Raw genomic sequence first — 144,179 nt, 5'->3', positions numbered from 1 at the left:
TCTGAAAAACCCAAAGATTGGAAAGCAGCTGCGGTCATCCCCCTCTTCAAAGGGGGGGGCACTCTTGACCCAAACTGCTACAGACCTATATCTATCCTACCATGCCTTTCTAAGGTCTTCGAAAGCCAAGTCAACAAACAGATTACCGACCATTTAGAATCTAACCATACCTTCTCTGCTATGCAATCTGGTTTCAGAGCTGGTCATGGGTGCACCTCAGCCACGCTCAAGGTCCTAAACAATATCTTAACCGCCATCGATAAGAAACATTACTGTGCAGCCGTATTCATTGATCTGGCCAAGGCTTTCGATTCTGTCAACCATCACATCCTCATCGGCAGACTCGACAGCCTTGGTTTCTCAAATGATTGCCTCGCCTGGTTCACCAACTACTTCTCTGATAGAGTTCAGTGTGTCAAATCGGAGGGTCTGCTGTCCGGACCTCTGGCAGTCTCTATGGGGGTGCCACAGGGTTCAATTCTTGGACCGACTCTCTTCTCTGTATACATCAATGAGGTCGCTCTTGCTGCTGGTGAGTCCCTGATCCACCTCTACGCAGACGACACCATTCTGTATACTTCCGGCCCTTCTTTGGACACTGTATTAACAACCCTCCAGGCAAGCTTCAATGCCATACAACTCTCCTTCCGTGGCCTCCAATTGCTCTTAAATACAAGTAAAACTAAATCCATGCTCTTCAACCGATCGCTACCTGCACCTACCCGCCTGTCCAACATCACTACTCTGGACGGCTCTGACTTAGAATACGTGGACAACTACAAATACTTAGGTGTCTGGTTAGACTGTAAACTCTCCTTCCAGACCCATATCAAACATCTCCAATCCAAAGTTAAATCTAGAATTGGCTTCCTATTTCGCAACAAAGCATCCTTCACTCATGCTGCCAAACATACCCTTGTAAAACTGACCATCCTACCAATCCTCGACTTTGGCGATGTCATTTACAAAATAGCCTCCAATACCCTACTCAACAAATTGGATGCAGTCTATCACAGTGCAATCCGTTTTGTCACCAAAGCCCCATATACTACCCACCATTGCGACCTGTACGCTCTCGTTGGCTGGCCCTCGCTTCATACTCGTCGCCAAACCCACTGGCTCCATGTCATCTACAAGACCCTGCTAGGTAAAGTCCCCCCTTATCTCAGCTCGCTGGTCACCATAGCATCTCCCACCTGTAGCACACGCTCCAGCAGGTATATCTCTCTGGTCACCCCCAAAACCAATTCTTTCTTTGGCCGTCTCTCCTTCCAGTTCTCTGCTGCCAGTGACTGGAATGAACTGCAAAAATCTCTGAAACTGGAAACGCTTATCTCCCTCACTAGCTTTAAGCACCAACTGTCAGAGCATCTTACAGATTACTGCACCTGTACATAGCCCACCTATAATTTAGCCCAAACAACTACCTCTTTCCCAACTGTATTTAATTTATTTATTTATTTATTTTGCTCCTTTGCACCCCATTATTTTTATGTCTACTTTGCACATTCTTCCATTGCAAAACTACCATTCCAGTGTTTTACTTGCTATATTGTATTTACTTTGCCACCATGGCCTTTTTTGCCTTTACCTCCCTTCTCACCTCATTTGCCCACATTGTATATAGACTTGTTTATACTGTATTATTGACTGTATGTTTGTTTTACTCCATGTGTAACTCTGTGTCGTTGTATCTGTCGAACTGCTTTGCTTTATCTTGGCCAGGTCGCAATTGTAAATGAGAACTTGTTCTCAACTTGCCTACCTGGTTAAATAAAGGTGAAATTAAAAATAAATAAAAATATCTGGCTGACTGACCACCTCAGTCTGGATCTCTACTGTATCAGGCTACTGAAAGTGCATACAGAGCTTTTGAAAGGAAAGCACATATAGCACAGTGAAAGGATATCAGGACACATTCAGGACACATGTGAAGGCCTTAATTCCACTTTCCCTCTCTTGGCCATGCGTGGGTCAACTCAGCCAGCCAACAGGTAAACAGAGCTACCTTGACACCAGTACCACTGCATTAGTAATAGTGCTTATAAATTAGAAGCCTTATTCATGGGTATTACTGAATGTATTCAATATTCATGATAAGCTTACTATTACAGTTTTTTCCAACTGCTTACACACGTTTTCAAAACTATCTCCTTTTTTCAAAACTCTATACACAAAATGTAAAATGCCTCACATCTCCTTCAAAATGTAACACTGCATTCAAAATGCCATAAACACATGTCAGAATGAAGTATTTGCATCGAATGGCAAACACTGCTTTCATAAGAGTACATTTTTGGCTATACCACTGTTGTTCTAAATCTAAAGCTCTGTGGTCTTTCATAGGCTTATATCTACATTTCAATACAATGTTCTACAGTGAAAGTAATCTGCTGAGAGGGGTAACAAGTACACTGTAAACACCAATGCAATGTAGAAACAGAAAATATTTATTAGGCCAAACATTACTGTTGTATACAGTAGCATACAACAAAACCATAAACATATGTAAACCAAAAGTATATTCTTTGGGGGGGGGGCAGTCCAGGAATTGGTAGGGGGGTCAGTCACCAGTGTTAAGCTACGCTTCATCTCTTCTCTGGCCTGGGTCTGGCCACAATACTTCGTCCACATCACAAGACACGTTTTCTCTTGCCAAACATCGAGGGAAGAATGAGTGAAAACTAACATTGTCCCATAAAACCACAAATCTAGCAGGCTCCTGATCTGGATCAGGGACAAGCATTGTGTAAATTGTATCCAGAAAAGTGAGCATATGGCCGGTGTTGTACAGACCCAGTGTGGCATTGTGATGGAGGACCACGTTTTGAGTGATGGCAGCACACATAGTTATATTACCCCCACGCTGTCCAGGGACATTGGTAATTGCCCTCTGTCCTCTGTCCTCTCTTCTTCCGTGGCGCCTGGTTTTGGTGAGGTTGAAGCCAACCACATCCACATAAATAAATTCACGGCGCATTACATGGGCATCCAGCTCCAATACTCTCTGTAACAGACAAAAGGATATACAGATGAGTAAATATGGTATGTCTGAAGTACTGGAAGTAGTGTTGCATACATACCTCTACAAAGTCATGTCGCATATTCTTGACTCTATCAGTTTCTCTCAAAAGGCACCTTGTAAAGTTGTTTCATCGTCACTCGGTGCCGTTGGAGGATGCGTTGTGTGGTCGACAGGCTTACAGCATTGATGTTGTTAAATATGGTGTCATTCAAGATATGCTCTCTTATCTCTCGAATCCTAATTGCATTGTTGGCCAAAACCATATTTATAATTGCAGTCTCTTGTACATCTGTAAACAAGCGTCCTCGTCCTCCATGATGTCTTTGCCTTTCCACTCTGTACAGTATTCAAACACAGTATGTGTTCAGCATAGGAACTGTAAACAATGTCCAAAAAAATGTAGTACAGCATGATAACCAACCTCATTCATTCAATGCAGTGTAGTAAATGGATGGCTTAGAGTTATAAATGTCTATGTAATACTATGCAGTCATATGTATTTTACAGTACATTACTGTAATGCTAAAATAGTCATCAGATAGTTACATACCTGTTCTCATTTCTGAAGGTTCGAATTATGGACGCCACTGTAAATCGACTCATGTTGGGCTGGACTCTCAGTCCAGCCTCTCTCATGGTCAAACCGTGGTTGATCACATGATCAACAAGTGTTGCCCTAATCTCATCAGAGATGACTCTCCTTCCTTCTCTTCTTTGCCCTTGTCCTCTTCTTCCTCTGTGTTGTGTGTCGTGTTTTGAAAAAACAATTATGCAATTGACAACTGAGTCAAAGGCTGAGAAATAGCTTATGGTTTTGGATATTTGGTGTGTAGTTTTTCACTTTGAGTGAGAGGTTTCAAATATATGCAACGTGTGACATGAAAAGATTTTGTGTGTAAGCAGTTGGAAAAAACTGTAAGCTTACTATTTAAGACACAGGTTATGTCATGCAGGTGAAAGAGGACCCAAAAGCGACTTAACAGAAACAGAGTTTATTCAAGTCCAAACAGGGAATAACAGAAATCCTCTAGTCTGTAGAGGGGAATAACAGGAGAAGCGGCCACAGACTGCAGGTCGCTTCGGGTAGGCGCAGGCCGTAGTTGACAGAGACACCTGCTCACACGCAGCATCTGATGAAGGCAAAAAACACGACAGGACAGGGCGATACACAATCACAGCACGGTGAATTCTAAACAAGGAACCGACAGGACAGGAACGGAACACAAAGGAATAAATAGGGACTCCAATCAGGGGAAAGGATCGGGAACAGGTGTGGGAAGACTAAATGATGATTAGGGGAATAGGAACAGCTGGGAGCAGGAACGGAACGATAGAGAGAAGAGAGAGCGAGAGAGTGAGAGAGGGAGGGGGAGAGAGAGGGATAGAAAGAGGGAAAGAACCTAATAAGACCAGCAGAGGGAAACGAATAGAATGGGGAGCACAGGGACAAGACATGATAATAAATGACAAACATGACAGTACCCCCACTCACCGAGCGCCTCCTGGCGCACTCGAGGAGGAATCCTGGCGGCAACGGAGGAAATCATCGATGAGTGAACGGTCCAGCACGTCCCGAGACGGAACCCAACTCCTCTCCTCAGGACCGTAACCCTCCCAATCCACTAAGTATTGGTGACCCCGTCCCCGAGAACGCATGTCCATGATCTTATGTACCTTGTAAATAGGTGCGCTCTCGACAAGGACGGGAGGGGGAGGGAAGACGAACGGGGGTGCGAAGAAAGGGCTTAACACAGGAGACATGGAAGACAGGATGGACGCGACGAAGATGTCGCGGAAGAAGCAGTCGCACAGCGACAGGATTGACGACCTGGGAGACACGGAACGGACCAATGAACCGCGGAGTCAACTTACGAGAAGCTGTCGTAAGAGGAAGGTTGCGAGTGGAAAGCCACACTCTCTGGCCGCAACAATACCTTGGACTCTTAATCCTGCGTTTATTGGCGGCTCTCACCGTCTGTGCCCTGTAACGGCAAAGTGCAGACCTCACCCTCCTCCAGGTGCGCTCACAACGTTGGACAAACGCTTGAGCGGAGGGAACGCTGGACTCGGCAAGCTGGGATGAGAACAGAGGAGGCTGGTAACCCAGACTACTCTGAAACGGAGATAACCCGGTAGCAGACGAAGGAAGCGAATTGTGAGCGTATTCTGCCCAGGGGAGCTGTTCTGCCCAAGACGCAGGGTTTCTGAAAGAAAGGCTGCGTAGTATGCGACCAATCGTCTGATTGGCCCTCTCTGCTTGACCGTTAGACTGGGGATGAAACCCGGAAGAGAGACTGACGGACGCACCAATCAAACGACAGAACTCCCTCCAAAACTGTGACGTGAATTGCGGGCCTCTGTCTGAAACGGCGTCTAACGGGAGGCCATGAATTCTGAATACATTCTCAATAATGATTTGTGCCGTCTCCTTAGCGGAAGGAAGTTTAGCGAGGGGAATGAAATGTGCCGCCTTAGAGAACCTATCGACAACCGTAAGAATCACAGTCTTCCCCGCAGACAAAGGCAGACCGGTAATGAAGTCTAAGGCGATGTGAGACCATGGTCGAGAAGGAATGGGGAGCGGTCTGAGACGACCGGCAGGAGGAGAGTTACCCGACTTAGTCTGCGCGCAGTCCGAACAAGCAGCCACGAAACGGCGCGTGTCACGCTCCTGAGTCGGCCACCAAAAGCGCTGGCGAATAGACGCAAGAGTGCCTCGAACACCGGGATGACCAGCTAACTTGGCAGAGTGAGCCCACTGAAGAACAGCCAGACGAGTGGAAACAGGAACGAAAAGGAGGTTACTAGGACAAGCGCGCGGCGACGCAGTGTGCGTGAGTGCTTGCTTAACCTGTCTTTCAATTCCCCAGACTGTTAACCCGACAACACGCCCATAAGGAAGAATCCCCTCGGGATCAGTAGAAGCCACAGAAGAACTAAACAGACGGGATAAGGCATCAGGCTTGGTGTTCTTGCTACCCGGACGGTAAGAAATCACAAACTCGAAACGAGCGAAAAACAACGCCCAACGAGCTTGACGGGCATTAAGTCGTTTGGCAGAACGGATGTACTCAAGGTTCTTATGGTCTGTCCAAACGACAAAAGGAACGGTCGCCCCCTCCAACCACTGTCGCCATTCGCCTAGGGCTAAGCGGATGGCGAGCAGTTCACGGTTACCCACATCATAGTTGCGCTCAGATGGCGACAGGCGATGAGAAAAATAAGCGCAAGGATGAACCTTATCGTCAGACTGGAAGCGCTGGGATAGAATGGCTCCCACGCCTACCTCTGAAGCGTCAACCTCGACAATGAATTGTCTAGTGACGTCAGGAGTAACGAGGATAGGAGCGGACGTAAAACGTTCTTTTAGAAGATCAAAAGCTCCTGGGCGGAACCGGACCACTTAAAACACGTCTTGACAGAAGTAAGAGCTGTGAGAGGGGCAGCAACTTGACCGAAATTACGAATGAAACGCCGATAGAAATTAGCGAAACCTAAAAAGCGCTGCAACTCGACACGTGACCTTGGAACGGGCCAATCACTGACAGCTTGGACCTTAGCGGAATCCATCTGAATGCCTTCAGCGGAAATAACGGAACCGAGAAAAGTAACGGAGGAGACATGAAAAGAGCACTTCTCAGCCTTTACGTAGAGACAATTCTCTAAAAGGCGCTGTAGAACACGTCGAACGTGCTGAACATGAATCTCGAGTGACGGAGAAAAAATCAGGATATCGTCAAGATAGACAAAAACAAAGATGTTCAGCATGTCTCTCAGAACATCATTAACTAATGCCTGAAAAACAGCTGGCGCATTGGCGAGACCGAACGGCAGAACCCGGTACTCAAAATGCCCTAACGGAGTGTTAAACGCCGTTTTCCACTCGTCCCCCTCTCTGATGCGCACGAGATGGTAAGCGTTACGAAGGTCCAACTTAGTAAAGCACCTGGCTCCCTGCAGAATCTCGAAGGCTGATGACATAAGGGGAAGCGGATAACGATTCTTAACCGTTATGTCATTCAGCCCTCGATAATCCACGCAGGGGCGCAGAGTACCGTCCTTCTTCTTAACAAAAAGAACCCCGCCCCGGCCGGAGAGGAAGAAGGCACTATGGTACCGGCGTCAAGAGACACAGACAAATAATCCTCGAGAGCCTTACGTTCGGGAGCCGACAGAGAGTATAGTCTACCTCGAGGAGGAGTGGTCCCCGGAAGGAGATCAATACTACAATCATACGACCGGTGAGGAGGAAGGGAGTTGGCTCGGGACCGACTGAAGACCGTGCGCAGATCATGATATTCCTCCGGCACTCCTGTCAAATCGCCAGGTTCCTCCTGAGAAGTAGGGACAGAAGAAACGGGAGGGATGGCAGACATTAAACACTTCACATGACAAGAAACGTTCCAGGATAGGATAGAATTACTAGACCAATTAATAGAAGGATTATGACATACTAGCCAGGGATGACCCAAAACAACAGGTGTAAACGGTGAACGGAAAATCAAAAAAGAAATAGTCTCACTGTGGTTACCAGATACTGTGAGGGTTAAAGGTAGTGTCTCAAATCTGATACTGGGAAGATGACTACCATCTAAGGCGAACATGGGCGTAGGCTTCTCTAACTCTCTGAAAGGAATGTCATGTTTCCGAACCCATGCTTCGTCCATGAAACAACCCTCAGCCCCAGAGTCTATCAAGGCACTACATGTAGCACCCGAACCGGTCCAGCGTAGATGGACCGACAAAGTAGTACAGGATTTTGATGGAGAGACTTGAGTAGTTGCGCTCACCTGTAGCCCTCCTCTTACAGATGAGCTCTGGCTTTTACCGGACATGAATTAACAAAATGTCCAGCAACTCCGCAATAGAGGCACAGGCGGTTGGTGATCCTCCGTTCCCTCTCCTTAGTCGAGATGCGAATCCCTCCCAGCTGCATGGGCTCAGTCTCAAAGCCAGAGGAGGGAGATGGTTGCGATGCGGAGCAGGGAAACACCGTTGATGCGAGCTCTCTTCCACGAGCCCGGTGACGAAGATCTACCCGTCGTTCTATGCGGATGGCGAGAGCAATCAAAGAGTCCACATCTGAAGGAACCTCCCGGGAGAGAATCTCATCCTTAACCACTGCGTGGAGTCCCTCCAGAAAACGAGCGAGCAGCGCCGGCTCGTTCCACTCACTAGAGGCAGCAAGGGTGCGAAACTCAATAGAATAATCCGTTATGGACCGTTCACCTTGGCATAAGGAAGCCAGGGCCCTAGAAGCCTCCCCACCAAAAACTGAACGGTCAAAAACCCGAATCATCTCCTCTTTAAAGTTCTGGAACTTGTTAGAGCAATCAGCCCTTGCCTCCCAGATAGCTGTGCCCCATTCTCGAGCCCGGCCAGTAAGGAGTGAAATGACGTAAGCAACCCGAGCTCTCTCTCTAGAGTATGTGTTGGGTTGGAGAGAGAACACAATCTCACACTGCGTGAGAAAGGAGCGGCACTCAGTGGGCTGCCCGGAGTAGCAAGGTGGGTTATTAACCCTAGGTTCTGGAGGCTCGGCAGGCCAGGAAGTAACAGGTGGCACGAGACGTAGACTCTGGAACTGTCCAGAGAGGTCGGAAACCTGAGCGGCCAGGTTCTCCACGGCATGGCGAGCAGCAGACAATTCCTGCTCGTGTCTGCCGAGCATGGCTCCTTGGATCTCGACGGCAGTGTAACGAGCGTCTGAAGTCGCTGGGTCCATTCCTTGGTCGGTTCCTTCTGTCATGCAGGTGAAAGAGGACCCAAAAGCGACTTAACAGAAACAGAGTTTATTCAAGTCCAAACAGGGAATAACAGAAATCCTCTAGTCTGTAGAGGGGAATAACAGGAGAAGCGGCCACAGACTGCAGGTCGCTTCGGGTAGGCGCAGGCCGTAGTTGACAGAGACACCTGCTCACACGCAGCATCTGATGAAGGCAAAAAACACGACAGGACAGGGCGATACACAATCACAGCACGGTGAATTCTAAACAAGGAACCGACAGGACAGGAACGGAACACAAAGGAATAAATAGGGACTCCAATCAGGGGAAAGGATCGGGAACAGGTGTGGGAAGACTAAATGATGATTAGGGGAATAGGAACAGCTGGGAGCAGGAACGGAACGATAGAGAGAAGAGAGAGCGAGAGAGTGAGAGAGGGAGGGGGAGAGAGAGGGATAGAAAGAGGGAAAGAACCTAATAAGACCAGCAGAGGGAAACGAATAGAATGGGGAGCACAGGGACAAGACATGATAATAAATGACAAACATGACAGGTTAAGCCTATTCCTGGACTAAAAAGCACTTTCAATTGAGATTCTCCATTGAGTTTGGGATTTTGAGGTATCTTTGCATTATTATGTCTTCATTCCTATAATAGTTAGAGCATGAGTCAATGGTTGCATCCAAAATGGGTCATTATTCCCTATCTAGTGCACTACTTTTGACCTGGGTCTGAGGGTGGGTGCTGTTATAGAGTGTTATACAGGCCAACTTCAGGGAACTTGTAAACAATTTACAAAGTTCGATTTTTGGTGGCCCATTAAGTGTATAGAGACAAAAAAAACGGGGGGAAATTACAACGTTACTTGTGCAGGTCTTAGTCTAGCTGACTGAATATAAATATTTACCTCTCTCACCTTCAGTATTTCAACTTTCTCTCTGACATTTATTGATGAAATCACAGGAATAACTTTGACCCCTTTCTTCTATTCAAGATCAAATAAATGAGGCTCAGATGGTTGATTGATCTGTGTGTTTTAATTGGAAAATTAAAATTGACCTCTCAAACATTATCGTTCTTTAAAAGGTTTTTCCAACAGTAAGACAGCACTAATATCGGCATGACTGTCTGCAGGTCAGATATACAATATTTCACAGACTTCTGACCGGACAGTGTACAAACACTTGAGAAACTGTCCCGTCAGAATCCATACAGTTTCTTATTAAAGAAGAATATTACAACAACTCAAACTTGTTCTGGTAGTTCTGTCCCCAAAGTCCCCACACCATTGTGCTTGCACAATATTGTCCAATTTTGCAAAATCTGAAATCTGGCAACCCTAGTGGGATACTTTATAAATGACATAATTTGTTATGGGCCAGTGTGCTGACTGTCTGATGGGCAGCTAAAGTGGTGTCTGCAACTTTCTGTCCTGCAGCTCCCTGGCAGCCCAGCCACTGATGAATAACCCCAGCCAGACAGAGGAACTGTGCCCTCAGCCAGGGTGTCAAGTTACGTACCTGATATACATCCTATCTCTGTGTGTGTGGATTAGAGGATTGCATTTTTAGAATACAGATGTAGGATGCTAATTTGATCACTTTTGTTGCTGAAAATGCAAACTTGCAGTGTGTTCATGGTTTAAAAAGGTTTCTAAAGTTTGTAATTTCCACTTTAAAATGCCACTTCATTTGTCCTAACGACAAATGCATCAACCACTACACAATTCACATTTCCTGTTGCTGCAAGTTTTTTTTCCTGCTGTAGCAAATTGGCTTAAATTAAGATCCTACATCTGTATACAGGTAAGTGTATCTGCTAATCTTTGGAACCCAGAAGCAAATTTACAATGCACTAGACTAGGTATAGTGGTTCTTCCTTTAAAAGTTGTGGCCCACTGTAGCACAGCTTGCGGGCTACCGCAGAATTCTATGGCACGTTATTTAAGTGTCAGCCATTGTTGCCAGAATGATGCAATTTACCACAATCTGCCACCATCCACCACAAACGGTGGCAGTCTTCAGGCAGTCTTCAGGCATTTCAACAGAATCAACACCTTGAGAACAATGTTCACTCAAATATTTTCGACACAGCAAATTTCAGGTCTGTTGAGGGTAAACTTGAATGTTGTGAAATTATGTGCAACTTCCAGCATGCGTTTACTGTGAACACCGAGGCTGTACCGGCTTTAAGTTACAGTATTAACAGGGGCCATGTAGGCTACTGTGACTATTTGATCATAATGTATGCCTACCAGAATGGACTACCATCAAAAACAATGGACAAAATGCTTCCCATAATATTTTAACATAGAAATAGCTGGTCTAATCATTCCACCTACAGCAGCAGCCAATGTGTGGTGTTCAATATGGGCCATCATTGCATGTTTATCCACTTGTCCTTCAGACAAGGAGGTGACTGATCATTTTGTTGTGTTGTTTGACACACGAAACCAACTCTGATTGGTTATGCCACACCGTTCTAAAACATTGATAGTGTTTTAACTAACACGAAAACTCTAGAAAGTTGAGTGAAGTTCAATCTTGCGCTTCTCTCTGTGTGCTTATATTTCTTCTGCACTCTGCACAGCAGTCCCGGGGAGCTGTGTGGCGTTCTTGCGCATGAATACAGCTCAGAGAGCATGTGGATGTCATGCAGGTGAAAGAGGACCCAAAAGCGACTTAACAGAAACAGAGTTTATTTAAGTCCAAACAGGGAATAACAGAAATCCTCTAGTCTGTAGAGGGGAATAACTGGAGAAGCGGCCACAGACTGCAGGTTGCTTCGGGTAGGCGCAGGCCGTAGTTGACAGAGACACCTGCTCACACGCAGCATCTGATGAAGGCAAAAAACACGACAGGACAGGGCGATACACAATCACAGCAAAAACACGACAGGACAGGGCGAAACGCAATCACAGCATGGTGAATACTAAACAAGGAACCGACGGGACAGGAACGGAACACAAAGGAATAAATAGGGACTCTAATCAGGGGAAAGGATCGGGAACAGGTGTGGGAAGACTAAATGATGATTAGGGGAATAGGAACAGCTGGGAGCAGGAACGGAACGATAGAGAGAAGAGAGAGCGAGAGAGTGAGAGGGGGAGGGGGAGAGAGAGGGATAGAAAGAGGGAAAGAACCCAATAAGACCAGCAGAGGGAAACGAACAGAATGGGGAGCACAGGGACAAGACATGATAATAAATGACAAACATGACAGTACCCCCCACTCACCGAGCGCCTCCTGGCGCACTCGAGGAGGAATCCTGGCGGCAACGGAGGAAATCATCGATGAGTGAACGGTCCAGCACGTCCCGAGACGGAACCCAACTCCTCTCCTCAGGACCGTAACCCTCCCAATCCACTAAGTATTGGTGACCCCGTCCCCGAGAACGCATGTCCATGATCTTATGTACCTTGTAAATAGGTGCGCTCTCGACAAGGACGGGAGGGGGAGGGAAGACGAACGGGGGTGCGAAGAAAGGGCTTAACACAGGAGACATGGAAGACAGGATGGACGCGACGAAGATGTCGCGGAAGAAGCAGTCGCACAGCGACAGGATTGACGACCTGGGAGACACGGAACGGACCAATGAACCGCGGAGTCAACTTACGAGAAGCTGTCGTAAGAGGAAGGTTGCGAGTGGAAAGCCACACTCTCTGGTCGCAACAATACCTTGGACTCTTAATCCTGCGTTTATTGGCGGCTCTCACCGTCTGTGCCCTGTAACGGCAAAGTGCAGACCTCACCCTCCTCCAGGTGCGCTCACAACGTTGGACAAACGCTTGAGCGGAGGGAACTCTGGACTCGGCAAGCTGGGATGAGAACAGAGGAGGCTGGTAACCCAGACTACTCTGAAACGGAGATAACCCGGTAGCAGACGAAGGAAGCGAATTGTGAGCGTATTCTGCCCAGGGGAGCTGTTCTGCCCAAGACGCAGGGTTTCTGAAAGAAAGGCTGCGTAGTATGCGACCAATCGTCTGATTGGCCCTCTCTGCTTGACCGTTAGACTGGGGATGAAACCCGGAAGAGAGACTGACGGACGCACCAATCAAACGACAGAACTCCCTCCAAAACTGTGACGTGAATTGCGGACCTCTGTCTGAAACGGCGTCTAACGGGAGGCCATGAATTCTGAATACATTCTCAATAATGATTTGTGCCGTCTCCTTAGCGGAAGGAAGTTTAGCGAGGGGAATGAAATGTGCCGCCTTAGAGAACCTATCGACAACCGTCAGAATCACAGTCCTCCCCGCAGACAAAGGCAGACCGGTAATGAAGTCTAAGGCAATGTGAGACCATGGTCGAGAAGGAATGGGGAGCGGTCTGAGACGACCGGCAGGAGGAGAGTTACCCGACTTAGTCTGCGCGCAGTCCGAACAAGCAGCCACGAAACGGCGCGTGTCACGCTCCTGAGTCGGCCACCAAAAGCGCTGGCGAATAGACGCAAGAGTGCCTCGAACACCGGGATGACCAGCTAACTTGGCAGAGTGAGCCCACTGAAGAACAGCCAGACGAGTGGAAACAGGAACGAAAAGGAGGTTACTAGGACAAGCGCGCGGCGACGCAGTGTGCGTGAGTGCTTGCTTAACCTGTCTTTCAATTCCCCAGACTGTTAACCCGACAACACGCCCATAAGGAAGAATCCCTCGGGATCAGTAGAAGCCACAGAAGAACTAAACAGACGGGATAAGGCATCAGGCTTGGTGTTCTTGCTACCCGGACGGTAAGAAATCACAAACTCGAAACGAGCGAAAAACAACGCCCAACGAGCTTGACGGGCATTAAGTCGTTTGGCAGAACGGATGTACTCAAGGTTCTTATGGTCTGTCCAAACGACAAAAGGAACGGTCGCCCCCTCCAACCACTGTCGCCATTCGCCTAGGGCTAAGCGGATGGCGAGCAGTTCACGGTTACCCACATCATAGTTGCGCTCAGATGGCGACAGGCGATGAGAAAAATAAGCGCAAGGATGAACCTTATCGTCAGACTGGAAGCGCTGGGATAGAATGGCTCCCACGCCTACCTCTGAAGCGTCAACCTCGACAATGAATTGTCTAGTGACGTCAGGAGTAACGAGGATAGGAGCGGACGTAAAACGTTCTTTTAGAAGATCAAAAGCTCCCTGGGCGGAACCGGACCACTTAAAACACGTCTTGACAGAAGTAAGAGCTGTGAGAGGGGCAGCAACTTGACCGAAATTACGAATGAAACGCCGATAGAAATTAGCGAAACCTAAAAAGCGCTGCAACTCGACACGTGACCTTGGAACGGGCCAATCACTGACAGCTTGGACCTTAGCGGAATCCATCTGAATGCCTTCAGCGGAAATAACGGAACCGAGAAAAGTAACGGAGGAGACATGAAAAGAGCACTTCTCAGCCTTTACGTAGAGACAATTCTCTAAAAGGCGCTGTAGAACACGTCGAACGTGCTGAACATGAATCTCGAGTGACGGAGAAAAAATCAGGATATCGTCAAGATAGACAAAAACAAAAATGTTCAGCATGTCTCTCAGAACATCATTAACTAATGCCTGAAAAACAGCTGGCGCATTGGCGAGACCGAACGGCAGAACCCGGTACTCAAAATGCCCTAACGGAGTGTTAAACGCCGTTTTCCACTCGTCCCCCTCTCTGATGCGCACGAGATGGTAAGCGTTACGAAGGTCCAACTTAGTAAAGCACCTGGCTCCCTGCAGAATCTCGAAGGCTGATGACATAAGGGGAAGCGGATAACGATTCTTAACCGTTATGTCATTCAGCCCTCGATAATCCACGCAGGGGCGCAGAGTACCGTCCTTCTTCTTAACAAAAAGAACCCCGCCCCGGCCGGAGAAGAAGAAGGCACTATGGTACCGGCGTCAAGAGACACAGACAAATAATCCTCGAGAGCCTTACGTTCGGGAGCCGACAGAGAGTATAGTCTACCTCGAGGAGGAGTGGTCCCCGGAAGGAGATCAATACTACAATCATACGACCGGTGAGGAGGAAGGGAGTTGGCTCGGGACCGACTGAAGACCGTGCGCAGATCATGATATTCCTCCGGCACTCCTGTCAAATCGCCAGGTTCCTCCTGAGAAGTAGGGACAGAAGAAACGGGAGGGATGGCAGACATTAAACACTTCACATGACAAGAAACGTTCCAGGATAGGATAGAATTACTAGACCAATTAATAGAAGGATTATGACATACTAGCCAGGGATGACCCAAAACAACAGGTGTAAACGGTGAACGGAAAATCAAAAAAGAAATAGTCTCACTGTGGTTACCAGATACTGTGAGGGTTAAAGGTAGTGTCTCAAATCTGATACTGGGAAGATGACTACCATCTAAGGCGAACATGGGCGTAGGCTTCTCTAACTCTCTGAAAGGAATGTCATGTTTCCGAACCCATGCTTCGTCCATGAAACAACCCTCAGCCCCAGAGTCTATCAAGGCACTACATGTAGCACCCGAACCGGTCCAGCGTAGGTGGACCGACAAAGTAGTACAGGACTTTGATGGAGAGACTTGAGTAGTTGCGCTCACCTGTAGCCCTCCGCTTACAGATGAGCTCTGGCTTTTACTGGACATGAATTAACAAAATGTCCAGCAACTCCGCAATAGAGGCACAGGCGGTTGGTGATCCTCCGTTCCCTCTCCTTATTCGAGATGCGAATCCCTCCCAGCTGCATGGGCTCAGTCTCAAAGCCAGAGGAGGGAGATGGTTGCGATGCGGAGCAGGGAAACACCGTTGATGCGAGCTCTCTTCCACGAGCCCGGTGACGAAGATCTACCCGTCGTTCTATGCGGATGGCGAGAGCAATCAAAGAGTCCACATCTGAAGGAACCTCCCGGGAGAGAATCTCATCCTTAACCACTGCGTGGAGTCCCTCCAGAAAACGAGCGAGCAGCGCCGGCTCGTTCCACTCACTAGAGGCAGCAAGAGTGCGAAACTCAATAGAATAATCCGTTATGGACCGTTCACCTTGGCATAAGGAAGCCAGGGCCCTAGAAGCCTCCCCACCAAAAACTGAACGGTCAAAAACCCGAATCATCTCCTCTTTAAAGTTCTGGAATTTGTTAGAGCAATCAGCCCTTGCCTCCCAGATAGCTGTGCCCCATTCTCGAGCCCGGCCAGTAAGGAGTGAAATGACGTAAGCAACCCGAGCTCTCTCTCTAGAGTATGTGTTGGGTTGGAGAGAGAACACAATCTCACACTGCGTGAGAAAGGAGCGGCACTCAGTGGGCTGCCCGGAGTAGCAAGGTGGGTTATTAACCCTAGGTTCTGGAGGCTCGGCAGGCCAGGAAGTAACAGGTGGCACGAGACGTAGACTCTGGAACTGTCCAGAGAGGTCGGAAACCTGAGCGGCCAGGTTCTCCACGGCATGGCGAGCAGCAGACAATTCCTGCTCGTGTCTGCCGAGCATGGCTCCTTGGATCTCGACGGCAGTGTAACGAGCGTCTGAAGTCGCTGGGTCCATTCCTTGGTCGGTTCCTTCTGTCATGCAGGTGAAAGAGGACCCAAAAGCGACTTAACAGAAACAGAGTTTATTTAAGTCCAAACAGGGAATAACAGAAATCCTCTAGTCTGTAGAGGGGAATAACTGGAGAAGCGGCCACAGACTGCAGGTCGCTTCGGGTAGGCGCAGGCCGTAGTTGACAGAGACACCTGCTCACACGCAGCATCTGATGAAGGCAAAAAACACGACAGGACAGGGCGATACACAATCACAGCAAAAACACGACAGGACAGGGCGAAACGCAATCACAGCATGGTGAATACTAAACAAGGAACCGACGGGACAGGAACGGAACACAAAGGAATAAATAGGGACTCTAATCAGGGGAAAGGATCGGGAACAGGTGTGGGAAGACTAAATGATGATTAGGGGAATAGGAACAGCTGGGAGCAGGAACGGAACGATAGAGAGAAGAGAGAGCGAGAGAGTGAGAGGGGGGAGGGGGAGAGAGAGGGATAGAAAGAGGGAAAGAACCCAATAAGACCAGCAGAGGGAAACGAACAGAATGGGGAGCACAGGGACAAGACATGATAATAAATGACAAACATGACAGTGGAGCTGAAGGTGAGATGCCTCTAAAAAGGTGAGATGTCCTATAAAATCACAACGCCCCCCCCCTAAAAAAGCATGTTTTGTTATTTGACTAATTCTGTTTTCATAGTTTCATTTTTTTAGGTTTGGGATTTTTATCAGTTTTGTCAGGTTTTCACCCTCAATCACACTTACATTTATTTTGAAAAATAACAAAATTGGATGTCCACAACAATGCTTAAGCCACATCAGGAAAATAAAATATTTAGTAGTGTAGTTTGCCTTAATGCAAGTGCACACCTAGCAAGAGACCCTTTGCGTTTGGTTGTGGTGGCACCCGATGGAAAAACAAAACAAATGCCCACCTGATGGAAACAAATCATCATGATAACATTCTGGCAGCTAGTAATTTTTTGGGGGAAAAGCCTTTAGAAATGACTGTTTCGGCATGCTAACTGTCTACACAACACAAACAGGCACATTCCTATGCTGTTACTTCTTTAGAAAGTTACAAGCAATATGAATCACTGATGCATTCTTTCATGAAGTGTGACAAACTAGTGCAATAGAACAACTTTCCTAAGTTCAATACATTTACTAGTAAGTTCAATATTTTTTTTTAAATATTTGAACCCTTTACACTTGTGGGAATTGGCCTATGGACAGAGACAAATAAAAACAAATTGAGCTGGAGAAATATGAGAAGCATATGCATAACCATGGTAGCAATTGAAAAGGAAAACTTTAGATATTATTTGGAAATTATCCGACCAAAGGTGTGGACACAACAGTTTATCTAAGACTGAGACTAAATCTGAAGACTGAATCCGAACATTAGACTGTTGATTTTATGTGCATTTATATTTACTGTACTTATTGCAGCATTTGCCTATATCGAATGGAAACATCATGGAAAATTTGGAGTAGGTGCAACATAAGACAAAAAACAAATGACAAGGGCTTGAGTGAGACGTCTAACTGTGGTGGCGTAAAAGTGGCCACACATTCTGAACTTTTGGTGACAAGTTATAATTAATGAATTATAATTAAGTGACATCATAGCTTTCATCTGTCATGGAAAGTGTTCCTAATGTTTTGTCCACTGTGTTTATTTCCTGCATTTCAAACCATTTTGCCATGGGGCAGAGAGGAAAAATTCTGCACATTTTGTCATGTGTCTCAGAGAAAGTTTTGAAGTTTTAAAACACATTTCAGTCCCGCTTTAAATGACTTTCAGCTTATAAATGTCATCGATGTGTGTATAGGTGGCAGGGAAGTCAGGTGCAGGAGAATCGAACTTGATATAATGGAGTGGTTTAATAACTTAAAAACACAGCTCCAAAACCATAATACATAATCAAAGCAAAGAGTGTACGAGGACCCGACGCGCACCAATACAAACTACACGATCATGAACAAACAAACAATCTCTGACAAGGACATGAGGGGAAACAGAGGGTTAAATACACAACAGGATAATGAATGGGATTGAAACCAGATGTGTAGGAAGACAAGACAAAACGAATGGAAAATTAAAAATGGATCAATGATGGCTAGAAGACCAGTGACGTCGACCGCCGAGCACCGCCCGAAAAAGGAGAGGCATCGACTTCGGCAGAAGTCGTGACAATAAGGCTTCATAAAGCGTACATAAGTACTACATAAAGGTTTTACATAGCATCTATAACCATATGTCATGCTTTATAAAGTGTTTGTAAATGTGACATAACCCACTATGTCAAATACAATATAAACATGTGATTTATAAGGGGTGACTTGTTGGGTCGAAGGATGGCATACACTAAGTGATGTCATGTTAGTCACATTACACCTAATCTCGTTCCCAGACACTTCCGCCCAAACGCATCAAACTTGGCCTTCATTAGTTAGGGTTAGGTTTCAAATCAAATTTTAAGAAGATAAATTGTGGAAATGGGTAGGGTTTAGCAATAATTATGAATTTTTGACTGTGTTAAGTAGTGACGATGACAAATACAACACTCGGTAAGCTCATTCCTATAGAATTCTATGGTCACTCCCACTAAAGCTGTCACACCTGCTCCCACTCCCCCACTCTGGCGTCTGGGTGCCAGGCGGTCCATCATTACGCACACCTGTCACCAGTATTGTGCACATCAGCGCAGTATTGGACTCACCTGGACTACTTCACTATGTTTCAATTTTTTTTAGCCCCTTTTCTCCCCAATTCCGTGGTATCCAATTGTTAGAAGTTAGTATCTTGTCTCATCGCTACAACTCCCGTACGGGCTCGGGAGAGACGAAGGTCGAAAGCCATGCGTCCTCCGAAACACAACCCAACCAAGCCGCACTGCTTCTTAACACAGCGTGCATCCAACCCGGAAGCCAGCCGCACCAATGTGTCGGAGGAAACACCGTTCACCTGGCGACCTGGTTAGCGTGCACTGCGCCTGGCCTGCCACAGGAGTCGCTAGTGCGCGATGAGACAAGGATATCCCGACCGGCCCTCCCTAACCCGGATGACGCTAGATCATTTGTGCTTCGCCCCAGGGTCCTCCCGATCGCGGCCGGCTGCGACAGAGCCTTCACTATGCTGATTGCCCCCTCTGTCTGTCTGTTCCTCAGTTTGTTCCCCGTGTCAGCATTAACCAGACGCTGTCCTGTCCTGTTTCATGTCTGTTCATTAATTCATTGTTCACTCCCTGTACTTGCTTCTCGTCACCAAGCATCTGTCCTTATAAAGGCAAACTTTGAATGGTTGATATCCCAGGCTTATTTGTGCTGTGTGTGCAATAGCCTGGGGATGACAATACACCAAGAAACATTTAACATGCTGATAGAAATGCAGTAAAACTGATTAAAGTTTCCCTGCATTAAAGTCCCCGGCCACTAGGAGTGTCGCCTCTGGATAAGTGTTTTCCTGTTTGCTTAAGGCGTTATACAGCTCATTGAGTGTGGTTTTAGTGCTAGCATCGGTCTGTGATGGTACATAGACAGATACGAAAAATACAGATGAAAACTCTCTCGGTAGATAGTGTGGTCTACAGCTTATCATGAGATACTCTACCTCAGGCGAGCAAAATCTCGAGCCTTCCTTAGATATTGTGCACCAGCTGTTGTTTACAAATATACATAGGCCCCCGCCCTGTGTCTTACCAGAGGCTGCTGTTCTATACTGCCGATAGAGTGTTGAACCTGCCAGCTGCATGCTATTAATGTCGTTGTTCTGCAACGACTCGGTGAAACATAAGACATTACAGTTTTTAATGTCCCATTGGTAGGATATACGTGCTTTCAGTTTGTCCCATTTATTTTCCAGCGATTGAATGTTAGCTAACAGTACAGATGGCAAAGGCAGATTAGCCACTCGTCGCCTGACAAGGCACCCCGATCTCTTTCCGCGATATCTCCAGTTTCTTTCTACAGCAAAGGACTAGGATGAGGGCTGTGGTGGCATTATTGCATTACTGAGGTGTAAACTTATTGTAGGGAATACTCAGTAGGGTCTGTAGAATGTACACATGATGTCATTTCGTGGGGCTCTGGATCATATGGATTGTTGCTGGCCTTTTCCTCCACCCATTCCATTGGTGGCCGAATCACTTTCGCTTACTGCACTACAGAAAACATGCTAACCAAACAACAGTGCAGGGCATGCTCACTGAATTAAAGGGCAACTACAGTCAAAAATCAAAGTTTCTTAGATTTTTCCTTGAACCCAAAATCCCCTGATTTGGTTTAAACATTGTTGTGAACGCAGAAAAAAACGATTTTGTTGGTTTTATAATTTAAAAAGTGTGAATAAAATGGGGTAAACCAGAGAGAAATTGTGAAATCCAAAACCTGGAAAAACAAAACCAAGAAAATGTGCATGATGTGCATGACCGGGAGCTGACGCTGTAGTAGTCCATGTGGGGTCAAACGACATCAGGAGGGCTAGCTCAGAACTTCTGAAAATAGGTTTTAAAGAACTGATTCTAGTCCTGAAAGATTCCAAAAAGCAGCCAATCATTTCAGGTCCGGTATATCATTGGGCTACAGATGTGAAAGATTCAGCTGACTAGCTGCGTTACACACCTGGCTAAAATATTACTGTAGTTCAGTTGGAATCACTTTTATAGAAAACTTTGACACCTTCTAGAAACAGAAGATACTCTACAGAAATGGTTCCCAAAAGTTTTATAGTCCCGTACTCCTTCAAACACTCAACCTCTAACTGCGTACCCCCTCTAGCACCAGGGTCAGCGCACTCTCAATTGTTGTTGTTGTTGCCATCATTGTAAGCCTACCACACACACACTATACGATACATTTATTAAACATAAGAATGAGTGTGAATTTTTGTCACAACCCGGCTCGTGGGAAGGGACAAAGAGCTCTTATAGGACCAGGGCAAAAATGATTTCTCTTTATTTAGCCATCTTACATATAAAACTTTCTTTGTTCATTAAAAATTGTAAGGGAATTACCCCCCTGTATTGGACAAAAATGAATGGCAAGTCATTGGCATCGGACAAACCATATACACATTGGCCAATACCACCCAATTCGGCGTTGATTCATGCAAAGTGTATTGCAAATGCCATATGGCAATTGCCAGTTGTAACACTTTAAAAATTCAACAGGGGGCGAATGCGCTCCACCGGGGTTTTTCATATTGGAAATGTAACCCAAGTCAACGTCCAAAAGTAAAATTTTGAAAAAATGAAATTTTTGTCAAAAACTTATCACCCCTTAAAAAAGTGCTTTCTGGACCGTTTTTCGAAATTCTTTCGATTTTTTTTGTCAATTACACATGTGTAAGAACTGTATGAATATACTTTTGTCCAATTTTATTATCATATTTTTTTTTTTTTTTACATGCGCATAAGGAATATGTTTTGTCCAATTCCAATATGATTTCATAGGAAGTCAAAAGTCAAAAGTCAAAAATGTCAAAATTTTGTAAAAAACTTCACACACCCATAAAAAAGTGCTTTCTGGACCGTTTTTCGAAATTCTTTCGATTTTTTGTCAATTACACATGTGTAAGAACTGTATGAATATACTTTTGTCCAATTTTATTATCATAATTTTTTTTTTTTTTTACATGCGCATAAGGAATATGTTTTGTCCAATTTCAATATGATTTCATAGGAAGTCAAAAGTCAAAAGTCAAAATGTCAAAACTTTGTAAAAAACTTCACACACCCTTAAAAAAGTGCTTTCTGGACCGTTTTTCGAAATTCTTTCGATTTTTTTGTCAATTACACATGTGTAAGAACTGTATGAATATACTTTTGTCCAATTTTATTATCATAATGTTTTTTTTTTTACATGCGCATAAGGAATATGTTTTGTCCAATTTCAATATGATTTCATAGGAAGTCAAAAGTCAAAAGTCAAAAATGTCAAAATTTTGTAAAAAACTTCACACACCCTTAAAAAAGTGCTTTCTGGACCAATTTTTTTGTCAATTACACATGTGTAAGAACTGTATGAATATACTTTTGTCCAATTTTATTATCATATTTTTTTATATATTTTTTTAAATTGTGCATAAGGAATTGTTTTGTGGGCCAAATGACATAAGAAATTTGACATGCTCAAAAATCCTGCAGAAATGCAAAATTGACTGGCCTGATGAACTCGGGATGGCCGGGCAGTGATAGTTGTTCCTTTCCATCACTCGTTGTGTTGACTTCATCATGTCCATTTTGTGATGTTTTTTCACTATATAATCATATTGCAAGTGCACGTGCATTTGCAATATGGTTCAATGGACAATTACTATATGAAATTTGACCTTGCTCAAAAATCCTGCAGAAATGCAAAATTGACTGGCCAGATGAACTCGGAATGGAAAAAGGAGCAACTATCACTGTCAGGCCATCCTGTGTTCATCTGGCCAGTCAATTTTGCATTTCTGCATGATTTTTGAGCATGTCAAATTTCATATGGTAAATGCACATTGAAACATATTGCAAATGCACGTGCATTTGCAATATGTTTCAATGTGCATTTACCATATGAAATTTGACCTTGCTCAAAAATGCAAAATTGACTGGTCTGATAAACACAGGATGGCCGAGCAGTGATAGTTGTACATTTCCATCACTCGTTGTGTTGATTTCATCATCTCCGTTAGGTGATGTTGTTTCACTATAGAATCATATTGTAAGTGCACGTGCATTTGCAATATGTTTCAATGTGCATTTACCATATGAAATTTGACCTTGCTCAAAAATGCAAAATTGACTGGTCTGATGAACACAGGATGGCCGAGCAGTGATAGTTGTACATTTCCATCACTCGTTGTGTTGATTTCATCATGTCCATTAGGTGATGTTTTTTCACTATAGAATCATATTGTAAGTGCACGTGCATTTGCAATATGTTTCAATGTGCATTTACCATATGAAATTTGACATGCTCAAAAATGCAAAATTGACTGGTCTGATGAACACAGGATGGCTGAGCAGTGATAGTTGTACATTTCCATCACTCGTTGTGTTGATTTCATTATCTCCGTTAGGTGATTTTTTTTCACTATAGAATCATATTGTAAGTGCACGTGCATTTGCAATATGTTTCAATGTGCATTTACCATATGAAATTTGACATGCTCAAAAATGCAAAATTGACTGGTCTGATGAACACAGGATGGCCGAGCAGTGATAGTTGTACATTTCCATCACTCGTTGTGTTGATTTCATCATGTCCATTAGGTGATGTTTTTTCACTATAGAATCATATTGTAAGTGCACGTGCATTTGCAATATGTTTCAATGTGCATTTACCATATGAAATTTGACATGCTCAAAAATGCAAAATTGACTGGTCTGATGAACACAGGATGGCCGAGCAGTGATAGTTGTACATTTCCATCACTCGTTGTGTTGATTTCATCATGAACATTAGGTGATGTTTTTTCACTATAGAATCATATTGTAAGTGCACGTGCATTTGCAATATGTTTCAATGTGCATTTACCATATGAAATTTGACATGCTCAAAAATGCAAAATTGACTGGTCTGATGAACACAGGATGGCCGAGCAGTGAGAGTTGTACCTTTCCATCACTCGTTGTGTTGATTTCATCATGTCCATTTGTTTATGTTTTCTCACTTTTGCAAAGTCACTGTGCATTTGCAATATGGTTCAATGGGCAGGTACCATCACGAATTTGTCATGCTATAAAAATCCTGCAGGAATGTGAAATTGACTGGCCTGATGAACACAGGATGGCCTGGCAGTGATAGTTGTTCCTTTCCATCACTCGTTGTGTTGATTTCATCATGTCCATTAGGTGATGTTTTTTCACTATAGAATCATATTGCAAATGCACGTGCATTGTTGTGCAACTGGTAACCCAAAAATAAAAATATGGTTGTAAATGCATTTACCGGGACGCCTATTGTCCATGCCCGCTATGGGAGTACCCTACTACGGCCCTCTATCTATTGAGTCCGTCCTGAGTGCTTTATGGACTGTTTAAAATATTCTGATGGATACGCATGTTGTGCAACTGGTGATTGAAAATAGGCACCTGGTAGCCCCCCAAAAAATATGCTTGTAAATGCATTTACCGGTCATTCTGATATTAATGCTCGCTATGGGAACACAGGATGGCCGAGCAGTGATAGATGTACATTTCCATCACTCGTTGTGTTGATTTCATCATGTCCATTTGTTTATGTTTTCTCACTTTTGCAAAGTCACTGTGCATTTGCAATATGGTTCAATGGGCAGGTACCATCACGAATTTGTCATGCTATAAAAATCCTGCAGGAATGTGAAATTGACTGGCCCGATGAACTCGGGATGGCTGGGCAGTGATTCTGGTTCATCTCAATGGCTCGTTAGGGTTGATTTCAGAATGTCACTTTTGGTGATGGTACCTCACCGTTTAAACATATTGCTAATGTACAAAAGTCAACTAGCAAGTCAGTGTCCACCAGTCAATTAGATGTCATTCTGACACCAAACTGATACAAATTGACACTAAACCCACTTTTTCCAACCTGTTTAGTAGCCAACTATCACACACTTCAGAGCTGGCCCAAAATTCACAACGCCTTTGGTTCAAACCATTAAAAAACATAAAACATGTAGTTACGTTCTAGCTGCGGGTCCATTTCTTATTTTACGTGTAGGCCTAGCTGAGGCGACCCAGAATCCTAAGTTTCGGCTCGATCGGTCATTTGGTGTCCGAGCAAAACCCTAATTGGTGCTGAAAATCCACTTTTTTCCATGACTTGCTACGGGGTCCTTGAATGAGCTATCGGACAGAAACGTTGGGGTCTGTCTATATGGGCCGAGACGGTCGCAATGCACCTAGTCTTGTGTCTCTGAGACATTTCTAAATGTCGCCATTTTCGTAATGGTCAAAATGAATTGAAGTCATTGCAAATGTACGAAGCTGTTTCTCGGTCCGAGAACCGTCTAGAGCCACGTAACTCACCACGCACTATCGACCTGAGGTCTAGAACAGGATTCTAAAGTTTCGGAACTCTAGGTCTGACGGTTCTTTTTTAGCTCGAACAAAGCTATCTATTGGAGGCACTGTCTGTCTCTACAAACCCCAATACGTCCCTCCTTCCAAGTTGTGTGTCTGTGATTTAGTTTTCCTTTGAAATTTTATGGGAAAAATGACTGATTTACAGTTCATGGGAGTTGCCTAATCACACATATGAAGTTTTGGACAGATCTGACTTTTTTAACCCCTCGAAACAGCCCCTGAGACACCAATTAAGGCACTTCCGGTTGGCACAGGAAGCTATAAGTCAAGACATATCCTCACTGGGGTATGCTTTTACAGAATCCTGAGTTTTAAGTCCTTACGTTAAGAATTGACTGATTTACACAGGGTTGAATGCACTATGTCTATCAAACTGCAGGCAGGTAATGGAAAAACACTTTTTAGGGTGATTTTAACCACTTCCGGTTGGTCCAGGAAGCTTAGAATCAACACAGGTAGACCTCATACTGTCCTGATGGACTGTCATCAAAGACAGGTTCATACGGCATTCATAACCCATATAGACTTCAGGTTGAATTTAGGGGTGCAGGCAATGTATTCCTATGGGGAGAGAAGTCAATGCAAACTCTTTGAAGTAAACACCTTATTTTAACTATTAAGGGTTAATGCCACACGGTCAAGGTTAGGCTTGCACGGATCAGGAGGACCTTAGGAACGTACCTGAGGTCGAATTGTGCTTCTCACCCTAACGGTTCTCTCACTGTCACCCAAAAGCAAATGACGTTGTGGGGCAGGCTTCATTTTGGGCCTACTTTTCTAATGGTCGCTGCGCTCAGACCGAGCGAGCTACGGTCAAGCGGGATATCTCATTGAACTCGGCACGGCCTAGAGATTATGTTTATGCCATTGCCTGCTCTCTGTGTCTTTGAGAACCGCACTTTTTCACTCCAGCCTTGCTGTGTGTGCGTGTGAGAGCTTTTCTTTGACATCTGTTGGGAGAAATGATTGATTTACAGTTCATGAGGGTTACCTAGTCACACATATGAAGTTTTGAAAAGATCTGACCTTTTTAACCCTTGGAAACTGCCACTGTGACACCATTAAAGGCACTTCCGGTTGGCACAGGAAGCTATAAGTAAACCCATGTCTTGATTGACATAGAAACTTACAGAATCCTGAGTTTTAAGTCTTTAAGTTAAGAATTGACTGATCTACGATCTACACAGGGTTGAATGTAGTCATTTTCACCTTTGAAGGTTATGTACATCAAAACACCTTTTGGGTCAATTTAACCACTTCCGGTTGCTTCAGGAAGCTTAGAATCGGCACAGGTAGACCTCATAGTGAGCTGATGGACTGTCATAGAAGACAGGTTCATAAGGCATTCATAACCCACATAGGCCTCAGGTTGAATTTAGAGGTGCAGGCAATGTATTCCTATGGGGAGAGAAGTCAATGCAAACTCTTTGATGTAAACACCTTCTTTTAACTATTAACCGGTTAAGACTCTAGGGGCAGTATTTCATTTTTGGATAAAAAGACGTGCCCGTTTTTAGCGCAATATTTTGTCACGAAAAGATGCTCGACTATGCTTGGAATTGATAGTTTTGGAAAGAAGACACTCTGACGATTCCAGAACTGCAAAGATTTTCACTGTGAGTGCCTTAGAACAAAACCTACAGGCAAAACCAAGATGTTTGAGCGACCAGGAAATCAACAGGATTTCTGATGGCACGTTTTCCATGATCGCCTTATATGGCTGTGAATGCGACAGGAATGAACGGACACTTCCTATCGTTTCCCCAAGGTGTCTGCAGCATTGTGACGTATTTGTAGGCATATCATTGGAAGATTGACCATAAGAGACTACATTTACCAGGGGTCCCGCACGGTGTCTGCGTGGAAATTGGTGCGCAAAAGTCAGGTACCAGTATTTTTCCATCCGAATCTGAGAACAATGCAGGCTTCCAGGAATGGCATTTCAATGAAGAGATATATGACAAAACACCTTGAGGATGGATTCAAACAACGTTTTCCATGTTTCAGTCGATATTATGGAGTTAATTCGGAAAAAAGTTTGACGTGTAGGTGACTGAATTTTCGGTTAGTTTCGGTAGCCAAATGCATAGTAACAAAACGGAACGTTGTGTCCTACACAAGCATCTTTCAGGAAAAACTGGACATCTGCTATGTAACTGAGAGTCTCCTCATTGAAACATCTGAAGTTCTTCAAAGGTAAATTATTTTATTTGATCCCTTTGCTGGTTTTTGTGAATATGTTGCGTGCTAAATGCTAACGCTAAATGCTAAGCTAGCTATCACCACTCTTACACAAATTATTGATTTTCTCTGGTTCTAAAGCATATTTTGAAAATCTGAGACGACACGATTGTTAAGAAAAGGATAAGCTTGAGGATGGGCATATTTATTTCATTTCATTTGCGATTTTTAGAAATCGCTAACGTTGCGTTATGGTAATGAGCTTGAGGCTATGATTACGCTACCGAATACGGTGTGGGTAGGACTAACAGGTTAAGGGTTAATGCCACAGGGTCAAGGTTAGGCTTGCACGGATCGGGAGGACCTTAGGAACGTACCCGAGGTCGAATTGTGCTTCTCACCCTAACGGTTCTCTCACTGCCACCCAAAAGCAAATGACATTGAGGGCCAGGCTTCATTTTGGTTCTGCTTTTTTTCAAGGTCACTGCACTCAGAGCGAGCTACGGTCAAGCGGGGCGTCTCGTTGAACTCGGCACAGTCTGGAGACTATGGTGATGCCATTTTTTGTGTTGATTTCAGAATGCCATTTTGGTGATGGTCCCTCTCCGTTTAAACATATTGCAAATGTACAAAAGTCAACTAGCAAGTCAGTGTCCATCAGTCAATTAGATGTCATTTTGACACCAAACTGATACCAATTGACACCAAACCCACTTTTTCCAACTCATTTAGAAGCCAACTATCATATATGTCAGAGCAGGCCCATAATTCACAGCGCCTTTAGTTTAAAACATAATAAAAACGTAAAACACATAGTTACGTTCTAGCTGCGGGTCCAGGTCGGACATTATGTGAAGGCCTATGTGAGGCGACCCCGAATCCCGAGTTTCGGCTCGATAGGTCCTTCGGTGCCCGAGTAAAACCCTAATTGGTGCTGAAAATCCACTTTTTTCCATGCCTTGCTATGGGGTCCTTGAATGAGCTATCGGACCGAAACGTTGGGGTCCGTCTCTATGGGCCGAGCCGGTTTCAATGCACCTAGTCTTGTGTCTCTGAGACTTTTCTAAATGTCGCCATTTTCGTAATGGTCAAAATGAATTGAAGTCATTGCAAATGTACGAGGCTATTTCTCGGTCCGAGAACCTTCTAGAGCCACCTAACTCACCACGCACTATCGACCCGAGGTCTAGAACAGGTTTCTAAAGGTTCGGAACTCTAGGTCTGACGGTTCTTTTTTAGCTCGAACAAAGCTAACTATTGGAGGCACTGTCTGTCTCTACAAACCCTAATACGTCCCTCCTTCCAAGTTGTGTGTCTGTGTGATTTAGTTTTCCTTTGAAATTTTATGGGAAAAATGACTGATTTACAGTTCATGGGGGTTGCCTAATCACACATATGAAGTTTTGGACAGATCTGACTTTTTTAACCCCTCGAAACAGCCCCTGAGACACCAATTAAGGCACTTCCGGTTGTCACAGGAAGCTATAAGTCAACACATATCCTCACTGGGCTATGCTTTTACAGAATCCTGAGTTTTAAGTCCTTACGTTAAGAATTGACTGATTTACACAGGGTTGAATGCACTATGTCTATCAAACTGCAGGCAGGTAATGGAAAAACACTTTTAGGGTGATTTTAACCACTTCCGGTTGGTCCAGGAAGCTTAGAATCAACACAGGTAGACCTCACACTGGCCTGATGGACTGTTACCAAAGACAGGTTCATACGGCATTCATAACCCATATAGACTTCAGGTTGAATTTAGGGGCGAGAAAAAACATTACCCAGATAGGCCAGTCGTGTGAGAAACTCGTCCTCATGCAAGTGGTCGGACAAGTGAAAATTATGGTCAGTAATGAAAAAACTTTAAGCTCATCTCTCAATTAACAAAAAAAAGTTCAATACTTTGCCCCTTGATAACCAGCAGCGCACTTCTGTATGTTGTAAAAGCGTTACATGGTCGCTGTCCATATCATTGCATAGTGCAGAAAATACAGGAGAGTTCAGGGGCCTTGCTTTAACAAAGTTAACCATTTTCACTGTAGTCCAAAACATATTTCAAGCTGTCAGGCATTCCCTTGGCAGCAAGAGCCTCTCTGTGGATGCTGCAGTGTACCCAAGTGGCATCGGGAGCAACTGCTGGCACATGCGTTTCCACTCCACTGTGTCTCCCTGTCATGTCTTTGCGCCATCAGTACAGATACCAACACATCTTGACCACCAAAGTGCATTTCATGTCTCAAAGTTGTCCAGTACTTAAAAAATATCCCCTCACGTTGTCCTGGTTTCCAGTGGTTTGCAGAAGAGGATATCTTCCTTAATTTACCCCCCATATACGTAATGGACATATACCAGGAGCTGTGCCAGGCCCGCCACGTCTGTTCTCATCTAGCTGTAATGCATATAATTATCTGGCTTGTACACGAAGCCATGACACTGATGCATTGTGAAACAGTGTTGTTTGATGAAGGCATTGTCTTTACATTTTTTGGGGCCTTTCCCCCAGCATTGTCCCAGCCATATCCACGGCAGCAGAAAGAATGAAGTCCTCCACAATAGTATGGGGCTTGCCTGTCCTAGCCACTCGGTAGCTCACCATATAAGATGCTTCTAGGCCCTTCTTATTAATGGTACAGTTGAAGTCGGAAGTTAACATACATCTTAGCCAAATACATTTAAACTCAGATTTTCACAATTCCTGACACTTTATCCTCGTAAAATTCCCTGTCTTAGGTCAGTTAGGATCACCACTTTATTTTAAGAATGTGAAATATCAGAATAATAGTAGAGAATTATTTATTTCAGCTTTTATTTCTTTCATCACATTCCCAGTGGGTCAGAAGTTTACATACACTCTATTAGTATTTGGTAGCATTGCCTTTAAATTGTTTAACTTGGGTCAAACGTTTTGGGTAGCCTTCCACAAGCTTCCCACAATAAGTTGGGTGAATTTTGGCCCATTGTTCCTGACAGAGCTGGTGTAACTGAGTCAGGTTTGTAGGTCTCCTTGCTCACACAGGCCTTTTCAATTCTGCCCACACATTTTCTATGGGATTGAGGTCAAGGCTTTGTGCTGGCCACTCCAATAACTTGACTTTGTTGTCCTTAAGCCATTTGACACAACTTTGGAAGTATGCATGGGGTCATTGTCCATTTGGAAGACCCATTTGCGACCAAGCTTTAACTTCCTGACTGATGTCTTGAGATGTTGCTTCAATATATCCACATAATCTTCCATCCTCATGATGCCATCTATTTTGTGAAGTGCACCAGTCCTTCCTGCAGCAAAGCACCCTCATAACATGATGCTGCCACCCCCGTGCTTCACTGTTGGGATGGTGTTCGTCGGCTTGCAAGCATCCCCCTTTTTCCTGCAAACATAACAATGGTCATTATGGCCAAACAGTTCTATTTTTGTTTCATCAGACCAGAGGAAATTTCTCCAAAAAGTATGATCTTTGTTGCCATGTACAGTTGCAAACTGTACTCTGGCTTTTTCATGGTGTGGACTGTGGATATAACTGTGGATATAGATACTTTTTTACCTGTTTTCTCCAGCATCTTCACAAGGTCCTTTGCTGTTCTGGGATTGATTTGCACTTTTCGCACCTAAGTACATTCATCCTTAGGAGACAGAACGCATCTCCTCTTGATCGGTATGACAGCTGCGTGGTCCCATGGTGATTATACTTGCGTACTATTGTTTGTACAGAGAAACGTGGTACCTTCAGGCATTTGGAAATTGCTCCCAAGGGTGAACCAGACATGTGGAGGTCTACAATAATTTTTCTGAGGTTTTGGCTGATTTCTTTTGATTTTCCCATGATGTCAAGCAAAGTGGCACTGGGTTTGAAGGTAGGCCTTGAAATGCATCCACAGGTACAACTACAATTGACTCAAATTATGTCATTTAGCCTATCCGAAGCTTCTAAAGCCTTGAGATCATTTTCTGGAATTTTCCAAGCACAGTCAACTTAGTGTATGTAAACTTCTGACCCACTGGAATTGTGATACAGTGAATTATAAGTGAAATAATCTGTCTGTAAACAATTGTTGGAAAAATTACTTGTGTCATGCACAAAATAGATGTTCTAACCGACTTGCCAAAACTATAGTTTGTTAACAAGAATTGTGTGGAGTGTTTGAAAAACAAGTTTTAATCACTCCAACCTAAGTGTATGTAAACTTCCGACTTCAACTGTATCTGTTGCTTTTATACGTCTTACTACTCAAAAGTCATCTTTATTGTCGCTCAAAAAACTCCTGTGGCTTATTTTCAAATGGTTAAGTTTTGTTTCTAAATGTCTGCGCAAGAGTGGTTTCCCGCGAGAGAGTAACTGTTAATAATGTGATTGAAAGTTAACTACCTGTATTTGACATTGTGTTGTTATTTCACTAGATGGTTTTTTAACACTAGATGGTTTATTTTTTATTTTTGGCAGCGAACCAAGATTTTAATTTAATTTAAATGTGAAACACATTTTTATTTGTCGTACCACCGATGGCATTACGTGTACCCCTGTTTGGGGATACCTGCTCTACAGGAATGATGGAGTACATCCAAATCATCTTGCTCCTGGACTCTGTCCACGCATTTCAAGGCTGCGTTGAGACAATGACTTATCAATTACCCAAGCTCAGTTAATACCTACCATTGTGTTGCTGACTTGTCATAATGCAGCTTCAAATGTACATTATCCCAGGGGCGTTGGCAGACACAATGTAAGTAACATAATTTATGTCCCCCTAACTGCCCTGAATACCTCTGTTGATCCTACAGTTATTGTATGCAGTAATCATGTGGCTATGAACCAGAGATACACTTTTAGCACAGAGTTAGTGTGCCCTAGTAGGAAGTCCACTGTGTGCAGCTCTCCCTGCACTATCAACTCCAATATAAATGACATGAGCAAGTCTACTTCTGATAAGCTTCCCAGTAAAGCATTACAAACAATCAAGCGTTCAAGAAAAGTGCAAAAAACAGCCCATATTAAGATATGTTGCCTAAGAAATGGAGTCAATAACTTGCTAGTAACAGATGACATCCATATTTTGACTAGCTCTGAAACTCACTTAGATAATACCTTTGATGATACAGTGTCCGCAGAATCTGATGTTGGCGAGTACACAAATGTACCACACCTGAGGTTATAATATCTACCAAAAAGACGGAAATACAATGGGTGTGGTGATGCAGTCTATATTCAGAACCACATTCCTGTAAAGCTTAGAGAGGATTTCGTGTTAAATACTGTTGAAGTAATAATCTGTATCACATAGAGCCCATTCTTGTGGGAAGCTGCTATAGACCACCAAGTGCTGACAGTCAGTATCTGAATAATATGTGCCAAATACTTGATAATGTGTGTGATATCAACAGAGATGTATGTTTTCTGGGTGATTTCAATATTGACTGGGTTTCATCAAGCTGCCCACTCAAGAAAAAGCTTCAAACTGTAACCAGTGCCTGCAACCTGTGTCATGACTGTCCCATGAGGATCCAAATAGGTCAAATCAGCTTTGCAATAAATAACTTCAACAAGACCCACTCTCACCCGCAGAGGGGGGGAGGAGGGAACTGGTGGGGGTTAACACCTCACATCCTGTTGTAAATCAAGGACAGAACATTCAGTATCTCCCCCTCCAATATTCAAACGAGGAATGTTCCTTCGCATTAATGTAAATCAAGGACAGAACATTCAGCATCTCCCTCTCCAATATTCACACGAGGAATGTTCCTTGGCATTAAGAAGACTTTTCCTGACAAAACTCTAACACGTTCAAAAGCAACTACTGGAACAACATTTCTAGCATAGAATGTGGGGAATGGGCAGAGGTGATCTAAAAGAACGTGATGTCATTAAAAATGTTATAAAGGAAATACTGTAACTTGTAAAAGTATACATACTACATGTATGAAGTTTCCATCCTCTACGTTGTGAAAAATTATGAAAGTGTTTTCATAAATGCCCCTTTTGAATGAACTGTATAAAATGATAGGTTAAGAATGAACATATCAGACCAGAGAGACGTAGAGCTACAGCTCATGTTTAAAGTGGTTTGAACTCTGAATCTCAACAACAGGTAGAGAAGATAAAGTCACCTTCTGGACAATCACTGGTTAGCTGTGATAAGTAAAGTATCTAGAAAAGTGAATTGAAGTGGAACCATTCTACTACTCGTTTGAAACCATTGTATTCCGTTACTCTCATCACCCCACTGGGAACCATCAACATGACTGACTAGCCTATCTTCAAAGAAGCTTCAGGAGCGAATGGAAGTAGAATAAACTTTAGCTCTGTTCAGGACTACACAACAACTCACCGGATACCGGACGACTGCAGAGGAGAACAACAGTAGAAGACGGGAAAGGCCCAACCCCTTTCCAAGGCGGCAAGGTTCCGAAAGAGATACATGGCGAACCAAGGCATTTTTATGTAAATACATTCATGATTTCTTACTCCACGCGAGCGGCGGTTTGTGTGCAAAGTATAAGTGAGAGTAGTTTCTAAATTTACCAACGTCTCTGTCCCTCGCTCTCTCTCTTGACCTCTCCTATCCTGTATTAATATTTAGTTAGCTAGTAAATTAATCATTAAACCAATTTGTGTAGAACTGAATCATAAGTAATGCTCGGGTTTTGTAGATGCAAAGTTATGACTGTTGAGAATGATGATATGATACGAGGTTATGATTAATAAGTTGACTGTTTATGGATGTGATAGGTAAAGACCTTAGAGTTTAATTGGTACATTATTAATTTAAATAGGTTAACAATTACACATAGTTAGTTGATTAGATACTATAACAGTCATCAGATTAAATTAACTTAAGGATTTTTTTAAATGCAAGAGAAAGGCCATAATGTATTATTCCAGCTCAGGTGCAATATACATTTTGGCCACTAGATGGCATCAGTGTATGTGCAAGATTTTAGACTAATCCAATGAACCGTTGCATTTCTGTTCAAAATGTTGTATCAAGACTGCCCAAATGTGAATCATTTGTTTATTAATAACTTTTCATGTCCAAAATTGTGCACTCTCCTCAAACAATAACACAGTATTATTTCACTGGAATAGCTACTGTAAACTGGACAGTGCAGTTAGATTAACAAGAATTTAAGCTTTCTGCCAATATCAGATATGTCTATGTCTTGGGAAATGTTCTTGTTACTTAGGCTAATGCGATTAGCATTAGGTTGTATGTTAGCTCAACCTTCCCGTGGAAGGGACACTGATCCCAAAGAAGTTGAAGGTAAAGTCTCGATCAGTCAACCTACCAGGGCAGTTACAGCACAGGAATTAAATCCTCAACATGTATTGATCAAATCTTTACTAATGCTGCAAAAATTTGCTTTAAAGCAGTATCCAAATTCATAGGATGTAGTGATCACAATATAGTAGCCATATCTAGGTAAACCAAAGTTCAACAAGCTGGTCCTAATATAATGTATGAGGTCACACAATAAGTTTTGTAGTGATTGTTATGTTAATGATTTAAAGAGTGTAATGAGGAGCAAGGTACTAATCTGTCGTTCTGCCCCTGAACAGGCAGTTAACCCACTGTTCATAGGCTGTCATTGAAAATAAGAATTTGTTCTTAACTGACTTGCCTAGTTAAATAAAGGTAAAATTAAAATTAAAATAAATTAGAACTACCCGGATCTGGGAGAATTGTCATCAACTGACACTAATTAGCATAATGCAACAGACAGAAAATATTCATATTCATGAAATCACAAGTGAAATATATTGAAACACAGCTTTTGTTAATCATCTTTTCATCTCAGATTTTGAAATTATGCTTTACAGCCAAAGCAAGACAAGCATTTGTGAACGTTTATCGATAGCCTAGCATAGCATAATGTACAGCTAGCAGCAGGCAACTTGGTCACGAAAATCAGAGAAGCAATCAAATTAAATCGTTTACCTTTGATGAGCTTCGGATGTTTTCACTCACGAGACTCCCAGTTAGACAGCAAATGTTCCTTTTCTTCCATAAAGATTATTTTTGTAGCCGAAATACATCTGTTCGTTCTTCACGTTTGGCTGAGAAATCGACGGGAAATTGCGGTCACGACAACGCCGAAAAATATTCCAAATTACATCCATAATATCAACAGAAACATGGCAAAAGTTTTTTATAATCAATCCTCAATGTGTTTTTCAAATATCTATTCGACAATACACTGCTCAGAAAAATAAAGGGAACATTTAAACAACACAATGTAACTCCAAGTCAATCACACTTCTGTGAAATCAAACTGTCCACTTAGGAAGCAACACTGATTGACAATAAATTTCACATGCTGTTGTGCAAATGGAATAGACAACAGGTGGAAATTATAGGCATTTAGCAAGACACCCCCAATAAAGGAGTGGTTCTGCAGGTGGCAACCACAGACCACTTCTCAGTTCCTATGCTTCCTGGCTGATGTTTTGGTCACTTTTGAATGCTGGCGGTGCTTTCACCTAGTGGTAGCATGAAACGGAGTCTACAACCCACACAAATGGCTCAGGTAGTGCAGCTCATCCAGGATGGCACATCAATGTGAGCTGTGGCAAGAAGGTTTGCTGTGTCTGTCAGCGTAGTGTCCAGAGCATGGCGGCGCTACCAGGAGACAGGCCAGTACATCAGGAGACGTGGAGGAGCCCGTAGGAGGGCAACAACCCAGCAGCAGGACCGCTACCTCCGCCTTTGTGCAAGGAGGAGCAGGAGGAGCAAAATGACCTACAGCAGCAGGCCACAAATGTGCATGTGTCTGCTCAAACGGTCAGAAACAGACTCCATGAGGGTGGTATGAGGGCCCGACGTCCACAGGTGGGGGTTGTGCTTACAGCCCAACACCATGCAGGACGTTTGGCATTTGCCAGAGAACACCAAGATTGGCAAATTCGCCACTGGCGCCCTATGCTCTTCACAGATGAAAGCAGGTTCACACTGAGCATGTGACAGACGGGACAGAGTCTGGAGACACCGTGGAGAATGTTCTGCTGCCTGCAACATCCTCCAGCATGACCGGTTTGGCGGTGGGTCAGTCATGGTGTGGGGTGGCATTTCTTTGGGGGGCCGCACAGCCCTCCATGTGCTCGCCAGAGGTAGCCTGACTGCCATTAGGTACCGAGATGAGATCCTCAGACCCCTTCTGAAACCATATGCTGGTGCGGTTGGCCCTGGGTTCCTCCTAATGCAAGACCATGCTAGACCTTGTGACTGGAGTGTGTCAGCAAGTTCCTGCAAGAGGAAGGCATTGATGCTATGGACTGGCCCGCCTGTTCCCCAGACCTGAATCCAATTGAGCACATCTGGGACATCATGTCTCGCTCCCATCCACCAATGCCACGTTGCACCACAGACTGCCCAGGCGTTGTAAGGAGGTCATACAGGCACGTGGAGGCCACACACACTACTGAGCCTCATTTTGACTTGCTTTAAGGACATTACATCAAAGTTGAATCAGCCTGTAGTGTGGTTTTCCACTTTAATTTTGAGTGTGACTCCAAATCCAGACCTCCATGGGTTGATAAATTTGATTTCCATTGATAATTTTTGTGTGATTTTGTTGTCAGCACATTCAACTATGTAAAGAAAAACATATTTAATAAGAATATTTCATTCATTCAGATCTAGGATGTGTTATTTTAGTGTTCCCTTTATTTTTTTGAGCAGTGTATATCAACCGGGACAGTTGGCTTCTTAGTAGGAAAGAGAGAAACAATGGCCACATTTGTCTATTACGCACAAATCACTCTGAGAGCCACCAGCTGACCACTGACGCAATGTTGTCGTTCACGCTCATTTTTCAAAATAAAAGCCTGAAACTATGTCTTGTGACACTAGACACATTAGGGAAGCCATAGAAAAAGGAATCTGGTTGATATCCCATTCACTGCTCAATAGGGACGCATAGGAACAGTTTTGGAAACTTTAGAGTGTTTTCTATCCTAAGCTGTCAATTATATGTATATTCTAGCATCTTGTCCTGACAAAATAGCCCGTTTACTTTGGGAACGTTATTTTTCCAAAAATGAAAATAGTGCCCCCTAGTTTCAAGAGGTTAAATGACATTTTGGGCAAAAAGGCAAACAGCTCCATCATTCATTGAATTAGATGGTTAATTCATAACAAAACCTACTGATATTGCCAACTACTTTAATGATTTTTTTCATTGGTAATCTTGCCAAATTTAGGAATGACATGCCAGTAACAAATGCTGACACAAGTACATCTGACCAAATTAAGAAAGACAAGCATTTTCATTTTGAATTCTGTAAGGTGAGTGTGAAGAGGTGAAATAATTATTGTTGTTTATCAACAATGACAAGCCCCTGGGGTCTGACAACGTGGATGGAAAATTACTGAGGATAATAGCAGACGATATTGCCACTCCTATTTGTCATATCTTCAACTTAAGCCTACTAGAAGGTATTTGCCCTCAGGCCTGGAGGGAATCAAAAGTCATTCCGCAACCTATGAATAGTAAAGACCTCTTCACTGGCTCAAATAGCAGACCAATCAGGCTGTTACCAACCCTTAGTAAACCTTTGAGAGAAATGGCTATAATGCTATTTTACAGTAAACAAATTGACAACAGACTTTCAGCATGCTTATAGGGAAGGACATTCAACAAGCACAGCACTTACACAAATGACTGATGATTGACTGAGAGAAATTGATGATACAAAGTTTGGGAGGGGGCTGTTAGACTTCAGTGCGGCTTTTGACATTGATCATAGTCTGCTGCTCGAAAAAAACATGTGTTATAGCTTTACACCGCATGCTGGATTGTAGATAAAGAGTTACTTGTTTAACACAACACAAAGGGTGTTCTTTAATGTAAGCCTCGCCAACATAATCCAGGTAGAATCAGGAATTCCACAGGGCAGCTGTCTAGACCCCTTTCTTTTTTTCAATCTTTACTAACAACATGCCACTGGCTTTGAGTAAAGACAGTGTGTCTATGTATGCGGATGAGTTAACACTATAAATGTCAGCTACTACAGCGACTGAAATGACTGCAAACACTTATAGAAGAGCTGCAGTTAGTTTCAGAATGGGTGGCAAGGAATAAGTTAGCCCGAAATATTTCAAAACTACCAAGCAATGTATTTGGGACAAATCATTCTCTAAACCCTAAACCTTAACTAAATCTTGTAATGAATAATGTGGAAATTGAGCAAGTTGAGGTGACTAAAACTGCTTGGAGTACTCCTGGATTGTAAACTGTCGTTGTCAAACCATATTGATACAACAGTAGCTAAAATAGGGAATACTCTGTCCATAATAAAGCCCTGCTCTGCCTTCTTAACAACACTATCAACAAGGAAGGTCCTACAGGTCCTAGTTTTGTCGCACCTGGACTACTGTCCAGTCGTGTGGTCAGGTGCCACAAAAAGGGATTTAGGAATATTACGATTGGCTCAGAACAGATCAGCACGGCTGGCCCTTAAAACTACACGGGGAGCTAACATTACTGGTAAGCATGTCAATCTCTCATGGCTCAAAGTGGGGGAGAAATTGACTTCATCACTACTTGTTTTTGTAAAAAGTGCTGACAAGCGCAGACACCCATGCATACCCCACAAGAAATGCCACCATAGGTCTCTTCACAATCCCCAAATACAGAATAGACTATGGGAGTCCCACAGTACTACATGCAACTCTATTCCACATCAAGTAACTGATGCAAGCAGTAGAATCAGATTTTTTTTAAATGATCAAATACACCTTATGAAACACCGGAGACTGTGAAGAGACACACACAAAGGTATAGACACACGCATACGCACACAAGCGCTAGCACACACATGTACATTGTAATATTGTTGTATGGTGGTATTATACATTTTGCATTGTGGATATGTAGTGGCGTAATGATGTTATATACAATAATGTACTGTTTTATCTGTTGCTCCAGACTTAGAGAAAACTGCCTTTGCACCCCATGTATGGAATAACAAGTTCCTTGCAACTAGTTACATTGATGACTCTCGGGCAGTTCAAAATATGGATTGAGGACATCTTTGTTGAGGAATGTGATTGTTTTTGTTAAGTGTGTATTTTTGTATTCTCTTGTATTTTGTCAAATGTGTGAAATTGTAACATGCAGGGCTGCCTTATGAAAGACACCGGTCCTTTTTGTCAGTGGGACTCTGACAAAATAAAGGTAACATCAAATATAACCCAGTAAAACAAAAATCACAGCATTTTTTATTTAGTTGTTAACGGCACATTATTCTGGTCTCAAACCAGTGAGCATAAAGTACATTCTTAAAGAATATGAGCACTCTGGAATTATTTACACAATGAAAGTCATAATTGCTGCAGTTATTAAAACCATAAGTGCTGTCAATGACACACCTCCTCACCGGGACCAATTTCCTCTTCTTTCTGCATACATCTGAGAATCAGGATGAACCAACATCACCCATGGTTAGTAAAAAATGTGCCAAATTCATATGATGGGACAGTTACGTTTCAATTTCCATAGCGTCGCTGTAAAGTTTAAACAAAGGACATTTCAGTTTCACTCTGCCAGCTAGATGCTGGCGTAGAAACAGTGGGGTAGTGGTAAAAACAATAGCTCATCCCAGGTTGCAGTGAAAAAAGCTATGCTCCCTATACGTTCAATACATTTCTTCTGTAAAAGGTGGATAAACGCTCACTTAAAATGAAGGTGAGTAAATTACGTTTACTCCACAACACTGTAGAATAGATGATTAATAATGTATGCCTACACAATCTTCCAATGGGACGATCATATCACTAAACAACACCACCGTTGCTTGTTTTCAAGTAGTTGACAGAACTATAGTTTAATAGTGGATCCCAAATCATTTGTGGGGAAGGGTTGCGAGGCCTCATTTTCCCATCGAATTGAGAAAAACAAACGCCATAAGGAGAGTGAGTGAGAGAATGCCAATGGATGCTCTGACTGCTGCGAGAGGGAAACCTTGTGGTCTGGTGTTACCAAGGCCACTGGGAGAAAGAGGATGGAAACAGAAAAATGGTTCCGACATTACATTTATTTAGACACACTTTGACATTCAAATAAAAAACATTTTATTAATAATATGGAACACTAAAATACAGGACACAAGTGTATTAAAATACATTGAAAAATTCATAGCCATGCATTTTTACATGACCAGTATTTAGATTTGAGTGTGTTCTTACATAGGGAATTTGGTTTTGTCCTAATTAAACAGTTCACATCACTGTCCGGGTGTGGTGAAGGGGACTAGGAGGAGAGAAACACATTGTGCATTGAGCCCTGTAAGAGCTTTTTATTAGGTAGCCCAACTGTGCAATATTTGGGTCTGTGTAATAATACATACATAAATAAATAGTTAATCACAATTACTTGCAACCTCACCACATCAATGCTCTAAAAATCTCCCAATGGTACACTCTACAGATCACAGGCAAGCCAAGCACTACAGTAGTCTGGGTACTAGTCTCTTTAGCTATTCCACTCCCTGTACTCTATGTCATTTGCCAAAGATGAAGATTGGCAATGACAAGGAGTGGCAATGAGTGGAATGTTTCTAATGAGACCTGTACTCAGACTAGCACTGTTGCACACGATTGGCAAACACCACACAAACACATACACACACACACATTGACGAGTGAGCAACAACAACAAAATTGATCAGATCTTCTTCTAGTCCATGGGCTCAAACAGCTTCATTCTCTCTTGGACAGAAAGACCCTCCTTCAGACTCTGACAGACAAAGAGACGACACAGATGAAAAAAAGGAAGAAATGAGGCACAAGATCAGTGTTTTGTTTTTAGTTATTGCAGTGTTATCAAATTGGGATTGAGTGAAAGTTACAGTGGCTTGTGAAAGTATTCACCCCTTTGGCATTTTTCCTATTTTGTTGCCTTACAACCTGGAATTAAAATGCATTTTTGGGGGGGTTGTATCATTTGATTTACACAACATGCCTACCACTTTGAAGATGCAAAATATTTTGTATAGTGAAACAAACAAGAAATAAGACAAAAAAAATGAAAACTTGAGCGTGCATAACTATTCAACCGCCCATAGTAAATACTTTGTAGAGCCACCCTTTGCAGCATTTACAGCCGCAAGTCTCTTGGGGTATGTCTCTATGTCTCTAGCCACTGGGATTTTTGCCCATTCTTTAACTTCTCTAGCGTAGGGGGCAGCATTTGGAATTTTGGATGAAAAGCATGCCCAAATTAAACTGCCTTCTATTCAGGCCCAGAATATAGGATATTCATATAATTAGTAGATTTGGATAGAAAACACTCTAAAGTTTCCTTTCCAAAACTGTTAAAATAATGTATGTGAGTATAACAGAACTGAGAAAAATCCATTCAGGAAGTAGGATTTTTTTGTCTGTTGTAGTTTTCTATTCAATGCCATGACAGTATCCATTGACTTAGGACTCAAATTGCAGTACCTATGCCTTCCACTAGATGTCAACAGTCTTTAGAAACTGTTTCGGGCTTGTATTCTGAAAAATGAGGGAGTAAGAGCAGTCAATGAGTGGACCCTGCCATGTCACAGAGCTTTTTCATGCACACGACCGAGAGAGTACCTTTCTTGTTTACCTTTTACGTTGACGACGTTATTGTCCGGTTGAAATATTATCGATTATTTCGGCTAAAAACAACCTGAGAATTGAATATAAACATCGTTTGACATGTTTTTATGAACTTTACAGATACAATTTAGATTTTTTTTTCTGCCTGTTGTGACTGCGTTTGAGCCTGTGGATTACTGAAGAAAACGCGTGAACAAAACGGAGGTTTTCGGATATAAAGAGTGACTTTATCGAACAAAAGGAACATTTATTGAATAAATGAATGTCTTCTGAGTGCAACCATATGAAGATCATCAAAGGTAAGGGATGAAGTTTATCTCTATTACTGACTTGTGTAACTCTTCTACTTGGCTGGTTACTGTTTGTAATGATTTGTCTGCTGTGGTCCTTCTGTAGCTCAGTTGGTAGAGCATGGCGCTTGTAACGCCAGGGTAGTGGGTTCGATCCCCGGGACCACCCATACGTAGAATGTATGCACACATGACTGTAAGTCGCTTTGGATAAAAGCGTCTGCTAAATGGCATATATTATTATATTATTATATTATTCTCAAATAATTGTAAGGTATCCTTTCGCCGTAAAGCATTTTTGAAATCTAACAACGTGGTTGGATTCACAAGATGTTAATCTTTAAAACTATGTAAAATAGTTGTATCTTTTATGAATTTTTATATTGAGTATTTCTGTATTTGAATTTGGCGCTCTGAAATCTCACTAGATGTTGGCATACCCTAGAGAAGTTAAGACAAAACTGCTCCAGCTCCTTCAAGTTGGATGGGTTCACTGGTACACAGCAATCTTTAAGTCATACCACAGATTCTCAATTGGATGGAGGTCTGGGCTTTAAATAGGCCAATCCAAGACATTTAAATGTTTCCCCTTAAAACACTCGAGTGTTGCTTTATCAGTATGCTTAGGGTCATTGTCCTGCTGGAAGGTGAATCTTCGTCCCAAGTCTCAAATCTCTGGAAGACTGAAACAGGTTTCCCTCAAGAATGTCCTTGTATTTAGCGCCATCCATCATTCCTTCAATTCTGACCAGTTTCCCAGTCCCTGCTGATGAAAAACATTCCCACAGTATGATGCTGCCACCACCATGCTTCACTGTGGAGCTGGTGTTCTCAGGGTGATGAGAGGTGTTGGGTTTTCACCAGACATAGCATTTGTCTTGATGGCCAAAAAGCTACATTTTAGTCTCATCTGACCAGAGTACCTTCTTCCATATGTTTGGGGAGTCTCCCACATGCCTTTTGGCAAACATCAAATGTGTTTGCTTATTTTTTTCTTTAATCAATGGCTTCTGTCTGGCCACTCTTCGGTAAAGCCCAGCTCTGTTGAGTGTACGGCTTAAAGTGGTCCCATGGACAGATACTCCAATCTCTGCTGTGGAACTTTGCAGCTCCTTCAGGGTTATCTTTGGTCTCTTTGTTGCCTCTCTGATTAGTGCCCTCCTTGCCTGGTCTGTGAGTTTTGGTGGGTGGCCCTCTCTTGGCAGGTTTGTTGTAGTGCCATATTCTTTCCATTTTTTAATAATGGATATAATGGTGCACCATGGGTTATTAAAAGTTTCAGATATTATTTTATAACCCAACCCTGATCTGCACTTCTCCACAACTTTTTCCCTGACCTGTTTGAAGAGCTTCTTGGTTTTCATGGTGCCGCTTGCTTGGTGGTGCCCCTTGCTTAGTGGTGTTCCAGACTCTGGGGCTTTTCAGAACAGTACAGGTGTATATACATACTGGTGTATATACTGGTGTATATACAGGTGTATATACTGAGATCATGTGACACAGGTGGACTTTATTTAACTAATTATGTGACTTCTGAAGGTAATTGTTGGCACCAGATCTAATTTAGGAGCTTCATAGCAAAGGGGGTGAATACATATGCACGCACCACTTTTCAATTTTTTATTTTTGAGAGTTTTTTGAAACAAGAAATTTTTTTTCCATTTCAACAATTTGGACTATTTTCAGTATGTCCATTACATGAAATCAAAATTAAAATCAATTTAAATTACAGGATGTAATGCAAAAAAATAGGAAACTTGCCAAGGGGGATGAATACTTTTGCAAGGCACTGTACCTCGCCCCTGACCTCTCACCTTTGACCTGACCCCTCTGATTTGCCTGGTGAGTGTCGACCTCTCCTTCTTCAGGAAATCAGGGTTGCTTGTCAACTTCACTATGTCTACAGTGTATGCATAGAGAGAAGTCCTAAGTCACTATACATGCCAGTAGGATTATTCGTACGTGTGCATGCAGGTGTGCACATATGAGTGTGAAGAGGTTGCACTGTGTGGGGTGGGGGTGTTTGTGTGTGCATGTCTTACCGTAAGCCTGAGCAGAATTGGAGCCGTCGCCACCCCTGCCCTCATCCCTGGGCGACCCTGTTGCAGTCTGGAGCTCCTCTCGCAGTTTGGGAATGTCACATTGGACCTTGGACCGGCTGAAGCTCAGCTCAGCATACAGGGCTTTGAGCTTGTCTTTGGCGTATGCCTTATCCTGCATACACATATTGGGAAGATTGAAGTTTTACCAGATTTCCTTTGACGGTCTATTGACAAAAAAATCTGGTGAATTCGAGTGGATACACATGGTTTCTGAACCCCCATGGAACGGAGAGCCAATCATTTATTTTAGACTACTTGAAACTAGAGATGTGCACTGTTAGTTGAATATACAAATCAAATTAATATTAGTCTTTGCGCAAAATAAAATTACAGGCCTATTTCAACACTGAAAAGTATTTTTTCTGAATTACATTAAAATATTAAAATTAAAATGTATTTGAACATTGAGAGACAGAATAACAACAACAAAAATCCAGAAAAAAGCATGTCAACAATGTTATGGCTCTACCACGGCATACAGTCATTACTATATTAAAGAATTTAAACAATGAGAAAATATGGAACAATATATAATGACATGTTAATTATATAAAGCAGCCAGTGTAATCATCTGCCAGAGAGTAGCCCCAATAGGCCCGAGCCCCAAGTAATACATTTGGGCAAGATAACTCCATCCCCACATCCTAGCCATAAGTAATACTGCCGAAGGCGGCCAAGAATCGGACCACATGACGTTGGCCGAGTCTGACTCTCAGCCGTGTGTCATTTTGGGTGCATAAGCATGAGGGAGTGGACTAGAGGTCGACCGACTATGATTTTTCAATGCCGATACCGATTATTGGAGGACCAAAAAGGCCGATACCGATTAATCGGCCGATTTAATAATAAAAAAAAGTTTTATTTGTAATAATGACAATTACAACAATACTGAATGAACACTTATTTGAACTTACATTTACATTTACATTTAAGTCATTTAGCAGACGCTCTTATCCAGAGCGACTTACAAATTGGTGCATTCAACTTATGACATCCAGTGGAACAGCCACTTTACAATAGTGCATCTAAATCTTTTAAGGGGGGGGGTGAGAAGGATTACTTTATCCTATCCTAGGTATTCCTTAAAGAGGTGGGGTTTCAGGTGTCTCCGGAAGGTGGTGATTGACTCCGCTGTCCTGGCGTCGTGAGGGAGTTTGTTCCACCATTGGGGAGCCAGAGCAGCGAACAGTTTTGACTGGGCTGAGCGGGAACTGTACTTCCTCAGTGGTAGGGAGGCGAGCAGGCCAGAGGTGGATGAACGCAGTGCCCTTATTTGGGTGTAGGACCTGATCAGAGCTCCGTAGGCAAGCACCATGGTCTTGTAACGGATGCGAGCTTCAACTGGAAGCCAGTGGAGAGAGCGGAGGAGCGGGGTGACGTGAGAGAACTTGGGAAGGTTGAACACTAGACGGGCTGCGGCGTTCTGGATGAGTTGTAGGGGTTTAATGGCACAGGCAGGGAGCCCAGCCAACAGCGAGTTGCAGTAATCCAGACAGGAGATGACAAGTGCCTGGATTAGGACCTGCGCCGCTTCCTGTGTGAGGCAGGGTCGTACTCTGCGGATGTTGTAGAGCATGAACCTACAGGAACGGGCCACCACCTTGATGTTAGTTGAGAACGACAGGGTGTTGTCCAGGATCACGCCAAGGTTCTTAGCTCTCTGGGAGGAGGACACAATGGAGTTGTCAACCGTGATGGCGAGATCATGGAACGGGCAGTCCTTCCCCGGGAGGAAGAGCAGCTCCGTCTTGCCGAAGTTCAGCTTGAGGTGGTGATCCGTCATCCACACTGATGTCTGCCAGACATGCAGAGATGCGATTCGCCACCTGGTCATCAGAAGGGGGAAAGGAGAAGACTTAAAACTTAATATAATACATCAATAAAATCAATTTAGCCTCAAATAAATCATGAAACATGTTCAATTTGGTTTAAATAATGCAATACAAAGTGTTGGAGAAGAAAGTAAAAGTGCAATATCTAAGAAAGCTAACGTTTAAGTTCCTTGATCAGAACATGAGAACATATGAAAGCTGGTGGTTCCTTTTAACATGAGTCTTCAATATTCCCAGGTAAGAAGTTTTAGGTTGTAGTTATTATAGGAATTATAGGACTATTTCCCTCTATACCATTTGTATTTCATTAACCTTTGACTATTGGATGTTCTTATAGGCACTTTAGTATTGCCAGTGTAACAGTATAGCTTCCGTCCCTCTCCTCGCTCCTCCCTGGGCTCGAACCAGGAACACAACGATAACAGCCACCCTCGAAGCAGCGTTACCCATGCAGAGCAAGGGAAACAACCACTCCAAGGCTCAGAGCGAGTGACGTTTGAAATGCTATTAGCGCAAGCTAACTAGCTAGCCATTTCACTTCGGTTACACAAGCCTCATCTCGGGAGTTGATAGGCTTGAAGTCATAAACAGCACAATGCTTGATGCACAACGAAGAGCTGCTGGCAAAACGCAAAGAAAGTGCTGTTTGAATGAATGTTTGCCTGCTTCTGCCTACCACCGCTCAGTCAGATACTTAGATACTTGTATGCTTGTATGCTCAGTCAGATTATATGCAACGCAGGACACTCTAGATAATATCTAGTAATATCATCAACCATGTGTAGTTAACTAGTGATTATGATTGATTGATTGTTTTTATAAGATAAGTTTAATGCTAGCTAGCAACTTACCTTGGCTTACTGCATTCGCGTAACAGGCAGTCTCCTTGTGGAGTGCAACGAGAGAGAGGCAGGTCGTTATAGTGTTGGACTAGTTAACTGTAAGGTTCCAAGATTGCAAAGATTGAAATCGGCCCTAATTAATCGGCCATTCCGATTAATCGGTCGACCTCTAGAGTGGACACACCTTGCAGTTATGGTGTTATGCAGGTGAATGAGGACCCAAAAGCGACTTAACAAAAACAGTCTTTATTCCAGTATTTGACAAAAGGGATAATCCTGGATATTATCAAGGTGAAAACAAAACAGGAAAACTGAAATCCACTCGTCAGTAGAGAGGATTGACTGGAGACTCGACCATAGACTGCAGGTTGCTTCGGGAAGGCACCTGCCGTAGCAGACCTAGACACCTGCTCACACGCAGCATCTGAAGAAGGTAAAACACGACTGGGCGAGACAAGGACACAGAACAGCGAACATCATACAAGGATCCGACAAGGACAGAAGCGGAAAACAGAGGGAGAAATAGGGGCTCTAATCAGAGGGCAAAATAGGGGACAGGTGTGAAAAGAGTAAATGAGGTAGTTAGGAGAATGAGGAACAGCTGGGAGCAGGAACGGATAGAGAGAGAGGGAGAGAGGGAGGGGAAGAGAGGGATAGAAAGAGGGAAAGAACCTAATAAGACCAGCAGAGGGAAACGAATAGAAGGGAAGCACAGAGACAAGACATGATAACCAATGACAAAACATGACATATGGAGCGTAACAAGATGTGAGGCAGAAACCCACAAGGGACGCTGAAAGATAAAGCATCAAGACAACAACAGTAATGACACAACCACCTCATTCCTCTCTCTACAGATTCTCAAGACACAATACAAAATTCCCCTGCAAAGGGCTACTATTGACAAGAATGATCTGTCAATGGGCTAGGGGAGGTTAACAGATAGTACTTTGAGATGAGATAGGGAGTTTTGATTGTGCAGGGTAGTGCTTAGACAGTAAATGTATTGTTGTGTATGAGAGCGATTGAGGTGCCATGCCGCCTCAATCTCCCATACAAACCAATTCATACAGTGTAAGAACTGCCTTCCAAAGTCTTTTAACACCTTCTTTAGCCCCCCAGCCCATTCACTTTGTTGACTTATCTTTCCTCTCAAAAGCAGCTCCCAATGTCCCCTCATTGTCCCTAAACAATACTCTAGCCGGTCCCATTCGGTTGATGCATTTACCAACAAAGGTGTGTTGCCATCTGTCCCTTCCACAAAAAGTGTAAAATGCTAACACTACAACTCGTCTGCAGGAGGACCAAAAATGTGGTGGTTAAGAAGCAATTGTTTCCAGGAAATATAGTCAATGGGGGAGTATGGCAATCTTCGTGGTCAATATTTTTTGTAACACAATCATGTATGAATATTTGCTTCTATTTAACCAGATGTATGTCCTTGAACCAATTACTTTAAAATCCCACACTGAAATGAGGATAATTGTTTTTGCTACCGGCAGCTAGTTTTGACGTCACAATCCTGTGTAGAGAAGAAGAGCTAGAACTTATATGGGCATTGCAATCCGTGGGAAAGATGTTCCTCCTTGCCTACAGGCTGATAGTGTTTATGTCAGATCTATTTTTATGATCGCACCACTTTCCAGTGTTTGTTCTTCGGGTATGGGATACAGTTTTGTTAGCAAGGGCAAACATGGCTTGTTCAGGATTTAACTGCACTAATCTCTATTCCAAGGAGGACCATTTGTTTGGTAAGTCTGGAAAGATTTTCACTTTCATATTTTCACTTCAACTAAGGCTAGGCTTAGGCTAGTAGAGGGTTAGCTAACAGATAGCCTAGCTTCTAATGCTAGCTTTAGCATGAATGTTCCAATTTTATGTTAAATAATGAGCAACATGAGAAGCATTGTACAGTGCATTTGCTTGTTTGCTAGTAGCAAGTATGTTCATGAGTCACGAATTCAGGTTTGTGACAGAGGTCTCATTTAAAAACATTTTTTAACCATTATTTAACTAGGCAAATCATTAGCTAGATAATGTTAGCTAGCTAGCTAGCTAATATCATTTGGAAGACCCATTTGCGACGAAGCTTTAACTTCCTCACTGATGTCTTGAGATGTTGCTTCAACATAATCTTCCTGCCTCATGATGCCATCTATTTTGTGAAGTGCACCAGTCCCTCCTGCAGCAAAGCACCCCCACAACATGATGCTGCCACCCCTGTTCTTCACTGTTGGGATGGTGTTCTTCAGCTTGCAAGCCTCCCCATTTTTTCCTCCATCGTTACGATGGTCATTATGGCCAAACAGTTCTATTTCTGTTTCATCAGACCAGAGGACATTTCTCCAAAAATACCATATTCGTCCCCATGTGCAGTTGCAAACTGTAGTCTGGCTTTTTTATGGCGGTTTTGGAGCAGTTGCTTCTTCCTTGTTGAGCGGCCTTTCAGGTTATGTCAGTATAGGACTCGTTTTATGTGGATATAGATACAGTGCCTTCCGAAAGTATTCGGCCCCCTTGAACTTTGCGACCTTTTGCCACATTTCAGGCTTCAAACATAAAGATATAAAACTGTATTTTTTTGTGAAGAATCAACAACAAGTGGGACACAATCATAAAGTGGAACGACATTTATTGGATATTTCAAACTTTTTAAACAAATCAAAAACTGAAAAATTGGGCGTGCAAAATTATTCAGCGCCTTTACTTTCAGTGAAGCAAACTCTCTCCAGAAGTTCAGTGAGGATCCAATACAATACAAATACAAATACAATCCACCTGTGTGTAATCAAGTCTCCGTATAAATGCACCTGCACTGTGATAGTCTCTGACTTCAACTCTAGATATGGTTAAAGTGACTATGCATATATGATAAACAGAATGTAGCAGCAGCGTAAAAGAGGGGTTGGGGGGTGTGCACACAATGCAAATAGTCCGGGTAGCCATTTGATTACCTGTTCAGGAGTCTTATGGCTTGGGAGTAAAACTGTTGAGAAGCCTTTTTGTCCTAGACTTGGCACTCCAGTACCGCTTGCCATGCGGTAGTAGAGAGAACAGTTTATGACTGGGGTGGCTGGGGTCTTCGGCAATTTTTAGGGCCTTCTTCTCACACCACCTGGTGTAGAGGTCCTGGATGGCAGGCAGCTTAGCCCCAGTGATGTACTGGGCCGTACGCACTACCCTCTGTAGTGCCTTGTGGTCGGAGGCCGAGCAATTGCCATACCAGACAGTGATGTAGCCAGATGTTGCAGATGTAGATCCTTTTGAGGATCTGAGGACCCATGCCAAATCTTTTTAGTTTCCTGAGGGGGTTAAACAATAGGTTTTGTTGTGCCCTCTTCACTACTGTCTTGGTGTGCTTGGACCATGTTCGTTTTTTGGTGATGTGGACATCAAGGAACTTGAAGCTCTCAACCTGCGCCACTACAGCCCCGTCGATCAGAATGGGGGTGTGCTCAGTCCTCCTTTTCCTGTAGTCCACAATCATCTCCTTAGTCTTGGTTATGTTGAGGGATAGGTTGTTATTCTGGCACCACCCGACCAGGTCTCTGACCTCCTCCCTATAGGCTGTCTCGTCGTTGTCGGTGATCAGGCCTACCACTGTTGTGTTTTCTGCAAACTTAATGATGTGTTGGAGTCGTGCCTGGCCATGCAGTCGTGGGTGAATAGGGAGTACAGGAGGGGACTGAGCATGCACCCCTGAGAGGCTCTAGTGTTGAGGATCAGCATGGCTGATGTGTTGCTACCTACCCTCACCACCTGGGGGGCAGCCCGTCAGGAAGTCCAGGATCCAGTTGCAGAGGGAGGTGTTTAGTCCCAGGATCCTTAGCTTAGTGATGAGGGTACTATGGTGTTGAACTCTGAGCTGTAGTCAATGAATAGCATTTTCACATAGGTGTTCCTTTTGTCCAGGTGGGAAAGGGCAGTGTGGAGTGCAATAGAGATTGCATCATCTGTGGGTCTGTTTGGGCGGTTGGAGTGGGTCTAGGGTTTCTGGGATAATGGTGTTGATGTGAGCCATTACCAGCATTTCCAAACACTTCATGACTACGGACGTGAGTGCTACGGGTCTGTAGTCATTTTGGCAGGTTGCCTTTGTATTCTTGAGCACAGGGACTATGGTGGTTGCTTGAAACATGTAGGTATTACAGACTCAATCAGGAACATGTTGAAAATGTCAGTGACGACGCCTGCCAGTTGGTCAGCACATGCCTGGAGCACACGTCCTGGTAATCCGTCTGGCCCCGCAGCCTTGTGAATGTTGACCTGTTTAAAGGTATTACTCACGTCAGCTACGGAGAGCGTGATCACACAGTAGTCAGGAATAGTTGATGCTCTCATGCATGCCTCAGTGTTGCTTGTCTGGTAGGCTCGTGTCACTGGGCAGCTCGTGGCTGTGCTTCCCTTTGTAGTCTGTGCTTCCCTTTGTAGTCTGTGCTTCCCTTTGTAGTCTGTAAAGTACACCACATCAGTCATTGGCTTTATCAAGTGCATCAGGACGTCGTCCCCACAGTGACTGTACGTACATACCCCAACCAAAAGCCATGGATTACAGGCAACATTCACACTGAGCTAAAGGATAGAGCTGCCGGTTTCAAGGTGCGGGACTCTAATCCGGAAGAAATCCCGCTATGCCCTGTGACGAAATATCAAACAGGCAAAGCGTCAATACAGGGCTAAGATTGAATCTTACACCACCGGCTCCGATGCTCGTCTTTTATGGTCAGAACGTGACAGTACTCCCCACCCCCCAAAGGTGGGAGGGTCTGGGTGGGCGTCTGTCCATGGTGGCGGCTCTGGCGCGGGACGTGGACCCCACTTCACCATAGTTTTTGTCACCTCCTCAACCGCCCCCTTGGCATCTTACGAGCGGCGACCCTCGCCACCGACTTCGGACTGGGGACCCTCGCCACGGGTCCCGAATGGACGGGAGACTCCAGCAGCCCCGGACTGGCGGGTGACTCTGGCAGCTCCGGAGTGAAGGGCGATTCTGGCATCGCCTGGCTGACTGACGGCTCTGGTAGCTCCTGGCTGACTGACGGCTCTGGCAGCTCAGGACAGATGAGAGACTCTGGCAGCTCAGGACAGACGGGAGACTCTGGCAGCTCAGGACAGACGGGAGACTCTGGCAGCTCAGGACAGACGGGAGACTCTGGCAGCTCAGGACAGACGGGAGACTCTGGCAGCTCAGGACAGACGGGAGACTCTTCTGGCAACTCAAGACAGACGGGAGACTCTGGCAGCGCTGGACAGGCAGGAGCACCTGTAGGGAGAAGACAGAGAGACAGCCTGGGGCGGGGGGCTGCCACCAGAGGGCTGGTACGTGGAGGTGGCACCGGACAGACCGGACCGTGAAGGCGCACTGGAGCTCTTGAGCACCGAGCCTGCCCAACCTTACCTAATTGAATGCTCCCCTTAGCCAGGCCAGTGTGGCGAGGTGGAATAGCCCACACTGGGCTGTGCTGGCGAACCGGGGACACCATGCATAAGGCTGGTGCCATGTACACCGGCCCGAGGAGACGCACTGGAGATCAGATGCGTAGAGCCAGCTTCATGGCACCTGGCTCGATGCCCTTTCGAGCCCGGCCGATACGAGGAGCTGGAATGTACCACACCGGGCTATGCACACGCACCAGGGACACCGTGCGCTCCACCGCATAACATGGTGCCTGCCCGGACCCTCTCGCTCTCCGGTAAGCATGGGAAATTGGTTCAGGTCTCCTACCGGATTTAGCCACACTCCCCGTGTCCCCCCCAATACATTTTTGGGGCTGCCTCTCGGGCTTCCAGCCGCGCTGCCGTGCTGCCTCCTCATACCGGCGCCTCTCCGCTTTCGCTGCCTCCAGCTCTGCCTTAGGGCGGAGATATTCCCCTGCTTGTGCCCAGGGTCCCTTGCCGTCCAATATCTCCTCCCAAGTCCAGGAGTCTTGTGTTTTCGGCCGCTGCTGCCCGTTACCATGCTGCTTGGTCCTTTTGTGGTGGGTGTTTCTGAAAAGTATTTCCTCCTCTTCGTCTGAGGAGGAGTAAGGATCGGACCAAAGTGCAGCGTGGTAAGTGTTCATGATGATATTTAATTAAAACTCAGAACACTAAACAATAAATGACAACGTGAATTTACAAAACCGAAACAGTACCGTGTGGCCCAAACACTCACATGGAAACAAACACCCACAAACCAACAGTGAAACCCAGGCTACCTAAGTATGATTCTCAATCAGAGACAACTAACGACACCTGCCTCTGATTGAGAACCATACTAGGCCGAACACAAAAACCAACATAGAAAAACAAACACGCCCTGACCATACTAAAACAAAGAATAAAATAACAGAACTATGGTCAGAACGTGACAACAGCTTTGCACACACTTGGCATTTTCTCAACCAGCCTCATGAGGTTGTCACTTGGAATGCATTTCAATTAACAGGTGTGCCTTGTGGAATTTCTTTCCTTCTTATTGTGTTTGACGCAATTTGTGTTGTGACAAGGTAGGGGTGCTATACAGAAGATAGTCCTATTATGGAAAGAATAGCTCAAATAACCAGAGAAATTACAGTCCATCATTATTTTAAGACATGAAGGTCAGTCAATCTGGAAAATGTCAAAGACTTTGAAAGTTTCTTCAAGTGCAGTCGCAAAACCATCAAGCGCTATGATGAAACTGGCTCTCATGAGGACCGCCACAGGAAAGGAAGACCCAGAGTTACCTCTGCTGCAGAGAATAAGCTCAGTAGAGCTACCAGCTCAAAAATTGCAGCTCAAATAAATGCTTCACAGAGTTCAAGTAACAGACACATCTCAAAATCAAAGAAACCACTACTAAAGGACACCAATAAGAAGAAGAGACCAAGAAACACGAGCAATGGACAGTAGACCGGTGGAAATCTGTCCTTTGGTCTGATGAGTCCAAATATTTTTGTTTCAACAGCCATGCCTTAGGTGAATGGATGACCTCCGCATGTATGGTTCCCACCGTGATGCATGGAGGAGGAGATGTGAGGGTGCTTTGCTGGATTCAAGGTTTATTTAGAATTCTAGGCACACCACAGAATCCCATCTATCATTTGATTTTCAACAGGACAATGACCCAACACACCTCCAGGCTGTGTAAGGGCTATTTGACCAAGAAGGAGAGTAATGGAATGCTGCATCAGATGACCTGGCCTACACAATCATGGTTGAGATGGTTTGGGATGAGTTGTATCGCAGAGTGAAGGAAAAGGGGAATGGGATACCTAGTCAGTTGTACAACTGAACGCATTGAACTGAAATGTGTTATTTCATAGTTTTGATGTCTTCACTATTATTCTACAATGTAGAAAATAGTCAAAATAAGAGAAGAATGGGCGAAACTCCCTAAATACAACTGCACCAAGATTGAAGCATCATACCCAAGAAAACTTGAGGCTGTAATCACTGCCAAAGGTGATTCAACAAAGTACATTACTGTGTAAAGGGTCTGAATACTTATGTAAATGTCATATCAGTTTTTTTTTAAATATATATATATTAGCAAAAATTTCTAAAAGCATGTTTTTGCTTTGTCATTATGGGGTACTGTGTTTAGATTGATGATTATGTTTTGATCCGTTTTAGAATAAGACTGTAACGTAACAAAATTTGGAAAAGGTCAAGGGGTCTGAATACTTTCCGTATTCACACTTGATCTCACACGCCCATCTAGAAGAGGAGAGGTAGGCTACTGAAGATGAAGCAGCGAATTTTGAGTGTGTGTAAATAGTACGACAAATATGTTTTTAATAGGTAGGCCTAGGCATACAAAGCAGAAAGATGACCATTTCCAATGGAAAGACAACAAACATTTTAATTACAAAATCATCAGATTCAAAAATCAAGTTACCAAAATGATTGCACACAGAGTGAGTCTATACAACTTATTATGTGACTTGTTAAGCACATTTCTACTCTTAAACTTACCTCAACTTATTTAGGCTTGGCATAACAAAAGTTTGGAATACATATTGACTCAAGACATTTCAGCTTTTCATTTTTTATAAGTTTGGGAAAAAATTCTAATGACATAATTCCACTTTGGCATTATAGGGGTATTGTGTATAAACCAGTGACAAAAATCGCAATTTAATCCATTTTAAATTAAGGCTGTAACACAACAAACTTTGGAAAAAGGGGTGTAAATACTTTCTGAAGGCACTATACATTCGAACAAAGAACACCGTGGTTAGAGCGTTGGACTAGTAACCGGAAGGTTGCAAGTTCAAACCACCGAGCTGACAAGGTCGTTCTGCCACTGAACAGGCAGTTAACCCACTGTTCCTAGGCCGTCATTGAAAATAAGAATTTGTTCTTAAGTGACTTGCCTTGTTAAATAAAGTTACAAATAAAAAATAGAATAAAAAAAAACGTCACAAATAGTGTGTCCCCATATATTGAGTACGGCGAAAAATAGCAAAGGTGTCTGTGGGGCCAGATTTGAAGTATCTAAATATAGTGTATCCTACCAATCAATGTATATTAAGTGCCATGAAGGGCACAATCTTACAATGTTGCAGTACATAAATTAAAGCTTTATGATATATGCCAAAAGCCTGGGCCTCTGATGGAGACTGTAGAACTGTCATAAACACCTGCTTCACTATTCCCCCTTTTCTCTAGGAGCATTTGTGTGCCCAGGCCCCATAGGCATATCGAAAGGGTCCCTCCCTGGTCACCAATGTAGCTGACCGATGTAAAGAGAGAGAAGTGCCTTAACAGAATGCAATCTAAAGCTTGTGTGGTCCAAAGACGGGAACTCCAACACCTATGGCAAACGAATGGGCTCCTGACGGAGACAATATAATTCTCCCCGCTGAATGTTACAATAGTAGCAATAGTCACCTGTTAGACTGATTCTACATTCAATTTAGACTTTAAGTCTAAATTAGTTGTTGTTCTTCAACACAAAAGGCACTCGACTGTGTAAAACAAAATCCACAAAGGAAATACATCAGGCAAATGCATATGTGGTCCCAATGTCTAAGTAGTGACGGCAGGGCTAGTTCAAACTGTAGTTGGATGGTTCTCCTCACCGGTGAGTAAATCAGCCCAGGCTTGGTGAATAGCACTTGGTTGATCTCTGGGAGCAGGACACTGGAGAGCTGAATAGAGACAAAAGTGAGAGACAAGAATGACTAAAATAATTAATCACGGCTAAAGGAATGTAGTTTATGATTTTAAAGGTTTTTGTAGTCTTGAATTATTACTTAGAATAAACTACGGCTGACCCCATTTAGTCAACTGGTCAATTGTTTGGTCGATAGGCTGTTGATCGACCAAGATTATTTTAGCCGAGCAGCTGCAAATAGATTTTTCTATTTAATGGCACACACCTTTCTGATTCAGTCTGTCTCAGTGAACTAATCCATCGTGGAAGCCGCTGGGATGGCACGGTCCAAGAAGAAGGGGAGTGTGGATAAAATGCACAAGGCACGTCTCTCTCCAGAATGTGCTCTCGCCCGCCACTTTGAACGCATTCATTGTTTCATAACTTCATTGTGTGAATTGTTTGCCATTTGATTGTTAGATTCTATCAATTCATACACTGAGTATATAAAACATTAGAAACACCTGCTCTTTCAAAGACATAGACTGTCCAGGTGAATCCAAATGAAAGCTATGATCACTTGTTGAATCTACTTCAATCAGTGTTGATGAAGGGGAGGAGACAGGCTTCGGTATCCCTTCCACGGGACGGTTGAGCTAACGTAGGCTAATACGATTAGCATGAGGTTGTAAGTAACAATAACATTTTGCAGGATATAGACATATCTGCACTGTCCAATTTATAGTAGCTATTACAGTGAAATAATACCATGCTATTATTTGAGGAGAGTGCACAGTTTTGAACATGAAAAGTTAATAAACAAATTAGGCACATTTGGGCAGTCTTGATACAACATTTTGAACAGTAATGCAATGGTTCATTGGATCTAAAACTTTGCACGCACACACTGCTGCCATCTAGTGGCCAAAATCTAAATTGCAGCTGGGCTGGAATAATACATTATGGCCTTTCTCTTGTATTTCAAAGATGATGGTACAAAAACAAAAAACTAGAACAGTTGTTTTTTCTTTGTATTATCTTTTACCAGATCTATTGTGTTATATTCTCCTACATTCCTTTCACATTTCCACAAACCTCAAATTGTTTCCTTTCAACTGGAACCAAGAATATGCATACCCTTGCTTCAGGGCCTGAGTTACAGGCAGTTAGATTTGGGTATGTTATTTTAGGTGAAAAAAATGAAAAAAATGGGGTGGATCCTTTTAAAGAATAATGTTTAAGCCTTGAGACTGTGCCTTGAGCCTTGGATTGTGTATGTGTACCATTCAGAGGGTGAATGGGCAAGACAAAAGATTTAAGTGCCTTTCAAAGGGGTATGGTAGGTACCAGGCGTACCGGTTTGTGTCAAGAACTGCAACGATGCTGGGTTTTTCCACTATCAACAGTTTCCTGTGTGTATCAAGAATGGTCCAACACTCAAAGGAAATCCAGCCAACTTTACAATTGTGGGAAGTATTGGAGTGGGCCAGCATCCCGGTGGGATGCTTTTGACACCTTGCTCCGACAAATTGAGGCTGTTCTGAGGGCAAAGAGGGCAATACTATGTATATGGGAAAATACACTGTTTAACATTTCGACTAATCGATTGGTCGGAAGAACAGACTACTCTCAGTTGACCAAGATACTTTTTTTGTCGGGGACAGCCCTAGAATAAACTGATAGCTAAAACGCTCCTTGTCCCAGAATAACATGCTAGCTAGTGATAAAGCTATCTGCTCCTGCTAGCTAGCAACATATCTACTTGTTGTAACTGGCTAACTAGCAAGCTAGCTACGTTAACAAGGTTGCTGCATTCTCAGTTGGGACTCTATTTACAGCTTGCATTGATGATATCACATTTCTAACTAGTTAGATTACAGATAAATAAAAAATACTTTACCTGATAGCAACTTGTCGGACAGAACTCACCAGCTGTCTACTATCTTAGATGCGGATAATGTGATTGGCATACATGATCAGCAGAGATAGTACCATGTATAAGACACAAGTTTTGATTGGTTTACAGATTAGTACCCAGTAGCGTTTGCCTGTCCAGCTAGCAAACATAAAAGTATTTAGAAGAAAACAAACGGAAATGTGTTCAGAATCATATAAATATATAATATATAAAAACCAGCTCCTCTCTGGACAAGATCAATCATTTCAAAAACCAAAGCAAATAGCTTTCTATGGTCAATTTTAGTGGCTCCATGCACTAACTGATTGTGCCACAGACAAACCGTTAGTGTGCGGCTCAGGCCCAGTCAATGTGACAACGAGAGACTTCTTTTTGTTGACCAATAAGTAGACTAAAACATTAGAATGCAATTTTGTGTGGGCCCAATTGAACATATCCAGGGGAAAACTATTGTGAAACACTATCATTTCACTATTACTTTAGATACAGTGGGGCAAAAAAGTATTTAGTCAGCCACCAATTGTGCAAGTTCTTCCACTTAAAAAGATGAGAGAGGCCTGTAATTTTCATCATAGAAACAGTGTGTGAAAACCTTGTGAAGACTTACAGAAAACGTTTGACCTCTGTCACTGCCAACAAAGGATATATAACAAAGTATTGAGATAAACTTTTGTTATTGACCAAATACTTATTTTCCACCATAATTTGCAAATAAATAAATTAAAAATCCTACAATGTGATTTTCTGGATTTGTTCTTCTCATTTTGTCTGTCATAGTTGAAGTGTACCTATGATGAAAATTACAGGCCTCTCTCATCTTTTTAAGTGGGAGAACTTGCACAATTGGTGGCTGACTAAATACTTTTTTGCCCCACTGTATATTGAAGACATTTTCTGAAATTACAATGCAAAAATATTACATGTTGCTCCTATTTCAAATATCTGGATGTCCGACAAAGATGTATGATACTATATGAATTATTTCAAATCCCATCCCTCCTTGAAACACGTATACATTGGCCGGATCTGAATACCCATACTAGCCTACTACATACTTAAACTGCATACTAATTTCAGCGTTTGATCTAGAATAATTCACTCAGCTTTTCCGACTCAGCTGTTTGACAACACCTGCTAATCTGATAAATTGATGGGCTGTACCAAAATTAACGAATGGTGGGAGTCAACGCAATCACGCATTAGATTATGCATCCGGAGTACTATTTTCGAAATTCCACATACTATAAAACTACTATTTAGTACGCTCTTATGGGTATTCGGACATAGTCATTGTTAATTTTCCATTGAAAAAAATGTAAAAAGCATCTGCTAGAGGGCATTGATGTAGAGGGCAGATCATTGGGGGTGGTCGGCATTTACCTCTCCTCTCCTATTTGGGCGTGCGAGATTAAGAGCCCAGGCCTAGTATATGTGCAGTCTCAATGAAATAGAGTAGGCTGCCTTTGGAAGTTATCTTTCAAAGGAAACCACATATGATTTGACTGTAGTTTACTACAGTTTCTGTAAATTAATGTTGTTAATGGAAAGAAGTGGGGGGCGCTCAACCAACATGAGTCGAGGTACAATCAAAAGATTGGATCATTTCTCTGAGTATTTTCTAAATGCTAGGAGGTGAATGCATGTACCTTGTGAACAGCTTTCAGTTCCTCCTTCAGAGAGTTGGTCTCCTGTTTGAGGCACTGCAGCTCTGTGTCCCTGACCCGTAGGATCACCTGCAGCACAACACAACAAATGGAGGTTAAAAAAAGACACAAGTGTTAAGATAATTTGTCAATGGAGGTTTAATAATAATAATAAAATGTACCCTTTGGAGTGCCGTCCATATCATTTTTTTATGGATACAATTTTGGAGGATCCAGCATGTATCTACTTTTGAATAATCCGCGAATGATGTCGTATGAATAGACTGAGCGAATGTGTAGTATAAGAAAAGAAGGTCGACGACATCCGATCCTCGTTTGCTAAGTCAAACGACACCGCTGGTTCTGCTCACACTGCCCTACCCTGTGCTCTGACCTCTTTCTCCCCTCTCTCTCCAGATGAAATCTCGCGTCTTGTGACGGCCGGCCACCCAACAACCTGCCCGCTCGACCCTATCCCCTCCTCTCTTCTCCAGACCATTTCCGGAGACCTTCTCCCTTACCTCACCTCGCTCATCAACTTATCCCTGACCGCTGGCTACGTCCCTTCCGTCTTCAAGAGAGCGAGAGTTGCACCCCTTCTGAAAAAACCTACACTCGATCCCTCCGATGTCAACAACTACAGACCAGTATCCCTTCTTTCTTTTCTCTCCAAAACTCTTGAACGTGCCGTCCTTGGTCAGCTCTCCCGCTAATCTCTCTCAGAATGACCTTCTTGATCCAAATCAGTCAGGTTTCAAGACTAGTCATTCAACTGAGACTGCTCTTCTCTGTATCACGGAGACGCTCCGCACCGCTAAAGCTAACTCTCTCTCCTCTGCTCTCATCCTTCTAGACCTATCGGCTGCCTTCGATACCGTGAACCATCAGATCCTCCTCTCCACCCTCTCCGAGTTGGGCATCTCCGGCGCGGCCCACGCTTGGATTGCGTCCTACCTGACAGGTCGCTCCTACCAGGTGGCGTGGCGAGAATCTGTCTCCTCACCACGCGCTCTCACCACTGGTGTACCCCAGGGCTCTGTTCTAGGCCCTCTCCTATTCTCGCTATACACCAAGTCACTTGGCTCTGTCATAACCTCACATGGTCTCTCCTATCATTGCTATGCAGACGACACACAATTAATCTTCTCCTTTCCCCCTTCTGATGACCAGGTGGCGAATCGCATCTCTGCATGTCTGGCAGACATATCAGTGTGGATGACGGATCACCACCTCAAGCTGAACTTCGGCAAGACGGAGCTGCTCTTCCTCCCGGGGAAGGACTGCCCGTTCCATGATCTCGCCATCACGGTTGACAACTCCATTGTGTCCTCCTCCCAGAGCGCTAAGAACCTTGGCGTGATCCTGGACAACACCCTGTCGTTCTCAACTAACATCAAGGCGGTGGCCCGTTCCTGTAGGTTCATGCTCTACAACATCCGCAGAGTACGACCCTGCCTCACACAGGAAGCGGCGCAGGTCCTAATCCAGGCACTTGTCATTTCCCGTCTGGATTACTGCAACTCGCTGTTGGCTGGGCTCCCTGCCTGTGCCATTAAACCCCTACAACTCATCCAGAACGCCGCAGCCCGTCTAGTGTTCAACCTTCCCAAGTTCTCTTACGTCACCCCGCTCCTCCGCTCTCTCCACTGGCTTCCAGTTGAAGCTCGCATCCGCTACAAGACCATGGTGCTTGCCTACGGAGCTGTGAGGGGAACGGCACCTCAGTACCTCCAGGCTCTGATCAGGCCCTACACCCAAATAAGGGCACTGTGTTCATCCACCTCTGGCCTGCTCGCCTCCCTACCACTGAGGAAGTACAGTTCCCGCTCAGCCCAGTCAAAACTGTTCGCTGCTCTGGCTCCCCAATGGTGGAACAAACTCCCTCACGACGCCAGGACAGCGGAGTCAATCACCACCTTCCGGAGACACCTGAAACCCCACCTCTTTAAGGAATACCTAGGATAGGATAAAGTAATCATTCTCACCCCCCCCCCCCTTAAAATATTTAGATGCACTATTGTAAAGTGGCTGTTCCACTGGATGTCATAAGGTGAATGCACCAATTTGTAAGTCGCTCTGGATAAGAGCGTCTGCTAAATGACTTAAATGTAATGTAATGTAAATGTAGTATGAATTCTGCTATAATGTGAGTACCTCCAGTTCGTAGAGGTCTTTCCCCTGTAAGGAAGTGGCCGGTTCCTCGCTAAGAAGGGAGTGCTTGCAAGACATCTCCTCGGTCAGCCTCTGAGTCAGCTCCTGAGGAGAGGGGGATGAGTGTCAGACAACAACATCAAAGAAGCTTCCCTTTTGCCAACCATCCATGTTGAGTCTATGAAAACGTTGGTGTCCTACTACATTCTTTTCAATAATTTCCCTCGAGATCATTTACATTTTTTATTTATTCGCCTTTATTTAAAACAGAGGAAACAAGCGGAGACAGAGTATATTTTACAGTTGTGCCCTATGATACAACAATAAAAACAACACAGCAATTAATACGAATTTAGAACCACACAAAATTATAACATTTAAAAAGTACAAGAAGGAGATTAAAATGATTAAAATAAATACATTTCTATAAGATAAACACACATTGCAAAAAGCAATCACAATTTATAATAAAATGCTCATGTAATGTGCATTTAAACTCTCTTAAGAGTAGCAAAGCATCTAACTAGAGTTCTCTCTGCAATTCATTCAATGAGTGTGGAGCATGATATTCAAATGCCATTTTGCCTAACTCAGAGTGAATACTGTATCTTTCAGATTCTGTGCACTTTATTTAATACTTTAGACAAATGTAATTTCAATTTAGCGTCATCTCCTCCCAGGATTTGCTGCGTGTCAATCACTGAGGTAAATAATTAACTGGAGACAGCATTAGAAGATGGCTAATCTCATTACCAGACACTTTCTGGCAAATTTTCAGAAGTGCTGGTGGACCATTATATCAAACATGGCCTGAAAGTTAAACTAAATAATTAGGATTTCCATCATTCTAGTCGAGGTGTAGATTACATCTGACATTCCAGTGTTCAAACTTGTAAACAAGGCTCCATGGGATTTCTCTTAATGCGACTCCATGCAGCGAATGGCAATGTCTGCTTTACTGTGGGTATAATGCGAGTAGCCACTTGTGGATTTGACAGCTCTAACACAGTTCCACCTCTGATATGGCCAAAACGACCGCTATGCGGATGTCGGTTAGAGCGTATCTGATTGAATAGTGTTCTTAAAGGGGAACAACGGCAAATTTCAGGAAATTTCTAGAAGTATCTAAACCTCTTTGACTCAGTGTTGGACTGTCTGTCACAGTGCGCAGCTCTCTCACACAGGGAGAGTGAGGTAGAGCTAGGTCACAGGGTTATGCGCCCCTCCTCCTCACTGCAGCGCTACTATGTGCTAGCTATAACTTTGTGGAATTAACACGGATCACAGGTTCACAATTGTACCTTTTCTAAAAATCTCTGCCAAGCAGGGAAAAAAAAACCTGCCTGTGGGCTTACAGCACATGCAACAACACACACACACACACCCTTTTACTATATTGTCAGAAGCATCAGGATGAAGCATAACATGTCTACAGGGGGGTGCAGCAGCAAGTTTCTTCCATGCCCCCTAATTTTGGCAATGCATGAAATAGCCTAGTATATCAAATTCTGGCCCAAAATGATCAGACTACACCAAGTTTGACCAACAAAACCAAAGGAGATACAGTAAGTATAATATTTCATCAAGTCAACCTAAAGTATCATTGTGATTGAGTCCATTATACAATTGGCATTATCTAATGCAAAGAAAACAGAGAGCATGTAAAAATATACATATGTATTTTACAGGAAGCAAACATGGGATGACTATGAAATATGAATGTCTGTATAGTGACGATGTAGAGTGAAGGTGTCTCTGTTTTCATCCCTCTCTGTACCTTGGTGCAGTGGAATAATTATTCATTCTGGATAGGTGAACTCCTGTTAATAGTGAAATGACACACATGTCTATGGGACAGTTTTCCAACCATAAAACAATCACAGTGGGCTGAGGTTTTCTAATCAGGTCACATAGTTTTAAAAATCTTTAGACCCTCGGGGGGATGAATGGAAGCACAGAGACAACAACCGCAGTTGGACAATATAAAAAAAGGGTTGATCTTACTTTATGCAGGGTTGCATCGTTTAGTATGCACTTGTAATTGAAAAGTTATTCAGTCTGTCATCACTAGGTTGATAGATTAGTTTCAGTCAATAATTTGGGATGAAAGGTCTAGGTAACCTAGCCAGCTGACACTTGGCTATAAACCAAATTTGTTCAAATTCACAATTTGTCCTCTCACAAATAAATGGGCTTATATAGCGAAATACATTATGTAATGTTTGTTTCCTCTGGCCAGAGGGGACAGGGCACATTTGTACTTATTATGGATCCCCAACCACATATCTACATTACTAAATCCATGTGTATGTATAGTGCGTATGATATCGTGTGTGTGTGTGTGTGTGTGTGTGTGTGTGTGTGTGTGTGTGTGTGTGTGTGTGTGTGTGTGTGTGTGTGTGTGTGTGTGTGTGTGTGTGTGTGTGTGTGTGTGTGTGTGTGTGTGTGTGTGTGTGTGTGTGTGTGTGTGTGTGTGTGTGTGTGTGTGTATACATGTGTCTGTGCCAATGTTTGTGTTGCTTCACAGGTCCTGCTGTTCCATAAGGTGTTTTTTAAAATCTGTTCTTTAAATCTAATTTTACTGCTTGGGTCAGTTACTTCATGTGGAATAGAGTTCCATGTAGTCATGGCTCTATGTAGTACTGTGTGCCTCCCATAGTCTGTTCTGGACTTGGGGACTGTGAAGAGACCTCTTGTGGCATGTCTTGTGGGGTATGCATGGGTGTCCGAGCTGTGTGCCAGTAGTTTAGACAGACAGCTTGGTGCATTCAACATGTCAATACCTCTCATAAATAAAAGTAGAGATGAAGTCAATCTTTCCTCCACTTTCAGCCAGAAGAGATTGACAATATTAGCTCTCTGTGTACATCCAAGGGCCAGCCGTGCTGACCTGTTCGGAGCCAATTGCAAAGTCCTTCTTTGTGGCACCTGACCACATGACTTAAAAGTAGTCAAGGTGTGACAAAACTAGGGCCTGTAGGACCTGCCTTGTTGATAGTGTTGATAAGGCAGATTATTGCTTTATTATAGACAGATTTCACCCCATCTTAACTAATACTGCATCAATATGTTTTGACCATGACAGTTTACCATCTAGTGTTACTCCAAGTAGTTTAGTCATCTCAACCTGCTCAATTTCCAAAGGATTTATTACAATATTTAGTTGATGTTTAGGGTTTAGTGAGTGTTTTGTTCCAAATACAATGCTTTTAGTTTTAGAAATATTTTGGGCTAACTTATTCCTTGCCACCCACTCTGAAACTAATTGCAAATCTTGTGTGTTGCGGTCATTTCAGTCACTGTAGTAGCTGACGTGTATAGTGTTGAGTCATCCGCATAGATAGAAACTCTGTCTTTACTAAAAGTATGTTGTTTGTAAAATAGAAAAAAGCAAGGGGCCTAAACAGCTACCCTGGGGAATTCCTGATTGTAACTGGATTACATTTGATAGGCTACCATTAAAGAACACTCTCTGTGTTCTGTTAGACAAGTAACTCTTTATCCACATTATAGCAGGGGGTGTAAAGCCATAACACATACGTTTTTCCAGCAGCAGACTATGATCAATAATGTAAAAAGCTGCACTGAAGTCTAACAAGACAGCCCCTGTAATAATTTTATCATCAACTTCTCTCAGCCAGTCATCAGTCATTTGTGTAATTGCTGTGCTTGTTGAGTGGCCTTTTGCTGCTCCTTCTGCTCCTTCTGAAATTCTGTTGTCAATTTGTTTACTGTAAAATAACATTGTATGTGGTCAAACAATTTTTTCCAAAAGTTTACTCAGGGTTACAGGCTGATAGGTCAGCTATTTGAGCCAGTAAAGGGGGCTTTACTATTCTTTGGTAGCGGAATGACTTTAGCTTCCCTCCAGGCCTGAGGGCACACACTCTCTAGTAGGCTTAAATTGAAGATGTGGAAAATAGGAGTGGCAATATCATCTGCTATTATCCTCAGTAATTTTCCATCTAGATTGTCAGACCCTGGTGGCTTGTCATTGTTTTTCTTTTAAATTTCTTATTTACAATGATGGCCTATGAACAGTGGGTTAACTGCCTTGTTCAGGGGCAGAACTACAGATTTTTACCATTGTCAGCACACGGATTTGATTTTGCAACCTTTCGGTTACTGGCCCAATACTCTACCCACCCGCATCGATAGACAAAAATATTTTTTTCACCTCTTCCACACTGACTTTACGGAATTCAAAAGTACAATTCTTATCTTTCATAATTTGGTGCAATATACTTGGATGTGTAGTGTCAGTGTTTGTTGCTGGCATGTCATCCCTAAGTTCGCTTATCTTGCCAATGAAAAAGTAATTAAAGTAGTTTGCAATATCAGCGGGCTTTGTGATGAATGAGCTATCTGATTCAATAAATGAAGGAGTCGAGTTGGCTTTCATTCCCCAAAATTCAATTTAAGGTGCCCCAAAACTTTTTACTACCATTCTTTATATAATGTATCTTTGTTTCATAGTGTAGTTTATTTTTATTTAGTTTAGTCATATGATTTCTTAATTTGCAGCACGTTTGCCAATCATTTGGGCTGCCAGACTTAATTGCCATACCTTTTACCTCATCCCTCTCAACCATACAATTTTTAAATTCCTCATCAATCCAAGGGGATTTAACAGTTTTTACAGTCATTTTCTTAATGGGTGCGTGCTTATTAGTAACTGGAATAAATCCGCCAAGTGCAGTGTCTGGTTGCTCCTCATTACACACCAGACCAGAAAATATTCTTTACATCATCAACATATGAATCACTACAAAACTTATTGTGTGACCTCTTATACGTTATATTAGGCCCAGGCTCTGGAACTTCGGTTTTCCTATATATGGCTATTAGATTGTTATCACTACATCCTATAGATTTGGATACTGCTTTAAAGCAAATATCTGCAGCATTAGTAAAAATGTGATCAATACATGTTGATGATTTAATTCTTGTGCTGTTTGTAACCACCCTGGTAGGTTGACTGACAACGTGATTCATGTTGCAGACAATGGTTACAGTTTGAAGTTTTTTCCTGATTGGGCAGCTTGATGATAGTCAGTCAATATTTAAATCATCCAGAAAATATACTTCTCTGTTGATATCACATACATTATCAAGCATTTCACACATATTATTCAGATACTGACTGTTAGCACTTGATGGTCTATAGAAGCTTCCCACAAGAATGGGCTTTAGGTGAGGCAGATGAACCTTTAACCATATTACTTCAACAGTAATTAACATTAGATCGCCTCTAAGCTTTACAGGAATGTGGTTCTGAATATAGACCGCAACACCGCCTCCATTGGCATTTCTGTCTTTTCGGTTGATGTTATAACCATGTATTGCTATGACTGTTTCATCAAAGTTATTAACTAAGTGAGTTTTAGAGAAACTCAGAATTTGAATGTCATCTGTTACAAATAAGTTATTGACTTAATGGAACGTGTTTCTTAGGCTACATGCGTTAAAATGGGCTATTGTTTAGCACTTTTCTGGGTTGCTTAATTGTTTTTAATGCTTTACTGGGAAGCTTATAAGATGTAGGCTAACTGGCTGTTGTTAATTAGTAGCCTACAGTTTGTCAAACTGAAAATGATTTATCCATCGTGCTTATATTGGGCAGAAGTATGTATGGTATCAAGGGGAGGTGTTTATTTTATTTACACTGTGCTGTGGGCCATGATGGCTATGCTGAAGAGCAAGTGGGCAGGCATTGTAACGGAGACCTACATGGGCTTCTTCTGCCGCTGTTAAGTAAAACCACCTATTCCTCTACTTCTTGCACTACTTCTCGTCATCATATTTCAATGTATTACCGTCCCTGTGTGTAAACCTACGTGAAAGACATGCAGAGGGACTTTGGTGGGCTCCGGACAGTGCTCTGAGTCCGGGGGACTCATCTCCAGAGACCTCTCAGGCTCCTCGGCTGTCAGGGGGGTTGGCAGCGAGGGAGCTGGGATGCCTCCTCTTCCCCATGTTTGGAATCCAAACCAGTAGATTCATGTCTGTACATAAAATCAAGTGCAAGATAGACCTGGTGTGTTTTTAAATACTAAATACTTTAAATGTGCTAAGTGCTCTCAGAAAGTATTCACAGCCCTTGACTTTTTCCACATTTTGTTGTCACAAAGCGGGATTCAAATTGATTTGTCATTTTTTTGTCAACAATCTACACAAAATACTTTGTCAAAGTGGAAGAAAATTTATAACATTTGAAAAAGAATTATGAAAAATAAAACACCATATCTTGATTAGATAAGTATTCAACCCCCTGAGTAAATACATGTTAGAATTACATTTGGCAGCGATTACAGCTATGAGTTTTTGGGGTTAAGTCTCTAATAGCTTTGCACACCTGCATTGTACAATATTTGCATATGATTATATTTCAGATTCTTCTAGCTCTGTCAAGTTGGTGGTTGTTTATCATTGCTAGAAAGACATATTCAATTCTTGCCATAGATTTTCAAGCCAATGTAAGTCAAAACTGCAACTAGGCCAATCAGGAAAATTAAATTTTGTCTTGTTAACCAACTCCAGTGTGTATTTGGCCTTGTGTTTTAGGTTATTGTCCTGCTGAAATGTGAATTTGTCTCCCAGTGTCTGTTGGAAAGCAGACTGAACCAGATTTTCCTCTAAGATTTTGCCTGTGCTTAGCTCCATTACCTTTCTTTTTACCCCTAAAAGAAATCAAGTGCAGCTACCACCATGCTTGAAAATATGAAGAGTGGGTGTCACACCCTGACCTTAGTATTCTTTGTTTTCCTTGTAATTTTGGTTAGGTCAGATTGTGACATGGGTGATGTATGTGTTTTTGTCTAGGGGTTTTTGTATGTTTATGGGGCTGTTTCTCTTCTTAGGTATATTGTATGTCTATGGTTGCCTAGATTGGTTCTCAATTAGAGAAAGCTGTCTATCGTTGTCTCTGATTGGGAACCATATTTAGGCAGCCATATTCTGTGGGTACTTTGTGGGTGATTGTTTCCTGTCTCTGTGGTCTCTGCACCAGATAGGACTGTTCTTCAGACGAAGAGGAGGAAATCAGCCATGACAGTGGTACTAAGTGATGTGTAGTTGGATATGCCCCAAGCATAACACTTTGTATTCAGGGCTAAGTTAATTTCTTTGCCAAATTTTCAGCAGTTATACTATAGTGCCTTGTTGCAAACTGGATGCATGTTTTGGATAATGTGTATTCTGTACAAGCTTCCTTTTCACTCTGTCAATTAGGTTATTATGGTGGAGTAACTAAAATGTTGTTTATCCATCCTCAGTTTTCTCCTATCACAGCCATTAAACTCTGTAACTGTTTTAAAGTCACCATTGGTCCTCATGGTGAAATCCCTGAGCAGTTTCCTTCCTCTCAAGCAACTGAGTTAGGAAGGACGCATGTATCTTTCTAGTGACTGGGTGTATTGATACACCCTCAAGTGTAATTCATATCTTTACCGTGCTCAAAGGGATATTCCATTTTTTTATATACCCATCAACCAATAGGTGCCCTTCTTTGCGAGGCATTGGAAAACCTTCCTGGTCTTTGTGGTTGAATCTGTGTTTGAAATGCATCTTACAGATAATTGTGTGTGTGGAGTACAGAGATGAGAGAGTATTTCAAAAATCATGTTGAATTATTGCACACACAGTGAGTCAATGCAACGTATTATGTGACTTGTAAAGCAGATTTTTCTCCTGAACTTATTCAGGCTTGCTATAACAATTGGGTGGAATACTTATTGTCTCAAGACATTTCAGCTTTTTTAATACATTATTTTTTAATACATGCAATGTTTTTTTTAAACATAAAATCAAATGTTATTGGTCACATACACAGGGTTAGCAGATGTTAATGCGAGTGTAGCGAATTCCACTTTGAAATTATGGGGCATTGTGTAGGCCAGTGACACAAAATCTCAATGTAATCCATTTTAAATCAGGCTGTAACACAACCTGTGTGACAGCCTGTGTCCATTTAACTTTGTTTCAACTGACTGTGAACACATTGGACAATAGTGCAATATTGCCTACTTGGATTTACTCTTTTTTTTACTCTCCCAAGGCACGGTGTAGCACTTGCCAGCCTCCCGGCTTTCCACCAGCCTGTACTGGAAACCACATTCCCTCCAAGGTGCTTCTCTTCTGGCTATCATACAGGTAATATGACCAGTGTTGCATTGCTGTTTTGATGGGCCCCAGTATTTAATCGCATGAGTAAGTCACAGCTCTCTCCTTGCTGTTGTTAATTAAGCTGGTGAGTTTTCTGCCTTGGCTTATTATCCAACTTGTTAAGCACATTTTTACTCATAAACTTATTTAGGCTTTCTATAACAAAGGGGTTGATACTTAATTACAAAAAAAAAACATTTTCAACCTTTAACTTTTAATTAATTCGTAAACATTTCGACTTTGACACTATGGGGTATTGTGTGTAGGCCAGTGACCAACAATCTCAATATAATCTATTTTAAATTCAGGCTGTAACAACAAAAGGTGGGAAAAGTCCAGGGGTGTGAATATTTTCTGAAAGCACTGTGTATGACATCACAAATTTTTAAATGATACAAAACTGTAAATGATAGACAAACCTCGCACTGGTTGGTTTCAAATACTAGTGTTAGGTAAAATTACTCTTCACAAAAGCTTGTATTCTGTTTTATCTGCAGATGCATATAACCTTGCCCTAAGAGATATCTGTAGACTCAGACTATAGACTTCATAGGGAAAACTGTCACCATATTAGATAAATAACTATTGGCTTTGCTAGCTAGATACTGAATACGAGAAATACATAAATAATGGCATAGAATCATCATAATACCGGTGGTTTCAGATACTAGAGATAACGTTAACTTACTATTCTGAATGGCTTCTCCTGTCTGACCTGCAGATGCATGACTGTAGGCCTAGCTACTTGATGTGGCTGTAATTGCACATAGGCTACATGTAGAATGGCGCCGGAAAGGATGGCTGACGTTTTACATGCGCCTAACCAACTGTGTTATTTGTTCGTTATTTGCGTTGTTTGAACCTCATTTTTTATGTTCTTATTTTGTACATAATGTTGCTGCTACTGTCTCTTATGACCGAAAATAACGTCTGGGCATCAGAACAGCGATTACTCACCACAAACTAGGTGAAGCATTTCCCTTTAACGAGTCCGACGTGAAGGATATACTGCTTTCCTGGGAACAAGCCCAAATCCCCGTCATTTGCGTGAAGAAATTCAGAGAAAAAGGGGGCGGAGGTCAGGCTCCCTTCTGAGAATTCATAGGTGAGTGAGTAAAACCCTACTGCCATCCGTTCTATTGGCAAACATGCAATCATTGGAAAATAAAATTGATGGCCTATGAGAAAGATTAAACTACCAACGGGACATTCAAAATGTAATATCTTATGTTTCACAGACTCATGGCTGAACGACAACATAAACATCATACAGCTGGCGGGTTTTACACTGTATCGGCAGGATAGAACAGCAGCCCCTGGTAAGACAAGGGGTGTCCGTCTATGTATATTTGTAAACAAAAGCTGGTGCACGATATCTAAGGAAGTCTCAAGGTAGAGTATCTCATGATAAGCTGTAGACCACACTATCTACCTAGAGAGTTTTCGTCTGTATTTTTTGTAGCTGTCTAAATTACCACCACAGACCGATGCTGGCACTAAGACTGCACTCAATGAGCTGTATACCGCCATAAGAAAACAGGAAAACGCTCATCCAGAGGCGGCGCTCCTAGTGGCTGGGGACTTTAATGCAGGGAAACTTAAATCTGTTTTACCAAATTTCCACCAGCATGTTAAATGTGCAACCAGAGGAAAAAAACTCTAGACCACCTTTACTTCACACACAGAGAGGCGTACAAATCTCTCCCTCGCCCTTCATTTGACAAATCTGACCATAATTCTATCCTAAGTGCATCGATGACGTCGTCCCCACAGTGAATGTACGTACATATCTCAACCAGAAGCCATGGATTACAGGCAACATCCGCATCGAGCTAAAGGCTAGAGCTGTCGCTTTCAAGAAGTGGGAGACTAATCCGGCCGCTTATAATAAATCCCGCTATGCCCTGAGACAAACCATCAAACAAGCAAAGTATCAAGGTAACCTGCCTAAATGATTACTGCCCCGTGGCACTCACGTCAGTAGCCATGAAGTGCTTTGAATGGCTGGTCATGGCTCACATCAACAGCATCCTCCCGGTTACCCTAGACCCACTCCAATTCGTATACAGCCCTAACAGATCCACAGCTGACGCAATCTCAGTCACACTCCACACTGCCCTTTCCCTCCTGGACAAAAGGAACACCTATGTGAGAATGTTATTCCTTGACAGCTCAGCTTTCAACACCATAGTGCCCTCAAAGCTCATCAATAAGCTAAGGACCCTGGGAGTAAACACCTCCCTCTCTAACTGGATCCTGGATTTCCTGACAGGCCGCCCCCCAGGTGGTAAGGATAGGTAACAACACATCCGCAACGTTGATCCTCAACATGGGGGCCCCTCAGGGGTGCGTGCTCTGTCCCCTCCTGTACTCCCTGTTCCCTCATGACTTTACGGCCAGGCCTGACTCCAACACCATCATTAAGTTTGACGATGACACGAGGGGTAGGCCTGATCAACAACAAGACTGACCTTCTCCCTATAGGCTGAAACCTGGCCATGTGGTGCCAGGACAACAACCTCTCCCTCAACATGATCAAGACAAAGGAGATGATTGTGGATGACAGGAAAAGGAGAACCGAGCATGCCCCCATTCTCATCGACGGGGCTGTAGAGGAGCACCTTGAGAGCTTCAAGTTCCTTGATGCCTGAAAAACTAACATGGTCCAAGCACACCAGGAGAGTCGTGAAGAGGGTACGACAAAACCTATTCCCTCTCAGGAGACTGAAAATATTTGGCATGGGTCCTCAGATCCTCAAAAGGTTCTACAGCTGCACCATTGACAGCATCCTGACTTGTTGCGTGACTGTCTGATATGGCTACTGCTCGGCCTCTGACCGTAAGACACTACAGAGGGTTGTGCGTACGGCCCAGTACATCTGTGGGGCCAAGCTTCCTGCCATCCAGGACCTCTATACCAGGCGGTGTCAGAGGAAGGCCCTAAAAATTGTCAAAGGCTCCAGCCACCCGAGTCATAGACTGTTCTCTCTGCTACCGCATGACAAGTGGTACTGGAGCGCCAAGTCTAGGTCCAAGAGGCTTCTAAACAGATTCTACCCCAAGCCATAAGACTCCTGAACATCTAAAAAAATGGCTACCCAGACGTTTTACATTGTCCCCCTATCTTTTACACTGCTACAGTACTCTCTGTTATTATCTATGCATAGCCACTTTAATAACTCTGCCTACATGTAAATATTTCCTCAATTACCTCAACTAACCGATGCCCCCACACATCGACTCTGTACCGGTACTCCCTGTATATAACCTTTTCAATTGTTATTTTACTGCTGCTCTTTAATTATTTGTTACTTTTAATTTCCTATTATTTTTTAAACTGCATTGTTGGTTATGGCTTGTAAGTAAGCATTTCACTGTAAGGTGAAATTATAATACCTGTTATATTCAGAGCATGTGACAAATACATTTTTATTTGATGTGATTTAATGCATGTCCATTGAATCAGAACGACAGCTGGCTAGCTAGCTAGGTGTACACCTTCTCATTGAACATCTCATTCCATATTCATGGGCATTAAAGGTCACCCCTTTGCTGCTAAAACAGCCTCCACTCTTCTGGGAAGGCTTTCCACTAGATGTTGCAACATTGCTGCTGGGACCTGCTTCCATTCAGCCACAAGAGCATTAGTGAAGTTTTGCACTGATGTTGGGCGTTTAGGCCTGACTCGCAGTTGGCGTTCCAATTCATCCCAAAGGTGTTCGATGGGGTTGAGGTCAGGGCTATGTGCAGGCCAGTCAAGTTCTTCCACACCGATCTCGACAAATTATTTCTGTATGGATCTCGCTTTGTGCATGGGGGCATTGTCATGCTGAAACAGGAACGGGCCTTCCCCAAACTGTTGCCACAAATTTGGAAGCACAGAATCGTCTAGAATGTAATTGTATGCTGTAATACTAATTAGCTAGCTAGCTAATGAACCAATTTTAGCTGTCTGGCAGCTAACATGTTCTTGATGTGTTCAATAACTTTAGCTAAATAGTAATTACATATTACAGCTAACATCACATTTTGATAACATGCACCAAGTGTAGAACAACTTTGCGACAGACGAGTAGGTAGCCAGTTTCCTGCGTCACATGTGGACATGTGGCGGACTGACTAATCGGATTGCAGAAGTGCTGACAAAAGTGGGCATAGCTAGGATCTATTGTCCATCCGATCAGAGACACTGTGCTCACAACATCTATCTCCTAAATAGCGTCGTTGGTGTATTTTTTTCAAATCTTTGAACAAATTGCGCAATATATGCTGTTTTTACCAAGTGCGACTCATCAAACAGACTATAACAAGAATGTAAGCCAACTTTCAACAACCTTTTAGATAAGAAAATATCTGCTTACCATTCTGTCATGTCAACCATCCATCTAAATAAAATAATTCCATGTGTTCTCCTTTTGTCTTTATATGTGTCTTCACACATAGCTTAGTCCATGAAATGGGGGTAATCCCGGGCCCAGTTTCCTAATGGGAATTGAAACTTGTGCAACTTCAGTTGAAGTTTTATGTCCATATATATAAATTGCAAAAAAGTTCAAATGATTGAGTGACAGGTTAGTGCAAAATATGTTTATCTGCTGCACTGTGTCAGCACAATGGACAGAGCGTGCCGTGGTGTGTTTAAGGGAGCTATGGAAAGCCACTGAGGCGGTTATTCATGACTCCTTTGGGTTGTCATAAAAAGCAAAAAAGAAAAGGCTAAGTGAACAACGTGATATGACTCCGCCTGTAATATTTGCCACTGCCACAATGGATATCAGAAATTGGCTTCGCCAAAGTAACCAAACAAAAGCGAAAGTAAAGGGAGACAACTGGCTACTGTGTCAGTGGTTGTTAAATGTTATGACAGCGTTGTGACATTCCTCTCTGACATCGAATGCATGCAATCGTGCAAAACAGAAGTAAGACTCAAGGCTACAGGGATACTGAAGGCGGTGACTGACCCCGGCTTTAAGTTTACAGCCACCATAGTGCACAGAATCCTCAAGTCTTCTCGATTCTGTAAACAAATGACTCCAGGCAAAAGCAACAGATCTTTACACTGGAGTCAGTGGTGGACAGGTCAGCAAGACAGATGAGAAGAGACTGAGTGTAAAAGACTGTTCTTGGATGCTGTCATTAGTGAAGTGTCAGGACAATTTTTTATTTTACTAGGCAAGTCAGTTAAGAACAAATTCTTATTTTCAATGCCAGCCTAGGAACAGTGGGTTAACTGCCTGTTCAGGGGCAGAATGACAGATTTGTATCTTGTCAGCTTGGGATTTGAACTTGCAACCTTCCAGTTCCTAGTTCAACACTCTAACCACTAGGCTACCCTGCCACCCCAGTGGAATTCAGCTAACTCAAACAGCCAAGTGGTGGAGACCCTGTGTGCCCTTGACCCAGAGAGCCGTGACTTTCTAGATGTGAAAATGGTGAAACATTTGGTGGTGTTGGGTTCTGAGAATATGAAATGTTACTTACTCATGTCACTGATGAGGTTGAGGGTCTTCACCAATAGTTGAAGTTTACATAGTGGGTGCAACTAAGCATGGAATGTGTTGAGTTCAGGGAAGCAATTACATGTGGCAGGCATTGATAAGGGGAGACGGGTGGAGATATTAGAAACTAACAATGTCACTGAGGGAGAGAGGCTAATGTATAACGTTTACATTATGTTAGGATATGTTATTGTTAGCCATCAGGGATCCTCTGGGAGGAGAAGAGACACAGTCTGGTATCAATAACCATGACAGACTTGAGTTGGGGAGGAGTGAGCACTTTTGGGGTGGAGGTCTGGTCCTTCTGTAGCTCAGTTGGTAGAGCATGGCGCTTGTAACGCCAGGGTAGTGGGTTCGATTCCCGGGACCACACATACGTAGAATGTATGCACCCATGACTTTAAGTCGCTTTGGATAAAAGCGTCTGCTAAATGGCATATATTATTATTATTATTATTATATTATGTGAGGAAGAACATGTATAACTAAGGTTCTGTCTAGCAACAGGGATGCATTGGCTGTTCGGTTGTGGAGGAGGAGACAGCCTAGGAGAAAGGGTTAAATATCAGTGCTTCTGTGAAATGTTTTTTTGTCTGAATTGCAGCTGTAACGACCCTTTGGGAAGAATTAAACTTGGTTAAGCTTCTCTAGTGTCCCTGAGTTATTCAATCTGAAAAATAAGAACCTAACAGTGGAAACTGAGTTTAGTTTTTTGCACACTGAAATCGCCCACTCCTGGTCAAATGAGGACAAGTGGACCCCACTTGATATCCTGAAACGATTCTCTGGGCCTCTCTCCACTATGCCGACCGTGCTTACTGCACTGACACGTGGATGACCATTGGGGAGTCCACAACTACATGCGAGAACTAATTTTACACTTTGACAACCGTGTTCAGTCAGAACAGAAGAAGCATGCTATACCCGAGGAAAGCTCATCTAATCAAACTGGCATTTGAGAGGGATCTTACAAGAATATTTTGGAGAGAATGGAATAATCAATGTTTCATGAGCTGAAATAAAAAATCCTCGAATTTTGTGCACAAATGTGTTTACATCCCTGTTAGTGAGTATTTCTCATTTACCAAGATAATCAATCCACATGACAGGTGTGGCATATCAAGAAGCTGATTAAACAGAATGATCCTTTACCCAGGAGAACCGTCTGCTGGTTACAATAAAAGTTCAATCTAAAATGTGCAGTTGTGTCACACAATAAAATGCTCAAATTTTGAGGGAGCACGCAACTGACATGCTGACTGCAGGAATGTCCACCAGAGCCGTTGCCAGATAATTTAATGTTAATTTATCAACCATAAGCCTCCTCCAATGTCATTTTAGTGAATTTGGCAGTACGTTCAACCGGCCTCACAACCGCAGACTACGTGTAACCATGAAAGCCCAGGACCTCCATTTCCGGCTTCTTCACCTGTGGTATCGTCTGGGACCTGCCACCCAGACATGAAGCCCTTTTCTGGGAAAAACATATTTGATTGGCTGGGCCTGGCTCTCCAGTGAGTTAGCCCTCAAGTGGTTGGACCTGCCCAGTCATGTGAAATCCATAGATTAGGGCCGAATTTATTAATTTCAATTGACTGATTTCCTTATATGAACTGTAACTTAATAAAATCATTAGTTGTTGCATGTTACGTTTATATTTTTGTTCAGTATAGATCCATGGAGAGTTATCGCGAGTCACAAAGAAAACAGGAGCTGCCTCCACTATTCCACCACCATTTCAACATAATCAAATCACCTATGGCTAGTCTAATACAGTGACAATTAAAAGATACCAAAAAATGATTTGGTGGCTGTCCATTGTACTGATTTCTCTCTGTGTGTGTGTGTGTGTGTGTGTGTGTGTGTGTGTGTGTGTGTGTGTGTGTGTGTGTGTGTGTGTGTGTGTGTGTGTGTGTGTGTGTGTGTGTGTGTGTGTGTGTGTGTGTGTGTGTGTGTGTACCTGCAAGTAGAGAAAACATTAATGCAATCCTCTTTCATGTTGCCGAAACAGTCTATAACTCTGTCATATAGGACACACTTTTAGTTTTTGTTGTCCTAGGCTACCTGGCTATAATGCTTGCATGCTAGCCTAACTTCCTTTTATGGGCAACGATGAACCCGGCCACCTAGTTAACATTAGCATACTACAAATAGCTACATTTTGAACTTCCATCCTCTCAGGCCAGGGGCACAATGTATGAACTTATAGTTGGATCAGAATCTCTATAATAATCATTGGCAAGTACGGAGAATTAAGTAAAACCACAAGTTCAAATCTCCATCCATTGCTATTATAGGAAAGGGGCCATTTTAGGTAGATAGCTAGCTACAGGACAAGGACACAACGAGATGTAACAATTCAAGTTTTTTTCGTTCAATGACGTTTGGCTTCTGATGTGATTGGTCTGAAGCCAAATCCAAACTGGCTTTCGTTGACACTTTTTTGTGGTGCGCCAGGATGATTCACGACTGACCTCACTCAGTTTTTCAAGAATTCTGATTGGCTATTATTTAAACAATAGAGATACATTTAGCCTTTGAGAAGTGAAGGAAATGTATGAATCACAGAGACAAAAGATACGTTATTTGGTATGTTTTTTTTTCTCCATTTTTTCTTGGTAAATTTTTGGGGAATACAACATGAATACATGCGACTGGCATCAAGGAGGCTGAAGCTCTTCTGAAAAGGTGGAGAAATAGTCTAGCTGGTTGGTTGTCAAAATCTTAGTGGTGTAGCCAGTGGTGCCATTTCAGCAAAAACCTAGGGTATGGAATGGCAAAATGACTTCCTTAGCCACCAGCCTAAATTTCCAACGACCTTGCTTTAGTGTAGGGCTCTGTCCATGTTTCTGGAGATTTTGCGCCAACCTGTCACTTCTTGATCAAAAGCACTCAATGGTCTCACTCAATGACACCCCTGGGTAAAGCTAGTTTCATCATAGAAATAGATACATTTTATTACGGTTTTCTTGGTAGCCTATTGGTTTCCGTGGTTGTAAATAGAACTGTACATATTGGAAACGTGTTTATGGCAGGCTGGTATTGCTTAATTGATTATGTGGGTAGAATTGTACCCAGAGAAGTGTATTGTGCCATATCACAACGTGTTGCTGTACTCGTGAGCGCCATTATTTTCCAGGTTTGAAGCGGGCCTATATGCCTATTTATTAGGCAAGACAGCTGAGCATGGCTGCATCTCAATGTAGTAGGCTGCAGTTTATGTTTTAGTTATTTGGATCTCCATTCAACTTTTTGTTTATTGTGTTTACTGTTAATGTAACTAGCCTAAATGTAGATTGTGTCCTGCCTTTATCAAGCTGATATTTAGTTTACTGTTAATGTAACTAGCCTAAATGTAGATTGTGTCCTGCCTTTATCAAGCTGATATTTAGTTTACTGTTAATGTAACTAGCCTAAATGTAGATTGTGTCCTGCCTTTATCAAGCTGATATTTAGTTTACTGTTAATGTAACTAGCCTAAATGTAGATTGTGTCCTGCCTTTATCAAGCTGATATTTAGTTTACTGTTAATGTAACTAGCCTAAATGTAGATTGTGTCCTGCCTTTATCAAGCTGATATTTAGTTTACTGTTAATGTAACTAGCCTAAATGTAGATTGTGTCCTGCCTTTATCAAGCTGATATTTAGTTTACTGTTAATGTAACTAGCCTAAATGTAGATTGTATCCTGCCTTTATCAAGCTGATATTTAGTTTACTGTTAATGTAACTAGCCTAAATGTAGATTGTATCCTGCCTTTATCAATCTGATATTTAGTTTACTGTTAATGTAACTATCCTAAATGTAGATTGTGTCCTGCCTTTATCAATCTGATATTTAGTTTACTGTTAATGTAACTATCCTAAATGTAGATTGTGTCCTGCCTTTATCAATCTGATATTTAGTTTACTGTTAATGTAACTAGCCTAAATGTAGATTGTGTCCTGCCTTTATCAATCTGATATTTAGTTTACTAGGCCTACCTGGTATCGCTGTTTTGTTCTGTTCCTATTCATTTGTTCGCATTCACAGTTGTGTCGTTATTCTAAGACAAACTGATATTCAGTGTTTTTGTTTGCATTCATGAATAGCTAGGCTACTACTTTCCGCACTTAGTTTGAATTATTTTGGTAAGACAAGTGTGTGTATGGCTGCATTCACAAAGGCTGTTTGTTATAGGGGAATTCACCTATCTTCATTACCAAAACAGCATTGCTTTACTGCGTAGGGCGCGGTTTATTGTGCTGATACAGTGCAGCGGATATAGGCTACAGATTTTGCCCAGCCTGTCCCTTCAAAAGCACTCAATCTATGGTCTCGGAGTCTCTGCATTTGAACTTTATGTTTATTGTGGTATAGCGTGATAGTATAGCGTGAAATAAGCAGAATTCAATACACAGTGCCTTCGGAAAGTATTCAGATCCCTTGACTTTTTCCACATTTTGGTAGTTTACAGCCTTATTCTAAAATTGAATTAAATAGGACATTTCCATAAGTATTCAGAACATTTACTCAGTACTTTGTTGAACCACCTTTGGCAGCAATTGCAGCCTTGAGTCTTCTTGGGTATGACGCTAAAAGCTTGGCACACCTGTATTTGGGGAGTTTCTTCCATTCTACTCTGCAGATCCTCTCTAGAACTGTTAGTTTGGATGGGGAGCATTGCTGTACAGCTATTTTCAGGTCTCCTCAGAGATGTTCGATCTGGTTCAAGTCCGGGCTCTGGTTGGGCCACTCAAGAACATTCAGAAACTTGTCCCGAAGCCACTCCTGCATTGTCTTGGCTGTGTGCTTAGGGTCGCTGTCCTGTTGGAAGGTAAACCTGTTGGAAGGTAAACCTTTGACCCAGGCTGAGGTCCTGAGCGCTCTGGAGCAGGTTTTCATCAAGGACCACTCTGTGCTTTGCTCCGTTTATCTTTTCCTGACTAGTCTCCCAGTCCCTGCAGCTGAAAAACATCCCCACAGCATGATGCTGCTGCCGCCACCATTCTCATCTGTAGGGATGGTGCCAGGTTCCCTCTAGATGTGACTGACACTTTGTATTCAGGCCAAAGAGTTCACACTTGGTTTCATCAGACCAGAGAATCTTGTTTCTCATGGTCTGAGTGTGTTTAGGTGCCTTTTGGCAAACTCCAAGTGGGCTTTCATGTGCCTTTTACTGAGGATTGGCTTCCGTCTGGCTACTCTACCATTAAGGCCTGATTGGTAGAGTGCTGCAGAGTTGGTTGTCCTTCTGGAAGGAAGGTTCTTCCATCTCCAGAGAGGAACTCTAGAACTTGGTCATAGTGGCCATTGGGTTCTTGGTCACCACCCTGACCAAGGCCCTTCTTCCCCGACTGCTCAGTTTGGCTGGGAAGCCAGCTCTAGGAAGAGTCTTGGTGGTTCCAGTTCTTCCATTTAAGAATTATGTAGGCCACTGTGTTCTTGGGGACCTTCAATGCTGCAGAAATGTTTTGGTTACCATTCTTCAGATCTGTGCCTCGACACAATCCTGTCTCGAAGCTCTACAGACAATTTCTTAGAACTCATGGCTTGGTTTTTAATCTGACATGCACTGTCAACTGTGGGACCTTATATAGACAGGTCGTATTGCCTTTCCAAATCATGTCCAATCAATTGAATTTACAACAGGTGGACTCCAATCTAGTTGTAGAAACAGCTCAAGGATGATCAACGGAAACAGGATGCACCTGAGCTCAATTTCGAGAACCTGTTTTCGTTATTATGGGGTATTGTGTATAGATTGCTGAGTTTAAAAAAACAAACATTTTAGAATAAAGCTGTAACAAAATGTTGAATAAGTCAAGGGGTCTGAATACTTTCCGAAGTCACTGTATATGCCATATCTCACAACCGATTGGGGTTACCCGAAGAAAAAAATCATGTTCACTGTGATAGTATGTGTATTTTTTCATAGATCTGTGTTATTCCACCAAGTTATATCTAGAGCATTGTAGTGCTGCAGTGAGGCAGAGGGGCGCAGCTGGGACATAGCTCTACTTAGCTCTAATAGAGTGAGACAGCTGTGCACTGTGATAGCCAGTCCAAAACTGAGTCAGAGGTTTAGGTACTTTGACAAATCTCAGAAATGTGCGGTTCCCCTTTAATCTACCAATGAATCATCAATCTACCAATCATCATCAGCACCTTCCACCACTTGTCTTATAAAGAGATTGTGTTTGTAAGTCTTATTGGGATAGTTTTCCACGCAAGTGCGACACACATCGACCATTGATTTGAAGGTTGTAGTCTTTCTTCTTCTCGGTGAAGCCATTAGCCAGCTATATATGGCTAGATAACTGTGTCCTTTGCTAGTTAGCTAGCTGGAAGGTAGGGCAGATAGTTTTTTTCTCTTTGAGGCCAGTGGGAATCGGTGAATTCGAAACCACTCAATTGCCCCTACCAACTCACTCAGAGGGTCTTCCGTTGTCACGTGTTGCTGACCAAACTCAAAGGGTGACTTCCAGAGGGTGGTGAGAGGACCAATAAACCCATCAACTTCAGGATTTTCCACTTTTAAATAGTAAAACAAGCATGAAAATCGAATTATCGAGTTGAATTACTACATCCATTGAATTACTCAAATAATTGTAGCTGTTCACAAAGATGATGATTCGGAATTGTTGTATTTTACTTCCCTATTGGAATTGTCTTTTTGGGCCCAACTTAAATTAAACTGCAACACCAAAGCTGGCTTGTAGGTACAGTCGAAAGCATGCTTCGAGACCGGAACCCTGGGGCCAATGGGCCTCCTGTTGCCAGGCCACTTCACAGAAGATTTTTTTTTCCTGTCAGACCCAGTATTCGAACTCAACACAGGTCTGCCAAATAAATGCAACCCAGGTCTGGTGGTCATTGATCTAAATTGGCACACTGGGCGAGTACATGCAGTGTACTATATGGGTGTCTGGTGGTGTCTTGCCTGCTTGTGGATGCTGAGCACCTGGTTCTCCCTCTGGCACTGTAGCAGGGCCTGTCTCTCGGCCTCCAGGGCCTGATTCTGCTGGGCGCACTCCAGACATTTCTGGGAGTACTGGCCCGACAACACCTCCAGCTCCCTGTGCAGAGACCGCAGCTCAACCCTGGACGATGGGGCAAAGGGGAAAGTCGGCAGTTATACAAAGGTGCATGTACTTTGCATTGAAACAAACATGTAACACTCACACACACACACACAGTGCAGGCATGCACACACACACTTTCAAAAAGCCAGGTGCATGAATACAAAAAACACCCAGATGAGAAAGGGACATACAGTCTCAGTCAAACGTTTGGACACACCTACTCATTCCAGGGTTTTTCTTTATTTTTACTATTTTCTACAATGTAGAATAATAATGAAGACATCAAAACGATTAAATAACACAAATGGAATCACGTAGTAACCAAAAACAATCTAATTTATATTTGAGATTCTTCAAAGTATTCACCCTTTGCCTTGATGACAGCTTTTGCACACACTCATATACACTGTGGCAGTGTCCGAATAACCATATGTGCGTTCTAAATAGTAGGCATTTTGGGTATGCAAACAAATAAAGTTTTATAGTATGTTAAATTTGGAAAATGTAGTGCTTTAAATGCCAGGATGTCATACTCATTTCAGCTTCTCGTCTAGTAGAATTCACTGTACACTATTAAGGAAGAGAATTGTCTTTAGAAACGTGTGTTTGACAACAGCTGATAATCAGCTGAGGAGACACACTGTACCAAAATTCATGAATGGTGGGAATCAACGCAATTGTGCATTAGATGATGGATTCTCAGTAGGATGAGCCTAGTATGATGATATTTGTTGCTTGCTGTATTTGTTTTGAGTAAACACTGCGTTCTAGTATGCAATTTAAGTAAGTAGTAGGCAAGCCAGATTTATTTTACACACACATAGTCACTCACTCATACTGGGAGGGAAGGTCCGTGATGTCAGAGCTCCCTCCACTCTGACTCCTTTCCAGCTCCTCCCGATGAGCATTCCTGATTGCCTCGATCGCTACACACAGGCCACAAACACAGGAAGTGAACAGACATGTTGCCACATGCTGCCCCCCCCCCATCCCACTTCAAGGGGCATGTTCAGCAGGACACAACGATGTGAAACATTCAGATGGAAATATGCTAAGTGGAACAAACATGCCACTCTAAGGAATCATGTTGACTCTATTCATTTGAATCATTAACTTTCAACCATGTTTGGCTACAGAACATGGGACAGATGTTTTACCTGCGACAGTGGCGGCTGTCTCCTCCTCCAGTAGGCAGTCTCTCTCCTGCAGGAGCGTGGCCACCTCCCTCTGGTGCTGCCGTTGCAGATCCCCCACCAGCTTCTGGTGTACCTCCTCCATGGCAGTGAAGCCACGCTCACAGGAAACCTGCAGGGTATGAATTTCACACTTACATGTGTATAGTTTTTAACACCTGCTTTTATGGAGTATTTGGTATGATGTTGGTACTGATGTATATCAAAGCATTAGCATTTACAGTGCCTTCAGAAAGTATTCAGACCCCTTGACTTTTTCCAGATTGTGTTACATTACAGCCTTATTCTAAAAGTGATTAAATATTTTTTTTAAATATCCGCCATCTACACACAATACCCCATAATGACAAAAGGGAAAACAGGTTTGTAGAAATTGCTAATTTATTACAAATAAAAAACAGAAATACCTTGATTACATACGTTTTCAGACCCTTTGCTATGAGACTCGAAATTGAGCACAGGTGAATCCTGTTTCCATAGATCATCTTTGAGATGTTTCTCCAACTTGATTAGAGTCCACCTGTGGTAAATTCAATTGATTGGACATGATTTGGAAATGCACATACCTGTCTATATAAGGTCCCACAGTTGTCAAAGCAATAACCAAGCCATGAGGTCAAAGGAATTGTCCATAGAGCTCCGAGACAGGATTGTGTTGAAGGACATATCTGGGGAAGGTTATCAAAAAATGTCTGCAGCATTGAAGGTCCCCAAGAACAGTGGCCTCCATCATTCTTAAATAGAAGGACCACCAAGATTCTTCCCAGAGCTGGCTGCCCAGCCAAACTGAGCAATCAGGGGAGAAGGGCCAGGGAGGTGACCAAGAACCCGGTTGTCACTCTGGAGCTCTGTCAGAGAACCTTCTAGAAGGACAACCATCTCTGCAGCATGCCACCAATCAGGCCATTATGGTAGAGTGGCCAGACGGAAGCCACTTCTCAGTAAAAGACAAACATACATAAAGGCTCTCAGACCATGAGAAACAAAATTCTCTGGTCTGATGAAACCAAGATTGAACCCTTTGGCCTGAATGCCAAGCGTCACGTCTGGATGAAAGCCGGCATCATCCCTACGGTGAAGCATTGTGTTGGCAGCATCATGCTGTGGGGATGTTTTTCAGCAGCAGGGACTGGGAGACTAGTCAGGACTGAGGGAAAGATGAACACAGCAAAGTACAGAGATCCTTGATGAAAACCTGCTCCAGAGTGCTCAGGACCTCAGACTGGGGTGGACGTTCACCTTCCAACAGGACAACTACCATAAGCACATAGCCAAGACAACGCAGGAGTGGCTTCGGGACAAGTCTCTGAATGTACTTGAGTGGCCCAGCAAGAGCCCGGACTTGAACCCGATTGAACATCTCTGGAGAGACGTGAAAATAGCTGTGCAGTAACGCTACCCATCCAACCTGACAGAGTTTGAGACTATCTGCAAATAAAAATGGAAGAAACTCCCCTAATACAGGTGTGCCAAGCTTGTAGCGTCATACCCAAGAAGACTCAATGCTGAAATCACTGCCGAAGTACTTCAACAAAGTACTCAGTAAAGGGTCTGAATACTTATGTAAATGTCATATTTCAGTTTAAATTTTTAATACATTTGCAAAAATTCTAAAAAACAGTTTTTGATTTGTTGTTATGGGGTATTGTGTGTAGATTGATGAGGGGAAAAACTATTTAATACATTTTAGAATAATGCTATAATGTAACACAATGTGGACAAAGTCATAGGTATGAATACTTTCCAAAGGCACTGTACATAAGTCAATGTGTTTGTGTAAATGTATTGGGTATTTGAGTGGGGTTGTGTTGTACCTTGATGTTTTCAAGGTCTCTCTGATAAGCTTCCTTCATGGCAACTTCATCCCCTTCCAGATTCCGTCTCCCCGCCTCATCTTTCATGGTGTTTACCTGCGTCTCAAGCACATGGATTCGTTTCTTCATTGTTTCCATAGACACCATGTCTATTTTGCAGGCTCCATCCAGATTAAGTTTATCTGCAGGCAGGGTGGAATCCAAGGTGAAGTCTGGGTAGAAGGTGGCTTTTTCGGGAGTAGTGTTAGGGGTGGTCTGTGATGAGCGGGACTCTTGTTGTGCAACTGTTGCAGCACAGGTAGACTGAGCATGGTGGCTGTGCAGACGTATCATTTCCTCCTCGTGGATCTTCTGGAGCTCCTGCATCTTCCCTTGGAACTCCTCCTCCAGCTTCTGTACTTGCTCCTCGTGGTGATCCTCGATGCTCTCGATATCAGCTAGGAGTACACCCACCTTACGCCGGGTCTCGCTCTCTGCTGTGGCCCTCCCTTGCTCCACCTGCTCCAGCTTCTCCTTGAGGGCCTGGCTGTCCTCCTGCAGTCGTGACAGGGCGAGGCTAAAAGTGCGGCGGTCCTTGCTGAGCATGGCCTCTTGCTCCTGACACAGCGCCACTAGGCTGTCGAATGCCCCCTTGCACTGCTGCAGTTCCTGTTCGTGATCCAGCTGCAGGCGGCATGCCACGTAGGTCACCTGGGACTGGACCAGCACCTCCGGCCAGTACAGGGTCAAGTCCAGGGTTGCAACAGAGTCCGGGTCATCCAACCAGCGTCTACCTTTCGCCGCACTACTCTCCCCCTTTGAGCCACTGCTGCTGGGGATCTCCTGACAGAGTTGGTGCAAGACCTTGGCCCTTTTCCTCAGCTGGACTGCAAGTCTTTCTGTCCAGTCGTGTTGTTTCTCTGTCTTGTCCCCACTCCAGACTGATTGGATCCTCTCCAGCAGGATGTTTGTGAGGCCTTTGGACTTCAACTGGACCTGTTCCTCATAAGGAGCCAGCTCTGGAGGACTGACATCAGCCAGACCCCTGGCCTTACCAGAGCTCAGATTGTTATCCCCAGCGCCACCACACTGTTCCTCTGACTGAGAGCTACGCCATAGCTGCTCCCTGGTCGGGTTGTCAGAGTGCAGTTCTTCTTGTATCGGCTCTCCCTGGTAGCGATGCTGTAAGTGTAAGGTTAGAGAGATGTAAGCTAACTCTGCTCTGGTACAGACCCTGCCAATGGCGCTCTCCTCCGACTCAGTGTCGCCACCTAGTGGTTCCCTACAATCCATTCCGAGGGCCATCCTTTTCAAAAGCACGTCAGCATACATGTGTGCCGAGTCACCTTCTTCTCCACCAAGGAGGGCTTCATTCTGGCAAAATAATGTATCTTGGCTCTGCATTGCCGACGCCATCTTCTCCAACGTAGACGCTTCCAGGGCTAAAGCTCTACCCAATGTTTTCATTCCAGCTTCCTCTCCTTCGGGGCATGACATTGGAGCATACGTGCCTGTGCTCATTTGCTCAACCTTGTCCTCTGATAGTGTCTTGTCATCAATCAAGTCTTCCTCCTCCCTCTGAGCTCGGTGGCACTCGTGCCATTGCTCATCGGCAATTATTCCTCCTTGCCTGAGGCAGGCGGCAGCAGTGACCAGCTGCATCTCCAGGGCACCGAGCTCGGCTTCTAGGTCAGGGTTGCTACCTTCACCAGGGTTCCTCCTCAGCAGGGCTTGGATCCTCTCTCTGCAGGCCTGCACACTGGCCAGGGCCGCCTGACACTGCCCACCCAGCACCCTGGTTCGGCCCTCTGTTTCCAGGGCGAAGCGCCTGCTCTGCTTGGCCTGGTTGTGAAGAAAGAGGCTAAGCCGCTGGGTAGCGGCCCGGCTCTGGGTGAGCTGGGAGAGGACGTGGGGGTCGGTGGCTGCACTGCTGCACCACTGACCTTGTGGCTCCTCCAGCCTCTGGGTGATGTCTCTCAATTTCTCCTCTGTCACATACAGCTTGGTCTCCAGGACCTGGATCACTGACATGAACCTGTCCGGATCATCTCCAGCCGTAACGATGTACTGGTAGGCCGGGTCGACAGAACATGAGCCAGGTCCGGAGTGGCTTATGGCAGGGACGCTGTTGCTATTTGTCTGTCCTCCGTCTGTATTGTAGGAGTGGTGGATGATCTGGGTTTCCCGTGAATTCAGACCGCTGGATTTGATATTCAGTCTGTTGTCAGTCACTTTGAAGAGAGGAAGAGAGGAACAACAGGTGCATGCTTCCTTCACCTCACTCAGTTTCAGCTCCGTCTCTTCCAGGCTGCTCCCAAGGGCAGCCATCTTAACCAAGGCTTCACTCAGCTCCCGCTCCTTCCTGTCCAGCAGCCTCTTGTAGTCCTCCATGGCATCACTGGCTGCCACCTCCCTCTCCTGCGCCTGTCCCAGGGCCCGCTGTAGCTCCTCTGAAACACTCTCGTAGGAGTGCTCCAGGTTGTAGTAGTCAGTTTCCTCCGTCTGTAGGCGTCTCTGCAGCTGAAGCACCTCCCCGTCTGCCTCGGCCAGCTGGTTCTGCAGGTCTTGGCAGCGTCTCTCCAGCTGCTCCCCCTCCCCCTGTAGCCTCCCTATAGCCGCCAGCGTGCGGGCCAACTCCTCCTGCAGCTGCTGCTGAGCCTCCGCCACCTCTCCTTCCCTGGCCCACGGCTGACCCTGCCCCTTCCACAATGTCTCCGCTTGCTGCTCAGCCTTTTGCAGCTGCTCCTGCAGGTCCTGAGAACGGCGCTCCGCCTGGGCCAGGTTGGCCCCCAGGCTTCTGCGTTCCCTGTCCTGGCTCTCCTGCAGGAGGCCCAGGTGCTTCTGCAGGCGCACCTCCTTCTCGGCCTGTGCCTCCTCTTTTGCTCTCATCTGGGATGACACCTCTTGTAGTCGCTGGCGCAAACACTCCAACTCCTGCAGGTGTTCGTGCTCCCCCTCCTCCCGCTGCTTCCGAGCGCTCTGACGCTCCTGCTGCAGCTCTGAGCGTGCCAAGGCTGCAGCCTCCCCTGCGCTTAACGCCCGCGCCTGCAAGGCGATGAACTCGGCCCTCCGCTGTAGTTCAGCCTCACGCGCCTCCTCCTGGCTCCTCCTCTGGGACTCCAGCTCGAAGCGCAGGTCCTGGTTCAGCTTCTGAAGACGCTGCCACGCGCATGACTGTGCGGAGGAGGACTGGTTGAAAGATGTGGGTAGGCCATTCTAAAAGAGATTGATGGGAGATTTGGTTCCATTGTTACGGGGAAGCTAAACCAAGCGTACCTTAAGTATTATAAAGTACTTGACTTATGTATTTGACCCAATTCAGCTACAGGTATGGTCTGACCTGTAGTAGGCGGTTCTCCCTGGAGCGTTCCCTCTCCTGCTGCAGCTGTTGCTGCAGACTGATGTTCACCTGCTGGAGTCTGGACAACTCTCTCTGGGTCTGCTCCAGCTGAGGGCACACACACAGAAACATGCTCAAACCCACACACACACACACAGAGAGAAACACACACATGCCTGAAGACACACAAATGCATCCTCAAACACACACATACATACACTCACAAACAAGCCACAGTAACTTAAATCACACTCCTAACACATCGTTACACACACATACTCTAGCTCACCTCTTCAGCCTGCTGTTCATAGGACTGCTGCACCGTCTCTTCTTTGGTTTCGTCAGAGTTATTGATGGGAACCCACCTCTCCTCTCTCAGCAGTGTGGAAGCCACTTGCTGCTCTATCACCACCTCCACCCGTACACCGGCAGTGCCATCACAAGGGGTGGGGCTTGGAGTGTTGCCAAAGCCATCACCAAGGGCAACGCTAGGGACATCACTAGGGGTGTGGCCCGTGACATCGTCATCACCACAACCAATGGGCAGCTCTGGTATAGAAGAGGTGGAGCTGTTGTCCACCTCAGAAATTGTCCTTTTTTCAAAAACCTTATTTTGAGCATGAACTAGTGTTGTGGGTGTTTTGGTCCCAGCAACACTTCTTTCCTCTAGGGGTGTGGCCGTGAATGGAGCCTGGGGTAGCATGGTTGGACCTGCCCCCCTTTGTAGCACCTCTGCCTCTTGTGAAGCTACAGTGTCCCTGAGGCACTGAGAAGAGTACGAGGAGGAGCAGGCGTTAGAGGCAACCAGAGAGGAGGCAGAGGAGACTGGTGATGGGCTGCCGCCGTCAGCGTTGTCCCATCCTACCACAGGACGCGACTGTCCACTGGGCTCCGCCTCCTTCTCTACTCCCTGGTGGTGCTGATGGCGGCTAAAATCAGCCCAGTCAAAGGTTTTGTAGCGTCCCTCCCGGCGACGCTCGCGGACACTACGGTTCTTCCTCTGATCTGGATCCACATCTTCCTCTGCAGAGCGTGTCTCCATAGGGCCTAGCGCTGGTGGCTCCTTCTGCTGTGGAAGAGAACTGGAGGACAGAAGAGAAGGCAAAGGCATGGTCAACTGTTGTCAAATGACAACATAACAGTTTACGTAGTAAGCTTTCTCATCACCTAGCCACGACAAAGGGACCAAGTCAACTGTTACAATCTACATAGGGTATGCCAGAACTACTTTACATTTACATTTTAGTCATTTAGCAGATGCTCTTAACCCTAATTTCTCCTGTAAATGCTCTGGATAATTGCCTTGCTCAATGGCACAGACAGATTTTTCACCTATTCGGCTCAGGGATTCAAACCAATGCTCTTAACCGCAAGGCTATCTGCCACCCAAAATACTTTCAAATACTTGAACTGTGGGTTGATTTTGTTTTCTAGGCACAATGGAAACAATGGAATGTCCAAGTGCAAACTCCAAACTGAGTCAAGTAAACACATCAAACTCTACATATTTTACGTAATGTATTTGACCCAGGTCTGGTGTGTGTACACAGATACAGAAATACAGGTAACACTTTACTTGACACCCAGCGTCATAACATGTTATGACACAGTCATAACGAACAGGCCTTTCTAATTGACCTGGCCTGGGTATCCTGGAATGACATCCCGTCAGTAGAGGATGCCTGTTTATTCTTTAAAAGTGCCTTCCTCACCATCTTAAACAAGCATGCTCCATTAAAAAAATGTTGAACTAGGAATAGATATAGCCTTGGTACACTCCAGACCTGTCTGCCCTTGACCAGCACAAAAACATCCTGTGGCATTCTGCATTAGCATCGAATATCCCCCGTGATATGCAACTTTTTAGGGAAATTAGGAACCAATATACACAGGCAGTTAGGAAAGCTAAAAGGCTAGCTATTTCAAACAGAAATTTGCATCCTGTAGTACAAATTCAAAAAAGTTCTGAGACATTGTAAAGTCCATGGAGAATAAGAGCACCTCCTTCCAGCTGCCCAATGCACTGAGGCTAAGAAACACTGTCATCACCGATTTAAATCCACAAAAATTGAGAATTTCAATAAGCATTTTTCTACGGCTGGCCATGCTTTCCACCTGGCCCTTTACAACTGACCCCTACCCCGGTCAACAGCTCTGCGCTCCCCACAGCAACTTGCCCAAACCTCCCCCACTTCTCCTTCACCCAAATCCAGATAGCTGATGTTCTGAAAGAACTACAAAATCTGGACCTCTACAAATCAGCCGGGCTAGACAATCTGGACCCTCTCTTTCTAAAATTATCTGACGAAATTATTGCAACCCCTATTACTAGCCTGTTAAACCTCTCTTTCGTATCGTTTGAGATTCCCATAGATTGGAAAGCTGCCGCGGTCATCCCCCTCTTCAAAGGGGGAGGCACTCTAGACCTTAACTGCTACAGACCTATATCTATTCTGCCCTGCCTTTCTAAAGTCTTTAAAAGCCAAGTTAACAAACAGATTACCGACCATTTCGAATCTCACCCTACCTTCTCTGCTATGCAATCTGGTTTCAGAGCTGGTCATGGGTGCACGTCAGCCACGCTCAAGGTCCTAAACGATATCAAAACCGCCATCGATAAAAGGCATTACTGTGCAGCCGTATTCATCGACCTGGCTAAGGCTTTCGACTCTGTCAATCACAACATTCTTATTGGCAGACTCAACAGCCTTGGTTTCTCAAATGACTGCCTCACTTGGTTCACCAACTACTTCTGGTTAGACTGTAAACTCTCCTTCCAGACTCACATTAAACATCTCCAATCCAAAATTAAATCTAGAATAGGCTTCCTATTTTGCAACAAAGCATTCTTCACTCATGCTGCCAAACATACCCTCGTAAAACTGGCCATCCTACCGATCCTCGACTTCGGCGATGTCATTTACAAAATAGCCTCCAACACTCTACTCAACTAATTAGATGCAGTCTATCACAGTCCCATCCGTTTTGTCACCAAAGCCCCATATACTACCCACAACTGCGACCTGTATGATCTTGTTGGCTGGCCCTCGCTTCATACTCGTCGCCAAACCCACTGGCTCCAGGTCATCTACCAGTCTCTGCTAGGTAAAGCCCCACCTTATCTCAGCTCCCTGGTCACCATAGCAGCACCCACTTGTAGCACTCACTCCAGCAGGTACAGTACCTTGCGAATGTATTCGGCCCCCTTGAACTTTGCGACCTTTTGCCACATTTCAGGCTTCAAACGTAAAGATATAAAACTGTATTTTTTTGGTGAAGAATCAACAACAAGTGGGACACAATCATGAAGTGGAACAACATTTATTGGATATTTCAAACTTTAACAAATCAAAAACTGAAAAATTGGGTGTGCAAAATTATTCAGCCCCTTTACTTTCAGTGCAGCAAACTCTCTCCAGAAGTTCAGTGAGGATCTCTGAATGATCCAATGTTGACCAAAAATGACTAATGATGATAAATACAATCCACCTCTGTGTAATCAAGTCTCCGTATAAATGCACTGTGATAGTCTCAGAAGTCCATTAAAAGCGCAGCAGAGAGCATCATGAAGAACAAGGAACACACCAGGCAGGTCTGAGATACTGTTGTGAAGAAGTTTAAAGCCGGATTTGGATACAAAAAGATTTCCCAAGCTTTAAACATCCCAAGGAGCACTGTGCAAGCGATAATATTGAAATGGAAGGAGTATCAGACCACTGCAAATCTACCAAGACCTGGCCGTCCCTCTAAACTTTCAGCTCATACAAGGAGAAGACTGATCAGAGATGCAGACAAGAGGCCCATGATCACTCTGGATGAACTGCAGAGATCTACAGCTGAGGTGGAAGACTCTGTCCATAGGACAACAATCAGTCGTATATTGCACAAATCTGGCCTTTATGGAAGAGTGGCAAGAAGAAAGCCATTTCTTAAAGATATCCATAAAAAGTGTTGTTTAAAGTTTGCCACAAGCCACCTGTGTAATGATCTTCGTCTGTTGTTTGTAGAAAGTCAGACCGAAATGCAGCGTGTAGGTTACTCATGACTTTTAATGAAGCTAATAAGGTACATGAAATAACGGAAGAAGAAAACAACAAACGAATGAAACTAATACAGCCTATCTGGTGACTAACACTAAGACAGGTACATTCACCCACGAAATACAACGCGCACTCAAGCTACCTAAATACGGTTCCCAATCCGAGACAACTAGAATCAGCTGACTCCAATTAGGAATCGCCTCAGGCAGCCAAGCCTAACTAGACACACCCCTAATAATACACACTCCCAATTAATACAAAACCTAATACGAAAATACAACATATAAACCCATGTCACACCCTGGCCTACCCAAACATATAACAAAAACACAAGATACAATGACCAAGGCGTGACAGAACCCCCCCCCCTAAGGTGCGGACTCCGGGACGCACCTCAAGAGCATAGGGAGGGTCCGGGTGGGTGTCTGTCCATGGTCGCGGTTCTGGCTCGGGACGTGGACCCCACTCCATTAATGTCCTAGTTCCTCCCCTTCGCGTCCTAGGATAATCCACCTTCTCCGCCGACCATGGCCTAATAGTCCTCACCCTGATCCCCACATAACTGAGGGGCAGCTCGGGACCGTGGGGCAGCTCGGGACCGAGGGGCAGCTCGGGACCGAGGGGCAGCTCGGGACAGATGGGCAGCTCGGGACAGAGGGGCAGCTCGGGACAGAGGGGCAGCTCGGGACAGAGGGGCAACTCGGGACAGAGGGGCAGCTCGGGACCGAGGGGCAGCTCGGGACAGAGGGGCAGCTCGGGACAGAGGGGCAGCTCGGGACAGAGGGGCAACTCGGGACAGAGGGGCAACTCGGGACAGAGGGGCAACTCGGGACAGAGGGGCAACTGGGGATAGAGGGGCAACTCGGGATAGAGGGGCAACTCGGGACAGCGGGGCAGCCCGGGACAGAGGGGCAGCCCGGGACAGAGGGGCAGCCCGGGACCGAAGCAGCCCGGTAATGAGGGGAAGCCCGGTACTGAGGGGAAGCCCGGTACTGAGGGGAAGCCCGGTACTGAGGGGAAGCTCGGTACTGAGAGGAAGCTCGGTACTGAGAGGAAGCTCGGTTTTGAAAGGGAGCCCAGTACAGAGAGGGAGCCTAGTACTGAGAGGAAGCTCAGGCAGGTAGTAGGCTCCGGTAAATCCTGGCTGGCTGGTGGACCTGGATGATTAAGGTTGTCTGGCCGATCTAGAAGATCTTGGCAGACTGGCACTTCTGGCGGATCCTGGCAGACTGGCACTTCTGGTGGATCCTGGCAGACTGGTGACGCTGGGCCGACAGGAGACTCCGGCAGCACAGGAGAGGAGAAAGGCTCTGGCTGAGCTGAACAGGCGGGAGACTCCAACAGTGCAGGAGAGGAGAAAAGCTCTGGCTGCGCTGAACAGGCGAGGCGCACTGGACGCGCTGGGCCGACTGGTAGCACTGGTGGCGCTGGACAGACAGGAGACTCCGGCAGCGCCGGAGAGGAGAAAGGCTCTGGCTGCGCTAAACAGGCTGGAGACTCCGATAGCACAGGAGGGGAGAAAAGCACTGGCTGTGCTGAACAGGCGATGCGCACTGGACGCGCTGGGCCGACTGGTAGCACTGGTGGCGCTGGACAGACAGGAGACTCCGGCAGCGCCGGAGAGGAGAAAAGCACTGGCTGCGCTGAACAGGCGAGGCGCACTGGAGGCCTGGTGCGTGGTGCTGGAACTGGTGGTACTGGCGCGAGGACACGCACAGGAAGCCTGGTGCGGGGAGCTGCTACCGGAGGACTGGTGTGTAGAGGTGGCTCTGGATAGACCGGACCGTGCAGGCGCACTGGAGCTCTTGAGCACCGAGCCTGCCCAAGCTTACCTGGCTCGATACCCACTCTAGCCCGGCCAATAGGAAGGGCTGGTATGAGTCGCAGCTGGCTCTGCACCCGCACTGGAAACACCGTGCGCTCCATAGCATAACACGGTGCCTGCCCGGTCTCTCTAGCCCAACGGTGAGCACAGGGAGTATGCGCAGGTTTCCTACCTGGCATAACTATTCTCCCTTCTAGCTCCCCACCAATAATTTTTTTGGGCTGTTTTTCCGGTTTCCAACCGCGTCGTCGTGCTGCCTCCTCATACATACGCCTCTCCGCTTTAGCTGCCTCTATTTCCTCCTTGGGACGGCGATATTCTCCCGGCTGCTCCCAGGGTCCTTGACCGTCTAATTCCTCCTCCCATGTCCAAATCTCCAAATGATGCATTCTCTCCCATTGCAACTGCTCTTCACGATTAACAGGGAGAGTAGGCTCAGGTCTGTTTCCTGACTCAGCCACTCTCTCTCTGCGCTTTCCCCTGTTACCTTCAGTTTTTGCTCTGTATAGCAATGCTTTCCTTCTCGATTCCATACGTGTATAGCCCTCTTCGCATTGCTGCAGGGAATCCCAGGCGGGCTCCTGCACTCGCCCTGGGTCGGCTGCCCACCTCTCGATTTCTTCCCACGTCGTATAATCCTTGCTTCTGTTGTCCATAACGTCCACCTTCAGATCCTGCCAGTTCACACGCTGCTCGGTCTGTGAATCGTGGTGGGTGATTCTGTAATGATCTTCGTCTGTTGTTTGTAGAAAGTCAGACCAAAATGCAGCGTGTAGGTTACTCATGACTTTTAATGAAGCTAATACGGTACATGAAATAACGGAAGAAGAAAACAACAAACGAATGAAACTAATACAGCCTATCTGGTGACTAACACTAAGACAGGTACAATCACCCACGAAATACAACGCGCACTCAAGCTACCTAAATACGGTTCCCAATCCGAGACAACTAGAATCAGCTGACTCCAATTAGGAATCGCCTCAGGCAGCCAAGCCTAACTAGACACACCCCTAATAATACACACTCCCAATTAATACAAACCCTAATACGAAAATACAACATATAAACCCATGTCACACCCTGGCCTACCCAAACATATAACAAAAACACAAGATACAATGACCAAGGCGTGACAACCTGGGAGACACACCAAACATGTGGAAGAAGGTGCTCTGGTCAGATGAAACCAAAATTGAACTTTTTGGCAACAATGCAAAATGTTACGTTTGGCGTAAAATCAACACAGCTCATCACCCTGAACACACCATCCCCACTGTCAAACATGGTGGTGGCAGCATGCCTGTTTTTCTTCAGCGGGGACAGGGAAGATGGTTAAAATTGATGGGAAGATGGATGGAGCCAAATACAGGACCATTCTGGAAGAAAACCTGATGGAGTCTACAGAAGACCTGAGACTGGGACAGAGATTTGTCTTCCAACAAGACAATGATCCAAAACATAAAGCAAAATCTAACACATATCCAGGTGTTAGAATGGCCAAGTCAAAGTCCAGACCTGAATCCAATCGAGAATCTGTGGAAAGAACTGAAAACTGCTGTTCACAAATGCTCTCCATCCAACCTCACTGAGCTCGAGCTGTTTTGCAAGGAGGAATGGGAAAAAAATTCAGTCTCTCGATGTGCAAAACTGATAGAGACATACCCCAAGCGACTTACAGCTGTAATCGCAGCAAAAGGTGGCGCTACAAAGTATTAACTTAAGGGGGCTGAATAATTTTGCACGCCCAATTTTTCAGTTTTTGATTTGTTAAAAAAGTTTGAAATATCCAATAAATGTCGTTTCACTTCATGATTGTGTCCCACTTGTTGTTGATTCTTCACAAAAAAAATCCAGTTTTAGATCTTTATGTTTGAAGCCTGAAATGTGGCAAAAGGTCGCAAAGTTCAAGGGGGCCGAATACTTTCGCAAGGCACTGTATATCTCACTGGTCACCCCCAAATCCAATTCTTCCTTTGGCCGCCTCTCCTTCCAGTTCTCTGCTGCCAATGACTGGAACGAACTGCAAAAATCACTGAAGCTGGAGACTCTTACCTCCCTCACTAACTTTAAGCACCAGCTGTCAGAGCAGTGATCACTGCACCTGTACATAGCTCATCTATAAATAGCCCATCCAATCTACCTCATCCCCATACTGTATTTATTTATTTATCTTGCTCCTTTGCACCCCAGTATCTCAACTTGCACATTCATCTTCTGCACATCCTACAATTCCAGTGTTTATTTCCTATATTTTAATTACTTTGCCACCATGGCCTATTTATTGCCTTTACCTCTCTCATCCTACCTCATTTGCACATGCTGTATATAGATTTTTCTACTGTATTATTGATTATATGTTTGTTTATTCCATGTCTTGTTGTATGTGTCAAACTGCTTTGCTTTCGCAGTTGCAAATGAGAACTTGTTCTCAACTAGCCTACCTGGTTAAATAAAGGTGAAATAAAATAACAATAAAAACTACAACAACAACAAGGATTTAATCATTTTTGGGTAGGAATAGATGTGGGTTTTGACACTCTTATGTAGGTGTCATAATCAGCCATAAAATAACACAATATATGTCACAACAGGTGTAAATATGTGGGTCATGACAGTGTTATGACCATATAATGAAAGGTTATGACAGGTTTAGTCAGCTGTTATCACATTATGACATGGTTTTGACAGTGTTATAATGTGTTATGACACTGGGTGTCAAGTAAAGTGTTACTCAAATACATCTAAAGGTCAAGGGTCACGAGGCCCAAGGATTCAACCTGGCTCTGAGAGTGGATAGTTCCAGCAGCCGCAGGTTTTTCCTAAAGAGTAGCATGGAAGACATAGGACAAAGTAGGAAAGAAGAGCCATCAGACTTTGTGTATCCTAACAAGCACATATCAGGGGATTGAGGTGTTCAGTGCTGGATGCCATTTTGATTTATTGTAAACTGAAGTAAATTGTGTAATGTTCTGTTTAGAGCGTTGATGTTATCTTTTTGTCTTGTCAGTCTTGTTTTGAGATTGAAAATCAATCAATAAATCATAAATAGTTTGTCTCAACCAGAGAAGACTCCTTTACCTTGTGACGACCAGGGCCACGTTGTGCCTCACGTTCTTCATCACTGCCTGGACCCAGTTCCTCCGGATCCCAGAAGTCATGGCACACAGGGTGAACGCTCCCTCTGCAGTCTTTGTGAGGAGGGGGGAAGACTCAATCACTGTGTGACTCAATCACTCAATTTCAGTGTGCTTTTTGTCATTAACTATCCTACCCGGTCCTGTCCTACCCTTGAATAATTAATTTCATAGAATATTTTCACCCTGAACATGCACTACACACAGAATACAAAAAAAAGATCTGATCTAAGATACACCCATTATTATTAACTTTTAATACCATCCCACACACCCCTTGACAGCCCTACTGCATAGAACAGGTAAACTGTCGGGCTATAACAAATCATCTCAACTGACTGAGGATTAACCAATCAAAGACTCCAAATGTGACTCGTTTCAGGTAACTAGGCGTATGTCGTAAGTCACAACTTCACAGGAGAGGCATTTGAACGTTTATTTAATTTTTTCAGCAGAAATGCCTTCTGGAACATTTGGATCTTTCATTTGCCTTAATAACAAACGTGTATGCCATCTGTAAATATGAATAAAGTTGTTAAATTACAAGCCTAGTTGGTTTAGCCACAGAAAAAGACAGGAACCTTCCCGCTAGCCATACATAATTGGCTGAGATAATGAAAGGGCTGAACATGCTGAGAGATGAGTTTCAGATTGTTCTGCCATGTAACATCTTCTGTCTATAAAATGAGCTGCTCCTTATGTGTGGATAATCCTTCCGACTGCAGTGTTTTTTAAAGATATAACATTAGCTATGGAGAACTGAAAATGTGTTGCTAATGCTCAGGCCCTATCGACAACGGTCAGTGGGGAAAAAAAATGTGACGGACTACTTTCAGTAGGATGATCGTACCATGCTGACTCTCAGGAAATCCCTGATTTAGGTAAAAAAAAAAATTGAAGACATTGTAGAGTCAGTCTTCTGATGACAGTGATGGGGAAGAAACATGGATCAACAGTGTTGTTGTCATGGAAGAAGTTTACTGAGTTTTGAAATCTGTACAAATAAATTGGAAATTAAACAGGACGTCGTGTTTAATGAAAGGGGTTGCAGTCTGCTGTTGAGCGTTCGTCCATGCATACGGGTAAGAATCTAGCGAGAGGTTTCAGATATTATACGTTTCTAATTTTGTCAGAAAGTTGTTTTCATTGGAAGGTAAAAGCGTACTGTTAATATTACTATACAGATCATACACGTAATGTTATCTCAGCAAGCCATTTGCATTGCTAGTTATAGCCTAATGTTACCTAGCTAACTAGCTAACATTGAAATTATTTGGTTAACTTTAGCTAGCCATGACCCTCGGTTTTGTATTGCTAGTACTCTATGGATTGGGATTATCGCTCATTGTTTAGCTAGCTACATGTCTAAACAAAAGACCCCAAGATAAAGCGTAATGTTACCTTTCTAGCTGAGGTTAGATGACTGGCTCGGTAGCTAACATTACGTGTATGATCTGTTGAGAAAATATTATCTCAACAATCCATTTGCATTGCTAGTTATAGCCTAATGTTAGCTAGCTAACTAGCTAGCTATGACAATTAGTTTGTATTTCTAGTACTCTATGGATTGGGATTATGGCTCATTGTTTAGCTAGCTAGCTAAACAAAAGACTCCACTTCACCAGATGATTACATGACCCATCAAGTTAACAAGGTGCGTCTGACAGTGATTACTGTTTGTATAATAGCACTATTGTATAATAGTGCTAAAGTATTTGTGTCTGGAATTTATCTTTAAGCATCAGTAGAACAAGCCTGGCTTTCCTCTACCAGTCATACAAGGAAAATGGTCTGGATATACCATTTTGTAGCTCTGTCTCTACTTTTATCCAATGTAAAAAAAACAATTTCAAATTTTGCTACATGAAACTGAATCAAAGCGGTCGGTCACAAATGCCAACTCACGTGTATCTGGAAGCCGTAGTTCCTCTGAACTGGGTAGTCTGTGATGTCATAACAAGTAGAAAGATTAATCTCGCCATCCAAATCAGCAGCCTGAAATTAAACATGATAGAGAAAGACCGCCGAAGTTAAGAGGATGCTGTGATGCCCACACACACACACGCACACACACACACACACACACACACACACACACACACACACACACACACACACACACACACACACACACACACACACACACACACACACACACACACACACACACACACACACACACGCTCATTCTCTCTTTCTCTCTCACACATAAAATAATACAAGTCTAGTGTATTCTCAAACAACATTTAAAATAAGTCTGTGGATCTGACATTTTCAGGATCGTTATACCGCAGACAAAAAGATCTGGAGCTTCCCGAAGATTCTGGAATTGTGACCCGGAGAAAAATGGGGGAGGGCCATGCTTTTTCAATTTCAGACAGTGGGAGGGTTTAGTATTATTTATTTTTTAAATCTAGTCCAGGTGTCACGCCCTGACATTAGAGAGCCTTGTTTATTCTCTATTTGATTAGGTCAGGGTGTGACTTGGGTGGGCAAATCTATGTTTCTATTTCTTTGTTGGCCTAGTTCCCAATCAGAGGCAGCTGTTTATCGTTGTCTCTGATTGGGCATCACACTTAGGCAGCCTTTTTTCCCACCTTAGAGTGTGGGATCTTGTTTGTGTGTAGTTGCTTTCTGCATGTAGCTCTATGTTAGTTTTTGTATTTTGTTGTTTTTTCGGTGTCATTTAAATAAAATAAAAAATGTACGCCTACCACCCTGCACCTTGGTCCAATCCATCTTTAAACGATAGTGACACCAGGGGACAGTTATGTATTTTATAATAGATTAAATGTCAATATTGCTTAGTGTTTAAGAATTATTTGCTTATTGATGTGTGCCCGATGCTGCCCCTCATCCCTGATTCTTTGCTGGGCGTGCAATATTAAGTGCACCAATATTTAGTGTGGTCTCAATCAAATGATCCATAGCCTATACTGTAGGCTATAGGCCAAGGCTACTGTATACGAAATGAATGCTCTGAGAAAGGAAATATAATGGTATTTGTCACATACTCTGAATACAACAGGTGTAAACTTTAATGTGAAATGCTTACTTAAGAGCCCTTTCCCAACAATGCAGAGTTAAAAAGGAATACAAAAAAATACAAATAAGGGAAAAAAAGGAAATAGTAACAATAAAATAACAATAACGAGGCTTGCCGTGGGTGCGGCAGCAGAGAGAACAGTCTATGACTTGGGTGGCTGTAGTCTGACGATTGTTGGGGCCTTCCTCTGACACCGCCTGCTATATCAAATCAAATCAAATTTATTTATATAGCCCTTCGTACATCAGCTGATATCTCAAAGTGCTGTACAGAAACCCAGCCTAAAACCCCAAACAGCAAGCAATGCAGGTGTAAAAGCACTATAGAGGTCCTGGATGGCAGGGAGCTAAGCCCCAGTGATGTACTGGGCCATACGCATTGCCCTCTGTAGGATCTTGCGGTGGGATGCCAAGCAGCTGCCATACCAAGCAGTGATGCAACAAGTAAAGATGCTCTCAATGGTGTAGCTGTAGACCTTTTTGAGGATCTGAGGGCCAATGCCAAATAATCTCAGCTTCCTGAGAGGAGACATGCCGTCTTCACGACTGTGTTGGTGTGTTTGGACCATGAAAGGTCCCATGATGTGGACACAGAGGAACATGAAGCTCTTGAATCACCCACTACAGCATTTTGGATGCAAATGGGGGTGTGCTCAGTACTCCATGATCAGCTCCTTGTTGTCCCGGCACCACACTGCCAGGTCTCTGACCTCCTCCCTGTAGGCCGTCTCATCGACGTCGGAAAATCAGGCCAACCACCGTTGTGTCGTCGGCAAACGTAATGATAGTGTTGGAATTGTGCGTGGCCACGCAGTCATGGGTGAACAGGAAGTACAGGAGGGGACTAAGCACACATCCCTGAGAGGCTCCCATGTTGAAGGTCAGTGTGGCGGATGTGTTTTTGCCTACCCTCACCACCTGGGGGCGGCCCATCAGGAAGTCTAGGATCCAGTTGCAGAGGGAAGTGTTTAAACCCAGGGTCCTTAGCTTATTAATGAGCTTGGAGTGCACAGGGCAGTTACAGGTCTAAGAAAATATACTTCCTTCACAATGTTTTTGTGCTGGTGGGATGGTGTAAAACTAGGCTACACTACAGCTGCAATGGTATCCCAATCATGAGCCCTGGTCTGCCCTGCTTTTGCAGATGTAAACCTTTGTGTGCCGTCTAAACAATGGGGGCACTTCAGGAGGCGAGTATAAGGCTTCTTCCAAAAATAATTTTAGATTTGTTCCAAAAATTAATTAGGCCTATCTGTACATGCAGGCTACTGATTTCCTGTTCGGTTTGAAAGGGACAGCACCTAGATGCGAAGGAGGACCGGAGCTACATTTTATTAGCTTGCTACTGCTATAATTGATTTTAATAAAAACAATATGTTTCGTTGCCAGTGATGAAGTTTTATCAGAGTAATTGACCTCGGGGAGGTCATATTCAAGCCATATTCAAGTAACTTACATAACTTAGGCTATGTGCTAAAAGTAGGCTAATTCGAGAAGGCCTAATTCATTTAAACAGCCAGTCTTTGGTTTGATGCTCATGTGGTGAGCTATAGTTTGTTAGTCGATGGTGCTGCTGAAGCTGCTGTAGAACTTTCCGAGGATCTGCGGACCCATGCCAAATATTTTCAGTCTCCTGAGGGGAAAAAGGTGTTGTCGTGCCCTCTTCCCAACTGTCTTGGTGTGTTTGGACCATGACAGTTTGTTGGTGATGTGGACACCAAGGAACTCGAAATTCTCGACTCGCTTCACTACAGAGAGTGTCTGCGTTGCCAAGCGTTAAAATAGAAGTCAGTTCTATTTGTGATGCTGAACACGGTATAAGTCCTGCCTCTCCCATCTCCTCATTGCTTTACAGAAGCAGATACCCTGGTGCCATCTCCTCATTGGTTATACCCACGTGGGTGATTGAGAGATGAATTAAGGTTGGTTGGTCATGGTAATACACCTTATTATGAAAGTTTAGATGCCAATCGCCATATAAAGTCCCAAATAAGAAAAAAGCCTGGAAGGAGGAGAGAGGACTAGAAATGGTTTGGTTAACCGTTTTATGTGTGGATTAATTGGCAGAGTAGAGGACCTTATGCATTTCAAGTAAAATAACAACTCAACATTTAAATTCCAGGACGAATTAGCTAACAACAGCAAGCTAACTAAATAGGACAAATTAGCTAGCAACTGCAAGCTAGCTAGCTAAATTGCCATAAATGTTTAATTCATTTTGACCTGTCAACAAATTAATAGAATTTGATCCGTTTTTTATTAATTTTTTAAAACCTGCGTGTTCGTGATCGCGTTTGGTGTGAGGGAACAAAATCAATTGGCGCACGATGGTGCACGCGCGTGTCTGGTTTGCTCATGGTGTAAGGCTCAGGTCTGAGGCTCTGGTCTGTCTTAGGCATGCTCTCTGCTATCCACTTTGTTTTAATTATAATTTTGTGTATAGTGGAGGGTCATTTATTTATAGAGGAGGGTCACTTTTTTTCCCAGATGAAAATGTTAGTGAGGGCTATCCATTTTCATTTCAGAGGTCCGATTTTCTCCAGGTATCTCTCATTATAAATAACGTACAGTCCCTAATTCTTCAAGTCTTACCCATAGTAACCAACCATTTGATCTCAATCAGTTTCATGGGGATATGCATTTAGACATTGAGTTATACAGTGTTGTCGCACAGTATTGTTTTGAATAATGTACAGTGATCAAATGTTTGAGCAGATGCTGTTAACAAACTGTAGCATAGCCTACATGTGCATTATGCCTAGTGGTGCGCTCTGTTGTATTTTGGCCACATGAGCGAATAATGAGGTGGTGTTTTTGTCTTACAGTAACGTTATACTATGCTATTACAGTAGGGCAAAAAATTATTTAGTCAGCCACCAATTCAACTATGACAGACAAAATGATTTAAAAAATCCAGAAAATCATATTGTAGGATTTTTTATGAATTTATTTGCAAATTATGGTGGAAAATAAGTATTTGGTCAATAACAAAAGTTTATTTCAATACTTTGTTATATACCCTTTGTTGGCAATGACAGAGGTCAAACATTTTCTGCAAGTTAAGGTTTTCACACACTGTTGCTGGTATTTTGGCCAATTCCTCCATGCAGATCTCCTCTAGAGCAGTGATGTTTTGGGGCAGTTGCTGGGCAACACAGACTTTCAACTCCCTCCAAAGATTCTCTATGGGGTTGAGATCTGGAGACTGGCTAGGCCACTCCAGGACCTTGAAATGCTTCTTACGAAGCCACTCCTTCGTTGCCCGGGCGGTGTGTTTGGGATCATTGTCATGTTGAAAGACCCAGCCACGTTTCATCTTCAATGCCCTTGCTGATGGTAGGCTTTGTTACTTTGGTCCCAGCTCACTGCAGGTCATTCACTAGGTCCCTCCATGTGGTTCTGGGATTTTTGCTCACTGTTCTTGTGATCATTTTGACCCTACGGGGTGAGATCTTGCGTGGAGCCCCAGATCGATTGAGATTATCAGTGGTCTTGTATGTCTTCCATTTCCTAATAATTGCTCCCACAGTTTATTTCTTCAAACCAAGCTGCTTACCTATTGCAGATTCAGTCTTCCCAGCCTGGTGCAGGTCTACAATTTTGTTTCTGGTGTCCTTTGACAGCTCTTTGGTCTTGGCCATAGCGGAGTTTGGAGTGTGACTGTTTGAGGTTGTGGACAGGTGTCTTTTATACTGATAACAAGTTCAAACAGGTGCCATTAATACAGGTAAGTGGAAGGTAGAGGAGCCTCTTAAAGAAGAAGTTACAGGTCTGTGAGAGCCAGAAATCTTGCTTGTTTGTAGGTGACCAAATACTTATTTTCCACCATAATTTGCAAATAAATAAATGTAAAATGCTACAATGTGATTTTCTGGATTTTTTTCCCTCATTTGTGTCTGTCATAGTTGAAGTGTACCTATGATGAAAATTACAGGCCTCTCTCATCTTTTTAAGTGGGAGAACTTCCAAAATTGGTGGCTGACTAAATACTTTTTTGCCCCACTGTATATTTGGTTCTGTTATGTAAAATACTGTGATCATTATGTGATCTTGCAGACATTGATTCAGCTTTGTCTAACGTTGATCTAACTTTGCCTGAGTAGCCTGTTCTCCACGCATGTACTTATGCGCAGTCAAATCAAATTCAAATCAAATGTATTTCTATAGCCCTTCGTACATCAGCTGATATCTCAAAGTGCTGTACAGAAACCCAGCCTAAAACCCCAAACAGCAAGCAATGCAGGTGTAGAAGCACGGTGGCTCGGAAAAACTCCCTAGAAAGGCCAAAACCTAGGAAGAAACCTAGAGAGGAACCAGGCTATGTGCTGGCAGAAGCTTCAGGAAGCTCCGATATTTTAGTCAGAGGACTAAAGATCCCAAAAATGTCATATCCGTAGGCACTCCATTAAAATAACGATAACTGTCCATCCATACCTCCTCAGCAACAATATCTCTGTAAAACCTCAGGGTTTGGTCAGTCAGGACGAACCAGTGCTTCTTCCACTGCAAGATAGAAAACGAATCAACAATTAAGGAATTGCAATTCACATGCACAAGCACATACAGATACAAAGTTTATAAACACTAACCTGCCCTTTGTCAGTCAGTCTGGTCATCCAGCCCTTTTTGAAGTTGAGGTCGGGCTGAGAAGGGGAAAACCTTTATCATTTTTTTTAATTTTTTTTTATAATCATGTAAATCAGTTTAGCTAAATTAAGCTTACCCTATATTTGTAATATTAGGCCAGTTTCCCAGACACATTTTAAATTTAGTCCTAGACTAAAAGGCATGCTCAATTGATAATCTCTTTGTCTGGGAAACCGGCACATTATGTATTGGACACACCCAGATCTAGTTTAAGAATGTAGAGGTCCCATCTGGACAGATTTACCGTTGCTGTGGTGGCTGTAGCTTCTGCTGCTCTTCGGTCCAAGGACTTGGAGCGGCGGTAGCAGGGCATGGTTGGTCTGGAGACATCCGGGGCAGAACGCTTCAGAGCAGATTCCAGGGCCTCCTCCAACCACAGGCAGAGAGGAGAGAACTACAGTTGAGCACATGTCTACTTTTATCCCCAAAAATTACAACATTTCAACCAAACTTCCATTGTGTTGTTGTAGGGTGTGTGAAAACTCACTTTGGTGATGCCATTTAGTCTAGTATGATGAGTTCTACCAACACGCTACCGAAGTTCTACCAACACATTGACTACAGTACTCGTGCTGGGAAAACACTCCACCACTGCAAGTCTCTCTTCCAGGATGCCTACAAGGCCCAACCCCACCCTCCCTTCGCCAAATCAGATCACAACTTTATTTTGCTCCTCCCTTCCTATAGGCAGAAACTTATACAGGAAGTACCCGTGCTAAGGTCTATTCAGCGCTGGTCTGACCAATGCTTCAAGATTGTTTTGATCACGCGGACTGAGATATGTTTCGGGTAGCCTCGGATAATAACATTGATGAGTTCATCAGGAAGTGTATAGGGGGCATTGTTCCTACTGTGACTATTAAAACCTACTCAAACCAGAAACTGTGGAAAGATGGCAGCATTCGCGCTAAACTGAAAGCGCAAACCACCGCATTTAACCATGGCAAGGTGACTGGGAATATGGTCGAACACAAACAGTGTAGTTATTCCCTCCGTAAGGCAATCAAACAGGCAAAATATTCGCAATTCAATGGCTCAGACACAAGACGTATGTGGCAGGGTCTACAGACAATCAAGGATTACAAAGGGAAAACCAGCCACGTCACCGAGACCAACATCTTTCTCACAGACAAGCTAAACACCTTCTTCACCCGCTTTGAGGACAACACAGTGCCATCGACGAGGCCCTCTCCCCAGGACTATGGGCTATCCTTCTCTGGCCGACATGAGTATGACATTTAAAGTGTGTTAAACCTCGTAAGGCTGCTAGCCCAGACAGCATCCCTAGCTGTGTCCTCCGAGCAAACGCAGACCAGCTGTCTGGAGTGTTTACGGACATTCAATCTCTCCCTATCCCAATTTGCTGTCTCCACTTGCTTCAAGGTGTCCACCATTGTTCCTGTACCCAAGAAAGCAAAGGTAACTGAACTAAATGACTATCGAATGTAGCACTCACTTCTGTCATCATGAAGTGCTTTGAGAGGGTAGTTAAGAACCATATCACCTCTACCTTACCTGACACCCTAGACTCATTTCAATTTTCTTACCACCCCAATAGATCCACAGATGATGCCATCGCCATTGCACTGCACACTGCCCTATCCTCCTGGACAAGATGAATATCTATGTAAGAATGCTGTTCACTAACTACAGCTCAGCCTTCAACACCATGGTACCCTCCAAGCTCATCATCAAGCTCGGGGCCCTGATCTGAACTCCGCTATGTGCAACTGGGTCCTGGACTTCCTGACAGGCCGCCCCCATGTGGCGAAGGTAGGAAACAACATCTCCACTTTACTGATCCTCAAATCAGGTCGTGGACTTCAGGAAAAAGCAGAGGTTGCACACCCCTATCCCCATTGACGGGACCACAGTGGAGAAGGTGGAACATACTGCTTTACTAATTTCATATGTATATGCTGTATTCCATTCTATTATATTTTAGTCAATGCCACTCTGACATTGCACGTCCTAATATTTATATAGTTCTTAATTCCATTATTTAACTTTCAGATTTGTGTGTATTGTTAGATATTACTGCACTGTTGGAGCTAGGAACACAAGCAATAACATCTGATGAATATGTGTATGTGACCAATACAATTTGATTTTATTTGATTTCACTTCCTTAAATATGATTCTAAATATTCTAAAATCGTTCAGTGGGGTCTCTCTAACATATCATTAACACAATATCCAAAAAGTTAGATTTCGTAACCTAATACATCTGATAATAAGCACCGAGCTCTGTTGACAAAGAGCGGTGCGGATTTCTCGCTGATGCTTTTGAGGATATAACATTTTGTGGTCGTCCCTTTCCAAGTTGTTTCCGCAAATATCAAATTAGCCTGACACGAGCTGAATAAAATATAAAAGGTTTTGAAGATAAAATTTAAAAAAGCTTGTGGGAATGCTCAGTGCTCCGTTGACGTTTCAAGGAGAGCCGCTTTTTTTTGTGAGACGTCTTCAAAAAAGAGCAGGAACTTCGCGTTATGAAAAGTGTATACTAAAACATGAAAATGCTACCTGTCATATCTCAAAATAGATATCTATCTTACCTCTATATTGTTTTATGTCCTCCGGATTTGAGAAGCAAGATGACGAATTCAATGGTAAACCTGTCAGGCAGCCTTAATTCTCACACAGCCTATCCGACACGATGCAATTTTTTGGCAACTTTTTTTTCTGGCCATTGATTTATTCACCCTAATTTTGACCATCCTACAAGTGTAAAAAGTCTAATAAGTTTTGAACGGATTATGATAGAGACAAGAGGTTTAGAACATTGGTTTTCTTAGAGGATTATCTACACAATTAACATTATTTTACCCATTGGCCAAAATATGCAGTTTGATTGGAAACTACTTAATGTCTCTTCAGTTTCAACAGCAGTTTCTATCTCCACATATCTCACAATTCAGGTACTTGGTAGTCCAAAACTAAATTAATGTGATCAATATACTGGTAATTTATTGCGCAATAATCCGTTTACCAAAAATGGTCATTGTACCTGTTTTTTGCTTATCTGCATTCTGCTGTGTCGGGTCTGGCTTGTGGTGTTGGAGAATGATGAGGAAGAGGAGGTCGGGTCAGATGAAGAGCTGGTGTCCATGTTGTCAACGTGATCACCCTCTAACTGGTCCATGACCTGCGACCTCCTGATCCCAAAACAAACAAACACACACAGAGTACACATATCAATGCTTAACTCAATTGACTTACTAAATGCAAAAGTACCCAAAAACATTCCCTTAAAATACACAAAGAGAACAACACATATCACTGCTGAACTTAAACGACTTACATAACGCAAAAGTACACAAACAGATAACTAACAAAATGTACAGTTTACATGTTTAGTAATGTAATTTCAGCATGGTAATAATAAGGAATGCAGAGGCAAAATAATAGGTTGTGATGATAGGAATGGATTTGGTAATGTAGGGGTGATGGCTGGAGCCCCATGTTGTGGTTGGCGGATGGTTTGGAAAGAGGCAAGCAGGCAGGAATGGGCAGTCCCAGTAGGGCTGAGTGACATGGTTGGTGGGGCTCCAGAGACCTAAGACAGGGAAAACAACAAAGGAGTATGATTTGTGTTTGGAATGTATGAACATAAAAACAGAAGATACAAGTTTTGAGATGGTGAACACGACAGCTCATGTGGCAAAAAGAGACATGAGAGCATCAATTCTGCTCAGTCAGTCTGCTCTGTCGGTGATCAGCGACTTGAGAAGAATTTATGCTCTCAAACACCGCTGTGACTAAGAAGTCTGACCTGCGTTCCAAGACAAATCGCCTGTTGAGCTGGTCCCTGCCAGGGCTGTCTGCTCTACCCTGCACCAGACTCCCTGCCTGGGCCCTGAAGGCCCCCATCGTCTCCCTGTCATCCAGCTGTCTGGTGCTGTGCACATCAGCCAACCACATATACTTTGGTCTCCCCACACTGGGACCCCGGGGGTCGTCACCCTGGTCCTCAGCCCGGCCCTTGTCCACCTTCACCATGCCCCTGGTAGACTCACCCCGTAGCCAGCTGAATGACGTGCTGGTGGCAGAGCATCTTGAGCCCATTGGGGACCTGCCAATCAGGACCTGAGGACAAGGGGAGGAGGAGGAAGAGCAACCAGAAGAGGAGGAAGAGACGGGAGATGCCAAGGGACTGTTGATGGGGAGGAAGACAAACCTCAGGGGGTCCCTGGGAGAAACACTGGACAGAGACAAAGATGGCTGCCAGGAGTCTGTAGCTGGTATGTTCTTCTCTAGAGAGGAGCAACCACTCTCTGCCCGAGACTTGGGTCCGGAATGTAGGAGGAATTGTTGGGCATCTGGGGAGGGAGTTCCAAGGAGATGGAACGGGGGAAAAGGAAGGGAAGGGTTAATCTGCAATACAGATAAATCAATGGGAATAACCAGTAAATTGTAGGTACATTTGTGCATAAAGTGGGCCACCAACAGGAACGTGTGTGTGTGTATATGTGTGTCTGTGTGTGTGTGTGTGTGTGTGAGTGTATAAACGCTGGTTTCACTCAGTCAGGAATAATCTGTCCCGAGCTGGGGCTTTGTGGCAACTCCAGTGCCTTCAGAAAGTATTCACATCCCTTGACTTTTTACACATTTTGTTGTGTTACAGCCTTAATTTAAAATAGATTAAATTCATATTTTTTGTCATTGCTCCTTGTGGCGGGCAGGGCGCCTGCAAGCTGACTTCGGTTGTCAGTTGGACGGTGTTTCCTCCGACACATTGGTGCAGCTGGCTTTCGGGTTAAACAAGCAGTGTGTCAAGAAACAGTGCGGCTTGGCTGGCCATGTTTTGGGGGATGCATGACCTTTGCCTCTCCCGAGACCATTGTGGAGTTGCAGCGATGAGACAAGATCGTAATTACCAATCTGATATCATGAAATTGGGGAGAAAAAGCAAGTAAAAATATTTTTTTCAATATATAAAAAAACAAATGTAGAAAACAATAATAAAATCACAGTACCAGTCAAAAGTTTGGACACATGGGTTTTTCTTTATTTTTTTCACAATTTCCTACATTGTAGAATAATAGTGAAGACATTAAACTATGATTTAACATACATGGAATCATGTAGTAACCAAAAAAGCAGCCACCCTTTGCCTTGATGACAGCTTTGCACACTCTCAGCATTCTCTCAACCAGGTTCACTTGGAATGCTTTTCTAACCATCTTGAAGGAGTTCCCACGTATGCTGAGCACTTGTTGGCTGTTTTTCCTTCACTCTGCGGTACGACTCATATCCAAACAATCACAATTGGGTTGAGGTCGGGTGATTGTGTAGGTCAGGTCAACAAATGCTGTCACTCTCCTTCTTGGTCAAATAGCCCTTATTTGAGTACAGTGTTCAGACAACAAAGCAGCCAAAAGATATCCGCCATATTGTGTAGTCAACATTAGTCAGAAATAGCATTATAAATATTCACTTACCTTTGATGATCTTCATCCGAATGCACTCCAAGGAATCCCAGTTCCATGATAAATGTTTGATTTGTTTAATAATGTCCATCATTTATGTCCAAATACCTTCTTTTTTTAGCCCGTTTGGTTAAAAAAATCCAAACACGCGTTCAGGTCCAGCCGAACGTCGGACGAAAAGTTAAAAAAGTTATATTACCGCGCGTAGAAACTTGTCAAACTACGTAGAGAATCAATCTTTAGGATGTTTTTATCATAAATGTTCAATAATGTTACACCCGTAGAATTCCTATGTCTGTAGAAAAACAATTGAACGAGAGCTAACTCTCTCGTGACTGCTCCTCACGAGCCTGTGGCACTCTGCCAGACACCTGGCTCAATCAGCTCTCATTCGCCCCCACTTCACAGTAGAAGCCTGAAACAACGTTCTAAAGACTGTTGACATCTTAGGAAGTGCAATATGACCCCATTTACACTGTATATTGGAATGGCAAACAGTTGAAAAACTGCAAACCTCAGTTTTCCCACTTCCTGGTTGGATTTTTGTCAGGTTTTCGCCTGCCATATGAGTTCTGTTATACTCACAGACATAATTCAAACAATTTTAGACACTTCAGAGTGTTTTCTATCCAATAATACTAATAATATGCACATATTAGCATCTGGGACAGAGTAGCAGGCAGTTTACTCTGGGCACCTTATTCATCCAAGCTACTCAATACTGCCCCCCCGTCACCAAGAAGTTAAGCCATACACTCCACAGAGCTGGGCTTTATAGAAGAGTGGCAATTGCTTAACTTCTTATGGCTGGGTGGCAGTATTGAGTAGCTTGGATGAATAAGTTGCCCAAAGTAAAACGGCCTACTCCTCAGTCTCAGTTGCTAATATACAGTGGGGAGAACAAGTATTTGATACACTGCCGATTTTGCAGGTATTTACAAAGCATGTAGAGGTCTGTAATGTTTTATCATAGGTACACTTCAACTGTGAGAGGCGGACTCTAAAACAAAAATCCAGAAAATCACATTGTATGATTTTTAAGTAATTAATTTGCATTTTATTGCATGACATAAGTATTTGATCACCTACCAACCAGTAAGAATTCCGGCTCTCACATACCTGTTAGTTTTTCTTTAACCACTTGCTCCTACCTGGCACGCAGGCGTCCCATCTAGAGCTCTGGAAATGCAAATGCGCTACGCTAAATGCTAATAGTATTAGTTAAAACTCAAACGTTCATTAAAATATACATGCAGGGTATTGAATTAAAGCTACAGGCAACAAGTCAGATTTTTAAAATGCTTTTCAGCGAAAGCATGAGAAGCTATTATCTGATAGCATGTAACACCACAAAAGACCCGCAGGGGACGTAAACAAAATAATTAGCATATTCGGCGCTACACAAACCGCACAATAAAATATAAAACATTCATTACCTTTGACATCTTTGTTGGCACTCCTAGATGTCCCATAATCACTATTGGGTCTTTTTTCGATTAAATCGGTCCATATATAGCCTAGATATTGTTCTATGTAGACTGTGTGATAAACGGAAAAAAATAGCGTTTCATAACGTAACGTCATTTTTAAAAATTCGACGATAAACTTTCACAAAACACTTCGAAATACTTTTGTAATGCAACTTTAGGTATTAGTACACGTCAATAAGCAATAAAATTCATCAGGAGGCGATGTAAATTCTTTAGCTGTCCGTGTCGAAAACATGTCTGAAGAAAGCTCGACCAAAACATCAGGTCGGTGACCGGAGGGGATTGGTTCCCTTGATTTGGTTAGACCAAGAATCAATTGCGAATCAAATGACAAGACTCTAGACAACGTGTGGAAGCTGTAGGCACTGAAACCTCGGTCTCATGTAATTCGGTTCACTTTGAACAATTCCTTGAAGTCGCGGATGGATATTTATTTCCATTTTCAGTGATCAGGTTTTCCTGCGCTTTTCGATGAAATGCACGTTCTGTTATAGTCACAGCCGTGATTTAACCAGTTTTATAAATGTCTGAGTGTTTTCTATCCACACATACTAATCATATGCATATACTATATTCCTGGCCTGAGTAGCAGGTCCCTGAAATGTTGCGAGATTTTTAACAGAATGTTCCAAAAAGTAGAGGGTCGACTAAACAGGTTAACTTCTTATGGCTGCAATCTCGTTAACGGGAGCAATATAACAACAGCCAGACAAAGTGTAGGGCGCCATTCTCAAAACATAAAAAATCTCACAATTAACATTCCTCAAACATACATGTATCTCATACCATTGTAAATCTATTCTTGTTGTTAATCCCACCAAAGTGTCCAATTTCAAATATGCTTTACAGCAAAAGCACCACAAACGATTATGTTAGGTCACCACATATAGCCACAGAAAAACACAGCCATTTTTTCCCAGCCAAAGAGAGTTTCAAAAAGCAGATGGAGATAAAATTAATCACTAACCTTTGATGATCTTCATCAGATGACACTAATAGGACTTCGTGTTACACAACACATGTATGTTTTGTTTGATAAGGTTCATATTTATCAAAATATGAGTTTACATTGGCGCGTTACATTCACTAGTTCCAAAAACATCCAGTGATTTTGCATAGCCACATCATTCAACAGAAATACTCATCATAAATGTAGATGATAATACAAGTTATACACGTAGAATTATAGATACAGCTCTCCTTAATGCAACCGCTGTGTCTGATTTCGGAATAAGCCAGCCATGCAATAATCTGAGATGGCGCTCAGAAACATTTGTCACAATAGCCGCCATGTTGACGTCAACATAAACAAGAAATTACATGATAAATATTCCCTTACCTTTGATGATCTACATCAGAAAACACTCCAGGAATTCCAGGTCCACAATAAATGTTTGTTTTGTTCGAAAATGTCCGTTATTTATGTCCAAATACCTTCTTTTGTTAGAGCGTTTGGTATACATATCCAAACGCTCATTCTGGTCAGCGTTATATCGGACAAAAACATCAAGAAGTTATTTATAGGTCGAAGAAACATTTCAAACTATGTACAGAATCAATCATTAGGATGTTTTTAACATATTTTGTCAATAAAGTTCCAAACAGACTATTCCTTCTTGTCTTCATGAGCCATAGAACGCAAGTGACTACCATGAGGAATAAGCATGATCAGAAAATGGCGGACTGCCAGACACCTGACTGATTCTGCTATCATTCACTCCCACAACACCATAGAAGTCTCATTATAATTTCTATTGATGGTTGACATCTAGTGGAACCCCTAGGCAGTGCAACATCATTAACATCTCAAGGGGATTTCATTGGGGACTCTGGTGAATACGAACAAAGCTCAGATTTCTCACTTCCTGTTTTGATTTCTCCTCAGGATTTTGCTTGCCATATGAGTTCTGTTATACTCACAGACATCATTCAAACAGCTTTAGAAACTTTAGAGTGTTTTCTATCCAATACTACTAATAATATACATACAGTGGGGAGAACAAGTATTTGATACACTGCCGATTTTGCAGGATTTCCTACTTACAAAGCATAGGTCTGTCATTTTTATCATAGGTACACTTCAACTGTGAGAAAATCCAGAAAATCACATTGTATGATTTTTAAGTAATTAATTTGCATTTTATTGCACACACTGCAGCAGGGATTTTGGCCCACTTCTCCATACAGACCTTCTCCAGATCCTTCAGGTTTCTGGGCTGTCACTGGGCAATACGGACTTTCAGTTCCCTCCAAAGATTTTCTATTGGGTTCAGGTCTGGAGACTGGCTAGGTCACTCCAAACCTTGAGATGCTTCTTACTGAGCCACTCCTTAGTTTCCCTGGCTGTGTGTTTCAGGTCGTTGTCATGCTGGAAGACCCAGCCACAACCCATCTTCAATGCTCTTACTGAGGGAGGAGGTTGTTGGCCAAGATCTCTCGATACATGGCCCCATCCATCCTCCCTTCAATACGGTGCAGTCGTCCAGTCCCCTTTGCAGAAAAGCATCCCCAAAGAATAATGTTTCCACCTCCATGTTTCACGGTTGGGATGGTGTTTTTGGGGTTGTACTCCTCCTTCTTCTTCCTCCAAACACGGCAAGTGGAGTTTAGACCAAAAAGCTCTATTTTTGTCTCATCATACCACATGACCTTCTCCCATTCCTCCTCTGGATCATCCAGATGGTCATTGGCAAACTTCAGACGGACCTGGACATGCGCTGGCTTGAGCAGGGGGACCTTGCTTGCACTGCAGGATTTTAATCCATGACGGCGTAGTGTGTTACTAATGGTTTTCTTTGAGACTGTGGTCCCAGCTCTCTTCAGGTCATTGACCAGGTCCTGCTGTGTAGTTCTGGACTGATCCCTCACCTTCTTCATGATCATTGATGCCCCACGAGGAGAGATCTTGCATGGAGCCCCAGACCGAGGGTGATTGACCGTCATCTTGAACTTCTTCCATTTTCTAATAATTGCGCCAACAGTTGTTGCCTTCTCACCAAGCTGCTTGCCTATTGTCCTGTAGCCCATCCCAGCATTGTGCAGGTCTACAATTTTAACCCTGATGTCCTTACACAGCTCTCTGGTCTTTGCCATTGTGGAGAGGTTGGAGTCTGTTTGATTGAGTGTGTGGACAGGTGTCTTTTATACAGGTAACGAGTTCAAACAGGTGCAGTTAATACAGGTAATGAGTGGAGAACAGGATGGCTTCTTAAAGAAAAAAAATAAGAAAACACATTTGGCATTCGCCAAAAGGCATGTGGGAGACTCTCCAAACATATGGAAGAAGCTACTCATCCCCCAGAGAACCATTCCCACAGTGAAGCATGGTTGTGGCAGCATCATGCTGTGGGGATGTTTTTCATCGGCAGGGACTGGGAAACTGTCCAGAACTGAAGGGATAGATGGTGCTAAATACAGGGAAATTCTTGAGGGAAACCTGATTCAGTTTTCCAGAGATTTGAGACTGGGATGGAGGTTCACCTTCCAGCAGAACAATGTCCCTAGCATACTGCTAAAGCAACACTCGAGTGGTTTGAGGGGAAACATTTAAATGTCTTGGAATGGCCTAGTCAAAGCCCAGACCTGAATCCAATTGAGAATCTGTGGTATGACTTAGAGATTGCTGTACATCGGCGGAATCAACTTGAAGGAGCTGGAGCAGTTTTGCCTTGAATAATAGGCACAAATCCCAGTGGCTAGATGTGCCAAACTTATAAAGATTTGCAGCTGTAATTGCTGCAAAAGGTGGCTCTAAAGTATTGACTTTGGGGGGGGGTGAATAGTTATGCACGCTCAAGTTTTCAGTTTTTTTGTCTTGTTTGTTTCACAGGAAAAAATATTTTGCAACTTCAAAGTGGTAGGCATATTGTGTAAATCAAATGATAGAAAAAAATCCAGGTTGTAAGACAACATAATAGAACATTTTTTAAGGGGGGTGAATACTTTCGCAAGCCACTATACCTGTTAATTGAAATGCATTCCAGGTGACTACCTCATGAAGCTGGTTGAGAGAATGCCAAGAGAGTACAAAGCTCTTTAACCCTTTTTGGGTTACTACATGATTCCATGTGTTATTTCATAGTTTTGATGTCTTCACAAACATTCTACAATGTAGAAAATAGTAAAATAAAGAAAACCCTTGAATGAGTACATGAACTTGATGCAAAGTTCAATATTTGCAGTGTTGACCCTTCTTGTTCAAGACCTCTGCAATCCACCCTGACATGCTGTCAATTAACTTCTGGGCCACATCCTGACTGATGGCAGCCCATTCTTGCATAATCAATGCTTGGAGTTGGTCCGAATTTGTGGGTTTTTGTTTGTCCACCCACCTCTTGAGGATTGATCACACATTCTCAATGGGATTAAGGTCTGGGGAGTTTCCTATCCATGGACCCAAAATATCAATGTTTTGTTCCCCGAGCCACTTAGTTATAATTTTTGCCTTATGGAAAGGTGCTCCATCATGCTGGAAAAGGCATTGTTTGTCACCAAACTGTTCCTGAATGGTTGGGAGAAGTTGCTCTCGGAGAATGTGTTGATACCATTCTTTACTCATGTCTGTGTTCTCAGGCAAAATTGTGAGTCAGCCCACTCCCTTGGCTGAGAAGCAACCCCAGACATGAATGTTCTCAGGATGCTTTACTGTTGGCATGACACAGGACTGATGGTAGCGCTCACCTTGTCCTCTCCGGACAAGCTTTTTTCCGGATGCCCCAAACAATCGGAAAGGGGATTCATCAGAGAAAATGACTTTACCCCAGTCCTCAGAAGTCCAATCCCTGTACCGTTTGCAGAATATCAGCCTGTCCCTGATGTTTCTCCTGTATAGAAGTGGCTTCTTTGCTGCCCTTATTGACACTGGGCCATACTCCAAAAATCTTCACCTCACTATGCGTGCAGATGCACTCACACCTGCCTGCTGCCATTCCTGAGTAAGCTCTGTACTGGTGGTGCCCCGATCCCGCAGCTGAATCAACTTTGGGAGATGGTCCTAGCGCTTGCTGGACTTTCTTGGGTGCCCTGAAGCCTTCTTCACAACAATTGAACCGGTCTCCTTGAAGTTTTTGATGATCAGATAAATGGTTGATTTAGGTGCAATCTTACTGGCAGCAATATCCTTGTCTGTGTACCCCTTTTGTGCAAAGTAATGATGACGGCACGTGATTCCTTACAGGTAGCCATGATTGACAGAGGAAGAACAATGATTCCAAGCACCAACCTCCTTTTGAAGCTTCCAGTCTGTATTTCGAACTCAATCAGCATGACAGAGTGATCTCCAGCCTTGTCCTCGTCAACACTCCCACCTGTGTTAGCGAGAGAATCACTGACCTTTTGTGGCAGGGCTGAAATTCAGTAGAAATGTTTTTGGGGGATTCAGTTCATTTGCATGGCAAAGAGGGACTTTGCAATTAATTGCAATTCAATTGATCACTCTTCATAACATTCTGGAGCATATGCAAATTGCCATCATACAAACTGAGGAAGCAGACTTTATGAAAATTAATATTTGTGTCATTCTCAAAACTTTTGGCCACGACCGTAGAGTATTACTTTATTCATTTTAAAATTGTTTTATCACAGCATGCATCAATGATTGACAATGACAGAACACACAACAATGACCAACACAATAAAAATAAAAAAATACACTAAGACAAAGGCACATACACCAACTGTAGTATCTCTATAAGAATAGTCTGATTCTTCAAGTGCTGATTTTCTATCCTAGAAAACAAGCAACAACATTTCCCAATAGAAAGACCCCATAAAACAGTTAATCAATTACACTCATTAAAAAGCCTCATGGCTGTGGGTAAAAATGACCATCTAAACCTCTCTTTGGAAAATCTGGTCAGGATGAATCTGATACGAAAGCTGTTTCTGTGTTGCATTAGAGTGCTGTGGATAGGGTGTGTGTCATTGTCCATGATCATGTGTGTTTTTACATGCAGCCTTTTTATGAACATGTCCTGCATTGATTCCAGGCTGCAACCAATTGTAGCACTTCCTTTGTTAATGATATTGTCAAGATTGATTAAGTCTTCCTTAGCTAAATTCCCTTTCCAGCACACAATGGCATAGGTCACTACACTCGCCATGACACTGCTATAGAACATACAAAGCATTTTGTCACATACATTAAAAGATCTACTGCCTGGATTGGACTTTTTGATGATAGTTCAGTTTGTTGTCCACTATTACACCCAAGTAATTATAAGAGACAACAGTGTCAATCTCTTCACAATTAATAGAAATCTACCACTAGCTCCTTGGTCTTCTGTACATTCAGGTCCAAGTAATTGGCCTCACACCAAGGACTCTGTTATATCCCTGTGATGAGCATAGTCTCCTCTCATGACACAGCTTACTATTGTCATCAGAGAATTTCTTGAAGTGGCTCAGTTCATTGTTGTGAGTGAAATCATTTGTGTAAAGGTATTCAATCCCTTTGTTATGGCAAGATTAAATACACGACATGACCAAAAGTTTGTGGACACCTGCTCGTCAAACAGTCGGCATTCCAATTCATCCCAAAGGTGTTCGATGGAGTTGAGGTCAGGGGTTGTGCAGGCCAGTCAAGTTCTTCCACACTGATCTAGACAAACCATTTCTGTATGGACCTCGCTTTGTGCATGGGGGCATTGTCATGCTGAAACAGGAAAAGGCCTTCCCCAAACTGTTGCCACAAAGTTGGAAGCACAGAATGTCAATATATGATGTAAGATTTCCCTTCACTGGAATTAAAGGGCCTAGCCCATATCATGAAAAACAGCTCCAGACTATTATTCCTCTTCCACCAAACTTTACAGTTGGCACTATGAATTCAGGCAGGTAGCATTCTCCTGGCATCCGCCAAATCCAGATCCGTCTGTCGGACTGCCAGATGGTGAAGGGTGATTCATCACTCCATAGAACGTGTTTCCACTGCTCCAGAGTCTAATGGTACCAAGCAATACACCACTCCAGCTGACTATTGGCATTGCACATGGTGATCTTAGGCTTGTGTGCGGCTACTCAACCATGAAAACACATTTCATGAAGCTCCAGACGAACAGTTCTTGTGCTGATGTTCCTTGCAGAGGCAGTTTGGAACTCGGTAGTGAGTGTTGCAACCAGGCGAGGACAGACAATTTTTACGCGCTTTAGCACTCTTGGTAGATGTGCAGAAATAAAATTTAAAAAGCAGACATTGAATATAACTTTGAGCATGGTGAAGATATTAATTACACTTTGGATGGTGTATCAATAGACCCAGTCACTACGAAGATACAGGGGCGTCTACAAAGTAATGACTCAGTTGTGTGAATAGTTATGTAAATAAGATTTCTGTATCACATTTTCAAAAATTGCTAGAATTTCTTAAAACATGTTTTCACTTTATCATTATGGGATATTGTGTGTCGATGGGTGAGAAAAAAATAGATTTAATCCATTTGGAATTAAGGCTGCAACAACAAAATGTGGAAGGCACTGTAACTGCCCAGTGAAAATCTTACTTTTAAAAATGAATATTATGTTAACTCATACCCAATTAATGTTGTTGACTCATTCTATACTTCTATTTGACCAAAGCATAAATTGGAGAGAGAAAAAGCACAAAAAACCTGACCGTTTCAAAAATGCTTGATATTTCCTCATAAAGTATGATTTAATACTCCTCAGGAGGATTAGCCAATTGGCGGTCTAGAGGAGGAAGAGATGTCCAATCAGCATTCTACTTGCATTAATATTTTTAATGAGCGGTATACGCTCACACCATTCCAACACAATGCAGATTTTAAACATAGGTCATGAACAGTCAAAATCGAAAATTATATTTGGATGAAATCAGATCAAAGTATGATGATCAAAGTATGAACAATTACTTGCTTATACATGGATAAAGTTAGATCATTTAGTTATTCGTCCCCTCCCACATGTCAAACACTTGTATTTAGGAGGCGGGATTATTAAGGGGATTACAGTAACCTAGTTTAAAAAGTACCCTCTTGTAACCAACATCGGAGAAGGCTTGTTTGCAGAGGGATGTGGTTTATATAGCTCAAAAGTTACTCTACTCGTGACAAAATGAGAATGTAGGGTGTCAGCAAATATAATTCAAAGTTTACACTATCATCTATGGCACAGATATTTATGTCTGGTGTTCAGGTCTTCAGCCAGCATGGAACAAAAAGGGAGGAAGGGTCATTCAAAACATGTCAACACATCTGTCAGTGTAGCTCTGACCCGCATAACAAGAGAGGTGCCAGACAGGAGATGTATTCAAAAAATTGACGACATTGATGCAATTTCAATACCGTTTGAGTTGCTTTGTGTATCACCAAATTTGCTTGCATAGACACACTGGTTATCCTCAAAGCCAGTGGAAATTCATTAGAAAAGATGGAAAAAGTAATGGGCCTAGACAGCTGCCTTGGAATTCCTCATTCTACCTGGATTATGTTGGAGAGGCTTCCATTAAAGAACCCCCTCTGTGTTCTGCTAGATAGGTAACTCTTTATCCAGAATATAGCAGGGGGTGTAAAGCCATAACACACATGTTTTTCCAGCAGCAGACTATGATCGATAATGACAAAAGCCGCACTAAAGTCTAACAAAACAGCCCCCACAATCTTTTTATCATCAATTTCTCTCAGCCAATCATCAATCATTTGTGTAAGTGCTGAGCTTGTTGAATGTCCTTCTCTATAAGCATGCTGAAAGTTTGTCAATTTGTTTACTGTAAAATAGCATTGTATCTGGTCAAACACAATTTTTCCCAAAAGTTTACTAAGGGTTAGTAACAGGCTGATTGGTTGGCTATTTGAGCCAGTAAGGGGGGCTTTACTATTCTTAGGTAGCGGAATGACTTTTGCTTCCCTTCAAGCCGGGGGGCACACACGTTCTAGAGGCTTACATTTAAAATATGACAAATAGGAGTGGCAATATCGTCCGCTATTATCCTCAGTAATTTTCCATCCAAGTTGTCCGACCCCGGTGGCTTGTCATTGTTGATAGACAAAAAATTCACCTGTTCCACACTAACTTTATGGAATTAAAATTACAATGCTTGTCTTTCATAATTTGGTCAAATATACTTGGGTGTGTAATGTCAACATTTGTTGCTGGCATGTCATGCCTAAATTTGCTAATCTTGCCGATTTGAAAAAATCATTAAAGTAGTTGGCAATATCAGTTGGTTTTCTGATTAATGAGCCATCTGATTCAATGAATGATGGAGATGAGTTTACCTTTTTTCCCAGAATTTCATTTAAGGTGTTCTAAAGCTTACAGTCATTTTCTTAATGAGTGCATGCTTATTAGCAACTGGAATGAGCAATTGCATAAATGTGTCAAGTGCAGTGTCTGTTTTCTCCTCATTACACACCACTGACCAACAGATCGTCTTTACATCAATAACATAGGAATCACTACAAAACGTATTGTATGACACTATATTAGGCTCAGCCTTTGGAACTCTGGTTTTCCTAGATATGGCTACTATATTGTGATCACTACATCCGATGGATCTGGATACTGCCTTCAAGCTCATTTCTGCAGCATTAGTAAAGATGTGATCAATACTGATTGATGATTTAATTCCTGTGCTGTTTGTAGCTACCTTGGTAGGTTGACTGATACCCTGAACCAGTTTGCAGGCACTGGTTACAGTTTTAACCATTTTCTTGAATCGGCAGCATAAAGGCGCGTTCCTTACATATGTTAGATGTAGTTTTTCTTTGCCTAAGCGAATGAGCTGGTATTGAGGCAAAAGAGTTGGGGCTGCCTTGGCAGGCGGACGAGTTACATTTTTCTTTGTTATGTGTTTATATGTTTGTCTTATTTTGTCACCCCTTCTCCCAGAGACCTTCAGGGCTGGCTGCCTTTTGGAGGGGCTATTTTGGTTATAGAGTAGCAGTCGTATGAATTCACGTGTGTGCTTTTCACTCTAATTATCACAAAGTGTGTTATCATCTTTCAGAGTGTTTAATCTCCAGTGTGCCATCTTACAACAAGTGTGAGTTGTACATGCAAGGCTTGAGTCTTGGAAACTTGGTGTTATTCCTTGCCCTGCTGCTAATTCATTGTGTGTGCCCTCTAAGCTGTAGTTCCAGACAGTTAGTCTGTTCAAGTTGTGGTGACCTGTCTCCCTGTATGTATTGCCTCTTTATCTGTAATAAATCTTTCCACTTTGGTTAACTCTGTCAATTATTTGACATACCTGTGTATAACATGTCCCACGTACATCCTCTCTTAACAAAAAGGTGGCATAGCACAGTTTACATAAAGTTAACACAATACCATAAAGTAACAAAATCACCTCACACACAACTCTCTCACATAAAACAGATGCACAAACAAACATACTCATAGCACTCCATTGCATAGAAAAACAAGTATGAACACACATTAAAGCCACAAAAATCATAAAAACAAACAATGGACCATATTTGCTCTTACCGTCTCTGGAGATGGTTTGACTGAGCTGGTCGAGGGAAGCGCTGCCACTCATGGAGGGAGACAAAGAGCAGAGAGAAGAGGAGGTGCTGATGGATGGAGAACTGCGGCTGCTTGGGAGGGTTCTTCTCCCGCCTCCTATCCTCTGCTGTTGTTCCTCCTGGCACCGCCAGGACCGACCTGTTGGAGTCTTCTCCACCATGGCTTTGCAAGCACTGCCGTGTCGGTTGGTGCTACCGCTAACACTATCGCTACTTTTGCTGCTAGCGCTTTTGCTGATGCTACAGCTAGGGCAACTGCTGTAGCTACCATTAGCACTTCCAGCACTGCCCCTAGTAGCACTGCTGTTACTTTTAATGCTAACAGTATTTTTCCTGCTGATGCCCAGCTGGTCAACTCCACTGGTCACAGCCACCCTAGCTGGCCCGGGTTCCTGGAAGGAGAGTGAGAGAGAGAAAGAAATAAAGAGGTAAGAGAAGGAGGGAGAGAATGAGTCAGAGCAAGAGAGAGAGAATTATCTCACATTAGTGAGTCACTCAGAAACAGACAAATAAGAGGGAGAAAGGGACGAGGAATGATGAGGATGCATAAGTACATTTCAATAAAAATCTGTGGATACTCCAACTGCTACCACTGGACGACCAATGTAAACTGTTTCCCATCTGACTCGACGAGGAAACCCCTATGTAGTCCAGTTAGCTCCTCTCCCTCATCAAGTTTAATGTCCCACGGAGCAGCGCCACGTCCCCTGCGTGCGTCCCAAATGGTAACGTATGGACCCAGGTCAAAATTATTTTACTATATAGAGAATGGGGTGCCATTTGGGACACTGATGCTCCTCCGCCTCTCAATCCCATCAGCCTGGGAGGGGAGTGTCCTTTAATCCTGATCAGATCGCTGCAGCTAATTCTGTTAATGTGACCATCTGACTGGGCCTTTTAATCACACAGCCGGCTGACCAACAACGCTAAAAGTCCCTCCCCACACACACACACACACACACACGAGCAAGTGTAAATCACATACTGTATACACACACAAGTCTGACTAATGCTTAATTACACTAGAGCACAGGATGCCGTCAGACAGACGTTCTAGGAAGACGGAATGCCATTTGGGAGATGTGCAAATCTTGAGAGCTGCAACCTCACCAAGTACACACACACACACACAATAATCAATCAGTAGGGCCCATCTATCTGTGGCTGCACCATTTATAAAGCAGGGTGAAATCAATTGGCTCCAGTCTGCTGCCAGGAAAGTCCTGACTCTGCTACTGATGCAGTCATAAACAAACTCTTCAGTTCACTCCAAATGTTTTTCCAACCTTTTCAGACCTCAAGTAGTCTGTCAAAATGAGTCTGTATCCCACAACATCTGTTGTGTAGTTTCAGCTATATACACAAGTTGTATTGTGTATATAGAATTCATCCCTGCATTGGACATACTGTACTAGACATCATCTCACCATGTTGTTGACAAAGCTATAGAGGTAGAACAATGAGAAAAAGAAGGCGGGTTTACAGTATATGTGGTTGTGTTATGATGAGTCGGAAGACATGGTCTACCTGGGATGTGGGTGTGTCCACTTTCCTCTTCTTCTTTTGTGTCAGTTTGTGGGTCTTGGGGTATACAACGAGGGCCTCCTGCCACCTGCTTGAGAAAAACACATAGTTATAAACACACACACACAAACAACACGGTATCAATTTAAATATATACACACAAAACAGACAGCACACACAACCAGCTACATACAACAAGCCGGAATGTTGAGCATGGCTGATCTCCAACTGTTTGTCCCTGTGTTATAGGCTAGTGCGTTTTCAGAGTCTAACAGTTAATTATATATATTGTATAACAATGTGTAGTCAAGTTTATAGAGGTCAGCTTCAGTAGCTAACCAGTGGATTAGGAAGCAGGAGAGTAGTGTTGACTACCCTGGATTAAACTCATGAGATCTAGATTGCTGATATAAACGCATAAACTGTGTTTACACAGGCAGCACAATTCTGATCTTTTAAACAATTACTGGCATAAAAGTTGATCTAAATGGTAAAAAAAACAATGAGTGAATAAAACAATCAGAATTGGGCTGCCAGTGTAAATGCAGATGTAGACTGGAGAGGAAACAGTCAGACATTACTGTTTTATGTGTAATGCTTTCAAATGTATTATTGTATACTTGAGGTGCACTTGATTCAGATTAAGCTTTATCGTGTGCAGAATGGGTGGAGTTTGCAATTTTGGGACTATTCCAATGGTTCGGGTCAGGTTTGGAACAAACCCCTAAGCAACAGCCAGTTCTGATCGATTCCATCTTAACGAAAAATAATTAAAAGACCACTGAGGTCAAGAAGGCATTGCTGTCCTTAAAAAATGGCTGCAATCCAGACTGGAATAGAATTACGTATAGAACTAAATTATCCCTAAAGAGGATTAAGGATTTAAATGAACATTTCATTAGTGGTAAAGAGATTCACATCACATCAAACAACTTTCAGTCATATGTAGAAGTTATTGTGAGAATTTTGTTTACTGTGAATTCCTGTTATGTGTTTGTTTTCTAAATATATTATAGTTACTTAGAGTGATATGCCAGACATACTCCAGACAAGCAAACCTTAAGGTTTGAGTCACAGACTTTCAGAAGCTGCCGTCAAATAGTCTTTAGATAGACATAGTTTCAATGACATCCAGATTGTCCTGCTGATCACAATAAGAAAGTATCGCTCCTACAGTTACAAAGTGTCTCATGCACATTTAACATTCAGAAATAAAAGGCATTATGCTGGACTATTATCACGACAAGACCTCTAAAGCTTTCAAACTAATTTAACTCATATCTACACAAATAGAGTCCAATTATCTTTTCTAACACTACAATATTCCCATGTCTACATCTAAATATTCAGATTTCTTACTTCTGTTTCCTGGACATTGCCTGGTCTCAGAAAAGTGGTTATTCCAGAAGAGATGTCCACAATAATCCACACCAGGCACAATAGATCCCTATCTCAAATGAGGAATGACCAAGACCGAACAATCCTTAAATATCAGTAATTGTCGAACAAAGAAATCCAAACTGAGATAACAAGAATTCACAAGTATGCCATTCAGTCAGTGTTTGGGATACAGAGCCACACACACAAAGTCAGGTACTCAAGTAGACACACCAATCATGCTGCACACAGACACACACCTTGGTGCACACACATACATACACACACAAACACATTAACACCCCCACTTTAATCCTGTTCAGACAGAGTTGACACACTACATTACAGTCTTACTGGATTAAGCATAGATTTCTTCAGATTTACAGCCTAATGGCACTTAAAGTACAAGGAAACAAGGATGAGAGAGGAACAGGGAGACAGTGAGAGAGTGATGAAGGAGATGGGGAGCGAGAAAGAGAGACTCAGGAAGAACAGACAAGAGGGAGAGAGGAAGGGTAAGAAGAACAGGGAGACGGGGGGGGGGGGTTGGTTATATTTGCATTAAATATCTGTGTTAAAGGCTTTAACCCTTGCTAAACACTATAATCCAGAAAGCCCATCAGCATTGAACTTCAACTGAGGGGACCTGTATCTAGTCTAAGTCAGAGAGGCTTACTCACTGATGTGGCTAAAATTGGTAGAGTATAGCGCTTGCAACTCTGCAGTCAGGATAGTGGATTACATTCCCCCTAGCGCCACATATACGAAAATGTGTACAAGGATTAATGTAAAATGCTTGGAATAAAGTGTCTGCTAAATTGGATATATAATATTGACTGGGTAAATGAGGAGTGAGAGGCACAGGAGGAACATTACAATTAGGATCTAAATCAAAACCTTTTCCCCCAAAAGCCACCACACTTGGCCACAGTATCAAAGGCTCATTTGGGTAGCTGCAGTTTAAGACTTATTACACTAGAGGGAACCATCAGCAGTGTGTGTGTATTTCCCTCTAAGCCAATGATTGCCTACTTGGTGTCAACACAGATAAGGTTATCTGTGGCATAATACTGTGTCTGTGTTGTTTTTTTCACCCTGCTCTGCTCTCACCATGACATCCAAGGCGTCATAAACTCTGGAACTACTACATCTCTATCTGTTTTTCAATGTAAAACATCTCTTTAACAATACTTCCTGTTGATCCAACCTCTCACATGTGCCCTCTGTGTCAGTCAGTTCAAAGGTGGGAGGGGTTTACCGACACAGCTGATATAACCTAGAGGATTTAGAGAGAAGGGGGAGAGGGATGAGGTGAAGGAGAGAGACTGTAGGTGTGTGGTCTCACCTGGTGTCCACACTAAGTGGCTAAAGAGTACTTTATGCTGAAAAACAGACACATGAGGACAAACAATAGAAGATCATTTCATTATTAGACATAAATACCACTTGAAGCTTGATGATAACTTGAACATTTTAATCAGCTGTGTAGTGCTAAGGCAAAAACAAAAATGTGCACGGGTGTTTGGAGTAGAGGTCGACCAATTAATCGGAATGGCCGATTAATTAGGGCCGATTTCAAGTTTTCATAACAATTGGAAATCGGTATTTTTGGGCACTGATTTCCGATTTTAAAAATATATATATATTATACCTTTTTATTTAACTAGGCAAGTCAGTTAAGAACACTTTCTTATTTTCAATGAATGCCGAGGAAATGTGGGTTAACTGCCTTGTTCAGGGGCAGAACGACACATTTTCAACTTGTCAGCTCAGTGGTTCCAATCTTGCAACCGCACAGTTAACTAGTCCAAAGCTCTAACCACTCCACAAGTAGCGCGAATGCAGTAGATGCCAAAGTAAATTGCTAGCAAGCATTAAACTTATCTTATAAAAAACAATCAATCATAATCACTAGTTATAACTACTAATCCAGTTTAGCAGGCAATATTAACCAGGTGAAATTGTGTCATTTCTCTTGCGTTCATTGCACGTAGAGTCAGGGAATATGCAACAGTTTGGGTAGCCTGGCTCATTGGCAACTAATTTGCCAGAATTTTACATAATTATGACATACATTGAAGGTTGTGCAATATAACAAGAATATTTAGATTAAGGGATTCCACCCGTTAGATAAAATACCGAACGGTTCCGTATTTCACTGAAATAATAAACGTTTTGTTTTCAAAATGATAGTTTCCGGATTCGATCATATTAATGACCAAAGGCTCGTATTTCTGTGTGTTATTATGTTATAATTAAGTCTGATTTGATAGAGCAGTCTGACTGAGCAGCAGCAGGCCCGTAATCATTCATTCAAACAACACTCGTGCGTTTTGCCAGCAGCTCTTCGCAAGCTCAGCGCTGTTTGTGACTTCAAGCCTATCAGCCTAATGGCTGGTGTAACCAATGTGAAATGGCTAGCTAGTTAGCTGGGTATGCGCTAATACTGTTTCAAACGTCACTCGCTTTTAGATTTGGAGTAGTTTATTCCCCTTGCGCTGCAAGGGCCGCGGAGCGTGGAGCGATGGGTAACGATGCTTCGTGTGTGGCTGTTGTCGACGTGTTCGTGGTTCGAGCCCAGGTAGGGGTGAGGAAGGGGACGGAAGCTATACTGTTAAACTGGCAATACAATAGTGCCTATAAGAACATCCAATAGTCAAAGATATATGAAATACAAATGGTATAGAGAGAAATAGTCCTATAAATACTATATTAACTACAACTTAAAACCTCTTACCTTGGAATATTGAAGTCTCATGGTAAAAGGAACCACCAACTTTCATATGTTCTCATGTTCTGAGCAAGGAACTTAAACGTTAGCTTTTTTACATGGCACACATTTTTACATGGCACATAATTACTTTCTTCTCCAACACTTTGTTTTTGCTTTATTTAAACCAAATTGAACATGTTTCATTATTTATTTGAGGCTAAATTGATTTTATTGATGTTTTATATTAAGTTAAAATAAGTGTTAAATCAGTATTGTTGTAATTTGTCATTCTTACAAATAAAAAAATTGTCAGATTTGATTGGCATCGGCTTTTTTGGTCCTCCAATTATCAGTATCAGCGTTGAAAAATCATAATCAGTCGACCTCTAGTTTGGAACATTCCGATATGCCACAATTGGTGAGGTGTCAGGTTCACCTCTACTTAAAAGGTGATTATTCCAACTCTCTGTGAAATGTTGCAGATCTGCCCGCAGACAAGACAGGTACACATATCCCACACAGAAAAGGTAGATAGAATTTGACAGGTCAAGGTATCATTCTTCCTCCAAACTGTGCATGTGAGACAGGTTCCATGCACAACAAGACAGGCAGAGAGGAAGAGAGAAAGAGAACACAGAACAGTTTAATTACCTCTGGTTATGGACACTTTTGCCAGAAATTAAGCTTCCACGGCCTATTCCTCAGACCGTGAACATCTGGCAAAATTTACATTTTCGACCCTTTGATCAGCTCGCACACTGAAAGTAAAGAAAATAGCTTATTTTTTTGTAGATATGAATACAACAACTGAGATTTGACCTTTCAATCGAAAGCAGCAGATGCCATTTACAGGATATGTCAATACATCACAGAAAGCTTAACACCAGACTGGTAATTGTGGTTCATTAGGTTCTGGGAAATATGCAATATGTATACTATATGCAATATGTATACAAAATAATATACAACAGGTTAGTATCTTGAAAACAAAGCATTGGAATTAAAAGTGAAATGATTAACATATTAACCTGCTTCATTATTTATGTATTACCAGTTGATGAAGAACAACTCCAATTTCATACATCATTGAACATTTGTCTAGGAATAAGTAAGAATAAAAAAGTTAAAAACTTCTTAGATTTGATGGAGACATTATAAATCTTAGTACCTTATCAATGTATGGTTTGTATCAATGTGGACGAGAGACAGGGATGGAGGAACAGAGCATTTTTGCCGATTAATGCAACGCAGATGGATCATTCTGGCAATGATACCTTCACCATCTACACGCTGCAAAGACTCTTCGCCATTGTACACGATGGTCTACTCTGAGACTTTCTTTGACCATTCTAAATGCCCGCATGGGGCATCCTTGCCTTAATGGCGCTGACTTTCTTGTCTAACTCTTCATCTGGCATATCAGAATAGCATTCCCTGACAGACATATTGTGCTCTTTCATCCTTCTGTAAACAAAGCTAACCGTTACACTGTCATGAAATATGATTATATATCGACTTTGAAACAAATACGACATGGCTTATGAGTTGACATGAAATAAAGTTAGGTTAATTCAACTGTAAATGGCGAGAACAGGCGTTCGTTGCTAAATGCTTTTGGTTAGCTTGAGAATAATAATTGCATGATTTATCATTCTACGGTATGTACCTATGTAATATATAATGTAATGTTATGAACCGACACTGAATCGTAGGAGCTAACTACTAGCTATGTAAAAGTTGGAGTGCTGCTTATCCGAGATGCCATCATGACACAAGGACGCGCTCTTTGAAATGAGGGAGTAGTGTAAACACCCTAGGTTTATAAGCGCGGATATCGGCTTGAGCATGCTTTTGCTGCATAGTCGATAAGCACGCCGGACCTCAGGCTAGAAGGCCGAGGGTTCGAGACCTGCTCCCTGCTGTTTGATTACAATATTAATCAAATGAATTAAGCAATTACCAGTCAAAAGTTTGGACACACCTACTCATTCCAGGATGTTTCTGGTGGTCAAACTAGCAACAACTTGCAGTAACAGAAAAAAAATGGCTGAGAATTCAATTATGTGCCACAGAATTCTGAGGCAGCACGCAAGGTGTGCCGCAGTATGACACAACTTTTAAAGGAGGAACCACTGTACAGTATTTATAAACTTTTATAAAAATTACACATAAAATAGCCTAACAATTCTCCTGAAGTATTTCTCGCTGCATCTCTCTGTCTGTCTTTTGTTCTCTTTCTTTCTCTTAGAAAAACCTTTTATGTGTCTGTGCTTAAGAGTTTAGTGACTTTCAACATGGCTCCGTCATAGGATACCACCTATCCAACAAGTCAGTTTGTGCTATGTAGTATCTGGGATCTACATCTGTTTATATTAGTTACTATGCTGTTACTAAGCAGTAATGTATTACGGCAGTGTTACGTTACTACACCTAATAGGAAATGCACATGCGCACTAGGGTGCCGGGAACTGTAGAGCACGAGGGGTTTTGACTAAACGAAAACTAACTGTACTCCCGTCTCCTGCCTGGTCATTTCTCCACAACACAAATATTACAGTGGCGACGAGGATGGGATTAAACTACATACAACTGACATTGCTTGAAGGGAAGAATGTTGCGTGAGTAATGAAACTCAAAATAATTATGTAATTCATCAGTTATTTTTTATTTTCTTTCGCCAGTAGAGAAGGCTAAGCACTGCTAGCACTGCTAGTACAATATTCAGGAGCTGCCAAGTAGCAAGACTATTGGAGTCCAGAATAGCGACACTGCCCTCTGGTGGTTAAATTTTAAAAACTGTCTCATTGAACCCATTGAAATTAGGCGATCTCAGTGGAGAAATATTGTCAAGGAGAAAAAAAAGGAAGGGGCATAACACGGTGTGTACATTAATACAAATGAGTGCAGTGAATGAGGTAATTGCAGAAACTTCTGAAGTGAAGAAGTAGATGAACATTCTGAAAATTAAGGAATATAAGGAAACTGAACAATTACCTGTGAAAATGGCAACCATTGGTCGAGTACCAGAGTTTGAGGCTACAAAAGAGGATTTTGATTCCTATTTGGAGCGTTTTGAGCGTTGGCTGGCTGCAAATGAAATCAAAGAGGAAAAGAAAGCAGACATATTTCTCAGTGTTTTGGGTCCAACTGAGTATGGATTGCTGAAAGGTCTCATTGAACCAATGAAAGCAGTGGAGTTGAACTATGCAGAACTGACTGAAACTCTTTCAAGGTATTTCAAGCCTAAGCCAATTCTCATTGCAGAACGTTTCAGATTTTACCAAAGTCACCAGAGTCAAGGGGAAACCGTGGCTGACTACATCCTTGCTTTGAAAAGGCTGGAAAGTACATGTGAGTTTGCACGATTTCTTGATGATGCTCTCCGAGACAAGTTTGTATGTGGTCTCACAGGTGAAGCATATCACAGAAGGCTCCTGTCAGAGAAGGACCTGACCTTTAAGAAAGCCTGTGATATAGCACTTTGACTCAAACTTGCCCACAGGGATACTATTGAGCTATCGGGAAATGCAGAACGTCAGAAAGGTGCTCACAAGGTCAGTGATGCACGTGGTGGAAAAAGCTCACAAAAGTCACACTTTTTTCAGTCCCGTCCTCAAAGTTACACAAGAACAAAGCAGCCCACATCTCAAAGGTCTAAGCCAAGTTGCTACAGATGTGGGGGAGATAATCTTCAGCACAGTGAATGTCGATTCCAAAATGAAAAGTGCCACAATTGTGGAAAGGTTGGACATTTACAGAGAGTGTGTAAAGCCTCGAAACGCACAGCAAGAGCGCACAAAGTGTCAGACGCAGCACAAGACGAGGAAGGTACAACTGAAACAGTAGTGGAACTGTTCACAGTGTACACGGCTCAACAACTAAAAGATGGAATATATCTCAACATGGAGTTAGCGGGGAAACTAGTAAAAATGCAGCTGGACACCGGAGCGTCTGTATCCCTGGTTCCAGAGAGACTCTACAAAGAAAAACTGAGAGTGCCCTCTTCAGCCCGCATCCATCTGCCTTTCTTCATACACTGGTGACACTATTCCTGTGTTAGGGCAGATCCAGGTACCAGTCCAGTATGAGGGGAAGGAGTGGACGCTACCGCTTGTCATTGTTAAAGGAGAAATATCAGCCTAGCTAGGCAGAAACTGGCTACAAAAGATCAAGTTGAACTGGGGAGAAATCTTCAGTCTGAGAAATGACAAACCAGTGAGTCAGGCTACACTCACTAGCATGCTGGAGAAGCACAAAGAACTTTTCAAAGATGGCTACGGTGAAATACAAGACTTCACAGCAAAAGTCAGAGTGTAAGAAGGAACCAAGCCTATCTTTCACAAACCACGTCACAGTTCCCTATGCTCTTAAGGAAGCAGTAGAGAAGGAACTGGACCGCCTACAGAAGAATAACATAATCACGAAAGTAGCGAGGAGCGACTGGGCCGCTCCGATTGTTGTAGTCCCAAAGAAAGACAAGACTGTCCGAATGTGCGGTGACTACAAGGTCACAGTAAATCGCTGCATACTACCAGAGGAATATCCATTACCAAACGCTGAAGATCTGTTTGCCTCTCTAGCTGGTGGGAAGGTTTTCAGTAAGCTGGACCTGGCATTCGCTTATCAGCAACTGATGCTGGATCCGGAGTCAGAACAGTATCTGACCATCAATACACACAAGGGGCTATTCAGATTCAATCGCTTGGCCTATGGAATCTCGACAGCTCCAGCGATATTCCAACACACAATGGATCAGATCTTGGATGGTATAGACAATGTTTTGTGCTTCATGGACGACATCCTCGTGTCAGACCAACCATTGGAGAGCACCTTGTAGTGCTGGAAAAAGTGATGTCAAGACTGGAGAGATACGGAGTGAGAATGAAACGCAGCAAGTGTGAGTTCCTCCAGGACTCAGTGGAGTATCTCGGATACAAGATTGATGCACAAGGCCTGCACCCAACCAACAACAAGGTGGAAGCAATCGTAAACGCACCAGCACCCACAAATATCTCAGAGCTGAGTTCATTTTTGGGGCTCCTGAACTCTTACGGAAAGTTTGTGGCAAACTTGTCCACATTGTTGCATCCGCTTCACCAACTGCTGCAGGCCGATACAAAGTGGAATTGGTCCCCACAATGCGAAGAAGCATTCAAGACTTGCAAACAGCGTCTGCTAAAAAGTAAGTGGCTTGCCCACTATAACACAGAGATGAAGCTGATACTCGCGTGTGATGCATCTCCAGTAGGAGAGTAGGAGCCGTCATCTCACATGTTCTACCGTCAGTTGAAGAACACCCTATTGCATTTGCATCACGGACTCTGTCACCAAGTGAGAGAAATTATGCTCAAATTGAGAAGGAAGCCCTGAGCATAATATTCGGAGTGAAGAAGTTTCACAAATACCTCTACGGAAGGAAGTTCCAACTGCTGACAGATCACAAGCTTCTGGCCATCCTTGGACCAAAATCAGCTATACCAACCCTTGCTGCACTTCAAATGCAATGTTGGGCTCTGATATTGTTAGCCTACGACTATAAGATTGAGTACAGACGATCCAGTGATCACGCAAATGCCGATGCACTATCGAGACTACCCTGCAATAGTGACTCCGACAGTGAAGATGATTAGAGCAGTCTTCCAGATCTCTCTCATTGATGAACTGCCCATATCTGCTTCTGACATAGCAGAGGAAACAAGGAAAGACCCAGTGCTTTCCAAAGTCTTGGACTTAACATTAGGCGGTTGGCCAACCTTCATAAATGACGATAACCTTCATCCATTCATCGACAAGAAAGACCAGTTGTCCACTGATCAAGGGTGTGTTCTGTGGGGATCAAGGGTGGTGGTACCTCACAAATTCCAGAGGAGACTGCTATCTGACCTGCATGAGGGACATCCAGGGATCACTCGAATGAAAGCACTCGCTCGCAGTTATCTGTGGTGGCCTGGACTGGATCAGGACATTCAACAGCATGTAGGCCACTGCTCACCTTGTGAAGCTGTTCGCAACAAGCCTGCTGCTGCACCTCTTCATCCATGGTCCTGGGCTGCTCACCTTGTGAAGCTGTTCGCAACAAGCCTGCTGCTGCACCTCTTCATCCATGGTCCTGGGCTGCTCACCTTGTGAAGCTGTTCGCAACAAGCCTGCTGCTGCACCTCTTCATCCATGGTCCTGGGCTGCTCACCTTGTGAAGCTGTTCGCAACAAGCCTGCTGCTGCACCTCTTCATCCATGGTCCTGGGCTGCTACACCTCTTCATCCATGGTCCTGGGCTGCTACACTTTGGGAATGCATCCATGTGGATTACACCGAAATTGACAAGCAACATTTCCTTGTTGTCGTCGATGTCCATTCCAAGTGGATGGAAGTGTTCCCTACTCAACTGACCACAGCTGAGAAGACCATCAATCGTCTCAGACATCTGTTTGCATCCTTTGGACTAGTCAAGGAGCTCGTATCGGACAATGGCCCTCAGTTCACGTCAAACGATTTTGAAATGTTTCTCAAGAACAACTGAGTAAGGCACATCCTGTCACCACCTTACCATCCGGCATCAAACGGAGCAGCGGAGAGAGCCGTGCAAACCTTTAAGAAGGCCTGGACTAGACTCGAGGTTCAGTCTGTGCCCGTCCACCAAAGGCTTCCCCGGTTCCTGTTTACTTACCGTAACACCCCACACACAGTAACGGAATGTACACCAGCTGAACTGTTTCTGAATTGCCAACCACGTACCCGCCTGACATTGTTGAAACCAGACCTGTCAAGCACTGTGGCAAAGCACCAGCTACAGCAGAAGAAAGCTCATGACAGACACTCAAAGACTGTCAGAGAATTCAAAGAGGAAGAGAGGGTGATGGTACGTGATTTCAGACACCCTAAGTGCCTGTGGAACTCAGGTGTGATCTTACAACGCAGAGGAGCTTTGACTTACCAAGTCCAAATTGGTAATCGACAGGTCAAGGTTCATGTGGATCATCTGCTACGGTCCAACGCCCCAGCAGAGACATGCCGAGAGAACAAGAAAAATAACGATCCCCAGGACTATTCTCCTGACTGTGGACATACGGGACAGAGCCAGAGCCTGACCTTCCACCCAAACCTGGCCCACCACAGGAAGCCCAGGAGGAGCGGAGATATCCTATTCGACAGCGAAGGGCACCTCAAAAGCTTGACCTGTGAGTTGAGCTGATTAAGGAGGTAACAGACAGTAAAACAAACACTTTAATATGTCCTAGATAAAAGGAAAGACAAAGGACATTACCTGGGTTAGTTATTAGGACAGAAACTCCATCTTCCGGGCAGAATAATCCCCTGGATTTGTGCTGGGATCTGAAAAGTCTGCTTCAAACCAGTAGTTGAAAAATGTTTAAGAATGCATTGTTCAGATATTGCTTTAGTAGTTACCTAACATATTTATCTTGTTCTCTGGGAGTTAAACATTATGGGGCAGCCGAGCAGCCGCACACAAGCCTAAGATCACCATGCGCAATGCCAAGCATCGGCTAGAGTGGTGTAAAGTTCACCATCATTGGACTCTGGAGCAATGGAAACACATTCTCTGGAGTGATGAATCACGCTTCACCATCTGGCAATCCAACAGATGAATCTGGGTTTGGTGGATGCCAGGAGGACGCTACCTGCCTGACTGCGAGCCAGGCCTAATCACCCAAAATCAGTGCCCGACCTCACTAATGCTCTTGTGGCTGAATGGAAGCAAGTCTCCGGAGCAAGTCTCTGGAGCAACATTAGTGGAAAGCCTTCCCAGAAGAGTGGAGGCTGTTATAGCAGCAAAGAGGGGACCAACTCCATATTAATGACCATGATTTTGCAATGAGATGTTCGACAAGCAGGTGTCCACATCATTTTGGTCATGTAGTGTATGTCCATTGCACTGCACACAATTTAAACTTAGTCTTGAATGATACATGCCAAGATATAGCCTACCAAAGACAAGGGACTGTTGATATTGCAACCACACAACTCAAACGCCGGTTCACCAGTATGAACGAAATTGCAAACCATTGTTTTTGTTTTAACTCTCAAGAACTGTTGTCCACTGAAGATGATAATCTGTTTGCATCTGCCAATTTACTGGCTGTCCAGTATCCAGACGACCTGTCCCCAGACCATCCTATACAGTTAATCTCTTTCCGTAATGTGTTGAGGCCGGCTATTAAGGAGAATGAGCAGCTCAATTAAAGATGTTGTAGAACTGCTTATTTGAAGCACCACTCCCCTCTGCCCAATTCCCCTGATTTTGCTATGGCAATCAAGCTGTTTAAGCTTCCCTGTAACTGTCCCTTCTGCAGAGAGTTTATTTTCTAAACCAAAACTAATAAAGAACTACCTAAGAAGCATAGACTCTCGGTCTGATATGAGCTTTTGAACACCTGAGTAAGATCCACAAATTATTTTAAAAATGTTTAAAATCTTTATTTAACGCGGCAAGTCAGTAAGAACAAATTCTTATTTACAATGACTGCCTACACCGGCCAAACCCGCAAGATGCTGGGCCAATTGTGCGCCGCCCTATGGGACTCACAATCACGGCCGGTTGTGATAAAGCCTGGATTCTAACCAGGGTGTCTGTAGTGACGTCTCTTGCACTGAGATGCAGTGCTTTAGACCGCTGCTCCACTCGGGAGCCCTAATTGCACTAGCACCATCGTAGCCGTGACCAAGGCATTTGTTCACTGATATCCCCTTACTTTCAATCAGTTCAATTATTTATTTTTCAAGGCCTGAGGCACTTTGATCAGTCACATTCTTGAAGCCCAAGAAACAAACACTTACAGTCCCTTCCGAAAGTATTCATAGCCTTGACTTATTCCACATACTGTGTTGTGTTATGGATTACTTTTTTTATCTCACACATCTACACACAATGCCCCATAATGACAAAGTGAAAACATGCTTTTATGCATTTTAGCAAATTCTCATTTATATAACTTTTCACCCCTGAGTCAATATTTTGTAGAAGCACCTTTGTCAGTGATTACAGCTGTGAGTCTCTCAGAGCTTTCCATACCTGGATTGTGCAACATTTGCCCATTTTTCTATCCAGATTTCTTCAAGCTCTGTGAATTTGGTTGTTGGTCATTGCTAGACAACCATGCTGAATAGACTATTCAACCTTTACTAAAGAATAGTCTAATAGGGATGCTGACCTTCTAGGCAGAGTTGCAAAGAAAAAGCCATATGTCAGACTGGCCAATAAAAACAAATGATTAAGATGGCAAAAAGAACACAGACACTAGACAAAGGAACTCCGCCTAGAAGGCCAGCATCCCGGAGTTGCCTCTTTTTTGGGCCTTCCTTAGACACCGCCTAGTATATAGATCCTGGATGTCAGGAAGCTTTGCCACAGTGATGCACTGGGCTGTACACACTACCCTCTGTAGCACCGTACGGTCAGATGTCGAGCAGTTGCCATATCAGGCGGTACTGCAACCGGTTAGGATGCTCTCGATGGTGCTGTCCTCTATTAACTCTTTTCCTGTTTGGTGGTTCGTCTGAAAGCATAGTGGGATTTCTCATAAGCGTCCGGATTAGTGTCCCCCTTTATGAAATTGCCAGCTCTAGCTTTTATCTCAGTGCGGATGTTGCCTGTAATCAATGGCTTCTGATTGGGAAATGTACTTACGGTCACTGTGGGGAGGACGTCGTCAATGCACTTATTGCTGAAGCCGGTGACCAAGGGTCAGCAGGAATCCGGAGAATAGAATTATGGTCATTTGCCAAATGGAAGGCGAGGGAGAGCTTTGTTTGCGTCTCTGTGTGTGGAGTAAAGGTGGTCTAGTGTTTTTTTCCCCTCTGGCTGCACGTGACATGCAGGTAGAAATTAGTTAAAACAGGTTTACAGGTTTGCCTGCAATAAAGTCCCCTGTCACAGGGTGGCAGCGTAGCCTAGTGGTTAGAGCATTGGACTAGTAACCGGAAGGTTGCAAGTTCAAACCCCTGAGCTGACAAGGTACAAATCTGTTGTTCTGCCCCTGAACAGGCAGTTAACCCACTGTTCCTAGGCTGTCATTGAAAATAAGAATTTGTTCTTAAATAACTTGCCTAGTTAATTAAAGGTAAAATAAATAAAACTATAATGTACAAAGAGTGAACTTCCTATAAGATAGGAATGTTACAAAGTGGGGATCTAAAGAATAATGATGTCATATTGCTTTTCATTTTGTGAAGTTATTAAACACTGTATGAACCAAATACACCCTTCGGCTGTTGAGTTTCATTCCAATATGATGTTAATACAATATGAATAATGATGAAACCATTTTTGTTAAGACATGAATGTGATTTTAATTTTCTAACGAGATTCTACTTTTTAATGTCCTTTGCACATCAACTAAGCCACGCCCCAAATGAGGTCAGAAGAGCGTGTCAGTGTGATGGAACTGCCCTTTTCGACCAGAGTGCTTAAAAGGACACGCTAAGAATTAACATAACAGACCAGCAGACGTGAAGCGTGGTTGGAACTCGTAAGACCAGAAAACGTGGAGCTGAAAATGGTTAGAAGTTTGAATCTCCACACAAGGCGAAGGTGATGAAGACTAGACCTTAACTTTGCCAGTCTGCAGCTGGGTATGTAAAAGTGGTCCTAGAACTTTGACTAAAGATACAAGGCGGGAAGGAAGAAAATCCTACAGAAAATTTCTACAGATTGTAAATGAAACAATTTTACCGAGAGTATTATTATATTATTTGTCAATTGACTATGGCTTTAGCAGTGCTATTCGCAGAGTTAGCTCCAGGAAAATAATGCAATTATTCAGCCATTCCTGAACCTGCAACCAAGGCAGTACCAAAACAAGTCTATCTTATGATTCTGTCTCTTCACAGCAAAATCTGTCAAGCTAGGGTGGATGTATCCATCATATACATAACATTCTATTGATCGGAAAGAATTTTGGATAGTAATTTTAATTGAAATACTCAACATTTTTAATCCGCCGTTGTTTTGGGTTCATAAACCATGCCATGGAATCGGCACATCGAAAATGTTTTCCCAACTATATATTTTGCAACCTTATGGCGCGGTGCAGCCCTCCATTTTTGGGTCCTTAAATTAAACTGGTATACTTTTCTTTACATCACAATTTTCTTTAACCAATTTAGGTCTTTAATGTAGGGCCGACAGACAAGTGCCTTTACCTTCTCCGGTTCCACTAGCATCCACCATTTTTGTGGTAATGCTGCTACCAGTTGGTTGTAATTTAGGATAGAGCAGACGTTTCTATATATTTTTGTTAGCTGGATGTGTGATATAACTCCACCAGTCCTATTTATGATGTCATTAACAAATATTATACTGTTCTTAATTATTGTTTTATCAATTAGTATATTTGAGTTTAACCATAATATTTGTTGTAATATTTGTTCTGTCTTTTCTGGTGGATTAAACTGAAATTGCAACCAACTTTCTATGGCTTATTTTAAAAATAGTGATACAGTGGGGCAAAAAAAGTATTTAGTCAGTTGTGCAATTCAGTTGCAATTCTTACAATCAAGCAAAGTAAAAATAATAAAATAATAAGTTTCTAAATATCAAAACGTCCAACAATTGGCAACATTCAGGGCAGGTGGGGCGGGGCGTATATTTGAAGTCGGAAGTTTACACACACCTTAGTCAAATACATTTAAACTCAGTTTTTCACATTTCCGGACATTTAATCCTAGTAAAAATTCCTTGTTTTAGGTCAGTTAGGATCACCACTTTATTTTAAGAATGTAAAATGTTAGAATAGTAGTAGAGAAAATTATTTATTTCAGCTTTTATTTCTTTCATCACATTCCCAGTGGGTCAGCAGTTTACATACACAGTGAAATGCTTACAAATTCAAGCCCCTTGGGTTCTGCCATAGACATTAGAAGTGCCCATCCAAGAATGCTCAATGTCATTTGCCACAGATAAAATTATGTCAAATCACATATCTACAGTAGCTTTGATTGGACTGTCAACATCATACATTCAAAATCTTAGCTAACAAGCTATCAGTCATCATCATGAATAAAGTTGACAATCTACTGGCAAATCCTTTTCAATCCTTGTCATATGAAGAGAAATTATAGATAAAACGTATCGGTGCTCATCGGCCATTAGACATAAACATTAAACAGCAAGCTGGAAATCGCAAATTCAAAAATGAGTGCTAAGCATTGGGTTTGATCCCAGGCTGTGTCACGAGGCGGCGCACAATTGGCCCAGTGTCTTCATGTTAGGGGAGGGTTTGGTCGGCCGGGATGTCCTTGACTCATCGTGCTCTAGCGACTCGTTGAGGCGGGCCGGGCTCCTACAAGCTGACCTTGGTCATCAGGTCAAGTGTTTCCCTGACCTGACATTGGTGCGGATGGCTTCCGGGTTAAGAGAGCAGTGTGTCAAGAAGCGATGCAGTTTGGATCTCGACCTTCGCCGAGTTCATAGGGGAGTTGCAGAGATGAGACAAGATTGTAACTACCAATTGGATATCACAAAAAAGGGGGAAATGCCACGGGACAAAAAAAATGTAATCATTGGCCATGCTGTCAATCCAGCATGACTTCTGCCGCGTTCTAAACAACTGGAAACTCTGAAATAGGAAATATCAGACATCAGTGAGTTCAAGAGAACAGGGAACAAGCTCCGACTGGGAAAATACAGAAAATAATTTTGAACTGTCATCCAACTCGGAATTCCAAGTCTGGATCTACAAGAAGGATTGTCACACCACCTTCCTTCAAGTGAGCACAGCACAACAAAGTGAATCCAAAAATGTATTGAACGCTGCTGCATAAATTGCGTAATATGCCAGAGAGATATGTATATTGTAGCCAAGAAAGTAATGCTAAGTGTATGTTGTGTAGTAAGCTGGTTGGTCCCGTTCCAACCTCAAAACGTATCCTACTGTTCTGACTTGATGGTGCACATGTAGCCTATAGCCTGTTTTAGAGAAATGCAATCATTGATTTTTGTAAGAGCTTTCATTGTCTGCTTTTATGCCCCCTTTATTTATCCAACAGTTCTAACTTGGTGTACAGGGAGAATATTGTAAGAACAGCCCATGTTCTGAATTCTGTCACTGTACATTTCAAAAGTGCTGAACAAATAGTTATATTGACTACGTCCATCCGAGCTCCCTCATTAATGTCTTAATCAAAATAACGGATTGCCTCTTATCCGCTCGTCGTCCCCTTATGCCATCATTTATACGTCTCAATTGTCAGTAGAAACCACATTTGTTTAAGTAAGTCATCCATATCAGCTATGCTTTTTTTAAAGGCAGTAAATGAGGCTGAATTAACTGTTTCGCTGCCAGACAAGGCTCTGCTGATAGCCAAGTATAGCAGTGGTAAGGGGTTGGGACTGCTGTTGGAACTCTGCTGTTGGGACAGCTTTATGTAGGCCCTAACAGTTTGTGGGCACTGTTTGTCACCGTTTTTGTGCAATTAATGTATTGTTTGGTGTTTTGTGTTGTGTAGTGTCTTTGCTAGCATGGCATCCCACATTTTTTTGGGGGGGGGGGACTTTGCCCCGCCAAGATTTACATGCTAAAATCGCCACTGCGTCCAACCAAGACGACTGCATTACATGAAGATGAATGAGCTATAATTGTAAATAAGTCATGTGTATAAGTAGTGTATTTAGTATTTTAATAATGTGCCTGTAAACTTGTCTTGACAACAAAGTATCCTAATATTGTGGCATTTCAGAACACCTAATAGATATACTCATGTTGACATGTTTATTGAATGTTAAGGTTTGTCATACTATGGTCTTCACATGGTAAAATCTGTTATATCATGTCATTTGTAGCAGGAAGCAGAGTGTTGTGTCAACAATTTAAATTAACATTCTTCAGACAGCAATATAAGATATCAAAAATAACATTGGTTGTGAGATTCACTCTATTCAATCAGCATTTCAGCAGACTGCTAGTTTACAACGGCATTCTTGGATTTTTACGTATTAATTTGACATATTTGACATTAAAATGTTTGTTTGTGGTGGTGGTGATTATTATAGTGAAATATATCTAATGTCACACAGTTGTGTTTGAATTGTATTCTGACTTCCTCCAGGACACAGGATGTTAGTTTACCTAGCACAGTGTCACCCAGGAATCAAACTTCAGAAGCTTAAATACTGGATAGGGGGGTTGAGTGAATTTGGTCTGGAATGTGTGCAGGTGGCGCTGTAGAAGGATAGTGTCGACCGGCCAGTCCAGATACCAGCCTCCTCTGCTGGAGTCAGAGGAGGGAACGGGTATTTCTGTGTGTTTTTATTGTGCCTGGCAGTCAGTGACACTATCATGTTTATAATTCCAGCTCAGAGTAGAATTGCTCCCAAGCAGGGAGTCACCCTCCATTCCTCTCCTGCGGATTCCTTTATATTCCACTCTTAGCTCAGCCTCTCTCCTATTCCACTCTACCTCCCAGTAACAGCGCCTAGACAGACCCTCTCTACACAAAACCTGTGCCCAGTGCTCTAATCTCTCTGGGTGATCAGGATAGTCATTCAGATGAGGAAACCCACCTGTCACCACTCACTGATCCAAGGATAAAGAGGCAGCGTTTGGGTCCAGTGTGAGCTAACAGGCATCTGATGGGGGAAACCAGACACAATATTGGAAATCTTCAAAATTCACAAATAGAACATTAACTAACTTCTCATTATTCCACCTTTAAAAATGTTATTTATTTATCACTTTTTTGGGCACGGGAGGTTCATCAAGCAGCCCACTACAGAGCTGATGACATATGGCATGACAGCTCTTCCAAAGGTGGTGGAGTGGCAATCTTTAAAAAGGAACAACTTTGGTACTCGGTTGTCTCCACCAAGTCTGTCCCCATACAATTTGATTTCATGTTTTTAAGCATTAATCTTTCAAATGGCTCTTTGTTAACTGTTGGTGGTATCGTCCACCATCAGCACCGGCGCTAAGCTCTCTCATGGCCCCTTACACTAAGTCTGAATTTGTCCTGCTAGGCGACCTAAACTGGGACATGCTTAAACCACCTGACCAAGTCTCAAAACAATGGGACTCCCTAAATCTCTCTAAGATCATTACCAATCCCGCAAGGTATGACCCCAAACACCCATAAAGGGTTACTCTTTTTGATGTTATCCTCACAAATAATCCTAATCGGTACCAGTCTGGTGTTTTCTGTAATCATCTTAGTGATCACTGTTTTATGGTCTGTATTCGTAATGGCTGCTCAGTTAAACAACCTGTTCTGATTTGTCATAGGCGCTTGCTGAAAAACTTTAATGAGCAATCCTTCCTTTATGACCTGGTGTCTGTAAATTAGTTTAGAATCGTCTGATCGCCTCTGTCGAAAATGCTTGGACCTTATTTTTAAAAAATGTTTTCAGTGGTATTGTTAACAAGCATGCTCCCATAATGAAAATTGGAATTAAAAACATGTTTAGCCCCTTGTTCAACAGTAACCTGTCAGAGTTACTCCACCTCAAGGACACCATAGGCTCAGCACTCAAATGCTCAGGCTGACTGTATGTCGTTCAGGCAAATGCTCTCAGGCTATTCAGAAGGCCAAAGTTAGTTAA

At 43.1% G+C, this 144,179-nt stretch overlaps 1 protein-coding gene across 6 annotated transcripts; it reads right to left on the bottom strand.

Moving 5' to 3' along the window:
- Positions 1–39,762: 39,762 nt before the first annotated feature.
- LOC124000900 (plectin-like) lies at positions 39,763–126,229 on the bottom strand. Of its 6 annotated transcripts, none has more exons than XM_046307578.1 (22): positions 125,900–126,229; positions 124,544–124,631; positions 122,979–123,408; positions 109,794–109,935; positions 108,624–108,771; positions 105,858–105,980; positions 105,556–105,609; positions 105,401–105,469; positions 99,827–99,916; positions 97,866–97,975; positions 89,209–90,001; positions 88,920–89,027; positions 85,601–88,795; positions 83,751–83,898; positions 83,426–83,519; positions 82,452–82,611; positions 61,873–61,974; positions 59,722–59,808; positions 56,144–56,212; positions 44,363–44,534; positions 44,135–44,220; positions 39,763–41,179 (listed from the first exon to the last, which is right to left on the bottom strand). In XM_046307578.1, exons 1-22 carry the CDS (start codon positions 125,914–125,916, stop codon positions 41,120–41,122), a joined length of 6,345 nt encoding a protein of 2,114 aa, XP_046163534.1. In that variant the 5' UTR covers positions 125,917–126,229; the 3' UTR covers positions 39,763–41,119. The 6 variants fall into 6 exon arrangements, with proteins under 6 accessions (XP_046163534.1, XP_046163535.1, XP_046163536.1 ...); XM_046307579.1 differs by having other exon boundaries at positions 105,858–105,977; XM_046307580.1 differs by having other exon boundaries at positions 124,544–124,628.
- Positions 126,230–144,179: the final 17,950 nt, after the last annotated feature.

The sequence above is a fragment of the Oncorhynchus gorbuscha genome, linkage group LG16 (assembly GCF_021184085.1).
Source record: "Oncorhynchus gorbuscha isolate QuinsamMale2020 ecotype Even-year linkage group LG16, OgorEven_v1.0, whole genome shotgun sequence".
Taxonomy (NCBI): domain Eukaryota; kingdom Metazoa; phylum Chordata; class Actinopteri; order Salmoniformes; family Salmonidae; genus Oncorhynchus; species Oncorhynchus gorbuscha.
This window is presented reverse-complemented; position numbering and strand designations above follow the sequence as displayed.

Coding starts and splice junctions, on each gene's coding strand:
- LOC124000900 (XM_046307578.1), bottom strand. Junction 83,520..83,750: donor GACAGCCGCCACTGTCGCAG/GTAAAACATCTG, acceptor GCCTGTGTGTAG/CGATCGAGGCAATCAGGAAT. Junction 41,180..44,134: donor TCAGAGGGGTCAGGTCAAAG/GTGAGAGGTCAG, acceptor TTTGTCTGTCAG/AGTCTGAAGGAGGGTCTTTC.